The 144179-nt window shown below is 39.0% G+C and overlaps 4 protein-coding genes, 1 long non-coding RNA gene and 6 other non-coding genes across 13 annotated transcripts; 9 read left to right on the forward strand and 2 right to left on the reverse strand.

Moving 5' to 3' along the window:
• Positions 1-6672: 6672 nt before the first annotated feature.
• On the forward strand, positions 6673-6744 carry trnap-ugg (transfer RNA proline (anticodon UGG)). Its single transcript has one exon. It is a non-coding gene; the product is annotated as a tRNA-Pro (tRNA).
• A 924-nt stretch (positions 6745-7668) lies between these two features.
• trnap-cgg (transfer RNA proline (anticodon CGG)) lies at positions 7669-7740 on the forward strand. The gene has a single exon. It is a non-coding gene; the product is annotated as a tRNA-Pro (tRNA).
• Positions 7741-8135: 395 nt separating this feature from the next.
• trnap-agg (transfer RNA proline (anticodon AGG)) lies at positions 8136-8207 on the forward strand. Its single transcript has one exon. It is a non-coding gene; the product is annotated as a tRNA-Pro (tRNA).
• Positions 8208-9154: 947 nt separating this feature from the next.
• Positions 9155-9226, forward strand: trnap-ugg (transfer RNA proline (anticodon UGG)). Its single transcript has one exon. It is a non-coding gene; the product is annotated as a tRNA-Pro (tRNA).
• Positions 9227-9799: 573 nt separating this feature from the next.
• Positions 9800-9871, forward strand: trnap-ugg (transfer RNA proline (anticodon UGG)). Its single transcript has one exon. It is a non-coding gene; the product is annotated as a tRNA-Pro (tRNA).
• A 573-nt stretch (positions 9872-10444) lies between these two features.
• On the forward strand, positions 10445-10516 carry trnap-ugg (transfer RNA proline (anticodon UGG)). Its single transcript has one exon. It is a non-coding gene; the product is annotated as a tRNA-Pro (tRNA).
• A 7702-nt stretch (positions 10517-18218) lies between these two features.
• pcsk2 (proprotein convertase subtilisin/kexin type 2) lies at positions 18219-48664 on the forward strand. Its single transcript, XM_067610281.1, has 12 exons — positions 18219-18985; positions 20778-20882; positions 25396-25509; positions 25989-26097; positions 27090-27127; positions 33300-33376; positions 34500-34588; positions 35234-35409; positions 38206-38421; positions 41155-41255; positions 42686-42913; positions 47596-48664. The coding sequence occupies exons 1-12, from the start codon at positions 18803-18805 to the stop codon at positions 48083-48085; spliced, it is 1926 nt and encodes a 641-aa protein (XP_067466382.1). The 5' UTR covers positions 18219-18802; the 3' UTR covers positions 48086-48664.
• A 1688-nt stretch (positions 48665-50352) lies between these two features.
• Positions 50353-60303, reverse strand: LOC137197119 (filensin). The gene is made up of 8 exons (XM_067610280.1): positions 59793-60303; positions 58013-58073; positions 57161-57256; positions 55860-55952; positions 54706-54819; positions 52935-53155; positions 52125-52216; positions 50353-51888 (listed from the first exon to the last, which is right to left on the reverse strand). Exons 1-8 carry the CDS (start codon positions 60164-60166, stop codon positions 50906-50908), a joined length of 2034 nt encoding a protein of 677 aa, XP_067466381.1. The 5' UTR covers positions 60167-60303; the 3' UTR covers positions 50353-50905.
• Positions 60304-66066: 5763 nt separating this feature from the next.
• On the forward strand, positions 66067-70579 carry LOC137197626 (uncharacterized). 2 transcript variants are annotated; one of them, XR_010931489.1, is made up of 4 exons: positions 66067-66127; positions 66527-66550; positions 69220-69297; positions 70121-70579. It is a non-coding gene; the product is annotated as an uncharacterized lncRNA (long non-coding RNA). The 2 variants fall into 2 exon arrangements; XR_010931488.1 differs by having other exon boundaries at positions 66073-66550.
• Positions 70580-73131: 2552 nt separating this feature from the next.
• On the forward strand, positions 73132-82523 carry prokr1b (prokineticin receptor 1b). The gene is made up of 3 exons (XM_067610283.1): positions 73132-73354; positions 74348-74905; positions 80239-82523. Exons 2-3 carry the CDS (start codon positions 74439-74441, stop codon positions 80942-80944), a joined length of 1173 nt encoding a protein of 390 aa, XP_067466384.1. The 5' UTR covers positions 73132-73354; positions 74348-74438; the 3' UTR covers positions 80945-82523.
• Positions 82524-103306: 20783 nt separating this feature from the next.
• Positions 103307-113432, reverse strand: plek (pleckstrin). 2 transcript variants are annotated; one of them, XM_067610284.1, is made up of 9 exons: positions 113249-113432; positions 109543-109698; positions 109095-109276; positions 108861-108952; positions 108582-108766; positions 108200-108304; positions 106773-106856; positions 106574-106643; positions 103307-106427 (listed from the first exon to the last, which is right to left on the reverse strand). In XM_067610284.1, exons 1-9 carry the CDS (start codon positions 113288-113290, stop codon positions 106288-106290), a joined length of 1056 nt encoding a protein of 351 aa, XP_067466385.1. In that variant the 5' UTR covers positions 113291-113432; the 3' UTR covers positions 103307-106287. The 2 variants fall into 2 exon arrangements, with proteins under 2 accessions (XP_067466385.1, XP_067466386.1); XM_067610285.1 differs by having other exon boundaries at positions 109543-109732; positions 113249-113348.
• Positions 113433-144179: the final 30747 nt, after the last annotated feature.

The following is a 144179-nucleotide window of genomic DNA, read 5'->3' on the forward strand; positions in this document are numbered from 1 at the left end:
ACGAACCAGGTTTGTTAAGCCTAATGGTCCTTGTATTGATTGGCTGGGGGATCCTTGCAAATCGCAGGGGCAGAATGAACAATGAGATTCTCATTGAGGATCTCTAAATGCATTTCAGCTTGTAGTTTTATTGACCCTCCTGGAACGGCCAATGTGGGGTTTATTTACACACTTTGCTCGCAGCCTGTTTTTACAATGGATTGATGGATCCGTAAAGGAGGTGTTAGACGGAAGTATTGCATATCATCCACTGCTCAGTTGACTAGTTATAATGAACTGAACATTTTTTAATAATATCTAATGTAGAGTGGTTATGGTTAGTAAAGTTGTGAGGGGAAAACAATTAAAGTACATGCAAATGACTTACCTTTACTCAATTAAATAAATGAGGCTACAATGAATAAATTAATCAGCACAGGACAGAACTGTTAATTAGCTGTGCTGACTTCAGAGTCAGTAGGCAGAATGGCAGGCTTATCGCTGAGCTGTTGTCAAGCCAATGCAGTTCCTGAGCCATAAAGAGACTGTGGCCATCACTAATCCCAGGCTGGATCAAACGATGCAGGTTCTCACATCTGCGTTAAGAGTCTGATGAAAGGTGTCAAACTCTGTGTTTCCGTGAGAGTCACTGCTGCAGCTTACGTGTGCACTGTTCACACACAAAGGACGTAATCAGAAAGAGCCTTTTCAGTTGAGGGATGTGGAAAAACACGCCTATTCACACGTGAAATGAACACACGTAAAAAAGATTGATTTTTACACAGCATTTCTCTGCATCCATTGTAACCTTTGTTCTCAGTAACTGATGCTTAAATGTCACATGGTCGTGTTAATGACTTTGTGTCTAGATTGCTGGAAATGTTAACTCTTCACCTTTTTCCCCAGAAAATCTCCTCTTTCATTCATTCCTTCCTGGCTCTTACTAAAGGATAATGTTGGAACTTTAAGCATTACTAAAATGCTAAAGCACGATATGTCCCTAATTGCTTGTGGCATAGCCATGTTTACCCTGTGCCCTGTGTGACCTATGAAAAATATCATGTTTGCTTTCTTAATGGACTATGCTCTATGGCTGCAAGTATATAGGGCAGTACTGGAAAGAGGCTTGGAAACCTCTGAGATACCATTACCATTAGCACTAATGTCCTGTTAAAATGGAAAGAGCATCAGGGCCCACACACTGAGACTGCTGTGCATGCTATTTATGCTGTTTGCGCAATACAGCCCCATTGTCATCATATCCTGCCAAGGTCACTTGGTCTGTGCCCTTCCTGTAGTCACAGGCACATTAGAAATTAGCCTCTTAGCAAAACAGGCACATTTCTACAGCTGATGTTCATCATTTTAATCTTCATTCTCAATTTTCCTAATGTCTATTTAGCTTTATTTTTTAGCTTTGTGGACATGATACTATCCTGTAGGCTCAACATTTAGATGTTTGACAAAATAAGAATCAAGAGTTAGCCAATGCACCAGAGAGTTCTAACGCTGTAACCTAAAAGAAACTGATAGAAAGGATGACCTCCCTTGCTAATGCTACTTTTCCCAGCAAGTCTTTTTTTTTGTGCATGTATGTCCAGACTGAGGACATGGAGCTCAACATGGTTTGTGACAGTGACTGTAGTTACATGGTGATTATTCCCTGTTGTGCCTCAAAGGTCAGGCTGTCTCGTCAGACTCTCTAAAAAGACATGCAATGTTAAACACTGCATCGTCAAACGTCACAGCCCGACTGAAGCTGATAATTGCTCAGACATCAGATTGGAGGTGGCTGACTTCGCTGACGACTTAATGAGCGTATGAAAGGAAATGGGAAAGTTGGCAGTGCTGTGAATAGCCAAGGACTAGGTCCAGCTCAGGAGGCTTGATTAGAAAACATTAACTTTGAGGTAATGTTTTCCACAGTGTCCAATCAAATTCATCAGCAGCAAATGTGTTTGAGGTGTTTGATTCTGGCATGTTGGGGGGCACTCGGCATGATACACTTGTAATGGCAATTAAACCACTGCAGTCATGACATCAACATATCTGAATACATGCTGGGCATGAACGCTTGCCTCAGAGATGAGAATGATGAATCCCCACGTTTAAAACTTACTGTAAAGTAAGCACCTGCTAATATAATTTAGCTTATTACTGTTGTGCTTTTGACAAATCATCCGATTATGTCACAGAGCAGGAGCTGCTGGCAAAACGGTTCTGCTCAGAATACGACTCAAACAATGTTTCTACCTAAAACTCAAGGTCAAAACACATTTTCTAAATTTCCAATATGACAATGCTACAGTGACAACAATCAAATTATTGCAGCTTGTTGCTATCATTGTTAGGACATGATTTATTAACAGCAAAGCAAGGACCCTTACAGTATAAAGAAAGGCAGATAGAGTGAGGTTCAGATATCCCATGATGATGAAATTTTCTTAAAGGATTATAAACTGGTGAGGTAAGTCGAGACAACAATTCTCAAAAGAATTATGTTACAGAATGTCAAACTTGGAATGTCACTTTAGATGCATTTTTTCATATATTGTTTTTCTCGCAAAAATGCTATTTCCTTCAAAGTCAAAGTGAGTTAGTGACAATTAATCAAATCAGAGGTTTTTTCATCCTCTCTCTCTCTCAATTGGATGTGATTCATCTCTGTTGTTAATTTGCATGTCCTTTTATTCCCTCCTAGGTGATGCATTCATTAGGCAGCACAGAATACTCACCTCAAAATAAGTAACACACAGAGGGAAATAATTATTGTGATTATGCATAATCTATGCTCGCACAGTTGTTTTTCTTTTCCAATTAAACTAAATTTATATTCGGAATATGCTTTGAATAACAAAGCAGGTGGTACCATTGCTCACACTGCACCTCCATCGCTGTTTGCAAGGAAAGCTGTGTGAGAACTGCACTGCTTCAGGCTGCGATGGTGGATTGTTTTTCCAGAGATCATTAATAATATATGAGAAACCCCCCGCCCCCCCTCATATTGATGCTGAACCTTGGCATGAACCCAGCAAGTTTATGTTTCATTTGTACTGGGATTTATAGAGGGAGCTGGGCAGATAGCAGAGATCACTGTTTTTCATCCCTGGAAAGGAAGACAATTTCATAGTTTATCTTTCCAGTTGGTGAATAAAACTTATCACAGCTTGTAAAACAACACATTATGATGGGTTTTAGGTTTATTCATGGCTTTTCAGAAAATAAAAGATTTAAAGATATAATGATGCCCATAAATCTATTATTCAAATAAAAAACACTAGTAATACACTGATGCCTGATGCCTTACTACCCTAGATCAATAATCCTGATAATAATCATATTTACTGCTAATTATTATTATTATTGACGTAGCTCGTAGTTTGTTCGTTAATATAAATAACACATAGGGCTTACTGATAAATTTTGATCTTTGGCATCTCTACTGTTTTGGTTCACTCTCACTGCTCTCATAGTGTCCTTTGTGGCAGCAGCAGGCAGCTCTGATAAACCCACTGTAAGCTACCTGCCCAGCACCAAATGGTGGATAGATAAAGTTAGCAACTAGCTGGTGAACATACTTGAGTGCCACTAAGGAGCAAGATATTTACTGTAGGAGTTAGTGAAGACCAAAAACAGAACTAAAACGAGAGTGAATATACTTAAATTCATCGGCTGGCCAGAACAAAAAGGTTGACTGTACCATGCACTCCGAAATGTCCCATAGGACCATTTTCTAATATTCTGCCTCTGTTGGTAGCTTTCCAAAACCGTTACAAATTCCTGTTAAAACATAATTATGTTTCACGGTGTTACAACGCTGTGGTTAAGGTCTGGTTAGATTTAGGCACAAAAACCACTTGGGCGGGGTTAAGGAAAGATCATGGTTTGGGTTAAAATGATGTGAAACGTGGTGTGGGTTAAAGTTACTACTTCCTTAAAGTTAGGCAACTTTTGTCGCCATGGCAACAGTAAACACCATGACAATCGTAGTTACGTTTTTTAAAAAACTGTCCCGACTAGAAACGTGACAAACACAGTTGGAGGCGGGAAGCGAACAGCAGTTTCCTGCATCCATCCACCCAACCAAATATGGAAATTTTTCACCTAATTCACATCATTTGAATTGCATCACTTCTCTGGGTCATAATTACTACAACTGCTAGATGGCGTCTGGCATTCAAACGTAACTAAAGGTCATTTTTGGCAACTAAATTTACCACCTATACTGTTGTTTTTCTTGGGAGTGCAGTCTGGGGCAGTCTGGGCCAGAAACATGACAACAAATGAATACTAATTTTGCTCCATATGCTAAAACATTCACCGTATTAACCTAAAGGGTAATAATGTGTCAGCGTTGTGTTTTAATCCCATGGTGTTCACACTTTGTTTCTGCTGCACCCAAGTATGGTGTCCCTAAGGACAAAGCACATACAAGAGTAAAAGCACAAACACAAATCCAGAAATGCAACACATACCAAAACATATACATTTGTTGCATTTCTGGATTTGGATCATTTAATTTCATTTAATTTTTGTGCTTTCACTTGTGTGTGCTTTGTCCTAAAACTTGGCAGGAGACCAGGATGTTTTATGTGAGAGCACTTACTGAAGCTTGATCGAGGAGAACAGAGTTACAGTACAAATGAAACACTGTGCAACTTACTACTTCCAAATAAGGTTATTCTTCACACATCTATGCCTCTATTGCTTATTGAACTATAAACAAGACACAGTGCTGATTAAAGTTAACTGAAGTCATGTAGTCTGTACACAAGTTACTTGCTATCCGTTCTAAGAGGAGACCAATCTGACTGTCTGCACAAAGCAAAGCATATCTCCATCTGACCTTGGTTACCATAGGTTACCATGTCTTGCCTTGTCAAGACAGCTGCTTACTCCAGCCAACCGCAGCAGACAGAGAGATGAACCACTCTGAAATAGACAGGTCATGACCCACTGCTCCCAGGATAGAAAATGACCAGAAAATGACGTGGGGAACACAAATATTTCACAGTACCCAAGAGGCCAAAAAGATCAATGACATATGACTATAAGCCTATTAGTTTGGATATTTTTTTGTGAACAATGTTTATTAGTTTTCCTTTATAAGTACAAAAGAAAAGTACAAAAAATGTTGCTCCACCTCCCACCCCACTTCTCCAGACCCTTCCCAATAACACAAAGACAAAACATTACACTAGCAATAACATATTACTAACAAAAGACGAATAGGTGACATCAACCCACACACAGAAAAACAAAAAACCGCAGCAACAGAGCAGTACCAAAACAAATACACAAGCAAAAATAAAAAATACATAAAAATTATTATTTTCTATAAATTAGAACTTTCAATGCCATTCTTGTCTCAAAGGTGATACTCGTCTATTTTTAAGAAACCATAAGATAATTGCCCTCTGTTAGGGTATCTCTAATGCTTGCATTTCTAAGGAATGTAATGAGAGGATTCTAGATGTGCTCAAACACATTTTGTCTGTCGTTATTTTCACTAATGCCATACATGATGCCATTTTGTTGATCTATTCTTTAATGCTTGGTCTATTTGTTTTCTTCCATATAAGAGCAATGAGTCGTTTGGCTTGCAACCCATACATGCCTGTAAGTGTATATTTAATTTTGAGAGGTACCAGTTCAAAATGTAAATCTGAGCTAAAGACGACCCTAGAGGACAGGAATCTGACTGCTTCTTGTGGATTGTCTGTTTAATTTTGCGAGTGTGAAGCTTTGAGGAACAGCTGGGAGCCACAACATACTAAGAAGGAGGAGAGAATCAAACTGCTGCACCTACATGGTGAAGGTCCCACATGAAACATTTCGGTGGTATACTGTGTCCATAAATACTGGAGGAGACTTCAGTAGATGCCGCTATGACTTGACCGGGAAAGTGAAGACAAATGGATGTATGGATCCATCCATTGGACCATTTCTTAATAATAATTCCAAAAAAGAGTTGAGAGTGGAACTGCTGCACCTACATGTTGAAGGTAACAGTTGAGTCAGTTGGGAGGTATGCTGGGCACGTCCTCTTGGGAAGGAGACTTCGGTAGACACCAGGATCATACTTAAAAGTGCTGCATATCCACTCTGTCCTTGAAATGCCTCGCCATCCCCTACGAAGAGCAGGAAGAGGAGGCAGGGGAAGAGAGCATCTAGGCATTTTTGCTGAGCATGCAACTGCTGCAACCTGACCTGGGGGGTGAAGACAAATAGACGGATAGATGGATCCAATGGCGGTTGCTGGGAAAAAAGGTATACTGTGTAAATTTCACCCAGCTCCAATCGCATGGTTAAGGCTTTTCACGGCTCGTTGGTCTAGGGGTATGATTCTTGCTTAGGGTGCAGGAAGTCCCGGGTTCAAATCCCGGACAAGCCCTGAGGTTTGGGAATCTGACTGCTCCTTGTGGGTTGTCTGCTTAATTTTGCAAATTGTAACTTTTAGGAACAGTTGGGAGGCCACGACATACTAAGGAGGTGAAAGTCAAACTGCTGCACCTACATGTTGAAGTTCCCAGTTGAAACTTTTGGAAGGCAGTCAGCAGATGCCGCTGCGACTTGACCGGGAAAGTGAAGACAAATGGATGTATGGATGGATGGATCCAACAGTGGTTGGTGGGAAAAAAGTACACTGGGCCAAAGTCTCCCAGCTGCAATCGCATAGGTCAGGTTTGTCATGGCTTGTTGGTCTAGGGGTATGATTCTCGCTTTGGGTGCGAGAGGTCCCGGGTTCAAATCCCGGACGAGCCCAAAAGGGTTATCTGTAGTTTATCTGGCTAGTTTACCAGGTTTGGAGTGACAGTGCTGCATACTCTGCTGCTCAGCATATTCGCTTCACTCTGTTCTCGAAAGTGACCCCTAAGAAGCGCCTGAGGCTGATGCAGGGGAAGAGACCATGTAGGCTTTTTTGCTGAGCATGCAATCGCTGCAACCTGACCTGGTAAGTGAAGAGAGATGGATGGATGGATCCAACAGTGGTTGCTGAGAAATAGTACACAATGTAAATTTCACCCAGCTGCACTCACATGGTTCAAGTTTTCTTTGGCTGGTCTAGGGGTGTGATTCTCAAGTTAGATGCGAGAGTTCAAATCCCAGATGAGCCCACGTCCAATGCGAGTTGCTGTAGATTTTGAATCATTTGGTGCATTTGTTGTGTGTGCGCTGACAAATATCTGCACAGTGCCATGGGTTCATTGTCTTTGTAAAACCAGTGGTTTAACTGTTATGCTGATGAGATTTGATGCATTCAAAATCACCCAAATTTAGGTTTACAAACTTGGCAACCTCTGTAGGATGGGTCATTCACTGTTTAACCAGTTTTAATACTGGTCATTCATTGTCAAAGGGATGTGAACACTGTGAGTGTGTGAAGAGGTTTCTGAATCCTGTGGTCCAAGATCGAGTCTCCGCGGAACCTTTTGTGCAGTGTGTGCTATTGACCAACAAAGATCAATCACTGCACTTGGACAAAGTAAGAAGAAGGGGCTGAATGAAGCCTACATAAAGGCTGCCACATTTTTTCTGATTTCCAGACAATTATCACAAAGCTGAATTCAACAGTGAAGGCATGGAAAGAGTCAAAGAAAAGCTTGCATGTCGAAGATTCCTTTCAAGTCAGTCACAGGCCTGAACAGCAGTCAATGCAGGGGAAATCCCAGACGGAGTGTGCTTAGGGGCTCGTTGGTCTAGGGGTATGATTCTCGCTTCGGGTGTGAGAGGTCCCGGGTTCAAATCCCGGACGAGCCCAAAAGGGAGGAATGTGGGTTAACTGGCTAGTTTTCCAAGTTTGGAAATGTTGGGAAATGTTGGGAAGCTAGGACATCCTAAGAAGGAGTTGCTGCACCTACATGTTGAAGGTAACAGTTGAGTCAGTTGGGAGGTATGCTGGGCACGTCCCCTTGGGAGGAGACTTCAGTAGACGCCAGGAGCATACTGAAAGTGCTGCATATTCACTCTGTCCTTAAAATGCCTTGTCATCCCCTAAGAACAGGAGGAGGAGGACGCATTTTTGAGCATGAAACCACTGCAACCTGACCTGGGAAGCGGAGACAAATGGATGGATCCAATGGTGGCTGCTGGTAAAAAAAAAAGGTACACTGTGTATTTCACCCAGCTCCAATCGCATGGTTAAGGCTTTTCATGGCTCGTTGGTCTAGGGGTATGATTCTTGCTTAGGGTGCAAGAGGTCCCGGGTTCAAATCCCGGACGAGCCCTGAGGTTTGGGAATCCGACTGCTCCTTGTGGGTTGTCTGCTTAATTTTGCAAATTGTAACTTTTAGGAACAGTAGGGAGGCCACTAAATACTAAGAAGGAGGTGAAAGTCAAACTGCTGCACCTACATGTTGAAGTTCCCAGTTGAAACTTTTGGAAGGCAGTCAGCAGATGCCGCTGCGACTTGACCGGGAAAGTGAAGACAAATGGATGTACGGATGGATGGATCCAACAGTGGTTGGTGGGAAAAAGGTACACCGGGCCAAAGTCTCCCAGCTGCAATCGCATAGGTCATGTTTGTCATGGCTTGTTGGTCTAGGGGTATGATTCTAGCTTTAGGTGTGAGAGGTCCTGGGTTCAAATCCCGGACGAGCCCAAAAGGACATCCTAAGAAGGAGTTGAGAGTGGAACTGCTGCACCTACATGTTGAAGGTGTTAGTTGGCAGGTATGCTGGGCATGTCCTCATGACCTGAGAAGTGGAGACAAATAGATAGATGGATCCAACGGCAGCTGCTGGGGAAAAAAGGTACACTGTAAATTTCACCCAGCTCCAATCGCAGGTTTAAGGCTTTTAGGGTTCATAGGTCTAGGGGTATGATTCTTGGTTAGGGTGCGAGAGGTCCTGGGTTTAAATCCCGGATGAGCCCTGAGGTTTGGGAATCCGACTGCTCCTTGTGGTTTTCTGCTTAATTTCGCAAATTGTAACTTTTAGGAACAGTTGGGAGGCCACTACATACTAAGAAGGAGGTGAAAGTCAAACTGCTGCACCTACATGTTGAAGTTCCCAGTTGAAACTTTTGGAAGGCAGTCAGTAGATGCCGCTGCGACTTGACCGGGAAAGTGAAGACAAATGGATGTATGGATGGATGGATCCAACAGTGGTTGGTGGGAAAAAGGTACACCGGGCCAAAGTCTCCCAGCTGCAATCGCACAGGTCGTGTTTGTCATGGCTCGTTGGTCTAGGGGTATGATTCTCGCTTTGGGTGCGAGAGGTCCCGGGTTCAAATCCCGGACGAGCCCAAAAGGACATCCTAAGAAGTAGTTGAGAGTGGATCTGCTGCACCTACATGTTGAAGGTGTTAGTTGGGAGGTATGCTGGGCATGTCCTCATGACCTGGGAAGTGGAGACAAATAGATAGATGGATCCAACGGCGGCTGCTGGGAAAAAAGGTACACTATAAATTTCACCCAGCTCCAATTGCATGGTTAAGGCTTTTAGGGTTCATAGGTCTAGGGGTATGATTCTTGGTTAGGGTGCGAGAGGTCCTGGGTTTAAATCCCGGATGAGCCCTGAGGTTTGGGAATCCGACTGCTCCTTATGGGTTGTCTGCTTAATTTCGCAAATTGTAACTTTTAGGAACAGTTGGGAGGCCACTACATACTAAGAAGGAGGTGAAAGTCAAACTGCTGCACCTACATGTTGAAGTTCCCAGTTGAAACTTTTGGAAGGCAGTCAGTAGATGCTGCTGCGACTTGACCGGGAAAGTGAAGACAAATGGATGTATGGATGGATGGATCCAACAGTGGTTGGTGGGAAAAAGGTACACCGGGCCAAAGTCTCCCAGCTGCAATCGCACAGGTAGTGTTTGTCATGGCTCGTTGGTCTAGGGGTATGATTCTCGCTTTGGGTGCGAGAGGTCCCGGGTTCAAATCCCGGACGAGCCCAAAAGGACATCCTAAGAAGTAGTTGAGAGTGGATCTGCTGCACCTACATGTTGAAGGTGTTAGTTGGGAGGTATGCTGGGCATGTCCTCATGACCTGGGAAGTGGAGACAAATAGATAGATGGATCCAACGGCGGCTGCTGGGAAAAAAGGTACACTATAAATTTCACCCAGCTCCAATTGCATGGTTAAGGCTTTTAGGGTTCATAGGTCTAGGGGTATGATTCTTGGTTAGGGTGCGAGAGGTCCTGGGTTTAAATCCCGGATGAGCCCTGAGGTTTGGGAATCCGACTGCTCCTTATGGGTTGTCTGCTTAATTTCGCAAATTGTAACTTTTAGGAACAGTTGGGAGGCCACTACATACTAAGAAGGAGGTGAAAGTCAAACTGCTGCACCTACATGTTGAAGTTCCCAGTTGAAACTTTTGGAAGGCAGTCAGTAGATGCCGCTGCGACTTGACCGGGAAAGTGAAGACAAATGGATGTATGGATGTACGGATCCAACAGTGGTTGGTGGGAAAAAGGTACACTGGGCCAAAGTCTCCCAGCTGCAATCGCATAGCTTGTGTTTGTCATGGCTCGTTGGTCTAGGGGTATGATTCTCGCTTTGGGTGCGAGAGGTCCCGGGTTCAAATCTCGGACGAGCCCAAAGAGTCAAAGAAAAGCCTGTATGTCGAAGATTCCGTTCAAGTCAGTCACAGACTTGAACAGCAGTCAATGCAGGGGAAATCCCACATAGTGTGTTTTCAGTGGCTCGTGGGTCTAGAGGTATGATTCTCACTTTGGGTGCAAGAGGTCTTGGCTTCTAATCCTGATAAGCACTGGGGTTCAGAAATTTGACCCAGCTGCAATCACATGGATAATGCTTTCTGAGCTCATTTGTCTAGGGGTATGATTCTCACTTTACTTCTTTCTAAAAATCCATTATTTTCCTGTGTTCCCGGATACAATGATACATGTCTCTTTACATTCATTGCACTCAGTACATGTGTCTTGTATATAGTTGATAGATAAAGCTGTGCAATTGCAAGTATTTAAAGAACCATTTTCTTGGTAGGTCAAAATTTTGTTATCTCCCAAAATGACATGAACTTGCCCTCTTTGTATAGATAGCCAATTTTCATCAGTCCCCTCTCTGCCCACATATCGAACCCCCCACCCCCTCCTCCAGGTTTAAATCCAGATCGGGCTGAAATATGATAAAGGCTGGGAAATTTTCAAATATTTTTGGATGTCATACCACACTTTTATTATATTCAGTATAAAAGGGTTATTTGATGCTTTCGTCAAAGCTTTCACCTTGGATGAGTACATATGAAGATGCAATGGTAGGTTGCATCTGTATAGGTTATGCTACCCTTGGGGGTCTGTTATTCCAATATATATATATATATATATATATGTGTGTGTGTCAGGTATCTTAGCTGTTCCTAGGACTGCGCTCTTCTGGACAGAGACCTCAGATGTTGTACCCGGAATCTGCTGGAGCCACTCTCCCAGTTTGTGGGTCACAGCCCCCAGTGCTCCAATTACCACTGGCACCACTGTTGCCTTTACTCCCCACATCCTTTCTAGCTCCTCTTTCAGCCTTGGTATTTTTCGATCTTCTCGTGTTCCTTCTTCTTGATGTTGCTGTCGCTTGGGATTGCTTTGTCTATCACCACTGCCTTCTTCTGTTGTTTGTCGATCAACACAATGTCCGGTTGGTTAGCCATCACCAGCTTGTTAGTCTGGATCTGGAAGTCCCACAGGATCTTGGTTGGTCATTCTCAACCACCTTAGGAGGTGTCTTCCATTGTGACCTTAGGACATCCAACCCATACTCAGTGCAGATGTTCCTGTACACTATGCCAGCCACTTGGTTATGGCGTTCCATGTACGCTGTTTCTGCCTTCATCTTACACCCTGCTATTATGTGCTGAACTGTCTCAGGAGCATCTTTGCACAGCCTGCACCTGGGGTCCTGTCTGGTGTGGTAGATCCCTGCCTCTATTGATCTTGTACTGAGTGCCTGTTTTTGTGCTGCCATGATTAGTGCTTCTGTTCTGTCCTTCAGTCCAGCCTTTTCCAGCCACTGGTAGGATTTCTTGATATCAGCCACTTCTTCTATCTGTCGGTGGTACATGCTGTGTAGGGGCTTGTCCCTCCATGATGGGTCCTCCTCCTCCTCTGCGGTTTTAGAAGGTTTATTTTGCTAATTAAGGAAATGGGTAATGTTGTCCATCATTCTAGCAGCTTAAACACTCCAAAATGGGGTTGTAGTTGATCGAGACAATGTTTTCTATTTCAGTTGTTATCTTTATACCCAGGTATGTGAAATTGTCAGATGTTTTAAACTTGCATGCATACTGATTAGACTTTTCCCTCTCTTTTCCATTAAGTAGCATGATGGATGATTTACTGTTGTTTACCTAATATCCTGATATCTTCCCAAATGTTTCAATAATGTTTAGTAGTGACGGAATGGATGTATTTAAATACGTTTGGATATTTTTACTGTATCAGACTGCTGAAGAATTTCATATGTTAGCATTGGCTGAATCATTGATAATGTTTTTACATTTGGTGTGTTTTGTGGGTTTTTGCCTTAATCACATCAAAATGTTTATGTCAAGTTGGAACAATGAATTCTACTTGTTCACTTCATGAATAGACTAAAAGACTATGAAGTACAGCAGCCTACTTTAAGATTGATATTGCACTCAAGGTTGGCTCAAGTCTAAGCAGAGGCACAGTCAGGAATACCAATATTAGACAGTCCATATTAGGCAGCACCCTGCAGAGAGAAAAATCAAAACATCACAGCAGTGTAGTACTGGACCTCACACATGAAAGCTGTGTGTTGTGGTAACGTGAATTACCTGATTCCCACAGAACAGGATGTAAACAGCATTTACATGGCAGCATGACTTTTGAGGAGGAACAGACAGAAGTGAGAGGAAATGTTAAATGATATACTGATTTCCAGAAGGAAAAAGAAAGAGGGCAGAGCGATATTAAAGGGGGGGGGGGGGGGGGGGGGGGTTGGTAGGAGGAGAGTGATGAGTTCATTTTAATCTTCCTCTGTGCTGAGTTGTGTGGTCCATGACAAATCGTAGTCGGTGATTCCACCTGAGTTGGCCTTGCTGTCTGCCATGCCTCACAGCACATCAAGCCCAACATAACCTTGCATTGTCCCTATGCTTCCTGCTATCTGCTTCTCCAGCTGGGCTGATGGAAGTAATAGATCTGTACAACACAGTGTTACAGTCCAATCTGCTTGTAGGATAGCCGCAATTCAATCCTGCTTCCTTTGTGACTTACTCTGCCAACTTCTTTTACATATATGCTCAGAATATGAAAACCAGAGACCTTTCATCAGAGCCTGTGTGCACAGAGTAATAAATTTGTGTCCATTTTTTCACAGAAGTGGTATTGATTAAAACCTGATTTCCACAACTGCTTCATATGACTGAACCAAGAATCATGTAATGTCTACAACACCACAGTTAAAGCCAAATTGAATGATCTAAAGCAAGAGACGCTGTGGTAATGATATGTCATCACTTGTCAACCCTTTGCCATTATGAAGACCAGTGTTGTCTGTGGGTTTTGATATCCGTCTACCTTTGAAGGCCAGCGTCTTATCTCACAGAACCAGAGGCAGGCAGTAGCTTCCTATGATATAGAGAGGGTGGAGCAGAGAGCCACAGAGGAAGAGACGGAGTGAGAGAGTGAATGAAACCATCAGAAGTTTAGCTCCCGACACTATCCGCACTGCAATCAATTCAGATATAGTACCCACAATCCCTCACTCACTCAGAGACATCCTGTCCCACATCACCAGCTGGCACTGATGGAGCAATAGAGTATAGAGCTGCTTCTGAAATGACAGCTTAACTACAGAGAGGGATAAGAAAAGCCTTTTGTCTTTTTATCTCACCCTCTCTCTGTGCTGCTCTTAATTTCTGTGACACTAATAGGGGGAAACAGTAACATCTTAACAGGCTCTCGGTTCCATTTGCAGGTTTTTTCTTGAGGTTTCCCAAGTAAGTTTGCGCTAACTTCTTCTCTCTGTGAATGATTGTGTTGTTAATTCAGCATCTAAATGAGAGCACAAGAATAGAATCTTGTTTTAATCATGAACTATTCAGAAACTCTGCATATCAAATGCACAAAAAAGAGTGCTTTGTTTTAAACTTGTCAGACATTTGTGGATTGATTTGATTTAGCATTGAAAACACACTACAGAGGAGTGAAAGATCAGTGCTCTTGTGTCTGAGAGCAAGTGAACGATTCCAGTCTGGTTGAAAGGTTGGTGGTAGAGGCTGCCGAGGCTTTGTCATGGTTTTGAGATCTGTGTGTTTTGGTGTGTGCATAGTTGAATATCTGCTGAGTATCAGCTTGTAGCTGCCGGTCTAATATCTGCTGCTCTCACTGAAACTCATAGCAGAAACACTGACAGACAGCCTGCATTCACTCCAGCCTCAGGCGAGTATAAAAAATTAAATATCCATGTTTTTCAGCTCCTCCTCCAACCCTACTGCAGATACACATTGGTACATTTTAACAATTCAATTTCAGTCAGCCAACCCATGTAGAGTAGATTATTATTTAAATGTAGAATATGTATAGCATTAATGTTTGGCATCTAGGTTCTGACCTCATCGCTCCCCATAAAGAACATTGATCTCGCACAGTGGGGAACGGGGAATGATGTTACTAACTTTCCCCCTAGGGGAAGACAAACTCAGAGCCTTCAAGTGGATGCTGGGGTAGAGGTGGGGCTTTTGAAAAGCTATATGAATGGCAGCGGCTATAGCAGCCTTAGCAGCAAACAAGCATGCGAGTGGTGTTGCAGCAGGCATGCAGCAAAACTGAGAGCAGAGAACTGATGACTTAAGTACATTTGATCATTAAATAAAATAAAAATGGATGGATAAGAAGCTACAGCTTAGGGAATTTCTAAAAAGTATGATTCAAATGAATGTTTTTTTTAAGCATGACCTAAATTATGTTTCTTCAGAAACGTTACTAGCTGTAATTCTCTACAAAGGTCATGAGATATCATTGACAGTTTTTGACACAGGTGAGAATTATTTTTTCTGTTTCCAAGATCAAGAATTAACCTTCCAGCTTCAGTCTTTATTCATGTTTGAATAATGGATTCAGTGAATCAACTTTTTTCTGAAATAAACAGTGCAAAGCATGAAGGCAAGGCAAGTTTATTTATATAGCACATTTCAGCAACAAGGCAATTCAAGTGCTTTACATAAAACATTAAAAGCATTGATACAAAGTGCAAAAGAAACACACCATAAAAGGACATTTAAATACAATCAAAAACAGTCATTGAAGAGCTAAGAGAATGGAAAACAAAAATAAGCTAAATTGGATTAGGCAAGTATAAGATACAAGCATAAAAGTGCAGTGTAAGAAATGAATAATTATTTTATTTAACCAAAGACAGCCACAAACAGAAAAATCTTCAGCCTTGATTTAAAAGAACTGAGAGTTGCAGCAGACCTGCAGTTTTCTGGCAGTTTGTTCCAGATATGTGGTGCATAAAAACTGAACGCTGCCTCTCCACGTTTAGTTTTGACTCTGGGAACAGAAAGCAGACCTGTCCCAGATGACCTGAGAGGTCTGGATGGTCCATAACATAGCAGCAGATCAAAAATGTATTTTGGCCCTAAACTATTCAGTGCTTCATAAACCAACAGCAGTATTTTGAAGTCAATTCTGATAGACAAGAAGCCAGTGTAAAGATCTGAGAACAGGAGTGATATGATCCGCTTTTTTAGTCTTTGTGAGAACTCGAGCAGCAGCGTTCTGAATCAGCTGCAGCTGTCTGATCGATTTTTTAGGGAGACCTGTAGAGACACGGTTACAGTAGTCGAGTCTACTGAAGATAAATGCATGAAGATTACTGTAGTATCAATTCTGCTATCCCTCTTGCTCTTTACGTACATTAATGGCTGTGTTTGCCTCTTGTGCATCAGTCCAGAGTCAGCTGATTAAAAGCTTTAATCATTATGTGTCATTTGAACAACAGCCACAACAATTACACTTACACTACATATCACTGGAGAGATGTTGATCAAGTAATATGTTCACCTAATAAACACATCAGTAGTACTACTCTATATTTGGTTTGGCTAGTATTATGTCTTGTCCTAGATATATTTATGTGAAATGTAAACCAAGTCAAGAAGATCAGCGAAACATTAAAAAATCTTAAAGAAAAAATTACAAATTTAACCCTTCTGTATTATTGACATTAGTGTTGACACTTTGTTTGGGGTCCCACAGACCCTACTACTGTTTGTATATATATATCCATATCAATATGTTATCCTACATAGTTACATTACTTATGTTTTGTGTGAATTAGACTCAGAGAACTGTTAAAAATTAATTTATTAAATTAAAACTCAGCAACAGCAATACAAATATGTGGGATTTAAGAAGGGTTATTCTGCATGACAAACACTGTCAACACTAATTACAGATAAAGAACAGATGAAAATCCATTCATCTTTGTTTACAGCTTAGGAGCCCAAACACTTCTGAAAAAGTCACTTCAACATTATATTTAGAAGCTATTCTCATGATTTTTTTAAATATTTGTAATGTTAAGTCCTCAGGACTCTAAACAGAACATTAGGGTTAGAGACCCCAGCTTACTGTCTTATACTTGTGTAAGTATAATAATAAGAGTATAAGCAACTTGATTGTATGCTGCACACTTGAATGACATGATTTTCACCATGTCAAATTGAATGCGTTCCCTTCTGTAAAAATTACCTGCCCAGAGTAGAGGCACGATCATCTTTGAGTGGGAGATGAAGCAGCTTTAAAGGCACACAGACACCCACTCCTCTTACAACATAAACTATTAGTGATTTGTCAGAAAATGCCCTCACTGTCAATACAAGCAGAAGATGCTGTAGTTTCCCCTCACAGATCTTTCAGACACACTGATGATGAAGAGGATCTAATACCTATGAATAAGCAGTCAAAACAGGAGTGAGGATCAGTCCTGAGGGCCCAGCAGTGAAGACCGTTGAACTGATAGAGAAGGGAAGGATTCTGGTTTGCCCAAGCTAAATAAATAATCTCTGGGCTGCAGCATGGCAGGAGTGTGGGAGGAGGTCTGCAGGGAGCATGGAAACAGTGATTAGTAAAGCGGATCCACTTATAGAAAATCCACCTTCATTATTTCTCCCCGACTTCTGATCCACGTGTTCTGTTGCTCCCATACCGCCTTTCAAATAACATTATGTAATAATGAACATTGCACGTGACAACTGCAATTATGGTGACAGATTAGTATCTTTTAAGCAGGACGCATACTGATTTAACAGAGATGATCACTTCTTATTCCCTCCATGCACATTTTATCTCACTTTTTACAGAATAAGTGAAATAATTATCCACAAAGACTGCAGAGCACAAAAACTAATCATTTCTCGTCAGTGAATTCACAGTTTGAACTGGTTTTAGTATTATGGTCTACGATTTATCATTCATGAATAGTGAACACTTCTAATAATCAGATATGGGTATTAGTGAGATGACTGTCTTTCTAAATCTTGTCTTTGTTGTTCATGGTTTTAGCCCATAATGTTGAGATAGTCAGATACCTAAAACATATAAGCACTTTATAGTTAATAAGAGTTTATGAGCAATGACAGCAGATCTTACAGCTATGTTATTCAAGATCAGGAAAACTGAGAAAAACCATGCTGCACTCAGTCACCTCATGTGCAAGACCACATACAGAATTCTGTTAATTGGAGAGCCTGCTGATTCTGAAATGGGCTACTGAATGGAAAGAGCTCAAGCAGGGCGCATCTTTATTTAAGTCACGGCAATGACCTGACGCATCAGGTGACCACTATCAAGTCCTTATGGCTGCACTGAAAGGACCACAGTTCTAATAATTGCCAGCTGTGCAGCAGCAAGCACACCGAGTCCTTTTCTCTGAACATTGTCTGTATGAGGGAAATCAGTGGTATCACACTCACAGGAACCAATTTCTTCCTCTTGCTCTCTACTTTCTCACATATGCACCTCACTGTTACATCAGTCGACAGCAGTGGCAAATCCCATTCATGTGCCGTATAGAAGCAGGGAAGCAGGTCTTTTTAATTAGCAGTCATTTTGCAGGGTTCCTTCCTAACAACCAGCTGTGCACATCTAAATGACCAATTATAGTTTAAAGGGACTGTTCTTAGATTCCACTACACAAAGAGGATCAGGCTGGTCATACTAGAGGTATGTCAAACCTTTAAAACGAGAGCAATGGGCTGGGTGGTATATTGTAGAATAGTGCTATATAAATATAGACGACCTACAGGAATCCTATAGAAATATTAAAGAGATATTCCTACAAAAAGGTCACAATGATCTATTTATAGTCCTTGCTTTAGTGTTTTTCAATGTGATGAGGCTAGCATCAGATACTAATCAATAAAAATCCTATCAACTCTGAGGGTTATGGGGGGAACTCTCCAAGGTGCTGAAAAGTGTCCCCTGCTCATCCGTGGGGAGGAAACAACGGGGCACACCCGCCGGAGCCCATTGGTACAACGTCACGCGCAGAAACTACCCGAGCTTGGAAGGTAAATGAATTACAGATGAGAGGAGGAGGAGGAGGAGGCGAGATAGAAAGCTGAGGATGCAGGTTTGGTCCACAACACACAACCTCCCCATTCGAACCACAGCAGCAGCGGCTACAGCTCGGTGAAATACAACTTCCAGTGGTCTCATCAGCTGACGACGAGGAGATGCGTCCGCAAAAGCTTTGATTCGACCCCCCTTTCCTTCTCCTCGTCCTCTTCCTCCTCCTCCTCCTCTTCCTCCTCCTCCCATCTCTAGCGAGGAGCATCCCGCACTCTGATTTCACTCCGACGGGCAGGCAGACAGGCGGATTGACACAAGCCAGACACGATGCGCGGATCTCCCCGACATGGGACAGCCATGGGATTTATAGTGCTGCTGAACGCGCTGCTGCTTGCGACGCAGGCTGCAGAAAGTGTCTTAACGGACCATCTTCTGGTTCAGTTGCATGAGGACGCACAGGATGAGGCGCACCAACTTGCAACACAACATGGGTTCCAGAGTGCCCGAAAGGTAGGGATGCTCGGAAAAAAATTATTATGCATTTCTGGCACTATAAGCTAAGCTATTTTTGTCTGCAAGGAACCAAAGATTTTAAAATGATTTATTATAACAAATAAAATTGAGATTAACTACTAAAGAAAATACGCCTGTTTGGAAACGTTTCACACTACCAGATTAAGCAAGTCAAACATACTGTATTTAGCATCACAAGGAGTCCAGCAGAGAGGCTACTGAGAGGCTTCCCAAGGTTTTCTTTTGATTTGACCTCGTTGGACTTTTGCTTAATGTGATGACGTCATTCCCACTAAAATGAAGGCCCTGGTTAGTAGGTTGCCCGTTGGCCCATGGCCCTTGAGGAGTCAAATCTGTCCTGGTCAAAATGTATTATAGATCTGAAAACACATCCAATTTCAGTGTGCTGTAAAGGAAAATACACTCCTGTGAAAAAGCACAATCCATGACATCAGCAGGGGTTTCACTCTCAACATGAAGTTGTGATGTGATTTCATACTCGGGTATTTGATAGATTTCATCTTTGAATGTTTAGTTGATGAATTCCATCAAAGAGTGAAAGTAATATTTCTTATTGAAATTTATAAAAACATTGATGATTATGTAAAAACACACATCTTTATCTCTCACACACACAACATCTACACATAGTGTATTCACTTTACAGACTGAGACAAACATGGCCTTCCTATGGTGTTTTACTCACCTGGGACAAATACATCTTATTAAATAGCTTGACAAATGCACCACACATCACAACATGTCAAAAGACGTAACGAGCCATTTATGGCAGAGCAATGGAAATAATTTCCTGACAGTGTGTGTGCCTTGTCACATGTCAAAATAAATGTGTGGGTGAAATTGGCTGCAGCCTTAGCCAGTGAGGCGTAGCAGTGAGCAGAGAGGTGTCTGCGCTGCTCTGAATGAGGATTTTTTTTCTTTTTTTTTTTTTTTTACCTCTGATTGCTAGTTCCTTTTCTTGTAGGCACTAGATCACCCCTCCACCCCCTCCCCCCATCTACTGCCTCCTTGCCTCTCAGGTTATGTAATCGCCAGCTATATTTGTCTTAATGGGATATGCACCATTAAACATTGTCTGTGTTGTTTGAATTATCTTCTATTGTTGCTTAATTAACTAGACTGGGACACAGTGCAAAGAGGGACACACATACAAATGTGAGCATAAAGACAGATAAAAGAGAGAACGTAAGAGAAAGAGATCTGCAATCAGCCAATATTTGAAAAATCCTTAATTCCTAAAAGAGCATTCAATAGAAGAGCAGTATTTCTGTTTGCCTCGCATCAAATGCATAAGCGTCTGTCTATTTTCTGGCAACAACGGTAGAATTACATGAGTGAAAGATAGGAATAATCCTCATCCTTCCATAAGAAATTCATTTTTACATTAGATCTGACAGGCATATCTGAAAGCATTTATTTTGAGGATTGACCTGTACCCTGGCTGTTACTAAAGCATAAGGGGGTCTTTAATCAGTGCAGTGCCGGGGGAAAAAGCTCTGGATGATGCATCTCATTTTCCTGCCCTCATGATTTATTATAGTTGATTCCAACACTGTGCTCGCCTTAAAATAGACTTGGGAATGAAAGCCAGGGAATCAGTGCCCTTGCTCCCACCTGCAGGATGACCTGCTGTAGTTCTCCTACATTTTTAATCTATTGTATTTTGATTCACCGTTTACACCCTTTCAGGTCATTGTCTCTGTGTTATGTCCCTATCTCTGCTTCTGCTCCTGATCCATCTCCCAATTCTTCTTTTTTTTTTACCCAGCTTCCCTTTGGAGAGGGGCTCTTTCACTTCTATCCTCAGGACACTTCAAAGAGGCGGAGCAAACGCAGTGCCCGCAGCAGACAGCAGCTCCAAAAAGACCGCAGGGTAAGCATACACGCAAGAGACGCTTGCACACAGAGAAAAGCACACTGTGTTTCCTGTATGCATGTGCATCCCCCTTCACTTTGCATGACAGTGGCTATTCTGAGGCTAGTATACATGTAAATTAGAGTGTAAAACCAGTGCTTTAACATTACTGTAAGAAGGTTGGATGCACCTAGCTTGTAAAAATTTTAATATTTATTGCAGAATAAGAAGTGATTTGCATAAATCACAAAAGGTATAGAGTAAAAATAGCTCTCCTGGGACAGACCACATGAGATCAAAAGCCACCAGATAAATACAGAACTTACAGTAATGAGAAGACAACATCATGAGAAAAAACATATTATTCAATAGCAGCAAGGGAGAGGAAAAATCAAGAGCATGGTATAAGAATGATATAATAAAAAAGTACATAAAAAAGGAGGAGACTTTTTTGAAGAGGATGAAACAAAAAAATAAAAGAAACAAAAACAGGAATCACAAAATGACAAAATATTACAGAAACTGGTACATTCATGTTTTCATTTGATGCAAATGGAGCTACAATGGCAAGATTAGAAATTGATTGTGTTGTGGTCTCCACTAGTGGGAGTGTCCATTCTCCAAGGCTAGTGTCCAGGCTAGGTTTTGAGTTTAGAGTTTGAACTGTGTGAGCATTTCTTTCTGTATTATGAACATGTTCTGATGTACAAAGATCACAATCAGCAATTAATTTAGCATTCATTACAGCAACTGTCATGTCGAACAGTAACTGACATCAGTGGCACCAGCAGTTATCAACAGGAAATCATTCCACTAATCCTTACAGAGATGAAAAAAGACTGTTTTCATCCACCAACTGAACAATTAAAATCAAATATTTGGGGCTTCATTGAGGAAAAAAAATCTAAAAGCTGAATAATCCTATGTAGATTTTAATGAGTTGTGGTTGATATGCACTAGGAAGCTGTTTGTTGGCAGTGTCTGCTGAGATAGATATATGTTTAAATTATGGCATGGTCTAAAGTCCCTATTCAAGTAAACTGTAGACATCATGCTATCATAAACTGCAACACAGCCTGAGATCCTTGGTGCTTTCTGAATTTCCTTGTGTCTAGTCTGAAGGAAAAAAACAGCCTTTCTGCCATCAGGGTAACTCAAAACCCCGTGGAATGCCACTAATTCAATATCCAGCTCAAAATCACTTACTAAAACGTTCTTTTATGAGTTGCCTTTTGGTTATAGTTTATAGGTTTTTTTTCTAATTATACTTTTGAAGGTGTTTCCATATTATGTTCCACTTGTGTATTTTAAGATTCTTGTTTTCTTGTTGTGAAGCATTATCATTGGATACGTAATTAAAGTAGTAGTTATAACAGTAGGTGTAGCAGTGGTGCTGTATTTGCATTGTAAGTTATAGGAAATATCATACAGTTATGTTCTAATATGCTAATAATATGCTCCAAAAAGGGATATCAGTTCAAACTAAATTATATTTTAAGTCCAACTTTAAGTTATAAGAGGTATTAATATGAATTTCTTTATGAATACCTGAATATGTCCTTCTTCATAATATAAAACACAATGATGTGCTGTGTCTTGAAGCTCCTGTCTAAATAGCACAGTTTGGCTACATGCTGCGCTCTGTGTGTTTAGCTCTGTCCACTGTTGGGAGGCGGTGAAAGTGGAGGTCCTGCTGCAGACAATCAACTAACCTCTCTAATTGCAGTTGTGAGAGGTGCTAATGAAAATAAATGTGAGCCACTCCACCGAGCTAATACAGCTAATGGAAGTGAGACAGCGTGGACACGGTCAGGTCTACGTTCCAGATGCTGGGTTTTTAATCAGATGCTTGACATGCTCATATGCGACACTGCAGTTATTGATTTCTGCGCATCTCTGGAATGGATGAGGTCAGCTAGCCGGATTTAATGTTGCCTGTTTATCATTCTGAAGTGTCTTCCTCCCATCCTTCGAGGTAGTACGGTTACGGTGTGTCACATTTATACCTGCGCTTCTGTCAGAATGAAAGAAAAATATAGTAGTTTGTATGTGTAAAAACATAAACAGCATTTTAGACATTAAAAAATGCCTCTACTAGTGGTCTGTTAAATATTTTTTTTAATTCAATGAAGTCATTACACCTCTCATTTAATACACTTAAAACGTGTAATTTAATGGCAGCACTGAATGTACTTGACAGTGTATTAGATAGATTTCTTAGTGACCCAGCAGCCCATTTCTTTGTAGGACTCTATTAGTGGAGCATGTTGACCCACTTCTGACTCACCCACTATCTAGTCCTTGCGTCTCCTCTCTGCATCTTTCTCTATGCTTACTAGTTCTTGTCCTCTCTTGTCCTTTTACATCTTCAGTCCCACGTTGATTTCAAATGAGACATGTATTCATCCACACATCAGTGCCCTCACCCCATGAATTCATCCATCCATCTGTCCATCCACCCATCCATCCATGGTTCCTTCCTTGCATATTTCTTACATGAGAAAAAAAGGAGCTTGAAGCATACCGGGGGGTGGGAGTGAAATAAACAAAGGTGGCAAATAGAAAAACTGAATAAATCCTTGTGAATGAGCAGCATCCCTTGACCCTAAAAGACACAGCCTGGGAAAGCCAGAGGGGAAATGAGGACGAGGAACAAGGAGAAAGGCAGCCCAGCTCTTTGATTTGAAGTGAACTGAAGCGTTGTGAGCTGTGAGCAGGCAGTGGGCAAAGGCGGAGAGTGATGGCGGTGCATGGGCACTGTTTGATGTTGTGAGTGGGCAGTATGACATGCTGTCTCAAGGGAAATACCAGCTCTTCTGCCAAGTGATGGAATAAATTGATGATTGATGGAGAGAAGGGGGAGAAATGTGGGGATAATTGAGAAAGCGCTCATTTCCCTCTAAATGGGAATGAAAGTATATGGATGACGAACATAAGATGAGGCCAATTCAAAAAGAGAAAATAAAACATTGTTAAAATTATTTTCATCATGATTTAAAATCCTCCACGACAGAAGATAAGTATTCAAATACTGCACAGTGAAAATACTGTACCTTTGAGGGATTTACTGATGCGTTGATTTACACCATATGTGCTTCCTGACTGCTTCGAGTATGCTATAAAAGAAATATCTGGATGAATAGGCTTTGGCCATTTTAAAAGGCCATCTTAAGTGCTGCTCTGGTCTCTTATCTGTGGTGGTAAACACACTGGACAATGCCTGTTTCTCTCGGTCATACTAGAGTGAATTTGCTAAGGGTAAGCACAACAGGAACATTTAGCCACAGGAACCCATTTTCAAAATGGAGCTTTGAAAGTCTGCAAATTTTAAATAAACTCTTTTATTATTATTATTATTATTAGAGTCAGCAATTTGGGTATAAAAATAGAATTAAAGAAAGATTTGTAAATGAAGCATGTAAGGTATGGATTGACAGTTTTATGTAATCATTTTCTAGTCTTTCCACACAAACACACAAACTCACAAAAAGCGCCAGCAAGAGACAGAAAAGAACCTTCAAATGAAATCAGTGTCCTTGAGACAAGCAGCTCGTTGGTAATAAATTTCGGATTGAGTGCTTCATTTTAGGCTTAGTTTAGCTAACGCCAATGTATAACAGATTGAATAAATCATCCCTCCTTTACTTTTCCTATACCTCTCCAGTTTTTCCAACTGTGTGAAGGTGCTTGTTTTAGATTTAGTAAAACACCCCTCACCTTGCAGGAAATAGGGTACAATTTCAAATCAAAATGGCTTAGTTGATGCTGTCGATTGCGGCTGTCCCCCACAACAACTGACAGAAATGAGGGCAGTGAAATGCTGTGAGTGTATTGTTTGTTCTGTGACATGATTTCTAAATGGACGTTCTGACATATGAAGTATGATAGCGCAACAGAAATGTAAATACAACATTGTTGTATTGTAAAAAGACGTCCAATCATTTTGATGAGAGCCACCAGCTAATCAAACACCTACATTTCATCTAAGACATTAATTCCCATCATTCATGTGCTCTGTCCTATGTTATCTTCTAGTTGTTGATAATGGTATTATGGCAGCTTTCAGCAAGCATTTTTAATCCAAAACACAGCTGTTCATCCGCCTAACTGACTTTGATGATTCAAAGAAACACAAGCGTATTTGCGAGTGTAATTACAGTGGCTTTTTGTTGAAAATGTACTGAGAGTGGAGAAAAAAAAAAAAGAAAGCTCAATCTCTCATGTGGCAGGTGAGTTTGGAAGCCTTGGCTCCAGCTGCAACCCCCCTGATTAGGAAGAAGAGAATAGCCCCATTGATTTACATGATGTTCTGCCTTCATGGTACAGTACAGCAAAGCACAGCTGGCTTTGCTGATTTCCTGTGCACAGAGAAGCACATGCCTCGCCCATCATAAGAAATCCTATTTCTATTTGTACTTACATGTTCCAGCACAGGCAGTATTGCGTATGATCCTTTGATGATATGTTTTGTGATGTCATTGCTGACTATAAGTTGACAGTGACCTGGTATTTATGTTGCTTTCTTCCGCAGGTGAAGAATGTCTATGAGCAGGAGGGTTTTAGTCGTCAGAAGCGGGGCTACAGAAATATCAATGATATTGAAGTCAACATGAGTGACCCTCTATTCACCAAACAGTGGTATCTGGTGAGTAATCAGCCAAGCAGCCGTCTGCATTCTGCCTGACCTTTAGGACCAACGCACATTCTTCCATCTTAATTACTCAGAGGCCAGGTATATTCCCCACTATTTTCTGAATCAACGTTGTTATTCATTCTTTAATTAGTCTGGCCAATACTGTCCGTGCCATCTCGTCATTGCATTCATTCCGCCTAGTTTCCACCCCTCTCGTTTACCCTAACTGGCAAGCGTGACTTTTACACCATGACACGCTTGCCGTCATTCATCTGGAATGTCAGATGAATGCAGTAAAGATTTAGCAATGTGCCATATTACTGACATTTACTTCCCCTTCTTCTCACTTTCACTCTCCCACCCCCAAGCAGTCCTTATCCATAGCTTCCCTTTCCCACACACTCACATCCTCCATGTTGACTAGTTTTCTAATGTTGGCCCGCCTGGGTGCCATGAGTCATGGATGTTCTCCATATTGTCTGAGTGATTAGATAAACACAGGCCAGGCAGACGGGACCCCTGGGCTGGATCTTAATGTGGCTGAAGCTTGGCAACTGGGCTACACGGGCAAAGGAGTCACCATTGCAATCATGGATGATGGTGAGTATGAAGTACCTTAGTTATGTACCCTTGAGCGCTGTATGAAAACACTCAATTATACCAGCATATATTCATCATGCTGATTCAATTAATTACTTAACTCACCTCAGTTTAATTAACAATATGTGTGAATTGTCATTCTGCGATTAAGGTGACTCACTACACTTAACTGTGATGCATTATAAGACCAAACTCTGTACAGTCTACATGTCACTGTGCAATTAAAACTGTCCAAAATGTCAGAAGTTTTCATGACTTAAGTATTTTTGTGACTGTGCGTTTCTGAGATTATTCAATGGGAATTTGGAAAAAAATTGAGGATTTTTTAGGTGTAGCAGAATTTTGGAAACATAAAAATCATCAAATTATAGAATTAAAAAAAACTTATTTTTACTGCATGCTTGGTCAAGATTTATTATGAAGAATTATCAGTACTGCATCACAAGTAAAATGTCAAAAGCTGTGTTGACAGTTGTGAATGCAAGGGTTTTGCCTCCTGTCTTTTGCTAATATTTAAAAAACAGATACACTTGCTGCAGGTTGTGTTAATGCGCAAAACAGCAACCAGTGACAGCAGGAAAGTTGTTGGCAGTATAGTGTCAGAATAAGGCGTGTAAATAAAAAGGGTGTAGATAAAAATGCACACATCTAACTAGAAATATGTATATGTATAAAGTAATTTAGTAAAATAATCCTAATAATGCATAGGTACAATTTTTTGATTAATCAATTAATCTTTTAGTCTACAGAATGTCAAAAAATAGTGACACCTATTGCAATTTTTCAGAGCTAAAGATGATGTGGTTCAATTTTGTCAGATAACCAAATAAAAACAGCAAATCACTGATAATTGATCATTATGTTTTGTAATCATTATGTGACTAAACACTAAATGAAATAACAAAACTGTGGTGTAAAAGACAATTGAATGCTATATACTCTGCCTCTCATGATTCATTATATCTCACATTAATGTTAAAATCACATTTCAGGCATTGACTATCTCCATCCAGACCTGGCATCAAATTATGTGAGTACCTCAGTTTTTATTGAATTTCATAGTTTCCTTCTTTTCTTTGAAGTGCTGTTAGTAGCTGAAGTAGGGGTTCAGGTGGTGGATTTCACGGGCTTCGTGTGGTGTGTGCTGTTGGCAGTGACAGGTGCTTTCCAAGTTGCCTTCATGGCTGCCGAGTCTCCTTGTATTCCTGGAGGACGCAGAGACAGGCAGACGGCCAGCCAAGCTGTTTAATGTTAATGCACACTGCACTGTGGCAGGCACAATGGCAGGCCGATCTGTCACAAGCAGAGATAATGCCAGGGTAGTTGGCGCTGCATAATGTGATGCTCTATCTCCAGAATACTGATAAAACCTTAAAGGACAAGAGGGATTGCTAAATAGAACAAGGAAATGCAGAATGCTTAGTTTGATTTGACCATAAAGTATTCAGTGTCATCAGTGAGACTGCATCGTGCTGTTGTCCTTAATGTACAGATGCAAACCTGCTTTCAGAGAAACTGAGGTGTTTTCAAAGAGTGAGTCATGGTGCTTTATTGGCCTAAAAACATCCCCTTTGAGAATTACATCTATGCTTTTTTTCAGTACAATTTTATTCTAAAGACTAGAAACTGCCAGTTGTGTACTAATCCCACCAATTTATTGATTTTACGAAAGAGATAATAAAGATTATCTCTGTGCAGTGTGCTTTCTGTTTTCTCCGCCTCAGCTCTCGCACTATGTGATCTTTTTAAATGTGTTCTGCATAAATCCATTTCTTTCTCTGTCTGTGTGTCTGTAAACTTACCACCATGTTTGCCTTCCCTTTGCATGTTTCTTGCCTGTGAACAGAGATGAGCCTTGGCACAAAAATAACACTCAGCCTCAGCTGGGGCGATGCAGGAGCATGCTCCACTGGATTGATGGATCATGCTGTGCATGGATCTAAAGTGTGTGTTTGTTGTGTGAGTGAGAGCGCGTGTGAGGGAGACACTGTGTATGTAATCCTGTTTTGTTACCGTCGTCATGGCCGACCCACAAAGACCTCCACTATCAACTGCATAAAAACACAAAGATAGAATAAAATGTCATTTTGAGTTCACATCATCTTTCAGTTAGTGTTTGTGGATCTTTACGTGTGCATGTGTATCTACTTTGAACAACCAAATATTAGTTTATGTGAGATTGAGTGTGGTAGACAGACGAGGTGAAAGAGGAAAGATTTAGATTGTTTTTGTGCTCATCACACAGTGTGACAGAAATGATTTAGGATGTTGTTCACAATCTTTTTTTTTTTTAAATAGGAAGAATGGACATACAGTATTCATATTTACTGTAATCTTGTCAAAGTTGGCTTGGTACTTGTACTTTGAAGCATCTTGCCAAGGACTTTCAAGCAAGATCACATTATACAGAAATCCTGCTGCAACTCCTCTAGATTATAGATTAGGTTATCAGCACCAAATGGACTTTTGAAATCAGCCATGCCAGCATGATTAATGGCGCTAAGAGAGATACATGAGGATGTTTTGTCTGCATGTAGTCCCCCTCATTATCGACATACAGAAAAAACTCAGGAATTAAACCCATCCAATTACAGACTCCACTCTAGCCCTTTCATGCATGAATTATTAAATCATAGAGTAATAATTTTTTATTGTTTATTTTTACTCTTAAACAAATGAAAAATCATGCCAATAACTTTTTTTTTAATATATTATATTTAGACATGTGTCCACTGTAGTGGACACCATGCATCAACGGAGTAAACAGTGATTCATGGAAATCAATATAAGCAAAAAAACATATGTTTATATATATATTATTTTATTACTATTACTGGTATGAATACACATAGGAACATTAAATAACAACAACAATAGAGAGGATATTTGAAAAACAGGCCCAATAGGCAAAATATACCCTTTGGTGCATAACGTCCACTGGAGTGGACAGATGTATTTTCAGTCACAGAAAAACATGTACAAGAAAAATATTATTAAAAACTTAATAAAAGTATTTCTAACATCTTATTTAGTTGGAAAATATATTTTTTACCTGTTTTTTTTCTCCGACAATAAAAGTATTTAACAGATATTCCTGAGCTACTTGGTGCATTTATTCCACCCTCTGCCATTTTGGATTTATGATTCAATATCTCAAAATCACAGAGAGAGCCAAAAATGGAGCTGTGGACAACACTTTGGGGGTTCACCACCTGGTAGCTGAGACATACTACTGCATGAAAGGGCTAGATTTTAGTTAAGAAAAGTCATGGTGGAAGAAGTACTCAGATCCTTTACTTAAGTGAAAGTACCAGTACAACAAGGTAAAAATAGTGCTGAAGGAGCGCGCCATTAGCCAGATGGTTACTGTGCATGCAGCGTAACAGCAATGTCTCTGGTTTGATTCCAGCCAGGGACCCTTGATGCATGTCATACCCATCTCTCTCCCCTTGTTTCCTGTCTGTCACCTCACTATCAACTATACAATGAAGGCAAAGAATAATCTTTAAGAAAGTATCAAAAGTAAAAGTACTCATTCTGTAGAAAAACGGCCCCTGTGACTAATGTATTATATAGACATTATGAGATTGTTAATACTTACTTATCAATTCAAAATCAAATAACGACAGAACACAACAAAAATGGTGCTATCCGAGTCGAAACACCCTGCAGATACTGGCTCTCCAGCTAATGAGACGGCTAGCTGTCTCCATCGACCACAACACATTTCACAACAAAACACCACCGCAATGACAAGTCACCCACTTCCGAGCACACACAGCTAAAACATTATTTCCCCAACAAAGGAGCAGAAAACAAGCACCAGAGCGATAGCAGAACATAGCGTACCCCTCTTGTTTTTCTGTTGGTTGTCCAAAGGTGATTATAAGCGAACATTTCACAACAAAACTGCAGCGCATTGCTGCTCGGCCACAGCTCACTGAGCCTACCGGTGTTTAGTGAAAACAACTTATAAAAAATGTTGGCAGTTTGTCATTGATTAACGCATATTTTTGCAAGTTGGGCAGTGTGGATTGGCTCTCACCAACCTTTTTTTTTTTTTTAGCAATGCATTTCATGTTATAAGCTTATAGTATGTTTTTAAATCAAAATCTGAATTATAACGCCAGCTCTCAGTTAACTTTTAATCTGTTTTAGTTGAGTAAAAAGTACAATATTTCTGAAGTGGAATTAAGTAGTTAAAGTACTTCAAATTTGTACTAAAGTACAGTGCTTGAGTAAATGTATTTAGCAAAGGAAAACGTTTTTATTTTCTTCCATCATCTTATCAACTGATCTTGACACCCTCAACCTACTTTAGCCTAATTGTTACAATATGTAAGTCTAGAAAAACACCACATACAGGCCTCCCTTACTGCAACTTGAATCATTGCTCTCGCAAGTAGGCCTACCATTTGCTGGGAGGACGGTGAACAGGCGAGAGTTGCCGGGGAAAGGTGAGGTGGTTGTGAAGCTGGGCACAATCCATTATTCTGACCCTGGTTGCTCACAGGACACCAGAGGAAGAGCAGTGCCTGATTGATAGCAGAAGATATGAGCTTGAGAGGCAGAGCAAGTGATTCATGGATGTACTCCTTTGTCATTTATCAACGAGGCTCAGCACTTTTCACTCCATTTAATAAAAAAGAAAAAAATAAACACACCTGCTCCTGACGTGAGTACAAAACCTGTTTGGGAGCGAGATGTTCTCTATTCCAAAGTGTTCTGCTTTGAATAATAATAATATTTTCAAGCCAATTCTTATACTTTTCACATTTCAAACCAGCTTGACTACTTGTATTGCGCTACCTGTTGAAAATGTTGTATTGCCTTTTACACCTACACATTACACAGAGAGACACAAAGAAAAAGAGAGGAACGAAGGAAAGTGATAGATGTAGAGCAATAGGTTATATGACATTTGCCTGTTTATTATCACCTCTCTTTAAAGATGCAATATACAACATTCAGCCCCACTAGATGTCACACTATAGCACCAGCATCTCAGACAAAAACAAATGTGTACATTTACTCAACAAAGTTGGGGAAAAAAAGAAAGCGGCCCGTGAACCAACAGCTCACAAAACTCAGATCAAACTGTCAAACTAGGCAGTGCTGATCAAATATGGATCAAGATTCTGTTACTGAATTGCCCATTTTTCACCTCAATTGTTTTCCGAACATATTTTACTGTACTGTTTAGCTGTACTGTTTAGCTGTAATATGAGAAATTTTGCGACCCGACTGCCATGTTGAAGATGGACGTACTCACATGTACTAACATGCACACATGAAGAACAGAGAGGCTCGGATTACGACACACACAGGAGTGTGACTTCATTCTCTCCCCAAGATGTCATTACTTCATTATATCTTTACATAGCAAATAGTTGTTTGCTGACATTTAGTCGAATGTCGTAAACAATCACAAAAGTATGAACCTGTCTCCACGGCCACTTAATCATGCGACCCCAGTCACTCAAAGCGTTTTTACTTTCCTCTAGTGAGTTGCTCCACGTCTTGATAATTACAGTGTTCCTCCATTGGGTCAGCTTATTTAGTCACACACCTTTTGCTGTTTCGTTTCTCTCTTTGTCGCTGACTGAGTCATCTCCTCTAAATGCCAGCCAGCAAAGCTGTCAGGCCTGAGCACGGAAACAGCCCCCAAGATTGATCTGATGTGTTCGGTTCTATGGCTAATGAACACGACTGTTGCTTCTCCATACTCATGACCACACAATGCACCTGTTACTGGGTACACAGAGAAAAATGGATAGCACTCCAAGCTGACATGAGTGACAGGTAAAGGAGAGATTACAGCAGACAGCAGTGGCCTGAATGAGTTTTGGAAGTGTGTTACCGAAAGAGCAATAAGTGTGAGCCTTTTTTCCAAGGATGTCTGTTAAATCTAACTGTGTCTGTGTCTGTCTGTCTGTGTATGTGTGTGTGTCCTCCAGACATGGCTATTCTCATAATTATGTTGACTGCATTAATGTCTCTCTGGCAGATGTGTGTCTCCTATGTTGTCTTTTTTCTCCTGCTTTTCCACTGCTGTTCTTTCTGATCCTATTACTTTTGGCCATGTGGAATTAAATGCTGGCAGTGATTGGGTCATTATTTTCTCAGCTTGAAATCCCTGCTGTGACCACACATTATTCCAGTATCACAGCAGAGTAAAGATTTGTTGTTAAGTATCGCATCAAGGTGTTTTGAATTCTTTGTTCAACCAGTGAGCAGTTAAGCATAGACTAAATATTAGAAACACCACAGTAAAATTCAATAGTATTACAAACTACAGCCCCCAAAATGGCCATTAATTTGAATCTAGACCCCCAGCAGATCTGCTGACAAAGATTGTGTGATACAGTTGAAAGATTGTGAAAAGCTACCCTGTGCTGACAACCTTTCTAAAACAAAAACTAAAATCTAAAACTGTTTCATCAAAAACGGAACACTGTTACCTTAATTTGGTGAATTTTGAGTTCATTAAAGGAATAATTCGACCTTTGGGGAAACATCTGCTTCCCCTCTGAGAGTTAGATGAAGATTAATACTCTCATGTCTGTACGATTAAGTTTTTTTAAGTTACAGCCAGAAGACTGTTAGCTTAGCTTAGCATAAAGACTTTAAACAGGGGGAACAGCTGGCCTTGCTCTGTCCAAAGGCAACAAAATCTATCTACAAGCACCTCTAAAGCTCACTAATTAACACTTTATATCTTGTTTGTTTAATCCTTACAAAAACAAGTCAAGTTGTGCTTTTACAGAGGGTAATATGCCAGAGCATTTCTTTGCACAGAATCAGGCTAGTTGTTTCCAGTCCAAATGGTAAGCCACCAAACTTGCTGCTGACTGTAGTTTCATATTTATAGACATGAGGATGGTATCGATCTTCTCATCTAACTCTGAACACAAAAGCAAATAACAGAGTCTCCAAAATTCCAAACTATTCCTTTAAACTGCATTAGTTATAACTAGGTGCACCTACTGGTAAGGGAGTGTATGTTTATATTTAGATATGCAGTATTCATACTTGCAAGCTATGTTTTGGAAAAACTCAATATCACTCAGATCTGGTGTAGCCCAAGTGACCAAACTGGCTGTGATAAGGTCAGCACTTCATGCTCCTCACTGCCTTTTCTCCTTTTGTTTTTCTGTCTCGATGTTGTTGTTTTTGTAAATGCATCCATTTGGTCCTTTCAGAATGCTGATGCCAGCTATGACTTCAGCAGCAATGACCCTTACCCGTTTCCACGCTACACAGACGACTGGTTCAACAGGTAAAGCTCACCCAGCTGCCCCCCCTGTTTATATAAACACATACTCAGTGTGTTTTTGTGTGCACATGCGTGCGCTTTCCCTCGAGCAGTTCTCCTCTATTGATTTTCTCTCCACATAGTTCCATTAAGACATAATGGTGCAGTATAAACAGAGCTATTGTTCAACAGAACGCAATAGAAAACATAATGCCTATTTTTACCTGTTCACTTGGAGGAGATAAGGTAGATAAAAGAGATTTAGCACAAGTCTAGTCTCCTCACAGGGTCGCAGTATTCACAGTGGCGACCTTCTGTCTGATAACGCCTTATCTGCCTCCCATCTCCCAGTCACACTGGGTGATCCACTGCCACTGCAACACATGTTGAGGGCAGTAACAGAGAGAAATATATTCTTTCTCTGCCTCTCCTCCTCCACCGTGCTTCCATCTGCTCTGATGTATTTGTGTGTGTGTGTGTGTTTATGTGTGTGTGTGTGTGTGTGTGTGTGTGTGTATGTGTGTGTGTGCGTCTGTGTGCATCTGTGTGTGGGAGTGAGAAGGGAGTATTTGGGGTTGCCATTGTAGCAGTTGCTGACTGTCGGGCACAACTCGCTAGCTAATCAGCTGGTTGTTATAAATAGCTGCCTGTCTGTAGCAAAGCATGCTGGGAGAGCAGGGTTGACTCTTTGCAGTGTCCCTGTGGGGAGCAGAGGGATGGAGAGATAGACACATATCACGTGGTGCACACAAAACACTGATATGTGCAAACATATTCAGTCAGACTGAGAGGAATGATGGATGTCTGTGTGTTCAAACACACATGTACATGATTTCAATATCAAGTAAAATCTCCAAATGTCCAGTAAGCCATACATCCCCAAAATTAAATCATGTAGCCTCTCCATGAGCAAATGTCCTTCAGGTCATAGAATTACAGAGGCAAATTTTAATTGATTTATGGCTACAGAAAATGCTAAATCTTTTCTGTTAAAGATTTCTTCACTCTAGTCAGACATCAACAAAAACAGGAGTTGCATCAAATCTGGGGAATCTTATCTCAGACTTAACCCACAATATACTCGTTATAAATTTATGTAAAGTCATGTAAATCCTCTTAAGCATATTCTGCTTTTTACTGTCACCAGTCACGGCACACGATGTGCTGGAGAGGTGTCTGCTGCAGCCAACAACAACATTTGCGGTGTGGGAGTCGCCTACAACTCCAAGGTGGCAGGTGTGTGTCATTTTGAAGCTGCAGTTTGGAAAGTGAGAGGAATAACAATGAGCAGACAGCAAATGATGATTCTGATAATGGTATGATGAAAGGATCAGTGGTATGATAAGGGTGATTTACTGTGAGGGAATTGCTGTATGTATCACGTATAACATATAGGTAATCGTGGAAGAACATTGCTGCAGTGTTTGGTATTGAAGCACGTTTAAATGGTATACCTTTACTTATGGAATTATTGAAAATAACAGTAGAGGTCAGTTAGAGTCCACATAGCAACATGACAACAGCATTTATCCAGACAGCTCCATGTGTCCATTGCATATTGATTTTTCTTGAATTTGCTCAGGGAGTAACAAAGTAGAAATAAGAAAATGAGTATTGACTGCTTGATTTGTGTGCTGTGAGGAAGCTGACATCACCGTCTTGCCATTGTTAGGGACTTAGATGCTATAAAGGTGTTGTATTGTACTTTCTTGATACTGTAGATATTGCAAACCTAACCAGCTGATAAGGATTTTATAGATCTGTTGTTTATAGCTACCTAGTGTTCCAGCAGCAACAATACATAGAGTAATAAAAGATACAATAAGTCAATAGAAGCCAGAGTTTTAATGTCAGATTCACATGGAGATGCTGCTCCTTCAGGTATCAGGATGCTGGACCAGCCCTTTATGACTGACATCATTGAGGCCTCATCCATCAGCCACATGCCCCAGGTTATTGATATCTACAGCGCCAGCTGGGGACCTACTGATGACGGCAAGACGGTGGACGGACCCCGAGAGCTCACCCTTCAGGCTATGGCTGATGGCGTCAACAAGGTAAGGCGGCATCACACCTGCTGTGCTGAGGGTTTCATAATAATGTCAATAATAAGTGTGCCCTAAAGAAACTGGTGTAAATTTAAATTATATTTGACACACAGAAAGCTCAAATAAATTTACTGGACTGCCAGCACTCTCTACACAATGACTTTAATTTGCTCTCATCATTGACTTTTAATGTGAATGTTTCCTGTTGACAGCTGCAATTGGGACACGACTGTCCCCCAGTTTCTGCTGTCTCTATGTTTTGGTTAAAATGATTACAGTGACGTTGGCATTTACCTGTGTACTTGTGTATTTCTTTGTGTTTATTATTGTTTTTTCATTCCCCTCTTTTGACTGCTGTGTGTTAAGCAAATTTCTATTTGGGCATGAATCATTAAAGTTCTCCTTTCCTCCCCTCTACTTGACTAATACAAAGATGAAAAGGTGTACAAACCAAGGTTGCTATGTGCTCTGTGTTGTTTAGAGCTGCAACAATTAGTCGATTAATCAATCTACAGAAAATCATAATTATTTTGATGATCAATTAATTGTTTCAAGTCATTTTTTTAAGAAAAAAAAAATCCAAATTCTCTGATTCCAACTTCGCAAAAGGGAATACTTTCTTGTTTCTTTAGTCTTCTGTGATAGTAAACTGAATGTTTTTGGGTTGTGGACTGTTGGTTGGGACAAAAGCAGACAGTTTGAGGGTTTAACTTTAGGCTTTGGGAATCAGTAATAGACATTTTTCATCATTTTCTGACATTTCATAGACCAAACAACTAATCAATTAATAGAGAAATATAATCGACAGATTTATTGATAATGCATCCCTAAAGTGTGTGCTACTTTGTACTGCACAAGATTGTTGTCTTATTACTGAACCATAGCCCCAAAAAAGTTAGAGTGTAGTTTTTTGCTCAAGGACACTACAACAAGGTGAAAACTCTCCGAGGCCCACTGTTTGAAGGGCAGTTTTCTTAGACACACACACACACACACGCAGAGTTGCCATGCTAACAGTGCCACTGCCAATTACTTGCTTGATTAATCATCATATGCACCATGTGCAGGCAGGTGTGGGTTGCTCTAAAATGACCCTGTTGCAGGCAGGGTAGCTGAGTAGGAGCAAAACTGACTGTAATCTCTGATCATGTAAACACAACTAATCAAGCAGCTATTCTGCAATCTTCCTCTTTGATTCTAATGATCACTTATATAAGCTACTGTGTAGGCTGAGCATGATGTGCACTGTGCAAAAAAATTAAAAACTAAGGAGCACATTATGTTATATTAACAACTGAGTCAAGGAAAGTGTCTTTAAGTTTGCTTCTTAAGCATAACTGTGCAAATTGCCACAGATAATGGAAATAAATGACACAGGTTGCTGCGCAAAATTAAAGCACTTTGTTTGGATTGTGCAGGAGACAGAAGACAGAGGGCTTCAAGCTCATAGCTGAGCTTAACGGTACTCAAACCTCTCTTTGCAATTCAAATAGAGAGACATAAATAAGCATCATGAAGGGAAGGACATGCCACTCCTCCTCCACTTGATCCCTTTGTTCTGTGGGGAAACGGCCGGCCTTTTGTAGAAAACAGGTGCAGCATTTGGTGAAGAGGATGCTCTCTGTGTGGAGGCAGGATCAGTTGTTTCATGTTTCAAGGCTCTCTATCAGTAACAAAGATGACATTTTTACTGTGTGTTTGTACAAATAGGAGGTATTATGCTCCATTGCAAAACGTAGGTGCAGAAAGGACATAAATATTTGATGTTTTTGTCCCTTGACTACTATAAAGTAAATAAACAAGTTAGAGTTGCTCTGATACGTTCTGAATAGTGCAGCAAGCAAGAATTTTGATGAAACTGAGCGATAAGATTGTATGCTTGTGTCTCTGTAGTGGTTTCCTTTTAAAATGAGTTTAGCATTTCACTGAATACCTTTAAGGGTTATCTTAATCATAAGTTATCTTTCTAAATTTTTAATTCTTCTTTATAGAATTGCTGTTTCCATTGTTCCTCAGAGCCTGACTGTATTCAAGATTAAAAACCACCAGGCTTTTGCCATCAGAGATATGGAACAACCTGCATAGTATTGTTGTCATCAGCATTGTTGCACAATCTTTAAATGTGCACTTTATAATACAGCTTTACAATAACCTTTGACTTTTATTGTTTTTGCATTGCTGCTGTACCGTGAGGCTTGCATTTCTAATCTGTTCTTATACATTGGAATATACTAGTGGGAATGTATTTTATGGGAAAAGACAAACAGGAGCAATATGTTGATATTCATGGGGACATGAAAAAACGTTGTCATCAGTTGGCAGCACACGATACACAGAATTGTGCTTATCTCAGAGCTACCTGGAAAAAAAGATTTTCTTTAATACTTGTAGGCAGGAGACAGGACCAGTTTAGAACTAAACTGTGTGCTGTCTGTTACTTAAATGTGATGCTTTGTGCTGTTCTTCTTTTCGTCTCCACCAGTTTTCCCCAAATCTTTCTTTCTTCCTCAGAAAAAAAGCACCCACACTCCAAAATACAACAAACCCTGCATCTACTCCATACAATCACTTTGAATGTGGGCACAGTTGTAATGGATTTCAGGTCATCAGGCAGTTTGTCAGTTTTCAGTGGCTTTATCTGTCTTTGTTATATAATTGTGATAAAAATTACACTGACACCTGCTGTATACTTACAGACAGGTGAAATTCCCTAATTCCCAATTCTCATTTCACCCATGGCAGTCCCACTTGAACTGATGACACTTGATGTATTTTGATGTAACTTGGATAATGATGTTGTTTCAGGGGCGAGGAGGGAAAGGCAGCATCTACGTTTGGGCATCAGGAGATGGTGGTAGCTATGACGACTGCAACTGTGACGGTTATGCCTCAAGTATGTGGACAATTTCCATCAACTCAGCCATCAATGATGGACGCACCGCCTTGTATGATGAGAGCTGCTCCTCCACCCTTGCATCCACATTCAGCAACGGACGCAAGAGGAACCCAGAGGCTGGCGTTGTGAGTGTGTTTATTTTTAAGTAAATGGATGTTTCACATGATTGAAACATCTCAAATGTATGGAAGAAGATTAGGGCCACATGTGAAAAATGTATTTAAGTTCTGAGTTTAGACTCAGAACTCAAATACATTCTGAGTTTAAATGTATTTGAATGAATGTTTGTTGTAAAGTTTGACATTTTTCTGTTGTGGTCCCCGAAGTTGACTATTTCAGTGGATATGTGTACTTCAAGCATTTACAGATGACTCAATACTTGTTGATAATGTTTTATGTTTTTCAAGGATGTGTCCTTATTCACAGATGAACTGTAAATAGCTTCTTTTCAGTTTGCCTAGCAGACAGTGTATCCTGGGCCTTTCAGGAGATAAGAAGAAACCAGGGATAAAACTTGAGAAGCTGTTATGCTGTAATTGCCGGCTGGTTGTGAAAAACGGAGGTTCAGGAGGAGGAATAGCTCTTCTCTCCTGCGCTAGATTCTCAAAGAGGCCACCATACTGTGTTGATCACAGCATTTGGGGCATGGTGGATGTGTTATTAAGAGGAAAAAATAGAAGGGAGAAATATGTTTTTACAGACTTGTGGTCTGCCTTGATTAGTTCATATTGTCCAAAATGTATTACACTACTGTAATACTAGTGGCATGGCTTGAGGCAAGCTTGATGGCAATGTCGGTCGGTTTACCCCTTTGGTCCAGAGTGACACATCTCAACAACTATTGAATAAATTGCCATAAAATGTGAAACATTCTTGTCTCCTCAGGATAAATAAACTTTGGTGTCCCCTGACTTCACAAAGCAACATCATCACTTTGATTTTTGACCAAAGTCTTGCAAAACATAACATTCCCATCAGCGTCAGCCGTACTGTGTATAGTGCTAATTAGCAAGTGTTAGCATGCTAACATTCTAAGCTAATATGATGAACATGGTACCCGCTAAACATCAGCATGTTAGCATTGTCATTGTGAGCATGTTGCTATGCTAGCATTAGCATTTAGCTCAAAGTACTGAGTTGCTAGAAGGGCTGTAGACTGCAGGAGGGATATTTACTGAGGATTTGCACCCCCTTTTTGTGCTAAACAGTCAACTTGCATTTGTCCTTATTTACTAAAGGACTGCACCACAGTTTAGTGCCAGTTAGAATAGAAGAAAAGTGGAACTGCTGAAAAAATGTGTGTTTGGTCTCATGAAATATATATTTTAAAGTATTCCTGTTCAGAGGTGAAAAATATTGAAGGAGGAAATGGAAATTTAATCAAATACCCTTTAAGCACCTGATTTCACTGCAAACTGACCACTGCAGCAGAGGAACCAGCATCTTAGAAAAGTGTAAAATCTGCCACCTTGTTTTATCAGATACACACAGAGACTATAGCAGGGAGAAACAGAGAGAGAGTGAGAAAGGGAAACTTATTTATAGATGCATCATAAAGTTACTTTACCAAAGCTCACCACTCAGCACAACACAATAATATAGAGCCTTTCTTTTTCTCCCAGGGCTCCTGCTTGTTTTTACTAACTTTTAATGGCTCACAGCAGCTCCAGCCCAGTTCAATATGATTGTAGAAGTCAATAATTAAGTAGGCTGTTATCTATTTATTATTTTATCCATTTATAGAAATGATCTAGTCAAAGGAGTTTCACCAAAAGTCATTCAATCACTGATGTTTTTCTTGAGCTGACATCAGGTTATTTAATAATCATTGTTATATATAAAGCCGTCTTCTTGTGGATTCAAAACACACTTTGCAAAATGCGTCAAACCACCCAGGGCAAATCAGATGAACTGGTAAATACCCCACTAAATTGAAAAATTTTGCACCCCTGCCTAGTAAATACCCTGTTAGTCTTGTTTTTTATTATCATGACAAAGGAAACCATGAGGAGAGAGAAAGAGTTAATTTCCACCAACTGCTTTACTGTATGTGCTTTTTCTGCATGGTTGGGAAGAAAAGTAACAAAGCAAACACGTGAGACACCAAAGTGAATCTAGTGACTGACTTAAGCATACACAAATGGGCTATAGCTGTATAACTGGCTCACGAGTATTTGAACATTTACCTGAAGAATTGTGTCACAAGTGGGTGGTCCCTGAATAAATGAGTGGATGAATCACTAGAATCAAATAAACCCAGAGTGCACATATCATCTTTGAAAAGAGAGACAGCGAGGCTTGACAGATGATGCAGACTTCCTTTTCACAGAGGACAATTGCTTAACCTTGACAGTTAATGTTAGGGAAAATTGAATGCTCTTATATCTAAGCACACCTGCTGAGAATATTGACTGACATTCTATATCATGCTCGTGTGTAAAAAATAGTTTCCCAGTGTACAAAGGCAACAGTGTTTGTGTTTGTGATTATGCAAATCACCTCTGTTGACAGAGTCACCGATCTTCCCTAGGGTTTCTCTTCTAATTGCAGTCAATCTGTTATCATTTCTAATTAAGCACCAAATTAAAGAAATAAATGTTTAGTCAATAAATATAAGCATAACTTATGTGCTGTGTGTTAATACCACAGCTCACTATGCATCCTTTTTGCTATCTTTGCTCCAAAATTCATATTAAAGCAAAAGATTATATCGTCATTGGACAATGCTTCCCCAGATAATTAGATATACTGTATGTACTGTATATCTCCTCTTTCTGTTCTCACTCCACTCCATATAAGCTAATTGCTTGTTAAAGATGCATAATGGTTCTTTCTTTCCTGTGATTTGGTTATTTCAGGCCACAACAGACCTGTATGGAAACTGCACACTGCGTCACTCTGGAACATCAGCAGCAGCTCCAGAGGCAGCGGGCGTCTTTGCTCTGGCTCTTGAAGCTAAGTATGTACTCTACTGTCCACACACCTGTAATAATTGTGTTTATTGATTTAAATGGACTGTCTGTATGAAACATTATTATGTTACCTAATTCAACTCCTCTGTGCTGAGGAGAGTGCTGCTCAGAAGGTATAATTTTATAATACAACTATTATTATAATCTTGATAATCTTTTTTATTACTGCATTTGATTTGGCAACTTCAACTAATATGAAAGAGTGTGCTATTCATTTATAAGCTACTATTTCTTTCTAACCTTGAGCTTTGATGTTGCATTGATGTCTTTGGCTTCCTATGTCAGTCTCTGTCCTCAGAGTCTTTATTTTAATTTTCTGTCTCCATGTATGCAGCCCTTAAAAGCACAAGTCATTTCTCCACTTTTCACAAAATTGTTTATTTATCACAACCATAAGCCAAATGAAAAGTAAAACAGCACTTACTCTGTTGCCCGCAGAGTACAGACTCTATGTGCTTGTGCCAAGGACACAAATCATATTGGATCAGTGCTCTTTATATCTCAGTACAAGGTTAAAAAACACAGTTTATATACTGTTAAGATGGGCTCAGCACTTATGTTTTATTTATCTCTGCACTTCCCATATGCATGAAGCAGGGAGACTCTCTCTGAGCTGAATGATGAAACACACTGCAGTACTTGATCATCTCAACCTGCTGAAAATATAGCAAACTATGTGTTGAAACCAAAGCTTATATTATTGATGTTTATAACATACAGTACCAATCAAAAGTTCACTTGAGTTCACATTCCCATTCATTTGAAGTGTGTCCAAACTTTTGACAGGTATTGTATGCTGCTTAAGTAAAGCCACCCACACATTAGTAGAAGAATATGACAAATCTCAAACCTGATGAATTACTGCTTCTCATGTCCCAGAGGAGAGCCTTTCCTTTTCTCTCAGATGCTTCATTTCTCACATTAAAGGATGAGATTCTGCTGCCATTAACTAACACCAGCTAGTGGAGTTGAGTAAAGAGACACTGTTTGCTTTGCACACACAATAATGATGTTGCTATTGGGGGGAGCGGATGCTCACCCTGTCCGGCGACAAATAACCCACAGGGCTGTTAGAACAAGTGCACAGCCTTTTTACTGCCCAAACACACTTGAACCATGCAACGGCAGGAGTCAGTGAGTCAGCCAGAACAAAGCTGTCACTACACACAGTCAAGATAATGGAGGCAGACGCAGACAAAGGCAACCATCTGCTTCAAAGCACAGACACTACGAGGTTAAGATATTTGAAAGCATGTAATCAAAGCAAAACCATTAATCTTTTTTTTTTTTTTTTACTACTTGTTGCTAAACTTTAAATAACTTTTTTAACTAACTTACAGTTCTGTCTCTCCCACACCACTCTACTCTCCCTTTATCCCCCTGCCTCTGTCCTCTGGTGACTGTTTGTGCGCCCCAGCCCTAACCTGACATGGAGAGACATGCAGCACCTGTCAGTCCTGACCTCCAAGAGGAACCAGCTCCATGACGAGGTCCACCAGTGGAGGAGGAATGGCGTGGGCCTCGAGTTCAACCATCTGTTTGGCTATGGTGTGCTGGACGCTGGGGGCATGGTGAAAATGGCCAAAGAATGGAAGACAGTGCCTGAGCGTTTCCACTGTGTAGCTGGTTCCATCCAGGAGAACCAGTAAGTCACATTTTCACTAGCAACAACATCAGTAATGTTTATTATTTTACTCATACTGCATATAAAATACACACACTACATATTCTACAACCTCAAACTGCCCTTACCAAGATGTTGAAGGAAAAAAAATACACTGCTGATCTACAAGAGACACACTCATCCAATTACTGGGTAATCCCAATAAGGCCTAATTCAATAAAACATCTGCGAAGGGAGTATCCACTTCATAACCCTGTAATATTTAGATTAGCTGCTCAGTCTGTCTGATGGTCCTGTATATTCGTAATGACATTCTGTAGCTTGATATCCTGACAGTTGCTGTTTGTGGGTTAATACATTACTCTTTTGATATCTCAGTTGGATTTCTGTTTGATAAATTATGGTAAACATTCCACTACTAAACTTTAAACTTCAAGTAGTGTAAATGACTAAACAACAAGGTTATATCAAATTCTTATAAATAGCCACATGAACTAAAAGAGATGTTTGTTATAGGCTAAATTTGGACCAAAATAGGCAGAAACTACAAGAGTGCACTCAATAGTGTGCAGATCTCTGCCAGGTGTGTACAGTCAAGATGGCAGCGAAGATAACAATAACAGGGATTTATTCATCTCGTATCATGCTTAACTTTAGTGGATCATAACATATCGGGTATGGAATTAATCTGCAGATGCTCCGGTTCAAGATGAGACCAAACTTTTCTATGGATGTCAGTTTTTTTATTTATTTGAATTCACAACACAACTTGCTTTCCATGTACTGAAATTTGGCACCGATTGATCTAATGTGGCAACAAGGCATGATTGATTGTCCCTAGTGGAAACAAGATTCCAAACTGAAACATGTTGTTTATCACTTGCGTCCCCTATCGGCCGGTTAAGAGGAGTGAGGACTCAGCAGTCAATGGAGGTATGAAACAGAGCAGTCAATAGCATTATAAAATAGGTTTTTCAAAACTTGTGAATCACTGCAACCACGAGAGGTCCTTGAGCGTACATTCATAAATGTGCACAAAAAATATTAGGCTGATGGGTCCAGTAGTATGCGAGATTAGCTGTAGACAGATACACACACGGACACATGCGCACACTCGACCAAACGTATGATCCCCTTCAGGCTTACGCCTGGCGGAGATAAAAAGAGTCAAATTACTCATGGAACATGAGGCGCTTGCTGGAAAAAGATAATGTCCTGCATATTGGATGTGGATTCCTTTAAAATTATTGTTTCATATGAGTTTCTAAACATTAGATATTTCTCATGTGCTTTAATCTGTCAGAGTTCCAGATAGAGTGGCGTTTTGATAAAAATCCAGCCATCTGGCCTGTCCTTCGGACAGATCCTCCTTATCTTTCCCAGATGCAGCTGTGGTTACGGCATCCTTCTTCTCATCTTATCCTGTCTGTGTCCACCCACATTTACAGTATCTCCCCTTGCATCACCTTATCTTTCTCCTCCATCTCCTCCATCTACACAGTCTTGCCCTTCCTTCCTTCGCTTTCCAGCCTCCCTGCCTGACACTCTGTCCTTTACACTCTCACCTCTCCCTCCTCTCTTTCCCGCCCTCCTCTGCATGCCTCACTAGGGCTCTGCTTTCCATTCATCTATCAGATCCTGAGGCTTAGAGCTCCCATGTGTGACGCCTGGTAGTTTCCTGTCGCTAGCCCTCTCATTCACACTAATTAGAGCACCACAAATGGCCCAGCATGTCGTGCCCTGGAAGCACTGTCAATTAGACTGACTGACAGCCAGGAAAGAACTCCAGGTGGAGGTGTGCATGTGTGTAGACGTGTGTAACCTAACGCTCAGCATTCACATGCATTGTAAAAGTGTCAATGTGTAGGCTAAGATAAAAAGCAGATTGAATAAGGTGAGTCGTGTGTATTTTTTGCCACCGTCAACATATTCAGTTCATTATTTTAGTCTCTAATCAGTGCTGCACAATTGATGCAATCACAACAATATGGTGTGAAAGTGTGCCTGTGTGCCTCCCTTGAGTGCAGCGCCAGATAAAAAGAGGAGCGCCCCCCAAGAGTCATATGGCTTTTACTGCATCCCTCAGGACGTGTCATGCAAATGGTGGAGAGGACTTGGCCTCTTATGCAGAATTGGTTTTGACATTAAACATTCCCAGATCATTTAGGGTTCCATTACAATAAGTGGCATCAGCTCTTTGCTTAGGAATGGCCAAACCTAAAAGATTCTCTGTGCTCACCAATTCAGTTACTTTTAAAATCCTTAGTCCTTCTTCCTCATTGAGAAATACAGAATCTATATTGTTGTATCGTGTCTCCTACTTCACTAAAAGTCCATTCTCAGTGTATGTGCACTGGAGGGTTTCCATACTTGTCTAAGTTGCAACTTAGGTACTGAGATTTAAGGTGAGCACAGAGAAACTTTCCATTTTGTACAGTGAAGGTCAAACAAGTGAGTGACGGAACAATAAGCAAAACCCATTTTTGAGTGGATGGTGACTAATAAAATTTACGAGGGAGAAATACTAACAGTAACATCTCTGGTTTTCAAGCTAATTTTGAGCTGTGTGTTAAAAGCTGTGTCGCTGGCTGTGTTGTATTTTTCATCAGTTCACTGTTTCCACAGCAGCACGGCAGGATCTCTGCTGCTTCTATTGTGGTAGAGATATAATTACAACAAGCCCACCTCTGATGATAGTGTATCACGAGAGAAAAGCAATAAACACCAACATAGCCATGCTTGCAAACACACTGCTCAGCATTGATCTGATAGCAGCTCTGGCTGGCTGCGGCTTACTTAGCTGGAGGAGAACTTCTCATTATCAGAGGAGCTGGCACACAGTGCCCCACTCTGCGGTGGGGTTGTTTTTAATCTCCACTGGTCCTGCCCTTCAGAGGCACCCCTCTCTTTGCTCTATGCCCGACTGCTGTAATTACTCTTCACACATTATCTGATGGGAATGCTGCACCTGCCGCACACGAAATTATTTTGGCGATCAAAAGTGAAATCTACACATGTTCACTCTGAGATTTTGTCATACCCACAGTCATGTATTGTTATAAACTAAAAATAATACATTAATATTAATAATAATGATAATCTTTCATAAATGGAAACATGTATTTTCATTTTAACACATAAGAACTCACATATGCTGAGTCATGTTGTTATGGAAATATGATGTATTTGGTTTAGTCAAAATTTTCAACATGTATTGTAGGGTGTAACTGTGACACACCCCACTATGAACTGTTCTGTTTTAATGGGAATAGTAATTTGCTTCATCAGCCCATAGCAGCTCACCGCTCACTCACCTCTCTGTGCTCAGCATTGCGCTCTATTAATCATTTTTCAAACCGAGTGCAGTTCCACACACGTCTCTCTCACTCAGTTTCTGTGTCCTGTCCCTGTTGCCTAATACCTCCGTCCCTCCATTTCCCACTGCCTGTGGCCACAACCTCTAATAATGTTATGAAACCTCCTCATAGCCTCTGGCCACCACCCCTGCCCCTGCTGTGTTCTCACTCTTTCTTTGCATCACCCAAAGAGATGGAAACAGCAGTATGTCTTCCCAACCACAAGGCAACAACAAAACCAAGACCAGCCCGTATTTACACTCTGTTCTGAACAAACCCATTGTGACAGAAAAAAGGAAAAGAATTTCTTTATGTGCACTGAAGAGGAGCTCTGAGGATTCAGAGGTGGTCCAGCATGAAGTTACACAGTTTATTGACCATAGGCCTCATATTCAAACAATGTAGGCTATATTACAAACACTACCTTACAGTCAAATGTGGTTTATTTACTGTTTCTAATTTGTATTTGTTTAAGTTTTGTGAATATAATATCATAGTCTTGTCATCTTTACATAGAGGGTTGAATTATCTCAGACTTAAAACCACATGGACAGCCAGCCCAAACTTGGTAATCTTGTACCAACTCCAAATGAATGCTGATTTTGCGCCGTACCAACTGGTGTGTTCACAGCTTGTATCTGCTGCGCCCCAAGTGGCCAAAAAATCAGTCAGTAGTCAGTGTAGGTTTACAAGAAAGGTAATTCCTTTCTTTGTGAAATGTGGCCTTATTGGATATACCTAGTAATTGAATGAGTATGTTTCATTTATAAATGAATGAGAAATTATGAATTTGTAATAAAGTCAAAATAGTGTGCAATACTATTGGACAGCAAGCAATAAAAAATAATTTCAAACTGATGGATGGTGGATAGGACATTATGTGACAATGTGGTACCAATGCAAAAGGTGGCCGTATATTTCAGACCAAAGAGCAGGGCATTTTATTCCCCCCACTGGAGATACATTACATGGTATAGAAAGCAGACATGACAATCATCACTGCTGCTGTGAGGAAGCAGGTTCAAAAAGAAGCTTGATTCTCTGTCAGGGTTGGATGGTTCCATGGGAAAAATTGGTCAAGTATAGTGTTTACTGGGGCATTCAAAGAAGAGCAGGTCAGGGTGTAAGTGGACTGAAAGATAAAAATACTTGTTTTGCTTGGTGTCTCAGTTGTAGCTACAGGGATGCCCAAAGCTATTTAATAGTGGCAATATTTTCTCTATATTCTGTCTTACTTACCTTTACTCTTTTTTACCTTACTTTACTTTCTAATGCAGATATTTGACTTTTTTTCTTCTTCTCTATGCCACACACTCTCAACATGTTCATCTGTTTCTCCTTCTACAGTAAAATCCAGTCTGGCAACAAGCTGGTGCTGGCCATCACCACTGACGCCTGCCAGGGGAAGGACAACTTTGTCCGCTACCTGGAGCATGTTCAAGCAGTGGTCACTGTCAATGCCAGCCGCCGCGGTGACCTCAACATCAATATGACCTCACCCATGGGCACAAAGTCCATCCTTCTGAGCCGAAGGCCCCGTGACGACGACTCCAAGGTGGGCTTCGACAAGTGGCCCTTCATGACCACCCACACCTGGGGCGAGGACCCCCGTGGGACCTGGGTCCTGGAGGTGGGCTTTCAAGGCGAGGAGCCACAGCGCGGAGTCCTGAAGGAGTGGACTCTCATGCTGCATGGAACACAAAGTGCCCCTTATATAGACCAGATAGTGCGTGATTATCAGTCCAAACTTGCCATGTCGAAAAAGGAGGAGCTGGAGGAGGAGCTGGATGAAGCTGTAGAGAGAAGTTTGAAGAGCTTGCTGAGTAAAAACAACTAAAATACCATCTGCATGTTGCCAACTCTTTCACTTTCTCTTATCTGGCTCTATCCTTCTCTAAATCTCACTGTATCTCCTCAGTTCTTCTCACTCTCTCGTTATTCTCCCTTTTGTCTACCTCTCTGCCCCTCCTCACTCTGCTTTTTGTTATCAAGTGTTTCAATTAGCCCCCCAACCCTCAATGAATGTTTCTTGTTATCCAATCAGAATAAAAGTGTAACCTTCAGTAATCTGTTCTACATAGAGAAAGCAAACTATATCACCTGAATTTTTACACTCTACAGAATTGTACATAAACCAAATATAATCCACTCTTTCATGCTCTTGCTTTAACTGCCCTGCACCTCTCTTCTGCCAACTGTTGTACAGTTTGTGACTGTAAATGATTTTCTGTGTCATTCTACTTAAAGTTTAATATCTTGCAAACAGAGCAGTGATACTTCTTTCTGTTTATATTTTTGTGACATGCACTGTTTATATAAACAAGGAAAGGAATGTGTGGTTCATTTTGCAGCCTGTGGTCCTCAATTCATATTTCATAATCTTTGACGTAATAAATCTATTCAGCTGTTTATTAAAGCACTTGAGTGATTTGCAACACACTCCTGAACATACTGTGTAAAAGTAGCATGCCAAAACTTTGATAGGGAAACACAAAGAATCTGATGAAGACAAAAGAAGACAGAGAATGTGGAGTAAAATTTTCAAAAAGCTCATCCTGGTGACCCAGCAGTCTATCCAGATTGAATATTTCCCCATGTTTCTTTCACTCTGTACTGTGCTGTCCAATAAAGGGAAAATGCCTCCTAAAAAGTGGAGCCTGAGCTACTCATGCCAAGGCACTCTTTATGTTATAGACATGTTACAGTCTATTGTTTATGGTTGCTACATGTAGCAACCATAAATCACTGCCGTGTCAATATTCAGTGATGTATAGATGAGCAAATCATGCAGAGAAAACTGCATTTTGAGAGTGTCTGGAGAGCGCTGTGGAAAAGAGGGTGACGTGTATTATGGGAAATGTAGTATACATTTTTAACAATATCACACACATGGGTTAGGGTTACAGTTAGGGTTAACAATAGATCAAATGACTATGTGAATGTGAATGTTTCTCATAGTAACAAACCCTCAGATAATTATAACCCGACTCTGCACTTCCCTTCAGCTTTATGGAGCATTCTAGCATCTTTCAACTCAATTTTTTGGCCCACAGTTTTACTGTTTACTCTCACCACTCATCAACAAAATGTTTCCAGATGCAGCAGGCAGCAAAAAAAGCTCTAGAAACCTCATTGTGACCAACCATGAGAAAGAAAAAGTGTGAATATTGGACTTAAATTCATTAGGGGACCAGAAACACAATTCCAGATGAATGCTCCTGGATGTGTAAATGAGAACCTGTTTGCTAACAAGTTTGTTTCGCTGCTCCCAGTCAAAAAAAATCAGTTAATGCAGGTTGTAGGACAGGTAAGGAAAATGATATTGTTTCATAGTAAAAACAGGAAGAGCTAAGCAAAAGGTTCAGCATGATTCATTGGAAATGTAGTAATCATTTTAGAAACTTAGGTCACAGCAAAAACTGTGACATGGGAGACTACAAGGACTACTAATCATCTCAAACATTACAAACGTTATCACACACAAATTGAATGTGACACATTGTTTTTAGGCTAAAACTTTTTTTTTTATCAAATGCTTCTGGGTAATTTGATAGGGTTTGGGGGTGTTTTTTTGATATAATGGGCCATTATTCTTTCAATCATTTCATGTGTCCCACTCATACTCTCATGTTCGTGTCATTTCATTCACCAAATGAAATAATTCTCACAAATCTCTGACATCTGTTGCTCATTCCACCTTTCTTTCTCAAGATTATCTTTGTTTTTTCTCCACTCCTCTTCCTCTAATGCTGTATCCCTTCTGGAGATATACTGGATGAGTTATAGTTAAATGCAGCGGACAGAGTGAACTACTAAAGGTCACATCAAAAATAGATGAGTTTCCTGTAGATGCAGCACTCTAATAAGACTTCTGAAGAACACCAAAAACATGGGTGAATTTTTTAAAAAGCCAATGAGTAAATGCTATACTTGAGTGCATATTACATTTTTGTGTGAGATGTACTTCCTATCCTATCACACAAACACACACACACACACTAGAAACACATACATTGATGCATGACTGGTTTTATGACCTACACTATGTGTGTGAGATGCTTGGAACACAGTGTCAGACTCAAAGCAAACAGAACAAGGGATTCATTGGTGTTTGAATATTTTTTATCATTCAAGATATCAAAGCAAATTAATACACAGCAAAATTGTGCTGAGGGCAGGCATCGGCATCCAATTGAACAAATGAGCTCAAAGGGGGAAAATCGGAGTTCTAAGACAGAGTTCAGAAGGGTGGCACAGCTTCTCGGTTTTTTATTTATTTTCTTGGTTATTTTTATAGGTGGCATGGAGCTTTGTTTATCTTATGTCCCAAGTTTTCAGACAGTAAAGGACTATAGCATGAGCATGGGTGTTAAGTCGAACAACAACAGCAGTACTTGTGGAACCAGCAAAACGTATTCTGGACGCAAGACCAGAGACTGCAAGCAAATGGAAGAGCATTGAATATCATTGCAGGAATGTGTAGTTGGTCTTGAAGCATGGTTGGTCTCCCTTAGAGACAAAAACATCGGTCTTCTTAGTCTGAGGAACAGTGGTATTTAAGTAGTCTGATGCCAACATCAGTATTGTCTTCTTGAGGACCTGGACCATGTGGGACCGCAGTGGAGTTGACTGACTCTTCATGTCAGATGAAATGGTTTCAGTGTTTCTTCTTGCTGGACTTCTCAATCATGGTCTCCACCACCATGGAAGTCTCCTCATAACCTTTGACCTTGCGGCCGTTGGAGAACTTCTCCACAGACTCCACAACCTCCACCTTCTCGTAGCTCATGGCGCCTGGGGTGAAGCTGCTGGAGCTGGTGCTGGTGCTGGAGGTGGAGCTGGTGCTGGCACCACGAGGTGCAGCCTTTGGAGTGGGCCCACTCGGGCCATTGTCATCCTTGTTTTTCTTGGGTCCGGTGGGCTGATCAGCAGCTGGGGTGGGATCTTTGGGGCCAGAGGGTGAAGGGACTGGGCTTGGCTCTTTAGATTGAGGTTGAGGCTCTCCATTCTTAGGCTTGCCTTTGCCTCCATTGTCCTTTCCTTTTGTTCCCTTGTTATCCTCCTTTCCTCCTCCATTAGAGGGCACGGTGGGACTAAGAGGCCTGGGGTCTATAATGGGCTGAGGAGGTGGGGGAGTGGGCTTGCTGGGCCCGTTACTCTCGAAGGGAGACGTCATCCCATCTCTGATAGTGACGTAGATGTGGCCAGCTGACGGTGTAGAGGTGTAGAAGCAGGGATGTGGGTAGCTGCCGTCGCCAGTGACGAGGACATAACGACCCTTTGTGTAGAAGTCAGCGATTGGCTCAGGCTTCTTGTACTTCCTCATTCGGTCTCTGACGATGTTACAAAGAGTGTCAAAGGCTTTGCTGATCTGAGCTCCGTCTGGGACATCCTGTGGAGACACTCCAGCGAGCAAAGGTCTCTGCTCTGTTCTCTTCACCATGTCCTCCTGCGCTCCCTCAGAGGGGATCCCCTTTGCTTCTTCATCTGGAGCCTCTCCAGCAGCTCCTCCATTTCTGTCCTCTTGGCCACTGTCCATCACATCTTTCGGGGTCAGCTCTTTCTTCTTCAGGACCTTCTTGGCCAAGATCTTCTGGCGGGGCTTGACGCTGGTGATATCTTGGATAGCCTGGGTGATATCTGGACACACATGAGGTAAAAGGTCAGTGAGATGGAACTAATGAACCAAAAAAAGATCACAATAGTGTATGCACCCACACACTTTTTCTTCTTTTGGGACACTAAAGGCATTTCTTTGAATGGTAGCAAGCTTTCAGAGAGAGTTTAGTTTTCTCTAACAATGGCAGCTGATTGTATGTGTGCTCAACAGAGATTATCAATGTAAACCAGCTGTGATGTGCTGACAGTGCCCTTACCTTTACCCCTGCTTGATGCAGAGGGTGTGTGAGTGTAGCGGTAATTAGTGGTGAACAGGGTAATGGGAGTGCCAATTATCGCTGAATTCAACCTGCAGGGAAGAGAGCAGTAAAAATTCACATATGTAATAATATATATAATTCACAGCATGGCTATGCAACATCTGTTGCCACTCAGTGCCATCTGCTGGCAAATTCATTAACCCAACATCAACAGCATGTATCTCAATGTAATTTGAGTCAATACCTTTAAATGTTGCTGTTTTTAAACAAAAATAAAGACAAGTATTATATTCTTGGCAGTATGGAGGCCATGAAACAGACTGTAGATCATCATGTAGGGAGATATAATTTACAGAAGCTATAACTGAACAGTTAAATACATAAATAAAATGTAAAAAAAACAACAACAACAACAACAAAAAAAACTAATATAATCAGAAAATTAAAAACCTTTTTTGGTGACTACTGAAAAAGCCTGGGGTGTTGCGTTGTTTGAATCTGGACTTATGTCCTCAGTATTGCTGAAGTCCTGGCTACAACTATATCTTTGTCATGAGATAATTTTACAGGACAGTCAATCTTTATATCTGTGTATTCATGTGAATTTTATGATTGAACTTTCCTGGTCATAATTTGGTCATATAAAAGCAGTATTTTTAGCATTATTTTTTCATTCTATATGTATTTACTAGTTGTCTTAATGACCTTGATGCTTTCTCAGCAAGTATTCCAGCACCACTGAGCTCAGTTCCTGGCCCTGCATGTGTGTCTCTATGTGTTTTCAGCAACCAGGTGGAGGCAGTCTACCTGTTATCTTCGTTCTCGATGATCCTCTTGTACCTCTCCAGCTCATTCTCCAAGGATGTCTGATACATGGCCAGGTGGCGACATTCACTGGTGAACTTCTCGAGGGACCTCTCAGCCTCCTCAATCTCCTTCCGCAGAGATTCGATTTGCTCGTTGTACATCTGGATCTCATCATCATAACACTCTTGTGTGCTTTTGATGGTTTGCTCCAACATTGCAGTCTGAGAGACAAAGGCAGGGTTTAATTAAGAAATTCTGATTAAATGATTTTTAAAAATTACAAAGCCCCTTGAGGAGATTTGCCAGTGCAATGCATAGGTCATTAATAATAACACTAGCTTAGCGTATGTTGGTAATGCAAGTGAGAAGTCAAGAGAAATTATAAATAAGGATAAAAGCAGGAGTTCAATTTGTGCCTAGAATAGGGTCTAACTAATATATTTTGTAGGAACTGTACAAATTAAATTAGTGTTTTGAGACATATAAAGCAAAAATATTAATTTGTTGATATACTAAGAAAATGTGATTACCCACTAAATATGGTTAAAACATATCACATTGTAAGCCTCTATAGGATCCAGATAGATGAGAGATATATGATACATAACATAAGCAGAGTGAAGAGCATCATTTGTGCAGATAGTAGAGGTATGTCTTTAGTCAAAACCTGTGGGAACAAAGCGGTCACATCAAGAAATACTCACTCTTTGGAAATCAATGCAGTTATTTAATTTGATTGAGCTGCATTTTATTATTATTATTATTATTATTATTTATATTATAGAGAGTCAAACCCATGTTTCTCATTTCCTGTGAGGAGACGCTGTCTTCACTAAACATGTAACTGCCCTGCTGTCACAAGAAGGTTGTGGATGACATCTAGTGGTACTTCTGCACGATACAGCATATAATAGAAGCTGCAGGGTCAAGGCTAAGTTAGTGCCTTGGGTATCATTCATTAATCAACACAAAGTGAAATGAAAATACCCCCTGAAAAATCCATCAATTTTGTATATATACCTAAAAACATATTTCTCAATTGAAAATAAAATATTAAATTTCTTTCATTAATTTATTGTATTTTTCCATTTCTATTTAAGTTCTTTTTATATTTCTATCAATTAATCCAAAATAGTTATCTTCTGAGCATGTTTTGGATAATAACACCACAGCCAATGAATTTTCCTCAAAATTTTAGAACTGAAATGATTAGTTGATCAGTCAAATCAGTCCATCGACAGAATTGACCGGCACTATTTTGGCAATTGCTTATTCATTAAGGTCATTTTTTAAAACAAAAATGCCAAAAATTCACTGATCCAAGCTTCTCAAATGTGATTTTTTTTGTTTGTTTTTAGTTTTCTCTGATAGTAAATTGAATATCTCTGGGCTTTAGACTGTTAGTCGGACATCATCTTGGTGTTGCAATTGTCTGCACTCACAATTTCCTGACTTTTGATCAATTGATCTGGAAAGATTAAGGTTGATCAAATATAAATCGAACTGTTAATTGCAGCCCTACAAAATGTACAAATTATATTTTACTGTTTTGAGTTTTGAGTGTATTTCACAACAAAGAACAGGAGTTTGAACTGGTACTCCTGGTGTTTGTCTCTCTTCTAATAGAAATAAAATTGATCTCTTTGAAAGATCATTTTAAATGTGTCTTCCTGTGAATATTTGCTAAGAAATGTCCTTTTCTGGAAAAAAGGGAAACACTGCATGTAATCAAAATGAAACCTCCTGTTGTCATGGTGACAGTGTGACCCACCTCATTCTGTAGGCGTTGTTTCTGGGACTGCAGCTGACAGAGGGCGCTCTTATATTCCTCCAGCTGACTCTGCAGTCCTGGCACTTTCCTCTGGGCCAGCAGCTTCTCCTGCTCCTTCACACGTTGAGAAGAAATCAATTAGAACATGTGGGAAAGTGCAGTTCGTCTTTACAGCATGACTTTTACACTCACACACACACACACATGCACGCACGCACTCACACACACACACACACACAGCTTGCAGTCAAGTCTCTTTCTGAGGTCTCTCTGTATTAAAAGTCTCACTGATTGATTTTTGAATTGAAGGACACAATAACAATTGTGTCGCTCACAGCAGTAATGTTTTCTATTACTGCCTGTTCTGCCTACTCTTTGAAGTGAACCTACTGAGTGTTTGGAGAGCCATTAACAATATAATAAAGCATGGCACACTGGAGACAAGTTATGTGATTAACAAGTTGCTTCAAAATTTTATACTCATCAAACCATTCAGAGATCCATCATGCCCTGTATGGAAGCATTTGATATGTTTCTCCATTCATTAATTCAGGTTATTCCTTTAATTTGCCACCTGTCTATACCCTCTATACACACAATAGCTGTGCCTAAGAGACTAGCAAGATTACAAAGCTTCATAACATTAACATCTTCCTCACTTGCCCATTTCACTGGGTTTCAGCTCAACATGACAGGCAAGAACTGTGGCTCTTTGCCGCTGTCCACTGAGATTTAACTCAACCAATTAAATAAGTTCTGCATCCAGAGCATCTCTGCCTCTTGAGAAATGTTTGTACCCTATAAATAAAATTCCAATCTGCTACACAAATGACAGTCACTGTGGCACTGTTCCTAAGAAAATTAGCATGAATAGCTGTTCTTTCCAGCATTTGGTTCATTATGTGTCACGACATCCTCAAATGGCTGGCCTGTCTATGTGTCCTGAGGACCACTCGACTGTCTGTCTCTGCTTCTCACACATGCACACGTACACAAAAAAACAGACAAATGCAGGCACAGGCGACCAATTGGACTGAGAAGCCAGTAACCTCATCAACCCCAGACACGTAGCCAGGGCTGACACACATGCAAACACCATCTTCTCCCGCAGGGACTGCAGCACACACACACAGTGACAACATTAGTGACCTCACCTCGGAGATGCCCACTGACACATTGGGAACAAGGGGAAGTGTCTGGTTGATTTGCTGCAAAATGTTTACATAGGTCTGGATCTCTGCAAGGTTCTGTTAAGATAATAGAAAAGAAAATATACTGTAAAACATACATTTCAGGAAAAAGAACATCCTTAAGCTATTCCATTTTGCAAACTAAAACCATTTTATCTAGTACTCTTGCTTGTTTATTTTGCACTTTGTATTGAAGATTCACTGAGAGAATGTCAGCATCAAATAGAAGGCTTTCATTTAGCTGATATGTGTTTAGAAATGGTGCTAACATTTCTTTGCAGCAAAGAGAGTTCCTTTTGTGATTGAATCCAAGAGTGATCTCAGACTTAGTAATAAAGAGTGGATATATTTCCTGTCTCTGGGGGGATACTTCAAAGCTCAGAACCACAAGCCCAATATTCATGTGAGACGACTCCTCATTCTTTCCCACATAATAACAGCAGTGCCCTTTGATATGCTATCTCAATATTGCACAGTCACAGATTAATTCATCATCAAACACAGCATTGGGTGAAAATTAAAAAAAGAAAATGCTCAGACTAGAAAGAAACTCTATGGAAAGTAAGCCTGATGCATTATGTAACAGTGTAGTTTTCTTTTGTTTGGGCATTTTTGTGACCATTGTGTGGCACCTTCAAGTCGTTTTTAATGCACAGATGGCAATATTTCAGTTTTTGTCTTTCCTATGTGCTTTCCTGTCATAATTCTCTGCCTGTGAACAACTGTTCCATTTTTTTCTGCAGCCCTTTCCTCACTCACAACACAGATGGTAAATTGTTGCTAAAGCCCCAGGTACATCACAGCACATCCTTTGGCACCTTTGTCAAGGTTTTCTGCCTTCTCATCCGAGGAGCAGTGGCCTGAGGTCAGCAGTGTTCAAAAGCAACCGAAAGAAAAACACACACTGCTGTATAATATACCTGAAACTGATATTCTTTGATGTGGAATAGGCCTCTCAACTGGCTGTGATTTATCCAATAAATAAATGCTATACATACTGCCCTGAGATCAAAGATAGTGTAAAAAGAACAATATGGGCACAGTTTCAGGATATGATAGCCTTTTTAAAAACAGTATGTCAGAGATATAACTGCTTTGATCAATGAAAATTAATTCTGAGACCTCAATGAGGTCTTATTTTCTTACAGTAATACCCCAAATCTTTATTGTACAGTATAATTTAGAAGGTTGGTTATTGTAGGAGCTGCTTGAAACCATAGAGTTACACAGTAAGTTGGTTTAGTTTTTAGTTTAGTGACACTGACCTTCTTGTGTCTATCTCTGGTGGAATTAATGTCATCCTGCAGGAACTGTGACTGGATCTGGAATTCCAGGTTTCTTAGCAGAGCACTGTCAGCCTCCTGCAAGAGAGGAGAGAAGAGAAGAGAAGAGAAGAGAAGAGAAGAGAAGAGAAGAGAAGAGAAGAGAAGAGAAGAGAAGAGAAGAGAAGAGAAGAGAAGAGAAGAGAAGAGGAGAGGAGAGGAGAGGAGAGGAGAGGAGAGAAGAGAAGAGAAGAGAAGAGAAGAGAAGAGAAGAGAAGAGAAGAGAAGAGAAGAGAAGAGAAGAGAACAACAAAGGTCCCAAGGGAAATCACCAGAAAAAGTACAGTGTGAAGAAAGACTCATGAGCAGCATCCACTTGGCAGTGAAAAGTATAATTGTGTAGAAATTCATACAATGTGATATTGTCCAACTTGTATTGTATTGAATTTTAAAAAAAAAATCAACAAAAGCCAAAGACCCTGAAGAGACGCACTGTAGTCATACAATGATGAAGAAAACTCCAGTAATCTAAAATCAGTTAAGCTCTCTGTGTGGTATGTTCAACTTAAATCTATTGTGTAAGATATTTAATATTCACCATTCATTTAAATGAAATCACTTTTCAATCAATATGTTTAAAATACAATAAAACAATAGCCTATAGTAAAAAAAAAATACACTAAAAATGTCATTTGATTCAGTACCAAAATTTGTAAATAGTTTTATGCTGTTTCTTGTTTCATACAAACAAGTTTCTCCATCTTTATATGTTGGAGAATGCAGAATTATTAAAATGTTGTTATTTCTGTTTTTATGATTGTGTAAAAGATCTATTTGATTTCATCTGTACAGTACCTTATTTAACTGCTCCAGCGTGCAGCGCAGCTGCTCTTGGTAATCACATTCGTTTCTGTATCTGCAACAGAAAATATGACAGTTATATGTTTCATATTAAGCAGAAGGCATGGCATAATCATGTTAAATTATATACACAGAGCAGAGAGAATTACTTTAAATAACCTGTATGTTATTTGAGTCTGATATAGGTAAAAAATAATAGATTCATTTTTTTTCTTTTCTTTTTTCATGTATAGAAAAAAACATGGTGCTACACTCCAAGAAGAATACTAGTACTGGCCTGAATATAAAAACATATTTTTTTCAGTAAATTATGTTTGGTAAAAGTAGAGGTTGTATTATATTCAAGGACGTGACAATTACACATTAGTCACAACATCAGATATTTTTTTTAATGTAAAGAAAGACATTGTTTTGTAGCCTCATTGTTCCTAGTCCGTTTAGTCCATTTATAGTGTGTCTTTTAGAGTTAATCAGCCCTAAAAGTGTTCAGGAAGATGTCTCTAGAACATCTTTTACTACCATGGGGGAAAGAATCCCTGATGAGTCAAAATTAGTCAAAAATCATCTGCCAAAACATCTGTCAAGTAGCCAAGAATTGGTGGTATTACAGATGATGAGGAATTTAATGGTCTAATATTTGAGTCATTATGTTCTTCTCCATGCAATTACTCAATCTGCAATCAAGTAGGCTATATTACATGACTACTTGATCTGTGAAAAATGTGAAGATCAACATCCCCAGTTTAATTGCTTGTTTGTGTTGTGTGCTTATAGTCAGACTAACAACTCACCTCTTTCTTCACACAACTGTGTTTGTAATATGACAGAGCTGAAAATCGAAACTACACATGATGAAAATCAAGCCCTCCTTACCAGCTGACACAGCGAGAGCTGATCAATATTCTTCTCAAGTCATCAATAATGTAGTGAGGCTTCCCTGCCTGCACACAACTGATATTTGCAGATACTTAAATTAGTAATTATTAGTAAGCTTAAATAATTAAATCTTCTTTCTCACTTACCTCTACTGGTATTTAGCCATGAAAATAGTTTTATTGCCTAAGTTTTTCAGATATCTATCCGTGAGAATCCTGGCGCCATATCAATATGATGGAAGTAAAGGGAACTTTCTACAACTTTGTTACTCTGTATAATCCACAGAGCTCATTGTGATCAGTTTTCACTGGAACTATGTTTGACTGTGTCTGGAAAGAGATGTTGTAGTTCAGTATATTTTTTCAATGCTGCTTTACATTCCTCAATTACAAATTAAAATAGTAAATCCATTTACCTCCATTATGTTGGGGTGGAAACAATAATAGCACTAATGGTAGGTGAGACAATGAGGTTGTTTTTGTTTTGTTTTTGTTTTATGGTTTATTTTGAGATTTTGGTGAACTGACCCTTTAATTTACGATTATTTTAAGTGAATGTCTGTCTAACATATTGTCCGAACATATTACAGTTTTTAGAATACATTTTTCAGCAGTTTGGTTGATTATCTTCTGAATACAACTATAACGTAGTAAATTAATAACATTAATAAATATATTATTAGTACATATTTTTTACTTTGAAAATTGCATATATGAAGTATCAATTGCCTGATTTTGGATTTTTCAGAACCAACATCTTAATTTCCATAGATTTAAAGTTATTTATCACTTTTTCTTAATTCTGAGCACATTCACACTAATTTCCATTCACTCCATCTCTGAAGAAGAAATTTGACCTTTGACACACAGGTAAGACCAACCACTCTCCACTCTCTTACTTGCTGGTGAATTCATCCAGCATGCAGCAAGCATCCTTCAGCTCTCGCTCCAGCTTGGCATGGTCGGAGCACAGCTCACGGATGCGTTGCCTGTTGACATCAATCTGCTCTGTGAAGGCCTCCTCTAGGCCGCTGGCCTCTTCCATCCGTTGCAGAGTCTCCAGCTGCTTGCGGAACACGGCATTGCGTTGCTCCAGGACTCGTGCCCGGTTGATGTACCGGGCAAAGCGACTGTTGAGCTCCTGAAGGCTCTCCCAGCCCTGGATGGCTGAAATGCCTGCAGAGCTTTCATAGTCCTCGGGTTCCTCATCGAAGACATCTGAGCGCTCATACTTTTCCTTGCGCACCTCGCGCAGGTAGCTGGTCTTGAACATGGTGGTACGTTTCTGTCCCCCGGGCAGATGGTATCCCTGGAGTGCTAGGTCCCCTTCAGCACCTTTATTGTGTGAAAACTGGGGTGCTCACCCTTGGCTGTCTCATGCTAGACTAAACGCTGCAGAGCACTGGCTGACGGCGAAATAGCCCCCAAAACCTCCCCCTGGCTGTGGACGCACATGCTGCAAGCCTGGGGCCTTCCAGAGTTTATTGTTGCCTTTGTGGCAGAGATTAGAAAAGCCATGCTGATGATGACAAAGCAGAACCACAAAAACAAACAATTGGCCAGTCCGCGAAAGCACTGGGTTGTCACACACCATTATTTTGCTTCTTAGTCAGCTGGTTTCTAGATCCCTATTTGATATGGGAGGTTGGATGTTGGCCCATCACAGGACAGAGGGGAAATTTCGTGCAGTTCAATTTGTGTGGACTGTGGAGAACTATTACTGCCAAAAGTGGCTAGTGTTGACACACTGTGCTGAAAAAAACTTTTTTTTTTTTTGCTTACAAGTGGGCAAAAATTATGTTTCATAATCTCAAAAGCATTACATGGAAAAACCCACATTATGGAAATGTATTTACATTTGGTGAAAGGCGGTCAGACCCAGTTGGAAAACTATGATACTTGGCCACATAAAACAATGAATGTTTAATAATTGTCTTATCATAGTATTTCTTTCTAAAGCCAAAATGGAATGAAAAATAATGCTAAAATGGCAACAAACTGGGTATAATTGAACTGAGAAACTGAAACTAAGGGAATAGTCCTGATATAAATTTCTAGTTTTAATCTTTATTTCAACACATTCTGTTTGTTTTGATGGAAACAATCACAGAGCCCATAGTCAAATGCAAAGTATGTTGTTTGTGTTTTCTAGGGAAGATGTCTCTGAAGCTGAAATATCTCAGCACGTAATTTTTTTAATAACAAAAAAATCTTTATTTGTTTTCATCAAGGTGCTCCTAGCTGAAGCCTCCATATTTCTTTATTTTCCTTTTGAATTTTCATTCTTTCTCTTACATTTAGTGTAACATTTCACAAAAGTGAGAGGATGAGTGAGTGATAAAAGAATGAGAAATAGACAGAGAGGACTTTTGCTTTAGCTTGCTCTCCGCGGACTGTGGTTCAAGGTCAGTCCAAATGTCTCTCTATGTCAAATGGCTTTACATCAGCATTTCAGCATATTTTCAGCAAACCCCATGGCTCAAGGGCAGACTGTGATAGTTCAGCTGAAATATGGAAATTAATGGACATAATGGAGTTGAAATAATGTTATATACACTAGCTAGTTTCTCATTTATTCTTTCACATTCACAGTTATTTGATCAAATAAATATAACAATAGATAATGTGATGACATTCATCTGGTCCTACCAACAATTACCACATATGGGCAAAAAATAACAGAAAATTAGCAAATGTAATTGTTTGTCAAGTATAAAAAAATGTTAAAAGTGCAATCAAAAGACACCATCAAACATAGAAAGTAGGGACTTTGTAACAATTTTAGTCACAAATGTTAAGTTGAAAAGACAAAATCATCTTCTTACACATTTTCCCCTAAGTTATGGCTACTGTGAATATTACAGCACACTTCCAAATGTGTGGCATTTTCATATACATGTTATAAATAAATGAACATTCTTGATGAAACAGAAAAATCACATTTTAAATGACATTTACAAAGCTTTGCTATCGTTTAGCATTCAGCACTAGCTACTATATTTCCTACTGCACAAAGACCAGGAATGTCCCATCCAACTAATGCGCAGTCTCTCCAAAGATACCAAAATCCATCCCTGTTTGAGTCTCCAGGTGCATGCAAGGATTTGTCTATATCAGTCGCTAATACACTAGTCACATACTTTATAAATCCGTCTGTCCTCATGTATGTGTGATGGAACAACTCCCAAAGCCTTCAGAGTGCCAATGTGACATTTGTACAACATGTACTGATTTCAGTAAGAACACTGAGACATCATCCATCTATAGGAAGTACAAGTTGCAGAATGTTGTACCTTATATTGACGGTATCGCATCAGTACTATAGGACTGGTACATCAATGTGTTGTTTACTTTCAAAAGAATGTCACTGAGATGTCACTGTGATATCGGTTTGGAATCCTTTTCCACATCATGAGATGTGGCACTACAGCCAGGAGGACATGTGCAGTGACATTTAAGGGTACCTCTAACCTGCAGGCAGTCCAAGAAAGTTGATTTAGACGCGCTTCACATACAATGTGGGGTTTTTTTTGATAATTGAGAATGTACTGAGAGAAGAACTCCAATTATCAGATTTATACACTCCTGTGTCCTACAGAAGCAACAAAACACAACTGGACAACATGCTGCCTGCCACACAACTGCACACACATATATAGAGCCAGAATGAATGAGTGAATGAGAAACAAAGAGAGAGAAACATGAGGCAAACACTATTTAGAATAGATAGTTGTAGTGTGTTTGGACAAATACTGACTAACATAGTCAGCGTCCCCCAGCAGAACCAACATTTTGCCAAAACAGCTTCTGTTCAAATTTAAACCGCAGACATATTTTTGTATGGATCCTGTTTCACTGCTCGTTATTCCTCCATAACGCTGCCAATAAAACACCTTACTATCTGTTCACCCTCATGCAGAGACTGTAGATTATAGGTCTTGTGCATATTCTCCATGGTTGAGGAGAGAACGCCAGAAACACACTGCCCTCTTTTTCCATCTATATTCCTCTGTTATGAGAGGCTGTAAATCTGAGGCCTGGGTGAGATTAGAGAGCTGTCCAGAATTGGAAATGAAAGCTTTGTGTTTATCCTACTGGTCAGGCCTCCTGGGCTATAGTGACAGACACTAGCAAGGCTAAGCAAATAGTAATATTTAGAGGGTAATAAAAACTAATAGGAACATACAAAGACAGTTCTCTCATCTCTTGCGAGCTGGAAGGTGGATATGTTCAAGCTCAGGAAAAGAAGCAAGTTTTTTCTCCTCTCGTGTCCATTATAGATGACAGAGGCACATGTCTGCTGGTTCACTTGTGTCTTTTGTGATCTGTTATTATATTTAAACTGTGCTGACTATATCTGCCAGCCCACTCTACTCTGTGTGAGAGGACACAAAAAGCCATCTCGCTGCTATTGACAGATGATTGTCAGAGGCGATATAAAAAAAACAGCAGTGCTAGCTTTCCATCACAATAAGGAATTGATCCTAAAAAGTCATCAGAGCTGCTGTCTGTGTCTGTTTATCTGCTGTTCAGGATGGCTGACCACAAAGATACTGTGCTGACAGCTCTCCAAAGCTCTGTCTATACATTGACTCCACCACCACCACTAAAAAGAAAAAAAAAAAAAAATCACAGTCCAATATTAAGTCGTATATATCCTCCAGTGTAGCTGTGTTTTTCAAAGAAATACTACAGTTTCTCATAATCTCACTCAACCTACTCAAAGGTAATGAGCAAAGATACTCCTGGCCTGAATATCTCTGACACTGATTACTTTCCCCAAAGCCGCTGTGCAATCAATGCCAGAAATGGCCATAGCTTGTCTGAATGTCAAACAGTCAAACTGTTTTTTTGTTGTTGTTTTTTTGATTTTTTGGAGACTGGAGAGCAATAAACACTTACATGACATCTGGATTTGCAAACTGATTGTAATTCATGACTGGAACATTATGTTGGAATGATGGTGATGATGAGCTTTAAAATATTTACATTTTAATATCTGAATTATATGTTAACCCCAGACACATGACACTGTAAAATACCATCATTTGCAATATTCACCTCCTTATAGTAATGGAACTTTTCAAAGCCAGAATATTATTTTGATAAGAATATGTTGAGATTTTGTTAAAGAAATATATTTTGTTAAAAGAAAAATAATAGTTTGTTAACCTGTTTATTTAAACATTAAACAAAGAGATCTTTGCACAAGAATAAACATAGACAAACACAGAATTCACAGATTCATAAGCACACAGTTTGCATACACAATATATTAGTTGCACATTAAATAAAATAATCACAAGTGGCATTCAAAATGACTGATATTGTTTTCCTCAAAACTAATCAGTGCAATAAGGTCCAGCTGTGGCCTGTAGCACCTACACCACACCCCCTTTGGATCTTCTCCTCTTGTTTTACAATTGTTAAGCTAAGCTAGCCACTTCCATGAGTTAGCCAGTCACTGTCTTTTTCAGGCATACCTTTTAATATATTTGGATATTTATTGTAACTGTATTGTAACTTTAGCAAAGGTAGTATTTTTTTTTTCTCTCTGGTATAGGAGCATCTCCCCTGTAAAAAAAACCCTCCTCTGTAAAAAATGTATTTTTTCTAACTTTGATGTAATATATTAATGCTAGTACCAGTGGCAACACAATTTGATTTTGTTACTGTAAGTGCTACACTATTATGTAACCATAGACTGTAAAAAATAATGGATGTAGCCACCATGACGTCACCCATTGTTTTGAAGCCTCAAGTTTCCATTTTGACCGTCGCCATCTTGGATTTTTGGATTTTTGGAGCCAGAAGTGACCATATTTGGTCGAGAGGATGGAGCTGACCCTAACACTAGTGGCTAGTTCCTAGCTTGGTTAGTATGGTGCATTTTATGGTTAGCTGTAATGATACTACTGCTAATTTTTTGCTGGCAAAAGACAGGCTTAAACCATTAAAACAAAATGTACTTAGCAGAAAAAAACTGAGCATCCAACTCCTTGAAGGGTCTTTTAGTACAACCAAATGCTTAATAGGACTTTTTTAGGCAACCAAAATGTTACAATTAACTTTCATGAACTGAAAATGAAAATTGCTACGGCTCCAGCTACACCTATACTTTGAATCAAGAGTTACATACAGTTGTCATGAACGAGGAAATTAGCTATAGAGACCAAAATTGCTTTTTGTACCAGGCTCTTTATTTCTGCTGTAAAGTTAGGCATTTTAATATGGGGGTCTATGGGGATTGACTGGGTTTTGGAGCCAACCTCAACTGGCCATTCAAGGAACTGCAGCATTTGGCACTTCTGCGTTGGCCTCATTTTTCAGTCCCAGAGGTTGCCGCTTCTATGTGACAAGTTAAATTAACTGTTTGCTTGAAGCATGTTTCATTAAATATTTCATAGCTTGTGAATTTGTGGTTGTGCTGTATGTTTGGATTTTTCTGCTATCCAACATTACTGCAGAAAAGACTAGGTGGTTCTATATGTATATATTTATACTTATATACAATTAATTTACACATGTGATTGTATTGTATTTACAGAGGCAGGCTACTGTTCTACTGTTGATATCCAGTCTGCCAGTGATTGAAAGAAATGTAGAGGTGGACAAATGTTTGAACATTCACAGCAATTATAAACATTTATATTTTATTAATGTTCTTGTTACCTGAGCAGACCTGGCTGTGATTTCTCTATTCTTTTTCTCAGCATTAATGTGAAAAGTTAACCCCATGTGACACATCTAATTGTTTTGCCAATGTAATACAAGGCCAGTAGACTTGTCATCATCCCAGGTAGCCAGCTGAATCAGGCTGATTCCGGTTAAATGTCAGCGCACTTCGCACTTTATTCTAGCAGCTAAGGTAAGCCGGCTCTGGACCAGTAATGGTTGCCAGATTTGGCTAGGTTTTGGGTGTGTGGACTTAATATTAATTACTAACCATGACACATAATAAATCATGAATTGTTTAATATATCATTATGAAGCCTGTTCCACTGGAATAATAATATAAAATTATAGATTTTTACAGTAATAACTGTATTTCCTTTCTCTGTTTTTAAAAGATTGATCAATATTAATCAATTAATATTTTTTATATATTTTATATTAATTTTAAACAATTAACAAAACAGATTTAACTATTATATTTAACAATATAATACTGTGATTTGAACCTGCACGCACAGCATTGTGGGATTGACATGTCAGTGGAATGTTGGTTCGGATGGTGAGTAACAAAATCAGGTTTGATATCTAACTAATCGACAGGGTTTTCGATCTAATAATGTATATTATTTTACCTTGTAACTTAACTAACATTAGCTGTTTGTCACGTGTATTTTAAGCAGGAGTAAAGAGTTAGCACATGGGAGATACGGTAGCTAAGCTAACTGTCCTGCCCTGTAAGTTTGAGCACACTCACTTTTAAACAGGGTCATAACTAACGTTAACTTACCTTCGACGTTAACCTAATTTTATTAAGTCTTGTAGAAAGGAAACATTAGCTAGCTGGTTAGCCACGTTTTGAACGTCATCTGTTAGCTAGCTTTTGTCAGTGCTAACAGCTCTCCTGTCCTGCTGTTTCCTCACCGCGTTACTGCTGTGCTGGAAATTGTGGAAACTGAAGACCGCTGGTGAATGAAGTTGTAAGGTAAGCTGAAAATTTAATGTCGACATGTTACCATTTTTATCAGCCAAAGGAATAACTGTGATGATTTAGGATAGAGGCAGGAATTCAGCTCAGTAATGTTAATGCTGTGTGTGTGTGTGTGTGTGTGTGTGTGTGTGTGTGTGTGTGTGTGTGTGTGTTTCCAACGCTATGGTGCAACCGCCACGCTGCCTCAATAATAGACAAAGTGTGCAGGACAATCTCTCTGTGAAAGATATTTTTGTAAAAAAAAACCTGGTCTCTGTTGTGGAGAATCCTACGGTTAAATGTGCCTGGTGCCAATAGTTTGCTATGGAGTGCCATTTCATTCAAAACCCCACTCAAACTGCACACCACATATCCAGTCAGCCTGTACTGCCACCCAGTGGAAATTGCGCGCCACCCAGTCAACATATGCTGATTGGACAGAAATTCAATTGCGTCTCTTAAAACAGAAGTAGAGCGCGAAAGGCCAAAACAAACTTTGGAAAAGAGCTAAAATCTAAGGCGGAGAATGTTGGTATTATTAATATTAATGTGTGCCCTCCAGTCTGTTGGTCAGTTGTACCATCATGGCTAATCCCAGAACCTGAAGTTGATCTATACATACTGAATAATAACAAAAGAAAGAAATCAGGAGAAGTAGTCAAAGTCTCATCTGCAACAAGAATGGAATTCATATTTACAGATTTATACAGATGGATCAAAGGATCCAGAGAGTGGGAAAGTGGCATTTGGAGTAAGCATTCCCGAATGAAGAATAGAAAAAGCAGACATAGAATTTCTACTCAGATGTCAGTATTCACAGCAGAAATGCTGGCAATATTATGGGTACTTTGGTAGTAGGACAATAAACCAGATAACTGAAGTCATATGCAGTGATTCAGCAGCAGCTTTAACTACAATAAGAGAAATCAAATCCAAGTCCAGATCTGATATATTGACAGAGATCCTATCAAACATTAAATAGAATTCATAAGGTGGTGTGTGAGGTGGGTTTTATTTGGGTAGCAGCATACATGGGTGTGGAGGGAAACAAGGAAGCAGATTAGCTACTTGTCAAAGAATGCTGCTCACGATGATAGAATAGAAATTGCCCTACAATATTGGCTGTCATAAACAAGTCAGTCAAAGAAATGTGGCAGAATACATGCGAAAAAGAAAATATGGGGAAGTCTTACTTTACAATATAGAAAATAGCGGAAAAAGCAATTTTACGTGCAAAAGAAAAGATTGAGTTGTCATAACCAGGTTGAGGCTTGGACATTGTGGACTGATTGGGACACACCTGGATGGCAAATGTGAGTGTGGAGACTCAAGGACTTTACTCAGCCAGGATAACTGGACTGAAATGAAGAAGCTGATGGAATATTTGTTTAGTATTGGACAATATAACAAAATATAAATAACTGTCAAAAGGAACATCAATAAATATAAAAATCATCTAAAGAAGAAGAAGAAAACGGAAGTAGGTAGAAGTAGGAAATAGTAGGTAGCTATAACTTTGCAGAGAAGGAACGAGAGAGAAGTAACGGTGCAAAATAATGATAATTGTGAACCTTGGCTCAGTAGTGTGCAATGTCCAATTACTGTAACTTTTAATTTTACATTTTTCTTTTTAACTCTAAAGAAGTTGAACAAAACCAACTGGCCAACAGAAAATGAGGACTTAATGAATGAAAATGAAAGTTAAGACGTTGCATATAACAAACTGGCCAAGTAATTATATCAGTGAAGGCAAAACAAAGATATCTTGTTGGCCTTTTAAACAATCATTAAAAAAATTAAACATCTCAATTAATGTATGGAAAAAACTTGTCTCCTGTCCTCCTTGTCTTGTCAACAGCTCTGTTCTTCTGTAACACACAAATCACACACATACACACCTTAATAATTTTTAACCTAGTTCTGTTCCCCTAGCCTGGCACTAATATAAAAGGTACAGTTAAAATCCATCTTCACTGTCACCTGTGTGTATGGAGGAAAGGGAGGGGCGAAGGTGACGGTGTTGTGGACAGATCCTGTAACAGAACAAACTATCCTGAGTTTAAATAACATATTGAAAACATCTGCTGAGGCTTTTTTTAAGATTATTTTTAAGGCATTTTCACTTTATTAGACAGGTATAGCAAGGAGAGACAGGGAGGATGGCATATAGGCAGAGGGGATGACGTGCAGCAAAGGGTCTGGGTTGGGTTTTTTTGTGGGAAGGACTCAGCTTAACGTTACATGGTACGTGCATTATGTGTATATTTAAGTCATCTTACAATGGAGTGAACTCTACCGGAGTTGTCCGGTAGATCCCATGTGTTCAAGTTCTGACAATGCTGTAAATGTACTGTATATGATGGATATACTTTATATGCTGGTTCACTTTGAACTGGCTCAGTTTAGTATTTTTGCTTTGGGATCCTACTCTGTTTCAACTTGGCGTCATTTAGGCAAAGCTACAAGCTGCTGCAATTCTAAGATAAATGCTACTCTATGTGCAGAATGTCACAGTTCAGTTTTATTTTGCAGGCTTGTGCCATAGCACTGATGTTTAATGTACTGTGGCACCAGGCAACCCTTGCTTTATTGCCCAAGGTTATGTCGATATTCAATATATAGCCAACCTCACATTGCTGGTCTTTGTATAGTAAGACATGATGGGTACATCTTGTTTTTTTCAGGGGACATAATGAAGCTGAGGTCTTGAATGACATCTATTTAAGGTCAAGTGCTTGTGAGACCTCAGGACTTTACCAGAGGTATGGCAGCATTCTTTATAAGCTACTACAATTTCATTTTGCACTATGCTGAAGATGCCTCAAGCACTTGGAATTCATCAGAAGTTAATATTATCTTTAAGTTAATATTGTACATGAGTGCTGGCTAGTTCTCTTAACATTCTAGCTTACGTCTCCACTGCTTTTTCCTTGTGGCTAACTATGCCTAGTTTTATCAACAGTTTGCACTAGGGGTGGTTGGGTGACTGGAGTTCCTGGTGGCATCCAGTCCCGACATATACCAGAGCAATTATTACCACATAACTCTTGCTCCAGAAACTATTAAAAACACGTCAATGAGCCACACCGTTGCTCTGGGTGAAATGTTCCTTCGTCACTTAAGACTGTGGCTACATAGCTTGTTTAGAAACGACTCCAAAGACTAAAAATCATCACCCACAAAAATGTGGCTCATGGCGTTATTTTAATAGTTTTTGGACAACATCGGAGCTCTGCAGCACCGAGGAATAAGATATATCAAGCTTTGGATACACACACAATACTTGCAAGTAGGATGAGTTCATTGTTGATTTTGCTCTGACAGTAAAAATAACACAGAAAATCGCCAACCAAATCCTTTAAAATGCATTATAAAACCACATGAAACCAGATCAGATCACTGCATTAGTGACCCCTGCTGGCTGGTCCAGGAGCCAGTTAAAGATTATGTAAATGATGTAAATATCACTCTCAATTAACTGTTTTGGGTGTTCTGACAAACGTAATACTATTGCATGTGCTTTGGGGCAACAAGCAACAACTGCACATTAAACTAAAAGTTTTCCTCTTTGTCTTTTGTTTATAGGTCCTTCTTGGGCCCACAGACAGACAAGCTCAAAGTTAAAGAGGCTGCATGGATATATCAACCAATAAGTACATTCATTAGAAAACCTATTGACTTTGAGTGGATGTCATTGTAGACATGCTGTAACAGGGAAGTGCAGACTTGCATGTAGCCCAAGATTTCCTCTTTTGGTGTTTTGTCAAAATGAGAAGTTTGAAATTCATATAGGGTTGTTTTTGTGTGTTTGTTTCTCAATTTCACCATTCAGTTTTCTTGAATGAACCCTGAATGATAAACTGGCAGTTCCTAAACCCCTTGGATTGCCATACTCCATGAAATCACAGTATACTGTAGCTGTCTGGATAGACAGTACAAGCAACTTTTTGAAATTAGAGTTTGTCATTTGATTCAGTGCTCATTTTTTTAAAAATCTTTAATATAGGGTGATAGTGAGGCTCAGCTTCAGTTTCAGCCAGTCCTTCCAGACATGCACAAGGCACATCTTACACTACCCATCATCAGGTCTTAAAGGATAGGTTCACATTTTTCAAGTCTGTCATAAAACAATACTGACACGTCCTCATGTATCTTGAAAAAAATGATTGATTGTTGTAATTCTTCCCTCTGTCCACACTGAAAGAGAAGAGATTCTAAAGCAATTCCCATGTAAGTGATGGGGGACAAAATCTAGCCAAAGCTCATGTAAGGCTTCAGCATTTTCAGTTAAACCAATCAAGTGGGTTTATTCAGAATTAATATTTTTAGTGCAGTATTCCCTCCATCTGTTTCCATAGACTCTTTCCTTGCGGAGCTGTGGCAGAAGGATTGTCACACAAAGAGGGAATTTTGTACTAACTGCTACTGATGAATTATCATATTATCATCAGCTGAACTTTGGTAGTAATTCCTGCACAGAATGAGGACTTTGGATTTGTCCGTCATGTCTTGTATTGGAATAACATCCGGAGGGGATTTCTTCATGGCCAGTGTAGACAGGAGGAACGGTTACAGCAAACAATAACTCAAAGTATTGCAATATAAAAATGGTCATGGGAGAATTCTATTTGTCTGTCTGTCTGTCTGTCCATCTTTGTGTATATCTGTGTATCAAGGTTCACAGCGGCTTGCTTGAGAAAGGTGCCATAAGATTCGTTCATGGGCATGTCTTGCAGTTATGTTATTTGTTTACTTGTTTGTATGTTAAAATAAATCCTTATAACAGATATTCATGGTGTCATTTATAACTGAAAAAGTAACACATGTATGAGTGTTATGGGGGTAGGCATGGGGTAATGCAGGGGTGGGTAGGGAATGCCACGAAAAAAAATCACTTGTTTCTTCACTTTGATGTTTGAGCTGCACTGTGCAGATTGAAGAACAGTAAGTGCAGAGTTTGATGCTAGAAGGCTGTTTTCACATTCATCTTGCAAGTGTGATGTGGAAACTTGAACTTGTGGAAACACTAAGAATGGATTTTCAGTGAAATTGGAGACTTCTTTTAAATGAAAAATATTTGTATACTAATAGATTCTGGATTGCTCAATGAGGGACAAGGAGTAGATGTAATTTTAAGAAATATATGAGTATGTTAGACAAATTATTCAAAAAGGTATTTTTTATATATCCTAAATCATGTCTGGAGTGGATCTTTAATGTATCAAACATACATTGTGCACTTGACAATAATTTTGGTAGTTTGAAATTTAAAAATTGTTTTTCTGTTCAATAAAATTAATAATTTGTGTTCACTCTAAATATCAAAAGCAAGTCATTACAACTAGACTTTCAGTGTTATGCTGAACAAAAAATGTTTTAAATTCTGTGTTACATTATGTAAGTGTATTTAACAAAGAAGCTAATATTGCATTGGTAAAGGGAAAGGTCCTTGTTTTTATTAAATATGTGGTTTTGTATTGCTAATCAAACCGTTCTTAGTTCTGGCAATATACAAGGTCAGTCACAGGCAGGTGTTGGGGTAGCTCTGGCAGAATACTGGATCAGTCATTACTTTTTACAGGCTGTCAACTGGTTTACATACAGACCGGTTCTGGCAGTTTTATTGGGATGATTGCAGCCCAATGCTGGTAGTGTCAGTCAGGTTTTGGCACCTAGACTCAGACCAGTATAGGCTAGTTCTGCCATTTTTGTTGGGGCAATTGCAGCCCTATGCTGGCAATGCTGGTTCAGTTTCAGCAGTGTACTGGGGCCAATTCTGGGGTGTCATTAAAACCAGGTTTGGCAACAATCTTGCAACTGTACTTGGACCGAGTTATGTCTTCTGGCCTGCTGGATTTGGGCATGGACTATGGATTTGGGCCATTATGGGGCCAAACCATTTTAGCTGGTGAACATAGTGGAGCATTTAGCAGCTAAAGGTTCAGATATTTTGTTCAGGAGGAAGTGGAGAGAAAAACAAAAAGTAGAGTGAATATTGGACTTAGGACTCCACATGAATGCCAGCGTTGCTCCATGTTTGGCTGGATGTGTAAATAGGTTGTTTGCTAACAAGTCTGCCATTATCAGATTTGGTGATATGTCAGTGTTGTGTTAACAGCTTGTTTGCACTGCCCCTGTAAGTGGGCCAAAAATCAATTAGCCTAATCTTACTACTAAAACCAGTTTTCCTAAGCTCAGTTTGAACATGGGGCACAGCTAAAAGCAAATCCCTTCTGATGGTTAAGGAGGACCATCCAACCTTTTATGACCTTTCCATAATTATATCATTTTCAATCAAGAATCTATCACCTGAGATATAAAGTGTAAGGTGGTAGACGAGACGCTTTAAAGTGGAATGAGAGGCATGCATAATACTGTGTAGCTACTCATGTAGTGTGAGACTGTTGTGTTATTTTATAAATCTGTTTTATTCATCCAAATCTTGTAGTTGATGCCCCCCAGAACGTGCACACGCACCATCCTCGTTCACACCTCCTAGAAGACGTGCTATGTGGCGTCTTCGCCGCGCGTCATCACTTAAAGCAGAAGAGAAACAGACGCAACTTTTTTTTCCTTTCAAAGAAGCGCGAGAGAGAGAGATTGAGAGAGAGAGAGAGAGAGAGAGAGAGAGAGAGAGAGAGAGAGAGAGAGTTTCAGATACAGTAAATGTGCAGGGAGGCTGATGAAGCGACTTTTTGTCTCCAATGTGAGGATTGTCCAATAATACAGGACTTCGGCTCCGTTACACACCTGACACAGATGGCTGTTTAATGGTATTATTAGCTGCATGACTCGCGGAACCTTCTGCAACGTTTGTGGGTAAGTGCTTGAACTGTAACAGATTTGTTTTCATTTACTTCGTTCTGTCACTGGAAATTATATATGGTTTATTTCTTATAATAAAGGTAAAAGGTCTCACTCTCTCACACCTAAAGGTCTACCTTTATAGTTTCTTTTTTTCTACTCTGTTGATTTAAATTCACAGATTGTGATCCCCCTCCAGGCTGTGATGATCTATAGGAGCTTAATACTCCAATTGAGACCCCCTGCGGCTGAATAGAGCCAAGCCTGGATTTATAAACTACCTCGGAGCCCTAATTGAAAATACATTTGATTTATACTAATTTTTTATTTTATTGCATTGCATTAGAGATAGTATTTTGCTGATCTCCTTAAATCCTTAAGTAATACCTCTTTCATTTATTCATACCCAGCATTGCCTCACATAAGTGAGAAGGTCTCATAAATCCTGATTGTAAAACCAAGTTATTTGAAATCATGAGTCCAATTTTTGGGAATATCATCATCTCTCTCTCTTTCTCTGTCTTGCTTACATTTACAGTAGTTGAGTGTGTACTGTGTTTGGATAGCAGCCAGGTTATTTGCCTTGTGCTACTGTATCATTACAAATCTTCTAAATCTGGTAAAATGTGTTAACTTCTTTCTTGTAATTTGTTCTTTTTAATTATAGTTTTTTGTTTGTTTGTTTTTTTACCTCATACGCATTAATAAATGAGACCTAAGTGACTACATTTGCTGCAAATTAAATGCCTTGTCATCACGCTGAGCCTAATCTGTGACGTTGGCTTGCTGTAAAGTGACAAGGTCCTAATAAATTACATAAAGGTCTTTGTTAGATATAATGACCTCACCCACAAACATTTTTCATCAGAGAATATCATAGAAATGTCACACATGCCAGCATGATTACGCCTGAAGCACTGAGGTCATCTAATTTGTTTTGATCATGTCTTGTTGCTATGAATCCTGACCTGGGATGAGTAATGCTGAGATGGGAACTTTCTGTTCCAGGTGAAGATGAGCTTCTGTTTCCGAAGAAGACTCAGCCTGTTCAAATATTCATCCTCTTTCTAAAGCAAAATAAGTCTGTATATGCTAAGACATGGGGGACTCCAACATCAGCCACATGGTAGTGGCTTACACAGAGATGCAGGACACTCTCCCAGCAGGCAAGTTGGATCATTACATGGACAATTATGATACGGACTATGGCATCTCTCCGGATGAGATCCCAGACACCACGCAGGGCCAGGCCTTCTTTGTGGCCACCATTGTTATCGGCATGGTCCTTGTCTGTATCATGCTTGTCTGTGGGTTGGGAAACTTCATATTCATTGCCACTCTGACACGCTACAAAAAGCTCCGCAACCTCACCAACCTGCTGATTGCAAACCTAGCCATCTCAGACTTTATCGTAGCAGTGGTGTGCTGCCCATTCCTGGTGGACTACTACGTGGTGAAACAGCTGTCCTGGGATCATGGATTGGTGTTGTGCGCCTCTGTCAACTATCTTCGGACTGTGTCACTCTACGTGTCCACAAACGCATTGCTTGCTATTGCAGTTGACAGGTGGGTCTGTTATTTCTTTCATATTTCTGTCTGAGTGTGTCCTTGTGAGCATGCACATGTTCAATTTAGTAAAACACTGCTTCTTGCAAAAATCTCCCAGCATTGTCTACAGGGATTTGAGTTTTAATCTGAATCAATAAAGCCTCCATGGTTTTTATCTGTCATCATTTGCTCCTGTTGAGCGTCTCAGTGAGAAGAGATTGTGTCAAATTCAGAGGCCTCAGCTGTTCAGCTGTGAAAATCACAGTGGAAAAATTACTTCTGTTTCCCCAATCCAATTTTCTTCTCCAATTAAGTTTCTCTTCCGATATTCAGACACTGAGGCCATGTTTTTTTTAAATTAAAAACAGGCAGCAGATGCTCAGCACTCTTTACCACTACCACTAATAACCACTCTCTCACAGAAAATGACTAAGTGCTGAAAACCATTTTAAACATGTCATTTTTATGGGTTTCAGTCAAGCTATAATAAACATTACTACATTTAAATTTCAATCAGGAGAGACTTCAATTTTATAAGTGACAATAATTTTATTGAACATGGATAATAAGATGAGGAGTCTTTGGTGATTAGATTCCATCGTGATGTCATCATATTTATAAGGGGGAGTTGAAGACGAGAGTAGAATAGGATATCCCCCGATGGAGTTCAGACAGTGGTGGTGGTGATGAGTAAGGGAATGTTGAGATCTGGATGATGAGAAGAGGAGCTGGGCCTCTGGTGATCTCGGACCTGGGCGCTGACGTGATGAAATGGGGGTGAATGGGGTGGAGGAGGGTCATGATGATTCGCACTGAAATGACAGCTGACAGCGACAAAGGGAAGAACAGATTTAAAGTTCAGCTGCTAGAACATGGTAGGCTGATAGGAATCATGGCAGAATCTGATTTGTTAACTAAGAGATGCAAGAGCAAGAAAAAAGTGTGTGTGTGTGGGGGGGAGGGGGGTTCCCTACTACAAATTTAATCACAGTGGTTCTACTCCCTCCTGGTTCATAGTTACTTGTTATATTCACATTAAAGTAGATGTTACTGATGATACTTTCATTAATTATGCAGTCCTTTCCTTGGCATAAGCTGGCACCATATTGCAATCGAGATATGGGGGCCTCAGATCTGTCTTGATGTATAACTTATCAATATGAAACATTTTTGTTTGTGCACACTATCACCAGAATATGATTTTTAATTAGCCTGAAAAGCTCAACAGAAAACCACTCCTTTGCCATTCTGTTCAGGATGCAACAGGTAGACAACCTCTCATGATGAGTCCATCTGTATATCCTCCTGTATCTGTGCCAGTTACATTATCTGTTTATTCCCTGGTCCTCTTGTTTAGGCTGAAACATGCATGAAACACTGATTCAGCAGCGAAACATTCAGATTACATACAGAAACATACAGTATTCAATAAGACTGGGGTTAGGCTAACACTCAACATTAAATTTCTCATGACTAAATGATTAAATAGGTTGTCTTTCAATGGATTCCAAAACAACCCATATAAACATATCACTAACAACCTTCACTCTTCATCCCCACAGGGATGGGGGGAGGGTCAATGGATGGTGGGATGAGGGTTGAGGGATGAAAGGATAAGGGATGAGGGATGAGGGATGAGGGAAAGAGGAGGGAACCAAGGGAGTCAAGACTCTGAGTGGAGGAGCCATCTCTTCCTCTTCAGGCAATCAGCTTAGGTTCAGCCCCCAGTGGTTCCTGTATTCAAACAATGGAGAGAGGAGGTTAAAAAAGGGGTTTTCAGGGGAGGGATGTGAAAACTGAGATGAAGGGGAAAGGAACGGGAAAGGTGTGCCTAAATACTCTTTGTGCGGAAATAGGATGTGTACAAGGCGTGGTCTTTGTTCCCAAACTAAAAAACCACCACCAGTGCATTTTTTTAAGTTTAGGTAAGTAAAACTACTTGGTTAAGGTTAGGTATTCATGAGTAAGAAAAGCCAATATTAACTGTTGAGAAGAGACTGGATTCGAACCTCAATCTTTAGGTCAAATGCTTTAATGAACTTATCAGTAAGTGTTTATATTGAAAGTATCTGCTGAATGTGGTGTACTTTTGTCATACTAATAATGTACTTTAATTAACTTTGACTTTAATATACTTCAATCAAATGGGATACTGGGCTTACAGAATGTTTGTTGCGTAGGTAGGAAAAGACAAGATAACTGGGTGCCTCCTGCCCGATGCCATATAATCACAACATCCATGGTTCAATTCATCCTTTGTTGAACATAATACCCCTTCCTCTACCCATTTTCCTGTCTCTCTCTGCACTTTCAGCTAAAAAAAAGACAAGAAAACAAGCTGGGGAAAAAGCCTCAAATAACAGTTGTGTAAGCTAAGAGAAAAAATAAAATGGTACGAGAAGTGGGGGAAAAGACTAATAGCTAACATTTCAGTCCCCCAGACTTGCATCAGTGCTGACAGAGTCATGAGGGCTTTTAAACATACAGGTCACAGGTGCAATCAATAAGTAAGTTCAGCTAATTAAAGGGTGGAAGTAACAGCACAGATACACACAATGTTCAGTGAGCCTTTTTCACATTTTGACATGTCATAGTTGGAAAAGCAGGAGTAAATAATAAAATTATTTTAGCTGCTTCTGTTTAAGGGTCATGGTAGTATGCATGCTGGCTCACTGTCACACTGTAATGGCTTACCGGGACAATTGAATAGAATTGTTAATGTTATTTGTAACACCTATGATTTTCCTACTATGAGAAGTCAAAATGTCTGCTGTGAAAAAGGTCTATATTCACAATGACTAACACATAAACAACGCTTGTGTTAAAGCCAGCAACACTGTTGCAATGCTTTGGGAGATTCAAAGATCATTAGGGTTATTCACCTGTCTTGTACAGTCCAGTAGTACTCCTTTTTTCTAATTAATTGAACTAATTAGCGTGTTGCCTGCACCTGTACCTTTCATATTTAAAGACCCAAAAACCAAGGTTTTGTATGATTCAAATTTGAGGGACTCAAATGGTTGCAATTATGCTAAAGGTTTTTATCTCACTGTTGGCACATTTGAGTATTTTTACACAATGCAGTAAAGGTACATGACTGTTTGGGGTTCTTTTCAGACTGTTTTGTGTGTGAGTAAACAGTAACATTTTCTAAATTTGCTAAATCGAATTGATTTCTTGTGAACAAAGGACTCAAGGACACCACATCCCCTCCCCTTTCTTTTCGCTGTGCTATACGAAAAGCACACTATTTCCTGTATTACCAGTGCCAATATGCATTATATTCATAATAACTGCATATGAACATGATTCATAGGAGAGTTGGTTGAGTAATTACTTCAAGGTTTTTGTCATTTGTGGACAAGGTCTTTTCTCTGCTTCCATTTCATGTTAGTTTTTACTGCTCTGACTCAAGAAGTAATCTAAACTTTAAAATGTGTTTTAGATGCCACAGTTTTTGCTAAGATAACTTCTGGTTTGATTTACACCCTATATTAGAAATCCACCCTATGATTATTATAATTTCCAGATTAATAGAAATATTTGATTAATTTTCAGGGGTTGAAAACAGATTTCCCTTTGTGGATTTATTTTTGCTGTCTCTACAGTCTGGTTTGGTGACACTGCCTTACAGGCTTAATGTGAAGAGACACCTACATAAGTGCATGAGTGCACTCAACACCCACAGATTCACAAAGAAGCATGTTTCAGGCATAATATGCCTTGTGAGCAGTGTTATTTAATCTGTGCCTAAAAAAAACTTAGTATGAAGGCCTGATGATGAGTGTTTAATGTGACAAACTAATTATCATACATCCATATTGAGTCCATAATCTTCCTGACACTGTGTGAGCTTTCTAGCATTGACAAGTAGCAGCCTACTGACTGGAGCTTGTTATGGAGAATCCACAGGCATGCTGCCAAGGTAATGGGTGATCATTTACTTCTTTGTGGGTGGTGCTCTGTATTTGAGTGTGACACACAGGTTGCATACTCAAATGTTAAGTGATGCTGCAGCAGAAAAATTAATTGTGAAGTGAAAATGAACAACATTAGAAAATAAATATGATATGACCTTTTCAAAAAAATATTTTATCACTTGTTTTGGTTAGTTATGACTAAGACTTAAGTTTAAGAATTAAACTGAACTGACACATCTAAAGAGCATTTCTTGCTTCATCAACAAATTAATCACTGGACTAATTCACGATTTGTAACACTGTGTGTATCTACTAATTGTTAGTTGACATTTAGCTTAAAGGGAAACTTTGGTATTTTTCAACCTGGACCCTATTTTCCCATCTTTTTGTATATAAGTGACTAATGGGGACAACAATTTTTGAAAGTGGTCCAGTATTGAGCAAGGGCGCTTCAGCTGGCAGCTGCGAAATGGGCAATAGTGCCCTGTCAATGTATGTCCACTAAAAGTGTTTGTTTTTGCCACTCACACCCTCACATTGTAATCGTAAGTGTCTGACAATATTGTGGAAAGGACCATACAAAGAGATGAAACCTTTTTCTTTCTTCATTTTTCTTTCGTTTGATTCGGTCTGTTTGTTATTACGTCTAACCAAGTCTTGCTCAAGGAGAAATCTTGCTCTGAAATCTCGTGTGAGTTGTTATTGAAATTAGCTAAATATTCAATCATGACTTTGAAAATCTTTTAGATAACACTAAGCTACGCTTTATTTACTCCCAACACAACAAACTCCTCCCAGCACTCCAACTGTCATCGCTGAATATTTAGCTGATGTCGACAACAACTCTCTCTTATCAGTCCTCAAAAGGAAATTAAATGCGCATGTTTGCAGTTGCTCAGTCAGAAAAAAACAAAAACATTTTACCACACTGCCTGACATTATTATTCTGTTCATCATCTGTATATGCTTTTCTATCCCTGCATGAAAATATTCTAAATGTATTTGAAGTTGACCAAATGATATTAAAATAGACATTTTTTCCGCTTTTTGTGATTGAAGATATAGGATATAAATTATGGATGTTAACAAATCAATTCAGCATTAATAATTTTTTTTGTGTTATAGGTGACCTTCCCCTTCTTGCTTTACATTTGGATTACAGATTGTGCCTTACAGAAGTGGCAAAAAGCCCCTATACTTCTTGGCTCAATCATATTGCTCATGACTTTCTATCAATATGAAAAATTCAGTTCACTGAATAATGGAGCATTGTGTATTGAACTTTAATCATCCATGAGTGACTGAGAGCTATTTGCCAAATCTATTGACTTTGCACAGCACTCTGACTGCTAAATAGGCTGCTTTATGGTACTTTATTCTGAATTTATCTCCTGCCTCCTCAATGCAACAATAATGTCTGTGTTTCTCCAGGTACATGGCCATAGTCCATCCTCTGAGGCCTCGTATGAAGTATCAAACTGCCTACTGCCTGATAACAGGAGTCTGGATTGTTCCCATCCTAATCTCAATCCCCTCTGCCTACTTTGCCTCTGAGACCATGTACCCTCATGGTGGCACCACCCCAACCACTCACAAAGTCTTCTGTGCCCAGATCTGGCCTGTGGACCAACAGGCCTACTACCGGTCGTACTTCTTGTTTGTTTTTGCTGTTGAGTTTGTTGGCCCTGTGATTGTCATGGCACTGTGTTACGCCCAAATTTCCCGTGAGCTCTGGTTCAAGAATGTCCCAGGTTTCCAGACGGAGCAGATTAGGAAGAGGTTGCGTTGTCGGCGCAAGACAGTGATGGTCCTGATAGGGATCTTGACGGCGTACATCCTGTGCTGGGCACCATACTACGGCTTCACTATCCTGCGAGATTTCCATCCAACACTCATCTCCCGCCAGAAGAACTCATTGGTGGCTTTCTACATCATTGAATGCATTGCCATGAGCAATAGCATGATTAATACATTCTGCTTTGTCAGCGTCAAGAACAACACAGTTAAGTACCTGAAGAAGATTGTACTGCTGCGCTGGAGGTCCACATATGCCCCCAGTAAGACTGTGGATGAGATGGATATGAGGACCTCCTCCATGCCCGTGACTGAGGAGATTGAATGCATTCACCTGAGGTGAAGGGAAGAAACTCTGTAATCTAACAGTCATTGAGATTTGGACTGTTGATATGAAGAAACAACATACAGTAGATGGCAGTGATGACATTGACATAAAATATTTTTCTCTTTTTTAAATCTCATCCGGAAAGATTTCAAGCACCATAAAGCACAAGGAAAGGTCAAACCCTAACAGTACAGCGATTAAGAGGTCACCATAGCTCGAACTCTTGCCTCTTTCACACATTGTTCCCAGTAAATTACTGGGATAACTTTTCAGGCATAGTGATTTTCACTTGAGGAAAGTTTTACAAATGTAAAACCTCCATGGATCAAAAAGTCATAATAGAAAGAGTTATAGTTAACCTTGTTTGCAGCTCGAGTTTTCCTGTCAACAGTTTTACAGATATCTCTTTTTCAAATGGTGGTCTATGCGGAAGATGCAATTTGGGCTGCAGGGGGATTTTTCACCGCATTTACGCAAGAGGCCACTGGGAAAAACTGGCTGCAAGGCTGAGTGGCAGCACCGTATCCAGCTCTTATAATACATCAATGGGCGGAAGAGGTCTCTTATTATTTTCAGGAACACTGCAGCCGAGGAGCTGTTTTTGTCCAATGCCAATGTTCTTGTAACGTATTTAATATTCAACAAGTTTGCGAGACAAATCACCCATGAAAGCATTGGCAAGGCAACCGCAAACAAGTCGCAGAATCAAATATGTCATGTGTGGAGTCTTGTGATTGGTTCACTTGCTCCACATGAAAGTGTCTTTCGTCAAACAAACATAACCCTTTACATGCTCGTCTCTGCAATGTTACTGCTTTCATTCAAAACACAACCGTACCGGCATTTTCCCTGAAAAGATTTTAGGTCTTTTGGTGGGAAAATTGGCAGTACAGATTTTCCTGAATATCGATCCCTGCTCCCATTCACACATGACCCCATGCAGGAAATGTTCCTGAACATTTCAGGGATAGACTGCATGTGTGAAAGGGGCTTCGGTTAGTCAGCAGTTCACACAGTACTTCTATCTAAGATATTATGAGAATGTCATTGTTGTGCTGTTTATATTGTGTCTATAAACTGTGTATTGTGAAATGCTGTAACATTTGTATAAGGTATATTACTTGGATAACTTGTAAATAACAGCTGCTACTGCCCTTTTAATGCATCATGGTGTTGACTACCTACAGTATATAATGTTTATCTTTGTTTTGACTGTATGTTTTGTTACATTGATTTTTAGTTAGGTTAAATAACTCTTGATACAAAAGAAATCATTGACCATTGCTTTTGTATTTCAATGTCTGTGTGTGCATTTTTCTTTTTTCTTCTTAGTCAGACGTTTTCAGTATAAATGTCATTTTGTGGAATGTACAGTATTGAGGAGTTTCTCTGAAGAACTGGTGAGCCAACAAAGAAACATTCTAATGTCTTTTTGTGATTGCTTATCCTTGAGGGGGGGAAAAAAACAACGTACGTGCTTTCTTTGTTGATGAATGCATTTTATGCGCCTATGGTAATAAACAATTAAACAATGGAAAAAGCTTTTTTTCTATGCAAGCTGCCTATCAATGGACTCCTTCATTATTACTTGTAAATCTCCAAATGCGTACTTTACAGCATATAAAATTGTGACAATCAGAATAAACCATGCATGCACATAATAGCGAGTGGCTTCAACAGTCTCTTCAGTGGCATTTTTTCTAACTTCCGCATAGATTTATTTGTGCTCCTTGTTTTTTTCTGAATAACTGTTCAGAATCAGGAGTGGTGAGGATGAGATCCTTTGGTCACCTTGGCAAACACTTAAACTGGGACATAAGTGCCACAATGAACACTCAGCATGATTCCTTGCTGTTCCTGCACCTTTGACAAGAAGATGAAGAAAGGAGAAAATACTGATATACCTGGAATTTCTGGGTCCTTATAAATAATGTAGATGAGTATTTATATCTTTCCTGTGCATGAATGAGAAATGCACAAGTGTTGAGACATTTCAGCATGGCTACAAAATATGATAAAAAAAAAAAGATAAACAGTGAGCTTCAGGTTTTCTTGTTAGTCTCTGAATCAACATGCAAAGGGTTTCTTTTTAAATTTACTTTATACACTGACAGTCCACGGTTTTAAATTGAAATCCTGAAACCCATTGTAAAACAGGTGTTAACAACCTGGCTAGCTCATGAATTTTGCCTGCCTCATAAATGAGCAAATTCATGCCTGCTTCTTTTTATCATAAGATGTTCTGAAATAAATTCAAATAGTTGATATTTGAGCGTGTCAAAGTCAGGTTGATAAGCAGATTCAGCCTGTCTGGTATTCACCGAGTGGTAAAGTCAAGTTGATTAGCCAACTGGCATACTGGGACGAAATCCTATCACCAGACATAAACGTTAATATTGGACAATTCTACAAGTAAAAACACCCTGGATTATGTTCAGTGTTATTTTACATCCAGTGGCAACATTTTTTAATCTTTAGCTTTCTACAATATCTGTGCATGGTAACTACAGTACAGTACAACTTGCTACACACTCATCCATCATTCTGAATACCACATCCTTACTTTTCACCTCAATACATAAAGGGCACATTATGTCTTGTGTCGGCAAAGGTAGAGTATTCTACCTTTCTCCAGTATTCTGGAGAGAGATTGTTGATAATTGAACTAAACATCCAAACAAATACATCTCTCCCTAGGTGCTCCTTCAGAAGTTCCACCTCCCAATTTCATGGATATGCATTGCCAAGGCAATGACAAATCCAGAGCGATACGAGGCCTCAGAGTCACTTCTGTTCCTCTCATACTTTACCACGAGTAGAAAAAAAATTGTCTCATGTGAGCACAACAGTCCATCCACATTCTCCGCCTCTCTGCGGCCTCCCCATTTCTCACTTGACCTGCGTTCAACGTCTCCGTCCACAGGAACAGCCGTCTGTCAGCTGCAGCTCCTGGGGAGCTGAGAGGACAGCAGCCAGACAAACTGCCTTCACCAGGCTGACTGACAGCAGAAATTTACTGAACCATGCATGTCAGCTCTGCGGGAAGAAATTGAAAGTCTTTGTATTTATTGATTCATTGATCCAGTTAAAAAGTTGAAAACACATATACAGCAGGAAACAGCTGCCTTCTCAGATACGCTTCACCAAACGCAACAGAAACAGACTCAGAGTGTAAAAAACCATGAGGGGTCTCCATGAGACTGTCTCAGATTCAGTGTGGATTGATACATTGAATAAAATGTAAGTGTATCTGTTCCATGAGAAAACACTTTTACGTGAATTAGCCACTGCCTCTCTCTCCAGTTTGTCCTCACCCCCCCCCCCCCCCCCCCCCCCCACCACCACCACCACCACCACCAACATTCAATGGTTGCTTGAGACAGGACACTGTCATGTCCTCACACAGACAGTTGCTCTGATGACTTCCTTCTGTCCTGTGCATGAGCATGAACAGCCCCTGCTGCTGACTGGCCGGAGTAGAGTTGTGTGGCTTGGTCTGAGCCATTGTGTTTCCGTGCCCATGTACAGAGGCAGGGCTGTGAAGGGACTGTATTTTTTTCAGTGCACTGTAAGGATATTCGCTGAATTTGACAAAAAGTGTATTGGATTAGAATCACTGACTTTACCTTTAACATTGGTGCTGGACATAAATTGTGAAGTACAGAATTGTCCAGTATGAACACAATTCCTAAGATACCAGTCTGCGGGAAGAGAGGTGGATCATTGCAGGACCAAGAGGAAAAGGTAGGGCACTTTACCTTACAGCATTACCACCACTTGACCCTGGTCTAAAATATGTTCGTTTGCAACTGCACCTTGGAGAATCTGACTTGTCCTAAGCAAGCTTGTAACCTCACATTTTTACCCAAAGCTCTTTCATTGCATGGTATTGCGTGAAACTCAACCTTTCGTCTTGAAGGCGTTGATAGGTTTGTTAGCCTGAGTGTTCATCTCTCCAACACTGTTGAGTGATACTTTGAGTTTTGTGCACCCACTCTTGGTGCACAAGTTTGCCAGTCAAGGGTGCTAAAACTGTGGCTAGGTACTTAATGTTACTCAGAGTTACATCTCACTGAATTGATGTCATTGACAATGGTCCTGAATGGGGGCTCCCTCCCTGTCTATCTTGGGGAGTCAAAATAGATATGGGGCGTGTTCTTCAACTTAGAGTTCAATGGCTTTGCCCTTCTCCTGTTAATGTACTGTAAGCATTTACGCAGCACAATTATTTCTGTAACTGGTGAGATCCCACTTCAGTGCTTTATGTGCTGTGACACCCCTCCCACTGTCTCAGAGGCTGCCTTCTAGATATTGGCTGACAGTGGAGGGTTGTCAGTGTAATACGTTCACCTGGGCCTGCCAAGCTATAGAAGCTGGCCCATGTGGTCACTCTTTCTCTCCCCTCCTCCTGCTGACATCCAACCTGCATCATCCTCTTTTGGTTTTGCACTTTGTTCTGAACACCGTATTGTTTTTTGTTAGCTTTAGTTTTAATAAACATTTCTTTTCAGCAAACTCTTGCGTCAACTCCCTTCTTGTCACATTCCTGAGCCAGTTTGTGACAAATCTCATCTTGGGGTCTCAACCTGTTTTGGTAAGGTTAAATCAAGCTTTAGTGTGACAAAGGGGGGCTCATTTGATTGAAATGGACAGTGTGTGACCATTTTGGCTTATGACAATTGTGGCTTATGAATGATAAAATTCAAGTGCTTTTCAGGAGAGCAGATGTGCTTTTGAGAATTTAGCATTGTGAGTTTTTGGGAGTACCATGCAAGGTTTAGTTGAATTACTTTCGTGAAGTTAGTTTTGGTGGATGTTGAAAGGGAGCAGCATCTGGCCCCAATTTGTTTTTGAAATCACCTGTTTAGAAGTTGTGAGTACTGGTGCATGTCATTAGTGATTGCCACACACCAGTTGGTACGAGCAATACATCACCCAGCTGAAGTGGTTGATCTCAACAGGAGACAAACCTTTTTGTTGTTTTCTCTTTAGTGTGACAGAGAAAGTGGGTAAAGACTATGTCTCTGGAGCATTTCCCTGGTTCTCTGACGGTCGCCAGTTTTCTGATGGCCTGCTGGTTGACTAGAGTTGGGACTAGATAGCCAGTTGCTGTGATTAGATAGGGCTGGGGATCTTGGGCTCTGCTGTAGTTATTTTGATTTCATTGTACATGTTCCCAGTATATATGAGTGCTTGTTGGGTTTGTAACTTCCTAGTATAGCTTGATAAATCAGTACCTCCTGTATTGATGTGTTGTGTTAACTTGCTTTGAGTCTGGCATGCTCACCTGTAAAGCTAGGCAGGTGATACCATTCTTGTTTGGTAGGTGAGGACCTAGAATATCTGGCAGTGATGAAGCTTTTGGCGTAAATGTTGTACTCTGTCCACAGGTTAGCAGTTTGTTCAAGCAGCTTTGGCAAAAAGTGCTATAGCTCATGATTTGGTTTTGTTTTGTATGAACTTTGGTTGCAACTTGGTATCCTCTTTGTGTGTGCGTCTTGGGATAATTTGGTTGGCTAGTGAGCCTTTGTTTTAGAGGAACCTTTAGGTATGCTACTTTGGTTCAGTGCTTACTTGGTAATTCCAGTTTTGTGTTTGGTTGCTGGAATTTTGTGAGGGCAAAGCACTAGAGGTTTGTTTGCTTTGTCTAGCTGCAGGCCACTTTGTTGGACACTTGTGATAAGCTTTGGTGCTCATTCTGATGTTTTATTTTAGGGCTGGGTATCAGTACTCTATACCTTTAAGGTATTGAATGAAATAACCCAGTACCAAGTAGTATTGAAACTTCTCCAGACAAATGATACCTGCATTTGTACCCGTTTCTGGAAAAAAATGACTATTTGTATGGTTTTGCCGGCAGTCAATCCCTGCAAGTGTTCTTCAATTTAATGCAACATTTGATTGGCCCACTACCACAGCAGCTACAACCCATACAGTCTGTGGTGATAATACTTCATTGTACAGTTTTATACAGATATTTAATAAATAATTCAATAATTTGAACACTTTCAAAATGTATTTGTGTAAAAATCATTTGGATGGGGAGGAGTGGTGGCATCTTACGCAACTGAATGCTTCCATCCGCATGATGGGTATCGAATGAAGCGGAAAAAAATGGTATCAAATGAAGTACTCTATTGATATCCATATCACTTTAAGGGTAATGGTATTGGTACTGGTATTACAATGTTTTTAAATGATGCCCAGCCCAATTTTGTGTACTTTGGTCAGGGGTTGAAACTCATTCCACCCTTACTATATTCTTTGCTATTCTGTTTTTCTCACTTTCCTGTTCTCTGCAAAGACAAATCATTGTGAGGTGAGTATTGCCTTATACCATTTGGATATTCATCTCAAAGTCGCAGGGAAAGCCATGCAGCTATGAACTGGTCTTGTAATGAACTGGTCATTTTCATATTTACTTGCCAATAACTAGCCTCTCTGTTTTGATGGGTTTGTGTACTCCCCCTTAAAAGTGCTCATTAGGATCTAAGGTTGCTGGGTGGGGATCACCTTGATCTTAAAAAGGGGGATGTGACACCCCTCCCACTGTCTTGGACGCTGTCTTCTGGATATTGGCTGAGAGTGGAGGGTCATCAATGTAATATGGTTCGGCTGGGCCTGCCAAGCTATAAAAGCGGGCCCATGTGGCCAGTTTTTCTCCCCTTCCTCCTGCCGACATCCACCTTGCTTCTTCTTCTTTTGGTTTTGTACTTTGTTCCAAAACATTGGTATTGTTTTGTGTTAGCTTTAGTTTTAATAAATTATATATTTTTTAAGTATACTCTTGTGTGGACTCCCTCCTTTTCACATTCCTGAGCCAGTTTGTGACAGTGCACTGACATTTCCAAGAAGCTTGGGATGACAGTCTGCTGTGATGAGTACAACTGATATCCAAGTTCTTGCTGAACAATTTCTGAGGTCTTCTCTCTTGTGCGGTGAAGTTGGAAGGAGGTGCTTTCATGCTGGAAATAGCTGCAGCTGAAACTCTTCTGATGTCAAGATTCAGTAGTAGACCATACGTCTAAAGGACAGGGATTAGTTCTCTGACGACTACAATGCACACATGTTGGACAGAGACAAAAGAGGATTTGAAAGTGTCTGGAGCCTATCTCAGCATGTTGGGTAAAGGGCATGATACATGCTGGAAAGACAGCAGATTTATCAGGAAGTGAAGGAAGCCATTTGGGTCAAACAAGAGCAACCTTCCTTTAAAAAAGAGGGGAGGGGGTGACACTACTTATCACCCCATAGGGAATTTCACAGCAATTCACACCTTCTTTGATGTGACACAGATGGTTCTCACTGAACGACGATGTGACCTTAATGACTCAACTGTCATTTGTGCCATTAAGGTATAAAAGACACAGAGGTCAAATTACCTGGCACTTACCTTCAAGGCAAGGAAAGACACATTTATTTGTGTACATATCATACACTCAAAAAATATTTGAAAGATTTTTGAACATTTTTGATCTTAAGACTTTTGATCATTTTTGCCATTTCTTTCATGAACTATTGTGCTTACCTAAATGAAAAATACAAATGGTTTTCTTTTACAATGTGTAATGCAGATCTGGATCCAGGTTAGACACATTATACTATATTTAACTAAAAAAAACATATTTGCCTAAACATACATTTTATTTATGATGGGATAATGTTAAGTTTTTATAACCTTTTTTGTTATTAGCCTGTTTAAAATCCCAATCTAATCATTAACTTAATAAGAATGTCATGAGACTGACATGAGGCTCATACCATTAGGTTTTATTGATATTGTTCAGACAGTCTGGGTCAAAATTCTGACAGTTTCAAAACCTTAGGACCAAAACTGACCAATATATTACTAGACCAATCCCGTACAGTGTAAAATGCCTTTAACATGTAAGATTGTCACACCTACTTAAGTGACATAAAAACAAGCCTCCTGCTGCCATAAATTCTTACCAGTGGAGTAAATCCACAGCTGTCAGTTTTGAAAAAGATTCTTTTAATCAGAAATGTCAATATTGTTGCTGTTTTTAGCTTTTTTCCACTTGAATGTAAAGTAGCTACTCCACCTTAGCTACACATGCCCTCACAAATGTAATAAAGTAGTGTAGTGGTACAGTATTTCCATCTGTAAAGTAATGAAGTAAAAGTATAACAATTATTTTTTTGTTAACACAGCCTTAAAGCAGGAAGTAGAAAGTTTATTTAATTACTTGCCAACTTTTGCTGATGTGGTGGTGAAATTAGAGGACTCATGTATATTCCCATTAGGGAAAGCATGCTGACCAGCTGACTGTTTATAACATTTATATAACATTTATATGAACACACATCAGTGGATTAAAAAGTCCATTCAAATTCTAATTCACATTATGTTGTTTAAAAGGCTGCAAACCATTAAACTCTAAAATAGGAACAATAGTAATGAGATATTATCCCTGAAACACATTTACTTTAAATTGCATATGCTGACCTTATTTTTATCCACCTCATTCCACATTGTATGTCACTCTACAATGAGCTTTAGTCATGCCTCTGCTGATTTAGCCATTAGATTCATGTTCAGCATGTTGGCAGCTTGTGAGGATTGTCGCGTCTTATGCTAATTTTCTTAAAGGCTGTTGTGTGATGCTTGGAAATGTTTATTTAGCCATTATCAGGGTCCTTGCTTATTGTCCCCATTAGTCTCTATGCTCTGGCCCCTGTGGGTGAAGTGTCAGTTAGCACAGGCGTGTTTTTTTCCTGTACCTCACTTTCCTTGAGAACATGCTATTAGGTCGCACAAATAAACAACATTTTCAAAGACATATATTTTGCTGCCAACAGGCACCTCAGCCTCTCATTGTTTGGCTCCAATGGGCTCTTTCTCTTTGAGACCTAGGTGTTAACACATCACCATTTCTCCTCAAGATCGTATTCCCCACTTGAAGCCACATATTTTCCTATACTCCATAGACATTTACAATGATGTTATTTTCATATACTCCATTATTTCTTTTTTTGTGTGTGTGTGAAGTATAAAAAGTTGTAATCATTATATTTTTATAATATTTCCCTTACCCGAAACTGCAAAATTATGAAATAGGCTGCAGTATACAGCGAGTCCTGTTGGCATTTACAAAGACAGACAAAGAATAAGGAACATAGGGATGTTTGAATTTAAAAATGGCCACAGGTTTTGTACAATCCCTATAATTATTCAGTCATTCATATTCAACTCAACAAGATCCTAGTGGGATTGGTTATGGTTATTTTAATTCTATTATAATTCAAGTTATGCATATAAAAGCCTCATCTCCATGGTACCTGAGGGTTGTGATTTGACTGATTTGTTTCTTACCCAAAGGGAGCCATGGTCAGTGCTTGCAGGGGTCATATATGTTAGGCATCATGGCGCCATGGAGGTCACATCTCAGAAAGGGTTGAGAGTGAATTCTGGATATTACAGGAATAATGTTGAAATAAGTCAACACTTGACTGTTCTTTTCTTAGCCAAACCTGAGTGCATTTGATTTTTCCTGCTATAAATACTTCAACATTGAGTTTTAGCTCCACAATAAATCCAGAGCAGCATTCATTTAATCTTAATTTATATTGGTGTCTCAGGAACAAATCTTGTAACCTTTTATTTTTTTCTGTGTTCGTCAGAGATTATGTTGCTGGGAAAAAATAATCTATTTGCAGTTAGATGCACTCCTGCCACGATGGGACACACCTAACTGTCAAGATATCTCGTAGCATTCAGGCATTGCTCAACTTTTATTAAGGGGCTAAATCTGCCATGAAAGCACACCCCATACCATCACTGCAAACATAGACTTTTTATACACTGCATGAAGTATGCATGAACTCAGGATTATCTCTGTTCCATATTCCTTTCATCACTATAAACAGCAGGAATGAATTCCTCAGGAAATGGTTTTCTAGTGTCCAGTGCATTTATTCCTTAGCTTATTGTAACTGTGTCTTATATTTTTTTGAAAGAAGTGCCAATATCATAACATGAAAAATATACACATATTAACTCACAAACAACATACAATACAATTCTTACAGAAAGAATTTGCCATTAAAGCTGCAATCAGTATTTTGAAGCATCCCCCTTTGACATCTTTCAGTCAGTTATTCATTTTAACTCCCTGCCACTGGATTAAACTTAAATAACTATATATACAGCTAATTATTATTTAAGACATGTTGAAGAAGGCAAATGTCACCTTTCATTTTAGTGAAAATGTACTTGAAAAGGTCTGAAGCAGTGAAGACATTATGGAAATTAATGAAAAATGTTGTGACGATGGTATTTAACTTTATGTTTAAAAGAGGTGTAATTAAACCTCCCACCAGTCAGTATACAGTCTGACCCTTTTCAGACATGCATGTGTGTGTGTGTATGTGTGTGTGTGTGTGTGTGTGTGTGAGAGCGAGAGAGAGGGGGGTTAGAGAGAGAGATATTCATTTGTTGGAGCAATGATGTGTCTGTCTCTTGACCTGTCTGCCCACCTGACCCCTCAGTTTGACCTGCCATTAGGAGCAGATCCAGCAGGGTGACTCTATCCGAGAAGCTGGCGCTAAACGAGAAGTTCTTTCTAACTTTTCCTCTCCCTCTTCCCAAATGTGCTTGGCTTGAACTTCATTAGACTTCATGTTAACCCATTCCTAATATAGAAACCATGCTGTTTGGTGTAGACAAGTTCTCCTTAAATGGTTGACCAGCTTGACTCATCAGAAGCGGATCCAGCAGGATGACTCTAGAAAGCCACACTGGACACACTTAACAGACACACTTAAGACATTAAATATTTATTCCTTTTAATCCTTACTAAAGGTGCCGGGGTTGTACTGAAAATGATTGTTTATTCATTCCTAACAAAGATATCCTTATTTTCCTTAAATGGGAATACAATTTTTTACAAAAATTGCACTTAAGCATGTCAATGAGATTCAACATATTCAGAGCCCAGTGATACCATTACTATATGTGATAGGACCAGGCATATTATACTGTTTTAAAGAAATAACCTGCTTAAAAATCTATATTTTGAGTATCAAATACACACTGCCTGTAGGCTTGAAAGGTGGCTCTAAAAGCTTGTAGCTTGCTCATTCACTGGGGTCATCAGCTTTGATTCATACCAATGATGAGCCACACTCATGGCAAACAAACCCTGTTATAGTGTCCACATGGCCTTAAACCACTCCAGCAGCATTATCCACATTTCAGCCCTTGATCTGTTCAGTATGTTCAGTATGTTCCGAGCACAGATTCTCCACAGTGTTGCTTAGAGGATGAGGCTGGAAATTTTCTATATTTTCCTCATTGTCAACAAATCTCAAGTGCCAAGCCAAACAAGCAATGAACTGATCCTACTTACAAGTATTTTGTGTGTATCTAAAGCCTGATATATCATATTCCTCAGTGCCATACAACTCCAATGTTGTCCAAAAACTATTAAAAACATGTCAGTGAGCTGCGCCATTGCACTGGGAGACATGTTCATTCACCATGAAGAGTTTTGGGCACATTAGTTTATTTATAAACAGCTCCTAAGAAAAATAACAGTGATTACGTTTTTAGTCTCAGGAGAGTAGTTCCTTGTAAGGCAGACATCAATGCACGGGAATGCAGTTCCGTTTACAGAGTTTCACTAGCTTATTGTGTTACATATCACAACCTCTTGACTCTATGAGAAATTCATAGAGGCCAAATCCAAGCCAAATCCTTTAATACACTACTTGATTGTCACGCCATTATCCTCTCATAACTCCTAAAGTCCAACTGACATGAATAAATCTCAGTGAAAGAAACGGACAGCAGCACTGTGTATCATGGAGGTAGGGCATATTTGTGGTGACAAAGACTACAGTGGAATTTGGGCCTCCCAAACTGGCAGAAAAAGGGAAAAATTGCAAAGAGATAAAACAATGAAATATAAAAAATGTGAAGATTAAAAATAATTTTAAGCGTATATGCATTACTGTACATCATCATATTTCTTTTTGTCCTGGAGTATGGCAACCTCATGGTAACAACAAGAAGTCACTGCCCCCGGCGAAGAAACAGTTACAACATTTAACTCCCCATAAATCTACAGCCTGTGGGGTGCGTCGGTAGCCTCCTGGTTAAGACGCATACCACATAACTGCAATGTCCATGGACCATTGTTGCATGTCAGACCCCTCTTTCCACCCCTGTTTCTTGTTTCTCTGCACTTACAGCTATCAAATAAAAGCAAAATAAATCTTGAAATGTTGATTACGTGCAACACACCAAAAACTAAAATTAGTTCCTTTTTAATGTATGTGCAATATTGCAAAGTTCTGTGAAACACGTCACATTGACAATAATCAACCCTTGTCTATACTTTTTTGATTAAATCAAGGTAAATAAACCTCTACATACACATCCTGCATTATTGCCTTAAAAAGAGTTGACAGAAAACACTCAGTGAATGTAGATTTTTCTCCACTTGCCACACTCTTCCATTTCATGAAGAAACAGAGACACCATCTCAGATCAACAGGTGGGTAGGTTTTGCCAGTAGCTAGTATGGTCAGTGTACAAATGACTTTTATACATCAAACCTCAGCTATTAGGCCACCTCTCTTAGATAGCAGTTTAATGTTTGTTCGCTTCCCCACACTCACATGGCCCACAGCTTTGCAGGCAAGGGACATTAGGTGACAGCAAATCGTTGGCCAGTCATGAATAATGATTCTGATTTCAAGCTCACTTTGTGCTCACTGGAGAACAATTTGATCAATACTGTTCCTTTAACAGCCTAAATGAAGAACTGTCCATTTGTTCCCATTGTCAATTGTTACAGTGTTGCAGTTGTTTCAGCAACATGTGAACTGAGAGGATGCTGTGTTTTTTAAAAAAACACTCTTACTATTATGCCTTCATAAAATTAGTTGCAACCTCAATATCTGTATCAAATATCTTATCTTCTCTTTAAATATTATATTTACATACATGCTTTATAACGAAATTAATGAGGCTCAGTATTTGCAGATATAGTCTTGTCTGTTTTCTAATTGGCTCCATTTTTCCTCTCAATGATCAATTATATACGAGTCACAAAGCCGAGCTATAAGGGCACAGCATGGTTGTGGAAACTTTTCAGTTAATGGCCATTTGCTGAATGTTGATTAGGTGGTGTAAAGCAGTGGCTATTTTTAATTTCTCTTGGTTATCAGAATGTACTGTCTATGTACAAGGACATGTTTATGTAATAATTAGCATATGATACCTAATGGCATGGCTCTATCTAAATACCAGTGTGCATGTTGTGTGGTTTTTTGCTTGCACTGTGACAGTGTAATCTGCTTTCTTCGCATGGAAGACTTCAGCATGATAATGTTGCAGGACATAATTGAGTATGGTATATGTGTGTGATTCGAATCTCAGCACATCCTCATAATTAAACAACCAAATAGGTCGACTGTATCATGCACTCCATGACGACCCATAGGAACGTTTGCTAATATGCTCTCTCTATCGGCAGCTTTCTAAAACCGTTACAAATCACTGTGAAAAAATAATTGTTTTATGGTGTGACACTGTGGTTAAGGTCTGGTTAGGTTTAAGCACAAAAAACACTTGGTTAGAGTTAGGGAAAGATCATGGTTTGGGTTAAAAGGATCACTTGAAATGTGATGTGCGTTTAAGTTACTACTACTAGCCTACTTCTTTAAAGTTAGGCAACCTATGTTGTCATGGCAACAGTAAACACCATGACAATTGTAGTTACAGTTTTTAAAAAACTGTCCTGACTCGTGATTGGAAACAGGAAGTGAACAGCAGTCTCCTGCTGGCAAGTCCACTTTTTGCCATCTATCTATTTAGCCATTCACCCAACCCACCACCTCCGAATGTGGAAATTTGTCACCTAATATAGACGTCATCTGCATCACTTCTCCGGGTCATAATTACTACAGCCTCTAGATGGCATCTGTCACTCAAACATAACTACAGGTCATTTTTGGCTAGTGAATTTACAATCTATACTGTTGTTTTTCTTGAGAGGACAGGCTGTCTAATCTTTAAGGCAGCACACACATCCTATGCAGCAATACATCCCTTTTGACTCCATCCCTACCAGGAATAAAATCAAACAGGAAACCATCAATCCCACTGTGTCATCAGTTGTTAGTGCAGCCTAACCCTCCCATGATGAGGCCGGAGCGTTGGTGACAACTCAGTGGTGGTACATGGCAAATATTACCAAGGAAGTCAGTCAGCTTGATATGGGGATCTTATCGCCATATGATGGCGATCATATGGAGATTAAATCTCCATACGACATAGTTACTAGTTTTCACAAACCAGAACGAACGAGTGTCTTTACTGTGATAATGCATCTCATTCGCGCGTATATCCCATTCATCAGGAACAATAGCATTTACAAGCTTTTGTTGACTACAAAACAATACAAGGTACAATTTGTTTTCTCTCTCCAAATACTGTACAATAACACATACAAACTTCTCACAGCCATAAGCACTGGTTATTAGTACATAACAGAGGAATTATGTGCATACCCCTATGAGGGGACATCTCCAACAATATAACTACAATCAGCAAGAAACAACAATGCTGTTCGCTCTAAAAGATGCACGCTCAGTCACACACTATCTATACAGGCTAAAACATGATGATGCCTCTGAGTTTCTTCTCATCATCTAAAAAATAAACACATAGCTGAAGGTTTTCAGACACACCCAATTGCATATAAATATCACAATTAATTGAATAATAACACAGTGCTACTGCGGCATGTTGCTGTAATGCTTAGACTGCTAATAGCCCAATATGTGGCACTAGTACACAGACTATGGACTGCATATGATGAAAGTGAATGCCTTCCACTCTCAATGAGTGAGTGCAGGCAGTCATTTTTTATGATGACAAGTTGTCATCATAAAAGAATATTCCTGATGACTTTGATTTGATTTGTGAGAAGTCAGGTTCAACCTGGCCTTCCTTGTTTTTTGTTGGGGTTTTTTTAACGATGAATTGACCATTCAGTGTTGAGCTGAGTCAAGCCTGGTCTCAATCTGATTGGCTAAAACATTTATTTTTTTTCTATAAGGGAAGTCAGGCAAAGCTGGCCTCCTTTGAGCGATGCATTTCACTGACCACTAGGCAGAGCATATCAACTACACGTTGTAATGCATGCAGCGGAGGGGAGCTGTTTCACTTGCTACATCAGCTAATGAAGAAAAATATGATGTTTTGATAACAAGGGATTGACAAAAATCAGTAAAAGACATACGTGGAATAATAAATTTTGTTTTCTTTATTAGAATATATTTATGGGGAGGCCAGGCTTCCTTTGGCCTCCAAGAGAAACCACCTCTGTAACAGCCTGTCAAAGTCAGGATTTTTGCAACTCTGGAACAGCAGAGAGCAAGAGGAGGAGGACAAGTAAACAAATCTTAACATGTGTACAAGTTCTCCTCACCTATCAGCCCCCTGCCAATAAGCTCCATCAATAGCAATCTCACCAGCTCAAATACCAGCAGGCCTAAGACCTATGTTAATAACATAATTTGATTACTGTCTGCATAGGTCAGAGGGCTCATTGTCAGACATGACGGCACTGTACTGTACCAATATGCATGATGGAATATTTCGGGCATAGAGAGAGAAGACAGAGTTGTTGGTATTAATATTACACCAGAAAACAAGAGTACTTTTGCCGTTTGTGTTAAGTCTAATTTATTGAATTGGCATGTGCATGAACTTCAATCTACCAAATTTGTCATTGATATTCTAAATGCCCTATATATAGACCTTAAAACTTTACTTTGACCTACACTGTTCGCTACATAGATAAAATTGTAACATATGAGTCATTTATTAAACAAAAAAAAACTGTTCACGACATATGAACTATTATATAACAATTAGTAGTAGTACTGTTTTGAATTGTGTTAGTATTCAATCTCTGTGCCTGGGCAAACCTTGTTTCTTTAAGCTGTATTGCACTAGTCATTCATTGTGACCTGGACAGGTGCAGTACAAATCCAATGAGCCTCTAAAGCACCATGGAGAAGCCCTCAGAGTAATAGAAAATTAAATGTTCTGGTTTGCTGGCTTTGGAAATTGCTTCTCCTTCTCCTCATGGGGATACAAGAGACAAAAGGAAAATACATACAATGTTAACACTATGGCCTTTGTTGATTTGAAGAGAACCCAGAATCTTGTGATGTGTTGTCATAGCAATATGTTTAAAATAATCCACATCATTGGATGATGTGATGCTTGACCAATGGATAAGAGCTTCTTTTGTCTAGTTTCTTATAAAGACCATACCCTGTGTGTTCCATCTGAGAGATGCTAAAAGCTTGGATGCCCTCTATAATCTACATATTGTAAAATATACTTATTCTTACAACAACCTGCAAGTGTTGATGTATTTTGTGTAAGTTTCAGAAGAATTTAAGGCAGTTTTCCATCACAATAGATTTATCACAATAAATATATTCATATAAGGTTCATATTTAGGGTTTAGTCACTCTTAATCTGGTTCAATGGTTCAAATACCAACACTTCCTTGTCACAAAAATATTTGAAATGTGAGGCAGTGAGCTAGCTGATTTGTGAAATCATGACAAAGTATTCCTTGACCTATGGCTGTCTCTTTGACTTGTACTTTATTGTACTGTAACTACTGTATGGATTATAAACTTATCATGAAATGTACTTCTTTAGATGCCTGAAAAATATCATTATAACATCTACATTAATCTGAAACCATTGTAAAGTGATTAAAGACAAATGCTGTTGATTTCATTCTGTCAGAATCTCCTGTGTGGAGAGTAAATACTCCAGACTGAAATATTGCCCAGTATGACCTTTGAAATGACAAGCTGTGTGAATTATTTCAAGGATCTGCAGACCTCTTGTCCACCTTCTTGTTTCTTGTACAATGAAACACGACAGCTTAAGTGCATTACTTTGGGAGACTGCACTACTCAGAAAAATGGCTTTGGTTTTTTGTTCAAACCCTTAAAACAATCTGTATCCATTTCCCTGACAAATGACTTCTTGTGGTCAAGCAATAATGACCATCCTCTCCAGCTGAGGACGGTGGAAGAATTGTGATATTCAAGGTAATCTTTCCCTAATCTTAACCAAGTATTTTTGTTGTCTAAACTTAACCATAAGGGGTAAAATGATGGAAAGGGCTTTTCAGACCACAAGTTGTTTCATGAACTGGTAACAGGTGTTTTTGTTTCAAAAAAGCTATTATTACTTACAGTGCTGCCAGAGAGATCTGTGGGAGGACTGCAGATGTTTTGAGAATGAAACGATTTTGGTCAAAATGGGTTAGGACTGAAGTTACCATATAAATGTGCTTCGGGAACAGATTTCTTTTCAATAAAATAAATGTAAGTGTAGAATTGAGGAGGTCAATTTTCAGTCAAACTTGAATACACCGTCAACAGGCAGCACAGTGTTCCTTTTAACTGTCTAGTGGTTTGAAAAAAAAACACATTTGTCTTAGTTGCATTTTAGTAATCTGATTATTGTTATTATTATTATAGTTTTAGTCCAAGTATGGCCATGCTTTTGTGGTCTTTCATTACAAGTGGTGCTTTAGATCTAAATGTCAGGAAAGCCTAAACTTGATGATGCATATAAAACACTGTTGATGTTTGTGTTGAACATACCTTTTACTTTTTGACATTGTTGTTAAAACAATTTCCAAAGTCTCTTAGTTACCATATTTGGTATGTCCTAATTGTCACAATGCAGGTATTCTATACTGCTTCAATTTTGAAAAAAAAAATTCATAACATCTGTCCATTCATCTTTGCCGCTTTGCTATCATGGTAGCAACAGGCAAGTTGACCCAAACAACATAGGACTTTGATCCTAACCCCTTCACACTTGGCTGTAAACAACCCCTAGATATTAATTGAACTGTCTGATGAATCCACCAGAAGTAGACTGGGAGTAAAAGCAGTGTAAATGCAACCGTGAGATCACCAAATCAGACACTCACAGAATTGGCAACAAGGTACAACCTCAGTGAAGTCCAGTGCCCAATGGACATAGCTCTGATTCTGGTTATGAAAGGATGGATGCATATGGCCCTGGCACCTCATAATCTCACAGTGCCATCCACAAGACTTCCTGGCTTATGCATATAGTAATTGTTATGATGCTTTGATGAAGCTGTCATGCTCCTGTATTACAGTTAATGGGTTTGACTTTTAAATAATCAATTCTTGTCTGAGTAATTATTCTGTCATTTCTGTCGCAGCCAGTTATTGCTAACCAAAAGTAGATTATGCTTTTAGAAAATTATTGCTTGAATCCCACTAGATTGGCATGCCTTGTGACTTAAACTGTCTAAGAATTTATTGATTTGGATGGGATATCAATATCAATTTATATGTTGTTATAACCAACATACAATAAATGCATGTGTGTGTAAGTAAACTTGAAATTGTGAAAAGGTGGAAATAAAGAATCAGAGTTCATAGAATAACAAATTAAAATAAAAATAATTTGATACATTTCAGTGGAGAGAAGACAGGCACAGACTCAACAATTGCCAGTCTCATTTTTTATTACCTTTTTATGACATATTGAGTTTGTAATATAGACCAAGCCTGGCTACACCCAGACCTTTAGGAAGGCAAATTGGCCTGTCATCCATCTGACCTTGTTTCTTTTTAAGAACTGCTCCAGATTCTCAAGAGAGAACCAGATCATCTCCTTCTCCTTTTTCCTCTGTTATCACATCTGAACTTGAAAAGGTCCCACATAATGCTGAACCCAAAGAATTAACACCCTTCTCTGCAGCCCTATGCAGATTTAGGCTACTTTAAATAATTGCCTTGGCTTTCCAGCATAGACCATAAACCTTATATAAAGTAAGCTGTGTTGCTGATTCTCCAATGGAGGGAAGAACACCATTCTTCAAAAATATACACCCCCGTTTGCGGTTTTGATGATAGTGGTAGAGAGCGCTGTCTAACACATTAGTACAAAATGTCCCACAGATGTTCAACCAGTCAAAATCCTTTTGACTGGGAAGGTCATAGCATATAATGAATGCCATTTTTATACTCATCAAACCATTCAGTGATACATCCTCAGCATGGCCTCCATCCCTGCTGAGGAGTTAGACCTGTATATCCAACAAAAGACCTTTTGTTCTAACTGAACAAAAGAGCTCGGCATCTATTCTCGATTCTTTGTTCAATCAAGGACAAGGTTGCGTTTCATTATAACATTGTGTTCATATAGCATAGTGTAGTGTGCAGTAATAGGAAGACTTAGCCTGTGAAATCTTTAAGAAATTATGTTATACATCACATTTCTTTCTCTTATAAGACCATTTTTGTCACTTAATGAATCATGAAGTTCCCTGAATATATCTCTCCTTAATGAACAAAAACATGTCATCTCCGGCACATAATGTGTTAGCTGGAGAGTCAGACATGAGAGCCTTTGAAGTTGGAATATGAAAAGCACACAATTCTTTTAAATGCTGTTTATAGGTGATAGGTTCAATCTTTGCAGACTGAGTCTGTTGAACACTTGATGGAAGATAAGGTTTTAGTCTGAGGAGCTTTGAAGTGCTCCACCTGAGCAGAGGGTGAACTACAATCTAACAGCAGGGTACAGATCCAATCTAAAACTCATACTAACTCATAAAAAACACTTCATGTGGAGTCGTCTAGTCGAAGGTGAGGTAATCTTTGTCCTGTGCTGGTTGAAAAGGGCTCTTAAAATATCAGTTTGGCCAAACTCTTGAGGATGAGTCAAGAGTTATGTCACTGACGCTATCTTTGTGTGAATGCAGATCAACTTGAAAATGCTGTTCACATTTGCAAACAGGGTTCTATCTCATGAGGGTTTTTGGACCATTTTCCGTTTCACACATAGACGCGTTGTGTTTAATGGGCAGTTGGAAATCAACATGATTTTGCAGTAACACTAACTACTGGTAAGATTTGTGGCTTAATAGACAGATTGTTTTGAAACAGCTTGGTCTTGGCTTCTTGGTCTCAGCAGGGTAAAACTCCAGTCTGTCGCCTTTGACTCAGCAATCACTTATTTGGTGTTTCCATAGTAGCGTGCCAATCACACAGCAGAGCAACAAAGACATCTTTCTGCTCCTTTGGTCAAAAAACTGCATGAATATAATACAGTGATTTTATTGACAGTTATACAGTAAATGCTGCCATTGAGAAAGGCTAAGGATAAATCAGTGCTTCTCTGAAACAAAGCGCTATTTAGACCTTAGTGGTCTGACAATGCCGGCATAATGTTGGAGTGCCAAAAGAGAGAAAAAGATGTGTTACCCACTCAAAATAACCTATAATCCCCATCTGAAATTGTTATTTTAGACCAGCAGAGGGCAGTAGTGGAAGGAGACAGCAGAATGGTAGCAAGCTAGAGCAGAAAAGAAGTGAACCATGCAGAGTAGAAAGTATAAAAGCAAGATGAAAAGTTAGTTTAAAGGTTCTTCTGATTGCAATCTACCCCAAAATGGCTTACTTTGGATTTTTGAGTTGATTAGTTCCAGATCTGGTAATATTTTCATTAAATAGAGAGGTTGCGGATTGTTGTTTTTTTTATGCACTTGATGATTTGTGAGAAAGAGACTGTTCATTGGATAAAACGCTGATGGACATACAACAAACTGGCAGAGGACGGACGACAGAAGAGCAGAGGACGCACAGCAGGTGTGCAGAGGGGTGTCCTACCAGTCAAGAGGACTGATTCACTCCACATCTCTTCATCACTTCGTAGAGATAAGCACTGAGTTCTCACCACACTCCATTTGAAGGAAAAAACACCCTACCTGGGTAGATGACTTTAAAGGACAGCAAAAGGGGAAAAAAGGAAATGAACCTATCTCAAATTATTTGAACTAAGGGAGATTTTGTGGTGTATTTTGAGATCTAGTTAATCAGTTGCACTAAAAGAGGAACAGAGCACTGTACCATGTTCAATGTCACTGTTAAATGAATGCTGGCTATACAGTATGTTCTGAGTAAGCTAAGCAGGTGTTCTGTTATTTTCATTCCTCTGCTCCCCCTTGAAAAGTACCTAGGTTAAGCACTTGCGTATATATCCCTCCATAGTGTATGAAGTAAGTGCCTACAGATGCATTTTCAAATGTGTCCACCTTAGTTTGAACAGAATTTGAGAAAGCAGTGTCTTGTGTGTGTCAATGTTTCCCAAAGCCCAAGATGCAACCTAAAATGTCTTGTTTTGTCCCGACCAGCAGTCCACAACCCAAAGATATTCGGTTTTCTATCATAGAGGACTAACGAAACAAGAAAATATTCAAACCTGAGAAGCTGGAACCAGAGAATTTTGGCATTTTGTCTTAAAAAAGGACTCAAAATGAAATCAATTATCAAAATAGTTGGTGATTAATTTCCTGTCGATCAACAAATTGATTTATCAACTAATTGTTGCAGCTCTACTTTGTCTCTTAGCAGAGAGGGTCATTCTTAAAATCCTTTAAATCTGCTTGTAAAACCTATACACACATGCACTTTTATTTATAGGGTACATCTCAGTCTTTATTTTACTATATCACAGATTCAGCTGTATTGTATCTTCATATAGTTTTAATCAACTTAATGCAAAGGTTCCTAATCAATGCCCATATCAAGTTGGCCATTACAATTAAGCACACTGCATTCTTCTTTGAATAAAATACCTTTTGTCAAAGTGTTACAGAAATCAGTAGTCATTTATGCATGAAGTATATCAGCTGTTGAACGTTTATCGCACTGTCTCCTTCATCCATGCTGATAGCATTTGTTGATTGTACAATGAAGGATGCTTGTTGCCTCCTCCAGGATCATTTTTTTAGAATATAGTTGAAATGGGTGCCGTGTCTTGGTGCTGTGTTCTATAATTACCACTTAGAGTATAATAGTATGTAATACATACTGATTGATGTTATCATGTGATTGCTTTAATCATAGTTACAACTTAACAAGCGTTCTGGCTGAATGGTTGCTTTCTTGAATGGTCGCCGTTTGCTTCCTTCAAATTTCATCATAGACGCATGAATGATATTTGTTCTTGTTTTTCATTTAGGAAGGCATACATACATCATGTTCTGCAGCTATAGCTTTGCGATGGACCACAGGGTGTAGACCCTTCTCACAGCATGTATATATATAATGCATTAAGCTGTTTGATTAGTCTAACCTATTTTTCATCATGCTCTTCCAAGTATGGTAAATTGCATATTAAACATTGGAAGCAAGATACCACTTTGCTACAGTATGACTCAAAGCAACAGTCTTAGGTTGATATATAGTGCCCTCCTGTGTCAAAATGGTAAAACACACACATAGAGCACATGTTGAAACACATGCAGACATGCACAATGATGGATGTTTTTTATTCAGTACCAATAACTTCTAAAACAATTATTTGATCATGAAAATAGAAATGTCAAACTCATTAATGTTGGTCTTCTTGTCAATAATGATAAAAACTAAAAACAGAATGAGTACATTTCTGTTGCTTACACAGTCACAAAATAATGAGTCAGTGTCAAAGACAGATCATAGTAATGAAAGAAAGGCAGCAATTGAAGGCATAGCACCTAATCTTCTCATGATGCACTAATTATAACATTTATACAGATGCAGATCAGACAGTGAGTGAATGTTGGTTATGCATATTCACACATATACAGTAGGGGTGTGCCCAAATACAAATACGTTATTCAGCAAAGCACGAATAGTGGGTTTTTTACAAATATTTGTTTCATACCAATATTTTAAAAATTATTTGTTTTCAGGAAGAAAAAAAAACATGTCAAATAACAGCATGCAGGTCGGTTACATCGCTATCTTAGTCTCCTCGGCTCTGCTGTTACATCTATCAGCAAGTCTCAATGAGGGGAGTCACATCAACCTGCTGCATGATGCACATTTCCTAATTTAGACATCACTCCCAGAGTTTGGGGTGTTCCCCAGAGATAAAGCTGAGCTACTGACGCATGCAAAGTGCTTACAAGGGATTCTCCATAACCTGTTGTTCCCCTTCTCCTTTCCACAAAGTTAGGTGGTAAAAATAGGCAATAAATAATAAAATAAAGCGCAATAAAAACAAAAACAGGATTTTTAAGCCTCTTTCCACATTTACTCGAATACAAATACAAATAATTTTGCTGCCTAAACAAATACAGATACAAATACTGGGGCCCTCCTCCCATCCCTTATGTACAGACATCAATCATAGTAATAATCCATTAAATTGTATTATTGTTATCTAATTTATATCACTAATTTAGATTTACATTTTTTTTCTTTGAAGCACAAATTACCTGTCTCTGCCTTCTGGCTCACACTGTACATGTGATGTCTAGACTGTACTGAAGAGATGAAAAATAAAACAGCTGTGTGAGCAAGCGAGTGTGTGATTGGTGCCTAGATCACTACAGAAAGGACAATGCTGTCCAAGTAATTCAACACACCTTGTTGGAGGAAAAGAATTTATTGGTAAAAGGTGACAACAAGGCAAAAGTCAATATCTGCAAAAGAAAAGTGTTTGTGAAATTAAAAGGTGGTTCTAGTTTATTACAACATGGGTTTTGTTTTCAAAGTTTTGGCCACCATTCATATCATTTATGATAACCTTGTACTCAGCAAAGTAATTGGTGAGATTAGGGAACACAGCATCATCACTACAATGAAGCTGGGCAGGTTGAGAAACACGAATGGTCAGATAATCAGAGCAAGCCAATAGTAAACAAGCCTTTTGAGTGCCCTGGTAGCTGGATGGACATGATGCATACCACATAACTGCAACATCCCAGCTTCATGCATGTCATACCCCTCTCTATCCCCCCTTGATTCCTGTCTGCCTCTATACTGTCCTATCCAATAAAGGCAAAAATCTCAAATAAAAAAAGTAAAAGGAAACCAGTTAGTTAACGTAACCACAGGATTTGGAGGTTTAGCACAGGAAGTAAACTCTTGCACGTTAAAATTTCTCATTGCACAGGAAAACTGTGTGCACACAACTACTGCAAACATGATAGATCAAAGCTGAAAATATCTCTCAACAGAAATTACAATGATTAAGGCAGGAAGATATCAAATATTATATGTTCTTCTCAAAATAAGCACAAGAGAGAAAAAAAGACCTGATTTGATCGGATGACTTGTGACTTGTTTGTCAAACAAAAAGTCACCCAGGTTTCTGGCTGCAGAGTTGATATTTGTAGAGAGGCAGTCAAGACTCCTCTGCAGAATGGGGATGGACTAATTTACTGTGCAATATTTTGAGCTGGAGAAAGGTCTTGGGCTTCCAACATTTGATTTCTGATAAATAAGATATTAGGTGATGTAGGTTGCCTTCTTCACTGTTTTTTTAATGGGTCATATACGGTATGAGTGTCAATGGTGGTGAATGTTATGTTTGCAGATAATGTGCCATCGTGGGAGCATCTACTGCATATAGAGAATACCATAAAAGGAGGCCAAGGATGGAGCCTCAAGGAACACCACATGCAGGTCAGAGGGGTTACCAAAGAGGAAGCATCTCAAATGACAACTGAAACCAGTCTAAGGCAGTATCACTGAACCCAACCAATTTTTAAGGCAACCCAACAAAATTGCTTAATCAGCTTTCTGAAATGCAGAGTTAAGCTAAACAACACCAGCATCAGCTGTAAGTAAAAGATAATTGGTTTCTTTAATTAGGACAGTGTCATTGCTGTAAAATGACTTATTTTTCATGTTGCCAGATCTCAGCAAAACACATGGTGAGTACAATATTATCAGTATAAAAGGATTGATGGGCAAAACTACAAAAATAACAGCCAAGTTGTGACAAACTAAAAATATCCTTTAATTGTTATCACTTTAAACTGTGACATGACGTTTTAATGCAGTCATGGTGTAGCTCGAGTCATTTTTGTCACTGATAAAAAGTGTCTCAGATGCAGCAGGCCTGTGAGCCATAAACTGACACTGAGCTGTGGAGGCAGAGTGTGATTCAGACGACCACACTCAGGAACTGAGTGTCGTTATATGACAGTTCAAAGTAAATGAAACATTTGAAAGAAGAGTGAACAAGGAGCAAATCAGAAAAACCGCAGTGGGAAAAATATCAAACATGAAACCAAGAACACAGTTTCTCTTTCTTAGTAACCACTCTAATGTGTCACTGCATTATACATTCTACCATGTTTAGAGTTTGTGAGTTTTGCAAGTTAAAAGATACAAGTTAATCAGTTATTCTTAGCTGATACACTGTTAAATGTAATTATAGTTTGATCAAACGTGGGACTTTACAATCAATAAGTTTGACAGTGGCTGGCAAATATTCTACTACTGCTCAGCTGCTTCTGTTATTTTCCACTTTTCGACACTGCCTGTATTGCTTTGATCCACTCCTTTCTTTCTTCAGTTGTAGCTGCTTGGAGGAAGTAGTGAGTCTCATCTGAAGTGATGATCTCAAAGAGGTTGCCGTCAACGTCGTATTTTTTGGCTGAAACCAGGAAAAGATGAGGAAAGAGAGTTGAAAGAGATGAGCTGATGAGAAGCTGCTGACAGTTAACACCAATTATATTTCACACACTGTCACAGTGGTGAAGCAACAAGGCATGTGTATCCTGTAGCAACGGTCTCACCCACCATCAGGCACATACTCCACAGCTGTAACCACAGACCCACGGAGATGGATTGAACCAAGAGGTTCTTCACCCTGACACAAAGGAAGAAAGGAGCACAAGGGAGGAGTAAGACAACTGATGTGAGTAGAAGAAACTCTGTTGACATTATTCTTTTGTCTCAATTGGTTGTCTAAATTTATTTCAGCCTTTACAATATTTACCTTTGTAGGATCATAATAATGCATATAAGCAGGGTCGTCTCTCAGTATGAACTTTCGCACTTTCCAGTTTTTCCTCCTATGTCCCTGAAATTAAACAACATGGCATCTTTCAATGAATGCATTTGCAATGAATGAGAAATTTTCAAAAGTGTGTTAGCAAAAGAGCATAGAAGCTGGCTTCTCATTGGGAGATTATTGTTGGAGACATTTTTGTATTGTGTATATTAGTATGTGTGTATACGCAGTAGTATCAAGCAGTAACCACTGGGGCTGAAAAATCAAGCAAACACAGAAGTGCCAAAAATGGCAGTTCCTCAAATGGCTACTTGGGGCTGGCACCAAAAGTGAGTCAATCCCTGTAGAAAATGCCCAACTTTACAGCAGAAATGTGAAACAAGTTTACAGTCTGATCCAAAAAAACAGCTTTGGTCTCTATAGCTCATTTCCCTGTTCATGACAACTGTACAAGGGGTGATTTTTTATATAACTCACCTGTTTAAATTTTATTAAGGCTGAAAGTTATGCATAATTAAGGGAATGGCTGCTTTGAGTGACAGGTGGATGCTGTCACAGGCAAGTCGCTACCATGGCAACAATGTTGGTTAGGTAACATAACCATGGTGTAACCCCAGACTTGCAGAGCATAGGTGGTGTAGCGTTAGGGTCAGCTCCATCCTCTCATCCAAATATGGTCACTTCTGGCTCCAAAAACCCAAGATGGCGATGGTCAAAAAAGGCAAACTCAAGGTTTCAAAATGAGAGTCCACAAACTAACAGCTGACATTACAGTGGCTACGTCCATTAGTTTTTACAGTCTATGAATAGTATGCGTTCACCTGTGGTAATTCCCTTTTAGTAGGTGATATGTGGAGTATGGGGAAGGTACACATAGGTGAGGCAGTAATCACAGAGCAGGTGTGTTGTTTTTTGGCACACAGTTTTTTTGACCATACAGGTGCAGCGTACCATTGAGTCATATTTGTTGTTTGCACGGAAATTATTAATTGACATTAAATGTGTGTGGATTGCTGTCTACGCTATGGATAGACCTGATTATGTACAATAAATACACTTACATATGGCTAAAATATGGACATTTGGGATTTTAGCCCCTCTGTGGCTTGTAGGTATTTCTTGTTTTTGTCAAGTCAAGTCACTATAATTATCATTATTTGTTTTTTAAAAGTGAAATGTTTGCAAAGGTGTCTCCATCTCCCATTTAGTGCATTAAGTCTTTTTAAAGAAAGGCTAAAACCACCTCAAGCGAGCATAAAAACCTTTTTGTGAAACTGTAAAGTGACTTGTGAAGTCTTTTTGATTTTTGCTATTTCCATCAACCTTTTCTAATGTGATACTTCAAAATGCGCAGAAAAGTATGTTGATGGAAACACGACTTTTGCAACGCTTTTGCTTGCTTTTTAAGTCACCTGTTTAAGTAAACAACCCTGTTTTATGATGTTTCCTCTGAATTCTTCCTTCACAAGCACATCTTCATCACTGGAGTATCCTTCACAGAAGAACCCGCTGTCTGCCTGTCACAAAGCAAAGCAATGCAATATGTTACATATATATATATATATGTATGTTTGTATATATATATATATATATATACAATATGGACATGTGTAATTTTTCATGATCATTCCCAGCCTTATTAATAATGTCTGATACATATTTGCCAACATTTGTCTTGCTGAAAGTGAATAAAGTGAATATGATATCAAAAACCTACTGAGAAAGACATAGTTTGCACTTGGAATAAAGATAAAATCTTTTTTTTTTCTTTTTTCTGATACTCAGCTTACTTACAAAGTAGTAAAGAGCATCTGTTTGATCTAAGAAGGCAGATTGGTCTCCACCCTCAGCTCCCTCTTTTGACATGTCACCTGCAGGCTGGAGAAAACCCTCAGTCAGGAGCCCTGTTGCTAACATGAGGGCCTCAGGTCTATTTCTTGCTTTGTCCTTTGAGATCAGCCATTCTACCACTGTTGCACCTGTGCAAAAATAGAGAAGGAGTTAAAAATGTAAAAGGGATGTTAAAAAAAATCCTCCACACCTGTAACATACAAAAGGCTATGACGGCAATACCAGTGAAGCAGTGGTTGAAGACTCTATTCTCTTGCTCCAGTTTTAACTCTTTGACTCCATCATCCTGGTCTTTCATCAGAGTGTACAGCTCACTGAGAAAACACAGTGTAAATGCTGTCAACATGTCTGGTACATACTATCATTAGCACAAGCAATGCTTAGAATAAAATTTGTCTGTTTACTGTTTTTTTCAAATTATTGTTTCCACAACCAGGAGGACTTTTCAGAACATACTTCAGGTTGATTGTGTCAGGCAGGCGAATGGAGCGTCTTGTGGACTTCCTAGCAAACTTTCTTCCCCCCTGTAGGCAGGTAATGGCCCTCTTGATGTCCTTGACCCAAAACTCTCTCTCCTCCACATGTGAGGCTTGGAAGAAATGATCCTGTTTCTTTTCTGTGGTGATCTTGAAAACCAACTGAATGGTGCAATACTAATCAGTCAAATTGTTATATGTTCTTTTTTCACTTGATATTTTGCTCTTAAATATGAGAAAATCAACAAAATACAGAAGCTAATTTGGAAAAAAAAACCAACTTAATTAGCTTTCTCAAATTAACCAAATCTTCAAATTCAGCATCCTAATTCTGAAGTCTATTATAAATCCTATACTATTGCTTTCACAGCTCTTATCCTTGAATACTAGTTCTACTTTTTTAACATGTATATTTGACATTTTCTTACCGTCCTCTTGCCAAAATCCTGGCAAGGACTAACGAGTGTGGCTCCCTTTAGAGGGATCATTCCTTTCGGAGAACGGTCTGTTTTCTTTTTATAGAATTCCACCCCATCTTCTGACAGCACCACCCACACAGCTTTCCAGGAGTTTAGCACTGTACCCTGAGGATCAGTAAGACAGGTGACAGCAGGCAGCCTTGAGCAAAGGTGCAAAAGTACTGGTCAAGAATGTAGTTGAAACGAAGCAGTAAATATTTACATTACTTTATAATTTCATCACTAAAGGTACTCTTGTCTGTTAGTTTGATATCCTCCTCATCCTCTCTCAAGTCCCAAACTGACCACTGCGAGAGCACCAGGAATACAGTAGCACCGTACATCATACTTTCAACATTGACCTTCAAATCCGAGGGAGAATACAAGGCTTTGAAGGTCAGCGTCACTCAAAAGTACAAAAGTTTACTTTTACATTATGTAACATGAAAGCTAAATTTCCCTCTATAAATGTTAAATTTGCATCATGTTTCATTTCACACACTGCGTTTGGCAACATGAGGTGAAAGAAAAACATACAGGCTTAAATGAATGAAATTAAATGAATCTATGATATGCTAGGCACCATGCACCAGCTTGAAAATGCAGAAATGAATCTAAAGCATGGTGCTGCAGTTCTGAGTTCTGGTAATACATATGGGGAAGAGGAATCACTGACTGGGGCAGTCCACTCTTGGGCATGTATTTTTAAATGCTTCATTTCACTTAGTTTTGTTATGAGTAAATGTATATGCACCGTTGAACTTGCAGTGTCCTCTGCTCCCCTCAACCCCTCAGGGAACAGAGGCAGGTTGTCTTACCAACTGCTTTGAGAAAGTGAAAAATATTATAACACTTGAAGTTACGTAACTTAGGCTAGAAACAAGCCCAAAGTTTTCCCAAAATGTTTCTACTGTGAGACATATGCCTTGAAGCATCACAGCAAAGCTGTGTGAATAACGATGACTGCACTTTTTGCATTCAACCATGCAGGGGATAAATAAAATAGCAGAAACATGTAACAATGTGGTGGTGAAATATCAGCCTTTGACTTCTGAACAGCTGTATTCTCCAATCTTATTATTCATGTCTTTAACCATGTGTAGCAGGATACTGGACCAGGGATAAGGTGCATGGAAATGTGGTTTCATTCTTCAAACAGCTCCATAAAGTCTCAGTAATGTTTAGATCTGTTGTAACATTGTGTGTAGTTTCAATACAAAAACTGAGTGTGTGTATGCACAAAGTCAGAAACATGTAATCCAATCTTTGCCTCTTTATGGAATCCGACACATATCAACATTTATCTTCTTGTCAACAAATGCCATGAAAAGACCAAAACCAACAATGCATTAACCAATCTCTCAATTCTGACTTTCAATATCCTGTCTCAGGCACTCAGCCCATTCGCCCCCTGTGGAGACAAAAAAACTTTAAAAACAGATCACAAATATATATTTTCACTTTTAAAAAGACTTAGTAATTTCATGAAACAGCTGGGAACTGTAGTTTTTAGCGAACAATAAACAGGAGTAAATAGTGTACTTGTTGGAGACTTTTTTCAGTTGTGAATTAATACTTTTTTGGAGCTCTAGTGAGTATTACAGTAGCAAGCCAGTGTGCAGGATTGACTCAAAAGAAACTACAGTGTCCATATTTATCGGCATTACAACACCATTGATGTGTTTTTTAAATAACAATGTAGGTATGTGGCCCCGAGGAATAAAGGTCTTTGTACACCAAGTCCGTTGTGTCAATCACGTTTACACACCGACTCTGAAAGTTTCGTCCGTCATTAAAATCTTCGGAGCAGTTTCGATTTTCTGCGGGGTTTTTTTGCATCCGTCAAAGCCTTCACAGAGTTGTTTGACCACCCAGAGCCACCGTACACGCAAACAACACAGCCTCGAAACACTGATACTATCAGCTTTAGCAGAGAAGTTATACACAGACTGATCACAGAACAACTACTGATCATGATCTTGTCTGCATGTTGCAGCGTTTTGAGGCTGTGCCCTGAATATCTGCGGATCCAGTCGAAAGGCTGATCACCTGTGATCAGCTGTGTGTGTGTGTGTATGTGTGTGTGTGTGTGTATGTGTGTGTGTGTGTATGTGTGTGCTGCCAGATCGTGGAAATTGGTGGTCTTCTTTTTACTGTGTGGTTCTTTCTTTTTCTTGCAAGAATTTAGAGGACCACAAAATTACCCTCACTGCTTGCCTCGTATTGCGAATTTTCGCAACGAATATAGTAATAAAACACATCGGACTCAGTGTGCAAGGTTTCTGTGCGTAACGATTTTTGTCGGATGACGGATTAAAAAAACGCATACGAAAAAAACGGATTTGGTGTGCAAAGACCTTAAGATATCAGCCCTTGGCTACACTAGAAATACTTGTTAATAGGATCAGTTTATTGTTGGTTTTGGTCTTTTTGGGTTTGTTGACAACAAGAAAAATACAGAATATCACCAGATTTATCCATTAATATTGAATCATCTATTTTTTTTTAATCTGCTGACATGAAATAAATAATCAAGAAGGCATTTGGTGCTTGTCCGTCCTTTGCAAGAGCCTTCACTGCTGGACGTTGATTTTGTTTGGGGGTTGTTGTTTTTTTGACCCTCTTTTTTGCCTAGAGTGTAGTGTTTGATTTCACTTCTATTGAATGGGCAAAGATGCACCATTATCTGACTGCTCTGTAATAATGAAGAAAAGTCTCCCAAGCATCTTTAGGCATGACGGTCAGGCACAGCTTTGGCCATTTATAGCATCCATAGTGTCATGATGTGTTAATCATCATCATCAAAACTAAGAACAGTAATCAATAAAAATTTAATAAAAAGAACATGGGGAATAGAGTGATGACTGATGGAAGACACAAAATGTAAACTAAACTGAAAGAATAATGGAACTGAGCACACAAAGCAACTACTTTAAGTTTATAATTTTACCTTTATAGTTTTTATATTAGATGTCACTTGTCTACTTTTTCATTTACACATATCCATGTCACAGTTGGCTCGCTCTCGCTCTCGACAAACGTATGTGTGTGGGTGCTGAATGTGTGAACTGGTCACATTCTCGCTGCACTTTCTTTTTTTCTTTTTTTTAAACAACAGTTTATGTTGTGGGACAATAACTTATATGTTGTTTTTGTGCATGTATATTCTTTATATGTCTAATCCCTGGTGTTCGTGAGAGCAAAGTTGGAATGTGTTTGTGGAGGTCATAGTATATTTATGACATATTGCGACGAGCAAACAAGTTCAGGACAGAAGCAGGAACTTGAGTTTTTTGTTGCAACTGTAGAACAGAAGTGTGTAGTTGTGTTTGATCACATAGAGTAATGTCATGTGCACATATGTTCCTCTTGGTGCTTGTTTAACCTGGACCAATATTCCTCTTTGTCTGTACTGTTTGCCCAGTTCAATGTATTGTCAGGATTTTTATTTTTAGATCTTCCTTTTTCATTTTTTCACAAGTTTGTTAACTGTTACGTCTGGACTAAAACCGTCACTGACAGTGATAGTGTTAGTCACCACTGTAGTAATCGTCATCTATCTCTTGTAATTCAGACTGTGTCTGATAATGTCACTAATGTTAGACTTGTCAAGCACATGTTCAAGCTCTACCAATAAAATGCAAGGAAGTGGATTGTGTTTTCTTGTTATTCTTACCTTTTTCACCAGGTATCCCTCTCTGATCTCCTGAGGCTCCATTATCCTACTCTCTGCTGCTGCTGTTGGCTGCAACTTTTGTCACTTTTTAACTGTCGAAAATATTTCTCACAGAATCCACCTACTCTCTCTCTCTCTCTCTCTCTCTCTCTCTCTCTCTCTCTCTCTCTCTCTCTCTCTCTCTCTCTCTCACTCCCTCTCTCTCTCTCTCCTCTCGTTCTTTCAAAACCACGAACACACAGAGACATACAAGCGGAAGTTGTGCTGCTGGGTGTGTGACAATGATGACTGGTCAACCAGCTTCCTCTTCTCGGCAGTATTATTAGTTACAGTTACTGCTCTGCTGACGTGTAAACTTTAGTGTCAGGGTTGACAGTTCAGATAAAAATACTTTAACAAGTCTTACTCCATTGCAGTTTCAGTGAACTCACCCGTTTAATTTGGTCTACCACTGGAAAAGAAACACAGTAAAGCACAGTTTGATCTAACTTCCTGATAATTTTACAGTAAATGTGTCTCAACTTTTGCAGCTTTCACATCTAATGAAATTCTTTTCTTTCCTCCTGTGCCTATGATTGATTTCCTTTACTGCACTTTTATTTTCTTTATTACATTTGTGGATATTTCTTGTTATTTAATCTTATTATACTTTATCTTTCCATTGTCATTTTATACCTTACATATGGCACTTTCAGTCTCTTGTGTTTGAAAAGTTCAAATAAACTTAGCTTATACTAAGCTTATACTCACTCCATGTCATCTCTGTGTGTTTTGTTTCTCTCTGTCCTCCTGTGACCCTCATATGTGATTACATAGATCTTTATTTCCCATGGTTGCAGTTTTTTTTATCATTTCTGATGGTTTGGCACTTTTTGCTGTTGTGTAACCGGACTTTCCTTGGGTAAATAAACTATTATTCCGCTATTATTAGTATTGCAGTCTTGCATTTACAAAAAACTCTTGACTCAGTGTATGCATATCCACTTTATATTTAGCTACAGTATGAATAACTATGAGTCCATGCTTTAGCTGTGGGTGGGTACATAACAGAGGCTGACCTGGATGTATTTCTGGAAAAATAAAGATTCCTCTTTTTCGAATGTGGTGAGTAACAAAAGAGGGGAAACTAATTCATTAAAACATATAAATATTTATTTAAAAAGTTGCATTAGAAAACAGCAGAGGGATCACACACTTAAGAATAAACATGATACAATATTATATACATATTACATTACCTATTTATTAATCATAAAGATCCATGGTCCTGACTCCTGTAAACAAATAGACATGCTGGACTATATTCTTAACTTGAGAAACAATAGAATGCCCCTATCCTTATCAGAGCATGTGTCACAGCATGTACTTTTACTAACTGTAGTCACTTCATGACATGAAAGGAAGTCTGTGCTGTCAGCTCTTATCAGCTGTATGACCCAGCAGTTTCTGTCACTGGAATAATTTACAATCCTCATATGACTGGAAGGAAACACTTGGTGTAAGGTTGGTGGGGGGTTTTGCAGTTATTTGGGGAGGTTTTTTAAATAACTAACATTATGACTGAATCAATAGATTATTATTTTCCCAATTTACTTTGTTTCTCATAATACAACATACAAAAGCATACATTCATGGAGTATCTTGAACCCCTTTATGATATATGACATCATTTAGCTGAGAATGAGGTTATATAATATCTGTACACAGTGTTTGAAGGGAGAGAAAATCTGTATGTTTAACAAACAGGAGGAACCACCTGCAGTTTGTATTGCAGCCAAGCAGGTAGTTCTGTAGTTCATTAACTGAAAAGTTAATGAACGCCAATGCGGAGGTGCCTCAAACCTTCATTCTCTCTAATGCTAATGGCCAGCAGGGGGCAACTCCACTGGCTCCAAAAAGATAGAATTGTATAGAAGTCTATGGGAAAATGACCCCACTTCTCACTTGATTTATTGCCTAAGTAAACACTTTCCTAATGAGTTTATGGTCCCAATCGCTAGTTTCAAGTCTTCTTCAATACAGCATGATGTTCATTTTGTAAATTATGTTCACATTTAATTAAATCTGATGATAAAGCAGGGTATGCTTTAGGGCTTGGCTACATTGTAATTGACAAGTTGCTACCACAGCAACAGCGTTGGTTAGGTTACGTAAACATGGCGTAACCCTAGACTCAGAGTATAGACGTAGCCGTAGCTATTTCAGTGTGTTTTCAGTTCATGAAAATTAATTGTAACATTTTGGTCACCTATAAAAGTCTTGTTGAGCATTTGGTTGTGATAAAACACTGTTTAAAGAGTCAGATATTCAGTTTCTCTGGTAAGTACATTTTGTTTTAATGGTTTTAGGCCTGTTTTTCACTAGTGAAAATTAGCATTAGGATTATCACAGTTAACCATAGACTGCAAATGCACCATGTTAACCAAGCTAGCAGCTAGCATTAGGGACAGATCCACCCTCTCATCAAAATATGGTCACTTCTCATCACTTCTGGCTCCAAAAATCCCAGATGGTCAAAATGCCAAACTCAAAGCCACAAACCAATGGCTGATGTCACCGTGGCTATGTCCATTATTTTTACAGTCTATGATTGCAGTCAATGAGAGCCGGACAGTGTGCTCACTATCAATTAAAGTTTAGATCTCAAAAACTACTATTCCTATACGTCTCCCTCCTACCCTAATTACTCCTATGGGAAATATATTTACATTTAGAGAGAAAGAAGGCTTGAGGCAACATTTTGATGTAAGATATGTGCTTTGAGAGTTAAAATTGTGGGAGTGAGACATGTTTACTTTTTTTTTTCTGGTCTAAAAGTATTTGTGCTCTCTCCTGTGCCTGATGATGTCACACACTGATGAGATCTGAAAACCCTCACTTTGGACTTAAATTGCTTCAGAAGTAGAAAAGGTATCATAAGTAATCAAATTACACCCACAGTAATCAGATCACACTCAGAGTTTGCAACTTCTATCCATCTGTCCAGTCGTCTCTCAGCCTTCAAACTGATGCATTCACTGATTTACAGAGAAAATCCTCTTTTGATTCTGTTTTTATTCAGCTGCGGCCACACTAATCCTTTAAGAACTCTCACCAGACTACATACAAATATTTCACCTTTTTAAGAGTTGACTGTAAAAATAGTGCTGCAGGACTAGTGTCATGATATGAAGGGATTTCACTCACCAGCATAGCCAATGAAATAACTGAGGTGTGGAATAGTCTGGAGGAGGTTAGGATAGTTTTGGAGAATGTTTTTGATAGTTTGGAGGAGGTTTAGGAAGCATGTTGATGGGGTTTTTTTTGTTTTGTTTTTTTAAATCATACAAAAGTAGGATAATGTTTATTTTTGTTCTCAGGATCATTCTGATGGAACTGAAGCATAAAGTCTGAAGGCACCTCTAATTATTATAAAAACATTTAACTGAAGACGCTGAGATGGGCTAGACTGACCTGCTGGACAAGGTAAGTTTACTGATCAGCAGCCACTGAGTTACCTCCTGCTATGCAATCTGATTACTGTGGGTAAAATCGGATGGTGGAATCTGATTACAGATGGTTTATTACTGTGTGTGACCTGATTTGTGCAAAATTGCGCAATTTTCATGGATCACAGGCCAATGGCAAAAGGAAATAAGGAAGAAAGGAAAAACCAAAAAACGAAAAACAAAACAGAAAAAAAAGCAAAAATCATAAATGTAAAAACAAAGCAGAAAAGGACAAAAAAACTAAAGGAAAAAACACACACAAATGTACAGTCCCTCAGGCTGCCTTTCACACTAACCTGGCATCCTTTCACAGGGCCCAGTGGAGCGTGCTGGTGCGACTCTGCTCTCAGGCTTTACTGACTCAACATGGATGTCATGGTGGTGATCGGGAGGAGGCGGATTGCACAATGGTAGGTCTAGAAGACAGAGTGCAGAAAGATCATTGGTCAGGTGTGGTGATGTCAGAATTGAAAATGAAGGGATTTTGACAGTGTGGAAGTGTGAATTAAGGGATTTTCATAGCGTGGGAAAGTGGAAGTGATGGTGAAATAGAACGAAAATAACAAAGTTCACCCATGATATTTAAAGGCAGGGTGTGATGATAGAGATCTTCCTTACTGAACTTACGGCGAAGCTTTATTTCAATAAGGAGAGATCAATTAAAAGTGAGTAACAATATTGTGATAAGCAACACAGAGACTAGACTCAGTCGATGTGAGGCATCTTCCTAAGCATAAGCCCTTATGAAGATAGGAGAAAGGACAGGATCACCCAAAATAAATGAATGCATTCCTACCACGCCGAGGATGATTCGATTCTGAGAGGAGATAAGGAGAATATCATCAAACAACTTACCAGATAATTACACAGTAAATATAATTAGTGAAAGGAGTGATTCACCTACATGAACAAGTGTTAGGAGTTAAGATATGGAAAAAGGGGAGAAACAGAAATTCTGTGAAGGAGACTAAAGGCCGTGGGAGGCCAAATGTGGATGAGGAATTAATTAATATTATGAAATCGTAAATGAGCAACCACCAGCAGCTATATGGTATATAAGTATATATATAGTATAAGGAAGAGAGAATCTGTAATTTTAAGAAACAGAATGGACCACCTGCAGTTTGTATTGCAGTTAATGAGAGACAGTCAGCGTGTTCCCTATCAATTAAGGTTTAATCTCAAAAACTATAAATCCTATGGGAAATACATTTACATTTTGAGAGAGAGGAGGCTTGTGGCAACATTTTGAGGTATGATATCTCATCATGATATGTCTTTGTGGAGTTAAAAATGTGGAAATGAGACATGTTTAGGTTATTTTTATCTAGTCTAAAAAAATCGTCGCTCTGCACTGTGCCTGATGATATCACACACTCATCTGAAAACTTCTGTAAAACCCTCACTTCAGACTTAAATTGCTCCAGAAGAACAAATGGTTTCACAACACAGAACACAATTTCGAATATTGAAAGTTTGCTGAATGTTTTAAAGTTTGAATGGAGTCTGTAGACCAAAGTATGTCAGAGCCGTTGGAGTTTCAAAGTTACAAAGGTTCCAACTCAGTTGGATCATCCTCGTATTGACTGTCATTGTAAATTTTAATATTTTAAAAATGTATATATAATCACTAGAATATGCTAGGAATAATAAAAGTAATAGCCAAAATCATTGAAACATTTTCAACATGTTAGAATGGAAACCTGTTTCTAGCTGTAACTGTGTGGGATTAGTTAAGCTCCAAAGAAACGAGGTTGGAATTAGAAAAAAACTAGAAAATTGTATTTCCTGTTGAAAATGCCTGTGAATGCTGACAGCCAAAATAAATCACAAAGCATTGCTAAAAATGTAGGCATCTGAAATTAATTTTCTTGAAAAAGCTGAAAGTTCAAATGCATTGCACCGCACTGCTAAAAAATCTGGAGGCTGAAAAATGTAAAACTGGCAGAACTGGATGGTGAACTGCTTTACCTAAAGAAGCTGAGAGTTAAAATACATGGCTAGAAAAGCTAGAAGTTAAACTTTGAAATAAATTTCCAGAATAGGCTGAAAGAATACATGCTTTGTATTAATGTCACACAGATTAACTGAATTGCCAAAAACTCTGGAACAGAAAAGGCATTTCCCTAAAGAACTGAGAGTTGCAAAGCATTGCTGAAAATGCAGAAATGTGAAATGAATTTCTAAAATTGGAAGCTACACTGCATTATCTAAGGAAGTTCAGAGGTGACGTGCATTACTAAAAAAAATTGAAAGCTAAACTAATAGCATCAAAGTTATGCTATATCATAATATTTAAAATAAAAAAAAAAAAAAAAGTATAAAGGGTAGAAAAAAAGAAGCATAAATGTCCTTAAAGAGCAAGTTTACCATCTGGAGGCTTTTATTTTGAAAAACAAGCCTGAAGTACTGATGAAGAGGAGTCTAGTGATGAAGAGGAATGTAGTGATGAAGAGGAGTGTGCTGATGAAGAGGAGTGTACTGATGAAGAGGAGTCTAGTGATGAAGAAGAATGTAGTGATGAAGAGGAGTGTGCTGATGAAGAGGAGTGTACTGATGAAGAGGAGTCTAGTGATTAAGAGGAATGTAGTGATGAAGAGGAGTGTGCTGATGAAGAGGAGTGTACTGATAAAGAGGAATGTAGTGATGAATCAGTAAATAAAATGCTTTTTTTTCTGAATGTTCAAATTTTCAGATCTTGAACATTCCATCCATTTACTTACATTGTAAAAAAAAACTTGAAAAAATCTTAATATTTTAAAAAGTATAAAAGGTAGAAAGAAGAAAAGTCACAGCATAAATGTCCTTACAGAGCTGAACATTTTGATATTCAAATGGTTTCTGTAGCTGAAAGTATGCAGGAGTAATAGTCAAGGAAAAAGTGTATGGTAGAATAATAAAGCTTAGAAGAGCGAATGCTGAATCAGCATTCACACAATAAAGACTGTGAAGAATAAAGACCTTTGACAAATATCACACAGTAACACAGTTAATTTTTGTGATGCTGTTAATGTTCCTCTAGAGGGCCTCATAAACACATTTAAAACACAATAAGATGAATGACATCTGAGAGGCGTGCTGCATGGCCATCACTTGAACTGAAAAGAGGATGGGAAACAAAACCAACCATTATAGCTGAGAGTGATTAGTCAAAAACATAAAAAATGATGAAAAAAAATAGATGAATACCTTATGAGAATTAACTTAAAAACATAACTCATGCCTATCCCTGTTGTTGAAACTGTTTTGGAGGGGGTTTAAGATCAATCCTTGATTGGATATACATAATAGAGGCATCAGGAGAACAAAAATATTCTCATATATTGGATTATTTCAATAATCCTCCCAATGATAAACCAGCTGCCTCGTTTTAATCAAACGCTTTTTATGATATGACCATGCTGTCAAAAGTCACCTTCTGATGATGATCTCATTCCTATAAACACGGATCACAGAGACGTTCTCAATGACCGTGGCATTTATCAAAAAACTACAGAGGCCATACTGTTTTTCCGTCTGCCTTGAATCACTCTTTCCTCTTGCCCACGCTATGAATAAACATGAAGGGGGGCTGGTGGTTATGAGTTTATTGATGAATCTTGAGGGAGTGAGTTTCATTAACTGTCAACGTAAGAGTCATCTCTCAGCGGTGGTGATTGAAAAGGGGCTCGAGTTATGGAATGTTAATTTCACTGGGAAAACAATGTTGGAGGCAAAAGGACACTATAGAACATTTCTAATCTCTTGTTCTAATCAAGACTCGTCGTCAAAGGACGGCTCCAGAAGAAAACAACACACTCAAACCATGTCTGCTTTGCATGAGACACATGAAGATGCAATAACAAAAGCTCAAAGAATCACAGTCGAAACATTCTTTTGGTTTATTCTACTAAACTCGTGTGTCTCTGTCTCTCCTCTTCATCCCTGTGTCTTATTATATACACATAAATCAGTATTATGGTGATGTACTGTGCACCCTGGGAATAGAGAGAAGAAACAGATTTGTTAGCACTCTGGAAGAGCAGACAAGTAAGGTACTGTAAGCATGATGAAACCTACGAAAGAGGACAACTCCACACATACACACACACACACACACACACACACACACAAAAACACCCGCTCCCTCCCAATCTCAAAAACCTTTTTCACATCTGAAGCAACCTATGAACATCTATCATCAAACACCTACCAGAAACACTTATATACACAATGTACCATGACCATTACTATAAGGTCCTGTGTGTTTCTATATAGAAAAAGCTCTTTCCAGTGTCCTGGTGAGTCATTTGGGTTTGGAAAATGAAATGAGAATGAAAAATAACCTATTGTTGCATGTCACCCCCACATTTCTCCCACTCGCTCCTGTGAGAGTGTAAAACTTTGAAGTAAAAGGGTGAAACTTGACTTCAGAGTGTGGTTGAAAACCACAAAGTCAGAGATCATTTTTGCATTAAACAAAAATAGTCACATACTGACATTATTGCTAACCATTAAAGCTCCTGGGTTTTTAATTTAAATATCAAATTAACAGCACTTGAGTGATTTGTTTTTGTTCCCTCAATTCTTAATTGTGGCATTAATAATAAGTGCATTTACTAAAGTTCATCACCCTTATTTAAAGCTGAAAGAATATTTTTTATTAGCAATGCACCACGTCACTATTTATGATTATGGAGTATTTTAGCATCTTTCATCTCCTTGTTTTGGTTTTTCAGCCTGCTGTTTTAGTTCACACTCTGCTAGATAAACCAGATATTTCCCTCAGTAGTTTGTGGAGACCAAAAACAAAGCTAAAAGAAGGCTGAGCATTGAACATAAATTAGTCAAGTGGACAGAAATGAAAGCTAATATTGCTCCCTATCTGCTGCATGTGTAAATAAGCAACTGTTTGGCAACTGTTAAGCAACACGTTTGCAATCAAATGGTGATGACATGTCAGTATTGTGTTTGCAGCTTGTTTCTGCTGCCTCCAAGTGGCATAATCAATGAATGCAGGTTAAACTATATTATTGAGGTACTCCTTTACTTGAGTTTTTGCTTTTCAGGCTATTTTTTACTTTGAGTCCACTATAGTTCAGAGGCCAATTATATACTGTTTACTCAACTATATTTATTTGCCATTTGTATATAATAACAGAACACTGAAAGGAAATATTCTGAATAATGAGTATTTTTACTTTTATACAATAAGTATATTTTGCAGATACCACTTCTATACTTTTACTTAAGTAAAATTTTGAATGCAGGACTTTTACATTTTTCTTGTGGTGCAATATTTTCATACTGTGTTATTTTAACATTTACATACCCTAAGTAGAAGAGCTGAATGCTTCTTCTACCACTGCTAATACAGTAACAGCAGTACAGTATAGGATTTGTTCTGTGTTGCTCCACTTTGAAGATCAGTTCCATTTCTCTCCCTTTTTCCTCATATTGAACACAGCAATAAATACTGCATGTTGTTCCTTCTGCTGCCCAACCCTTTGCCATAGCTCTTGTTTTGCAGCCAAGGGATTGAGATGTCTTCATCCCAGTCCTCTGTACCTCACAAGCACCATCAATAATTCTGCTAGTGCACTGAGCTGAGAATGGGAGGGGAAGTTGGGTGGGGATGGGCGAGGGGGGACAGTTGATGGTTTTACCATGGCACATCCAATCTCTCTACCTCTTTCCATTCCTATTGTGCTCCCACACTTCCTAACATGACCTTCTGCAATGCTGTTTATCATTTTGTGCTGTATGGATAACAGGCACATACTGGCACACAGCCTTCAGTCCTGACACAAAGCAGGTACTCTTCAGCAACCAAAGTAGGTGCTTAAGAGGGCTTTTATTTGCTTATTTTAGCTTGTGAAGAGCCATAAGCAGTGGCCATTATTCATCAGTAAAAAGGTTGGAAAGTTAACATAAGCAGAAGATAGCAGACGTATTTGAAAAATGTGTGATGGAATTTAATCAGTGCTTGAAAAACATAAAGTATATTGCAAGCCTGCCAGCCTGTCAAGATTGATGCAATTCAAAGTACTTCACATCACAAAAACCTATTTTCTCACAATAATATTGTATCATGAGTTACTGTAAATGAGTGCCCATCGTTAGACTGCACAGCACGATTTCTGAGGATGGATTACATTTTGTCAGGAGATCATGAACAAAAACCATGACATGGAAAGAACATGACTCACACATTTTATTCACACATAGAGCTGAAAAGATTCTCAAATCAACAAGAGTCTACACCATACAGTAGCCTACATACTTTCATGGATCACACAGAAATGTAAATCAATTTGAGAATGTTGCTAATTAATTGCCCTGGCCTTCCTTCAGGGTGTTGTAACATTTGTCTGTTTCCACACATCCCACAGCGCCAGTCTGTTATATGAAACTCAGATCTTATGATACTAGATGAATCAGATATGTTCTTCTGCAGAATAATTTTACTATCATACTGGGAAATGTAATAAGACCTCACTCTGATATATACTATATACATATATATCACATCAAATGGTAATATTTTTATAAAAAGCTGATTATTTGCACATTGGAAGTCTGTCATTTTGACACATGAAGATTTTATCTATGATAATATGGCACACATTTCTATGAGCTGTCTGCGGGCATCTAATGCAATTCAGTGACTTGGGATATCTGGAGAAAACAAGTAAGCTGTAGTACAACCCTGAGCCTTGTCAGCGACATTTCTTTTACTTTCTTAAATTAATTTTCATTCAAGATATGCAAATGTATGGAATGGAAATGGAAAACACTCAAATGCTATAGCCAGAGCTTATTACACTTACCCTTCAAATAGTACACAACAGTTTTGGCATCAAAAGTAATGCCTGGCAAAGAGTTACAATATTCCTACCATACTGTACTAATGACAACTTGCTATTGTAATCGTACATATTCATGCAAAAGTTTTCATTGTTTCTTGCTAAAGCAGGCATGTTCATACTGGACTTTCCACAGTCTCTCTTCAAACATGTCCATGTCTCTCTGATCTACTAAGTTACATCAATTCCTCCTTACAGTGAATTTTTCTCTGATTACCTTTGGATTCAATCATCAGTTAGGGTGTAAAATAAAATGAGAGATAAAGGGCAAAGACATCAAGTTCACAGCCTGAATTGACAACAAAGTGAAATGAATGAGCTGCTAGAGAGGGTGGCCCACTGTGGTGGGACTAATAAACCTGCAGGCTAGCTCAGGAGGAGGAGGGGGATGCCTCCGCCTGCCAATTAAATGGAGAGGAAATTAATGGATAAACAGTTTCATTGGGGATCAGAAAAGAGTGATGGTGCTGTGAGCCCTGCAGGAAACTGCACCACATCGTCGCCATAACCGCCACCACCCTCGTCTTGTTAACAGCCCCAAGAAACAAGCAAACTTATTTATTCTCATGGTTTTTTTCCTAATCTCTCTTTGCCATTGCCAGCAACTCCCTTCAAGGGTTTAGTTCTAAGGCAAAACTATGCTAATGTGATCTTTTTAACAATATTTCCTCTTATGCAGATAAGCCTTCTTATCCGTCACCTCAAACCTGCATTGCTGCTGGCTATTTCTGCCTATTATTTTGGATTGGAAATGCAGCCATGTCTTTCTGGACAACTTAACACACACACCAGGTTAGGGCTTCAAAAAATGTTGTACTTTATGGATTTTCTAGGCTGTTCTCCCAAGAAAAATGAAAATAGTTCATAATGTCTGTCACCAGAAATTACCTATAGTTACATTTGAATGACAGATGCCATCTAGTGGCCGTAGTAATTATGACCCGGAGAAGTGGCACACTTCAGATGACGTCTATATAAGGTGACAAATTTACATATTCAGAGTTGGCAGGAGTTGGGTAGCTGGTTAGATCCTAATTTGCAAAAAGTGGACTTATTGGACTTTGCTGCAGGAGGCCGATTCCCATTTCCAACTGTGAGTCGGGACAGTTCTTTAATTAGCATGATTGTTGTGGTGTTTACTGTTGCCATGACGACAAAGGTTACGTAACTTTAAGGAACTAGTAACTTTAACCCACATTGTGTTTCAAGTAATTTTAACCCAAACTGTTATCTTTCCCTAACCCTAACCAAGTGGTTTTTGTGCCTAAACCTAACCAGACCATAACCACAGTGTTGTCCAATCATAAAACATAATTATGTTTAACATTGATTTGAAAAATGATGTCCTGCCAATTACTACTGATAGAGGCACCTGATTAGAAAATGCTCCTATGGGTCGTTGTGGAGTGCCTGGTCAAATGACCTATGTGGTCGTTTAATTTGGAGGACTTGTTTGGATTTTCATATGATTATATTGTACCTGTCGTGAAACAGCCACACAGTTGCAGCACTGATGGAGGAGCTGAAATATTTTGAGTGCCTTCATATGCCTTGTCTAAGCCTTTTAAAGGAGGTAGCATATAAATCAAATCTTTTAAAGGTTATTGATTTGAGTAACACCCCCCAGCCACTGAGGTGATTTCTTCTCATCATCGGACCAAAGCACTGATGAGGCATATCCATATGTCTATCTGTTCAATCTCACTGCCCTGAAGATTATTTTCTTATTTCTCCGGCTTTTACATAAATTCTATTTGATCTGGAGAGTTTCAGCAACACCTGTGGATGATATCGGCCCTTTAGCTGCTTAAAATGGATGTGGACATTTGTGCTTGTGGCCCGAGGGTAGGCCTTTGTGCCCACATCATTAGTGCATAAATGTTAAATTGTTTTTTTTCTTAAAGCTGAGATGAATGATTGCTCTAGCTATGCATTTGCATCAGGCCTTGATCTCACATTGTTTGAGACATCAGAGGCACAGCTTCTATAATACAAATGCCCAGAAACATAGATAGTGGTGACTATTAACTTTATGTTAATAAAATCTGGAATCCACATCAAATGACTTAAACATTTCTTATAACCTCCTCTCTACTGTTGTTGATGAACTTTTAATTAAAAGTGGGTATATGTGGCCATGTGAGAGCTCTGGCATGGAAATAATATGTTTTGATGGGAAGGGCTGACTCTCTCCTGCTCAGGGGGACAGAGGGTGGTAGGGGGTGAGAAGATGCCAAACAACAGACTGAGGCGGGATATAAATCAAATCTCTCTGGAGAAAATGGAGCTCACGGCACATACACACACACACACGTTTTCTGGGGTCTGCCGGAGCTTCAGAACCCCAGCCACCAGGTTAATGACTTCAGAACTCGGTGGGAACAGAAGCATGCAAAAGTGATTACAACAGTAGAATAGTAATGGCGATGGAAAGCATAAGAGGTTTGATTTGAATGAAATTTGTAGGGATAATAAGGTGTAATCAGTCAGGTTTGTCCTAGGTAGGGTCAGATAATAGTGTGCATTATCTCCACCGAAAGACGAAAATGGAATGGTAAATGGACTGCATTTATACACAGGTAGCACTCCTCTAGCCTACCGACCTCTCAAAATGCTTTACAACATATGCCAGCATTCACCGATTCATGCACAGATGGCAGAGGCAGCCATGCAAGGTGCCAACCTGCTCATCGGCAATATATTGCTTCACATTGTTTCTAATGCTCACCCACCCATTCACACACCGATTGGGAGCAATTTGGGGTTCAGTATCTTCCCCAAGGATACTTTGACATGCAGACTGGAGGAGCCAGGGATCGAACCGCCGACTTTCTGAATAGTGGACGACTTACTCTACCTCCTGCAGCTGAAAATTGTAATTGCACATGATGACAATGTCTCCACAGATTAAATCTTTGTCCAAATTCGAGGATTGCTGTGACGTCCTCCTCTCTCTGCCTACTGCAGTTGTGTGTGTGTGTGTGTGTGTGTGTGTGTGTGTGTGTGTGTGTGTGTGTGTGTGTGTGTGTGTGTGATTTGGTTCAGGAGCCAATAGGCAAGGCCTAGGGAAGGGCATCAGGAAATGATCCACACCTGAGTAGCTTGGGCCTCAATTTATTCAAGTGGCCTAATCCTCTAACCTCACTATCTTCTGCTCCTTCCAGGCCTCCACCAGCTAGCTTAGGTTAAGGTTTTGTGTTGCACACATAACACTCATCCATTTCCTGACCAAAATTGTATTTTATTTAAGACTGCAATCAAAATAAAATTGATTTTGAACCTTAATGTAAGTGTGATGTCTCATTTTGTCTCTTACTCTGGGCCAGTTTGTGACAAATTACCAGCTTGTCTGGGATTGATGCTGCCACAAACACCCTAAACCTGCACCTCCTCCCCAAACAAGAGTCTTGCTTCACAGAGACGAACCTTAATGGTGCATTGGGGTGACCCCTAGCCAACTCTTACAGTCAAATATTTGAAGTTTATCACCAGGAGGTTGCCTTCAGATGGCAGACAAAGCATACATATCACTAAGAAACTGCAATAAATTCCACAATACTTGAGTTTACAGTAGGAGTCTTGACATTTTACATCAGCACACGTTAAACCGCTGGCAAATAGTGTACCTGAGTGCAATATAATGATAAATATATTCAATTTAAATTCTCTTGCCAAGAAGGAGACGCAGTGAAGTGTTTATGACCAACTGAGTGCAAATACATGGTAAATACAATGTGCTTATAGGTACTTCCCATCTTTACCAGTAGACAAGGATCACCTGAATGCCATCAGACAGTTGACTGGCACATAAAAAATTGTGGGGTTCTGAACGCTTCAAAGGATACACATTTGTCCCGGGCAAATAAAGGCTGCAGATCTTGTCAGCAATTGTAGAAGCAATTTAAATGTGTAAGGTCTTGTTGGCCTGTTATGAAGAATTCAGTCAACAAATGCAGACTTTAAAGGACCAAGCTCTTTAAGTGAGACACAGTATAAATGTTTTGATATCCACCCATTTATCCATTTTCTGCTGACTAGTGAGGTCTGTTCTCTACCTACAGTAGCCACATCCTACAACTTATCCTGGGGGATTTTCCAGACCTAATGGGATATGTTATCTGCCCCACGGTCTCCCCCTGAGAAAACTTGCTAGGAATCCTCCTTTCCTATCAAGTGAAACAGTGGCACTGTTTAGCTGTCATCCAGTTCTGAAACACAGTCTGGTTCCACGGTCCACTACAGGCAAAAGTAAAAGTTATAAATCTTCTTCAGTCTGTCTTGGAGAATGGTGAAACTGGTCCATTAATAAGCACTTTCTGGATGGTTACTGCAGCAACATGTGAAAGATGCAAACTCTTTAGGGAGCCCACACAGACTGAACTCTGTGGTTGACATCCTGCCTCCAGCAGAAATTCAAGTGGTGCATATTGTGGTTCTATATAAAACAAGTATTGATTGACTCTGGCTTCTGAGACCATAAGTTATAAAGACGGATCTTTTCACTCAGGCCCACAGACGTTTTGTCTTCCTTTCAGACTGCATTTTAAACAGAGTCAGTGTAAGCCAAATTGAAGTGGTCATCAACCCACACTGAACTTAGTACTGAAAAGCAAAAACATTGACTCAAGAGATGGACTTTCACCTAATGTCAATAAACTGTTTACTGAATTACACGTTCTTTAGTTGCTTGAATAAAAAAATCAAACAATTGACAAGTGAGAGGACATGACTATTATCTAACAGCAACAGTTACAGGAACAGTTCAGCATTTTGGGAAATACACTTATTCTTGCCAAGTAGTGACTGTGCCCACCCAAGAAATAGTCCAGCACATAAAACCATGATGTGTTGTTTTTTGTAAGCCTTAAACAAATTCATTATAACATGTTAATTAGGGAGCCACTGTATAGAGGTGCTAGTAGGTGGATTTTGTTACCTTTAGACAGAGCCAGGATAGCTGTTTCCCCCTGTTTCCAGTCTTTGTGCTATGCTAAGCTACCGTGCTGGAGCTTTATATTCACTGTACAAATATAAGAGTGGTATCAACTTTCCCATCTACCTTTTGGCAAGAAAGTGAATAAGCATATTTCCCAAAATGTCAAACTTTTCGTTTAAATTACTACTACTTTTTTGTTCAAAAGTAACTCACACAGCCCACCTTTCAGATCTTATTGCAGATCTAAACTTACAGTGTGTACAAAACTCAGCAAACACCAGCAGTTATCTTAATCTTAAAGCAACCATTATTATTATTTGATCCCAGTACTTGGAGCAGATTACATTTACTCTATAGTCTTCTGTGCCAAAGGTTTGGCCAGCACACAGAGTCAATGTCCTCAGAGCTTTTAATATGCCACAATATTAGGAATGCATATCCCTTGGCTTCTCCAGCAGCTCCAAAGCCTCCCCCTGGCTGGTGAAACACAGGCCTCTGTACTTTTGGCTTCATAGAGATTTCACAGACAATAATGACGGAGGATGCACTCCAAATGAGTAATGGATCAGTCCTGCCATTATCAGTCAAATTATTGTTTAAAGAAAGATGTTGCTCATTAGTTTGTACATTATTCTTGTTATATATAGAATCTATATTGAACCATGTACCATACTGTGGGCAGCTGTAACCCTTAAAATTAATATTACAGGTATTACCCTTACCCTTTTTTTTAAAAAACAAATTCAAATTATGTAACAGATGGCATTCACACTGCAACATGTGTTGGCTGAAAATCTAACAATAATACGAGTCTTGGATGGTAATCTAATTTGCATTTCATTCATTATTGATAATTGATTAATTATGGATTACATGTATTTGACACATTATATGTCACATGCTGCATAATTTAGCATTGTTACTAGATGAATAACATGAGCGCTGGGATTAAAAATGAGTTCACCTTTCATATCAAGACATTGTACTGGTTGTTAGCAGAATGAGCTCCTTGCCACTCAGACTCTTGAATCCTGAAAATATAATAGCTCTGTTACACTGGACATTGTTTTGTAGGTACTCCTGTTTAACCAGCACAAATTAGTACTGTGCTGCAGACTTACTCTAGTGCATATCCCAAAACCTAAACATAACATGCCAATGCCTTTATTGCTAATAAAATTACAATAACAGTATGAACTTAATAAACAATAATAATAGATAACACTTTATTTCAACCCCCCATTTAGCATTTATAAGCTGCATGTGAACAATTAATATACGATTTATTACTCATTATAATACAATATAATGTAGTTGTTAGCAGATACAAGGATATTTTTAAGTATTAAATTATGTATTTGGCAGCAATTACAATTTCTCTTATGACGCATTTCTTGATGCAGTATAATGAAGTTGTAATCCTAAATAGTAATATGTTTTCAGTAGTTTTAAACACACCTATAAAGAGTTTTAAAACCAGATGTACATGTGTACACACATTTAATAAATACTTAATATCACACTGTATAATTATTCATTATTCATTTATTCAGAAAGAAAATGAATCCCACATCAGGGCATTACAAACAATTGTAAACCCTATCTAATAAAGGGTTTATACATGTGCCTAATCACTTAACAAATGTTTATTACACAATATAAATTAGTAGCAAGCAATTATGAGGATATCTTTAATTGAAAGGGTTATATTTATGATAAATGAAGACGTAACTGAAGGCATCATTAACTGTTTATACACTAGTTATAAATGCTTCATAGGAGGAGTCATAGCTGTTGACAAGGACATTAATTACACTTAAAATGTCCTTGTATGTGTTTAACACTTCATTACAGTGTGTTACTATATAAAGCATTTATTTTTACTTCTTATAAATGCTAAACGGGAATCGTGTGGCCTAATAAACCCATTACAAATACTTAATTCAATATTTAAAGTGTATTATCTCATCCTGTGCAGCTTCAGCCGGTGAATATTGTATGTCTTAATCAACCACAAATCAAATATGTTTTCCACTGTATATCCTATTTACACAACACTGGAATATCTCTAACCAGAAATATTAGTGGCACCTTGACCCTCTATCCCCTCAAGTGGATGAAACCTCCTGCTCTCATGATGCATAAAGCGTTGTTAAAGTAATGGCTTGGTTAATGCTGATTGGGATGCAACCTCTAATGTGAGATTGTACACAGCATAACATATAGCAAAAAAGCCCTAGTTCTATACCAATATATCTGAATCTAATGCCAAAAAGTCTAATTCATCTGAAACCCTTGTGCCATCTGGGAAAAGTGTAATTTTAGCTCTAGCTTCAGAGTGATTACTCAGTACACTTTCCAAGTAAAATGTACCATGTTTTAATTTAATTTTTATTGACTGTTTCCAGGATAGCCAGGGAATTCTGAGAATGCCTCATTATATGAGCAGTTTAACTGAGTTCATAAACCTCAGTGTGTTTCTTTCAGACTGACTGTCATTTGCTCTTTAATTAAGAAGATATTTCTTGCCTCCATAGTCAGATCAATTCTCTTTTGTTGTTTTCCTCTAATTCACTGACTATTACATCCATAAAGCTTTTATTACATCTATTCTCATTTGTTCTGTATTAACTCGTCTTGTACAATTCTGGAGTTAGTGCTGGTAATTTGACTTAAATAATGACTTCTTCCATGATTTCACTGTCATCCCACCACTCTCTGGTCCTGACAGTTGCCTTGTAAATAATGCGGAAGGGGAAGCCAAATCAGTTGGCACATTTCTGAGTGACTACCACCTGCCACTGACACACAGTGACTGGCAACCACCTGTCATTGGCTAGGCTTTTGTTTGATTTAATCCTCATTCCAAAATCCATCCGAACATGTCTGCTGCTTCATGCATATCAAGCAGAAGGCTGCCTGGGAGGTTAAACGGTTCATTATCTGATTATAGAAGACAATTTGTGAGATCACCAGAAATAACGATATAAAACAGTTAAGATTTTAGTGGCAGAGAATCTGATTTGGCAAAGTGTACTGAATCTTCTCATCATAACACAGTGAGCACTCACTTTGAGCACATTAATTAAATGTGTCACATTTTGGTCTGTGCTGCAATATCTGTGTCATATTCAAAGTGTCCAATATGTTAATTAATTATGAAAAATTACAAGCAGTTTTTGACAACATGCCCCTGAATTTTTTGAAAAGCTGATTAAGGGATTGCTGATTGCTTAACTGAGACAATGGTTTGTCTTCTTTCCCTGTATTAAAATGAATATAAAAAGTAGGTCAAAAACATTAAATATGAGAAATATTAAAATGGCATTTGCATAAATAGCAATTTTTGTAGGATCCACATTTCAGTTTCACTTTGGCAAAACATTTTGTTTGTATTCAGTCCAAAAAAATGAACATTCATCCTTTGGCATCAGTTGATAGACTACACACATGAAAAATTATGTTGAGCCAATGCTTTTTGATTCAAAATTCAGAATTGATTTAAAAATAAAATAGCTGATGTATACACTATATTGAGAACTATTTTAAGGACTTAAAAGGCACATGTTACAAAAGATGTATGTGGAAAAAACTGTGAATATGTTTCAAATTGCTAGAAAAATAAAGAGTGAGAGAGTGACAGTAATATCCTTTATGTAAATCAGAACAGTGTTAGCTCTGGATTCATAGTCAGATGGATGTTCAGCACTGGTGGAGTGTTATGAATCACTCAAACATCTGACATCTTTATCTGCATAACAAGGAGGGACAGTGACTTCTTACAGACAAAAACCTCAACATTCCTTTGACATAATCCACATGTTTTATTCATTGAGAGCTTACTGTGAGATTTGTGGTTTGGCCAAGTACTGTGTGTTGAGCCATTTAGCACTAATTCCCCCTGAAATATCTGATATTGTTTGTGCTTTAACAACAATACTATATCCTTTAAATCTGCTGGCTAATGGATCTGTCAGACAAGCAGAAATGGATTTTAATTAGATTAAGCATCTCTCCGCAGTTGTTGGCCAAGCTGCTGATTGGACCAGACGGATTGAGTTATTATGATTAAGCTCAGTGTTTATGGACGAATGACTCTGACCTACCTGAAAATCGATAAAGGACACCTCAAGGACCATTTTCATGGGAAGTAGTCTGCATTGCATAATAAGGTTTCTCCAGCTTCTACCCAGTGATTAATTACGTTCAATACTGGTGTTGAGCTTAGTCATTTAGTTTGTGTAGAGAAGGATAAGCGGCTTTAATACCTGTCTCAGATTCAAATATGGCTTTTAATCTCAAATAAAAGTCCCACCTGAAAATTATACATCCAAAGCTTTTGGACATTATAGCATAACATTAAGCACATATTTGTTTGGACATTATTAGTCATTCTGTCACACCGTATATTCCGTCCATTGCTGAAGGGTTCCTCAGCTTCCCTCTTGTTCTAAATATGGCAAGAATCTCTTGGCCCCCAAGGGTTCACAGATGGCAGACACCCCATACAGTACATTGGTTCAGACAAAAGTTCATTATTCACCTTTAGTGCTGCTCTGCTTCCTGTGTTTTGACAATAAGTCCTTATCAGAGGCTGTGATTTATGGCAACTGAAAATCATGTTTGTAGTAGGTTGTTTATCATAAACTGCAAAATATATGCACACAATAGTTAGTCAAAGCCATGAGGTTGACTTCCACTCATCTTTGTTTATTGTAGCTACTTATGTGCGAGCAGAGTAATTTGACACAGTTATTACATAATCAGTTTTTGTAATAATTGACCTGCTTGTGGCCTGTTTAGGGTTGTTTGTGACCATGGAAAGCATTAGATTTTCTGTGGATGCTGCAGTTTCAAAATAACACTTACTAACAAGTCCCAACCTTTTCCTTTCTGTATGACAATACAACAGACAGACTGCAATCCACACCTGATGGTTCCTTGGTTTATGCGTCTTAAAATTGATTGTTTGTTTAATGTAGTTATTTCATGAACCTTTTATGATTTCTCCAAAGTTCAAAAGTTGCATGTGTTGTGTTCTGTGACTCCCTGCATTTGAGTTTTGCATTTGAGACAAATAAAGCATTGGAATTTCAGTTGGTAATTGTATTTTCAGAGGTTATTAGTGGAGGTTTTATGTGATTCAAATTTGGTGTGCAGCATGCTGTGCAGGGAATTGATTGGTTTATTTGAATTTGTGCGGTTTATCTTAAATTGAGAGACATTTTGCAACTAATTTAACAGTTAATTTACTTATCGAACTAGTGAAATTGATTTAATTTATTGTTGTTTTCCTGCAAATAAATATTCAGAAGATGACTTAGCCATAGCCTGTGACTTGTGTTTCTACTTGGTCCACAATGCATTAAGGGAATAGAAGAGCCCTGCATTAAAAAGAAAAGTAAGTAAACCCTGTAAACTTAATCTGTGAATCCATACATTACCCACACATACCCTGATGTTCCTGACATCCTGAAGATACTTTGGGATAAAAAGGTTGTTTATATGTGCATGGCAACAACGCCAAGCCTCCTAACAGTATTGATTGCATACATATTTATGACAAGATAGGTGTGATTATTCTGATGAAATGTGGAGAAACCATTTGACCTGAGCCCCATCTCTACACTTGAATTATATGGGTGCACATGACACAAATAGCAACAGGGTCAGTGCTCATGGCCTCATAATTCCACAAAATCATAAAAATCATTTTAACATAAATCAAGACTTTTTTTCATATAAATTAGTTATTCTTGAATTATCGGTGTTTTTCCTCCTGTCTTATTTACACAAAATTGATTAAAATTGGATTTCATTTTGGGTTCAGGTCTAATCTTCTCTTTCCCAGTAAGAAATGACAGAGTTGAGAAGAGAAACTGTCAAAAATGCTGATGCATTTGCATACAGCAGGTTGGAAGTTTGCAATGTGCAGATCAGAGTTTACACGGGATCAGTGTGGAATAAGACCAGGAAAGACTTTACATGTAGGCACTTTATACTAAACAATCCCATGTGCAGATTCAGCACTCAACTCTGATTCACTTAACACTGAGGATGTTTTCACTCTGCTTAGCCAGATTTGCAGTAATGACAGAAACAAATCACAACTCTTCTTTCCAATCCCGCCTGGTAGATGGATATTATGCAGATTTGAAAACTTGAAATGCTGCACACTAAAAACATACAGTAGTTCCTTCTTAGTCAAACATGAACTTGGCCGTTATGTCATAATGTTCTTAGGGGGGTATAAATTGTAATATGTTATATGTTATATCTTATGTTATAAAGCTCAGAGGACATAAACCCAAACAGACTTAAGAATTTGTATAAAGCATATAAAAATCCATTGTAATTAACTTTTTTTGAAAGCTGAGACCTGAAACAAAAGTAATTCATCAACTTCTTAAACATTTCATGATTTCAGGTTTATAAGCAACTCTCATAAATGTAGGAAAAGTCATGAAGTATCAAGGTGATAAAAGTATGGGTTTTTTTAGCTCTTGAAGAGGGTCCAGGTTGTCTAGAACATTAAGATTAAATGCATAATTCAGAGGTTAATATTATTGTTTAATGCATATTTAAAACGAGATTCGTCAACAGGTGATCTGTTCAAAAAGGCAAAAAAGGATAGGTAATAGTCATAACAGCCAGTAATGCACAAGAGATGATCTGGTTTGGGGGAAAAGTGGTATAAACGGTACATGTTGGGAGGCTGATTGTTTAATTGGAAACAGGTGAGAGTCAGGTGATGGCTAAAGGCGGGAAACACTGAGGACAACTGTGGAGTAGGGAGGGACAGCAGGCTCTAGAGTGACAGGGTGAATGGGTGACAGGTGAACTGACAACAGGAAAAATGATACAAGCAATATTAAGAGCTGTCTGTTGCCATGACACACAGTCTGAGATGATTTGTGGTATTTTTCATTTGGTCAATAAATTCACAACATCATCAGCTGTATAATGAGGGCGCTCAGTGGGGCTCCAGAAAGATTTGGATTAGTCCCATTTCACTGATAATTTAATTCATTTCATGCTCGGAATAGAATCTCAACATTAGAATTAAATCAGATGTCAAATTCTGCAGCAAATGATATAAGTCAACAAAAGTATTCTCTGAGAGTGTGTCTATAAATCAAAATCTTGTCAAATTATGGCACTTCATCTAAATCTGTTTACAGAGAGGGAGGACACACAGTCATTTGAGATTACGTGTGTGGATAAAACACCCCAACACAACTTTGGGTGGCGCCAGAGCGCAAGAAAAGAGGAAGTAGAGGGGGGGAAACCAACTCAACCCATGGGTTAATCTACCCGTAGAATCGCTTTATGGCTTCGGCCGTTTCCACATCCCCGCTAGGTGATGTGTGAATCTTTTTAGCGGGTGGTTAGACTTGCCACCTGTCAGGAATGGTAAACGGGCTTCTTTGCTGAAGACCGTGCTGACCTCTCCTACTTTCCCGCTGGAAAACGTATATTTGTTTCAGGGTCGCCTGCAGGACTGAAATAAACACGGACAACTTTACCGGCTGCGCAGGAGAAAGTGAGCCACACGCATAAACTGGCAGTGGTGAGATTATGACCGGGAGTCTCTGAGCGCCCGGGAGGCTCCGACCCCTCTCGCTTTGAAGATTATAGGGTTGACGACGTCTGAAGGACACTAAGAACAGGATTAGGTATTGTGCAGTCTAACCTACTTCTCATCACTCCTACATCTTGTCCTCTGAATATTTGCGCAATGACCTTTGGTGCACTTGGAATACAGCGGGTGCGCCCGTAAGGTAAGAAAATAATTGTTGTCGCTGCTGAGTTTTCTTAAGGATGGTGGGACTCATTACATTATGTGAAGTTGTTTTAAAATGAATGTACCCACTCTGAACACATCGCAGTTGGCATTTAAAAAATAACATCCTTTATTTGAGCCTGTTACGCGCAGGTGTCATCTTAATTCTTTTGAATAATATCGACACACGACACATATTTGATAGGCATAGTGCTGGTGGAGGGTTATCTTTTAACTATCATGTCGCACGTTGTACGGCTTCATCCAGGCACCATGCGTCAGCCTACTCAAGCGTTATGAAGATCCAGCGCTCCATACGCATGAAGGCTAAATGCAATTTGCAGAATGTGCACCAAGTCAGAGACGGACGATCAATACTTAAGGGATTGGTGTTGTAGTCGTTTTGGTAACACGATTAAATCAAGTGTAAAATGCCTCGACCTACTCTGATCAGGGTAACAAAAATGATTATCTTCCCTCGGAGTGCCACTATTTAAGAATCACATGTGATTTGGATCGTCTATGACAGTGCCATCATTTTTAGCTCTAACCCCACGCCAGAAGCTAAAGGAGACATTTTTAATATCATAAAATATATGACATGGAGTTGCATCTGATAGGACAGACTGTTATTGTTGGGATCAACAAAATTAATAAAACCTTGTAGAACATACTGTAAAGACCTTTCATACAGAAGATTGTCTCTGAGTCAGCTTTAAAGAATTCACAATTAAACCCCCTCCCCCGCCCCCCCAAAAAAGCAGTAAATCCTTGGAAAATACATAAAAAAGCTTTGAGTTGATGGAGTAAGAGTGCACATGCATTCACTCCTGACCTAACAACTGAGTGCACTAGAAAGTTCACTTTATTGCACACCATAGTCATCCCCTGTCTCATATGCCTTTGTTTGCAGACTATCTACACAATATGAAACTACTGAATGCCGAGTTTATAAGCACAAAAGCCATTGTAATTTGTTTAGTGTAGAATTGAGTGGCATGAATAAAGGAATATTCTCTGTAACAATCTGGTTTTGCATTCTGAGGGACACTGCTTAGTTCACTGCAGTTTGCAGAGGACTATAGCACACGCAGTGCTCAGAACCATTTGTATTTGAGTATTTGTGTGATGGCAGGTTGTAGGAGATTGACAGGTATTCATCTATTAGTGAGACTGAATACTGAATATTGATACAGTATCCCAGCATAATGCTGCTTAACCATGGCTTCTCATATGTTCCTGTTCTCGAATGATGTGCATAAATTCTCTTCTCTTCTCGCTGATGTTCTTTTACTATATGAGAACTACACTTACCAGCAGCTACAGGTTCAGGTAGTGCCCTAAAAATGTGCAGAGAATACTTAAAAAGCACTGCTGCATGATGTCTTCATCAGTCTAGGGTTGGGCCAGTTCTTCCCAGAGGCTCACATTTGGGAAATGAGAGATGAAGAGTAGCGTGGCTTAGGCCAGCCAGACTCCATTGATATTCTGCCCGTGTCCTGCTCCATAGGCAGCCCATTGTCATGGCTCACTCAGTGGGATAGCATCTGATGATTGAGGGGTATGGAAGAGGGTTGAAAGCCAGCTTGGAAAGAAACTAAAGGTTCATTTATTGATGGTTAAAGATTTATCCTAAACAGTAAAGGCTGATAGTTTGCATGTGTGCAAATACTGTGTGAGAGTTGCATGGAGATGGAAAAATATGCAAAGGTATAACATATGATATTTTAATGATGGTTTGGTTTGTATTTCATGAGATACACTTTACAAAGCGCCCAAACATTTGTTCAGTTTGTTTTTGTTTGATAATCAGATCAGATCATCAGTCTTACTTGATCAAATCCAGATGTACTGAAAGTAGAATTGCAATTGCAGACATATTTAACAAAAGAACACCTGAGTTGTTCGGGGCCCCATGTGGCTCCTACATTTTGTCTAATTGTACCTTGGATGGCAGATAAAGCGACACAGGTGCATCCCAAGTTTCAAAGGGTGTAGCTTCTGTAATGTCAGGTGCAACAGTGCCACACTGTGTGGCCACTGAGCCTCTAGAAGATTCATGGCCAGCCAAGCAGAAAGATTTATTTGTCGTGAGTGCATGAAATTGCAATGCTCTGCAGTATTCTGTCTAGGGCCTGTGAGAGAGACAGATTCTCCATTGCTTTGGGAAATAAACAAGTAACAGAGAGGAGTCATGCACAAAAAAGTAGCAAGCACTAATGGCTGCCTGTGCTCTGTGTCAGGTAGAACTGATCTTTTTTAGAAAAAGAAAAGGAAAGAGCAGAAAAGAGCAACCACCGGGGAGTAACAACGAAATTCATCTGCGGAGTCGAAAAATACGGGTAACTTTTGAAGAGTGCAATGGAAGTTGACACACTGAAGTGCAAAAGTTGACATGTGGCTGCAGTAGGAGGATTGCACTCTAAGCTCGGCATTGATTATTTTTTCCCACTTTTTAGGTATGTACCTTACAAAGTGCCTCCTGCTGTAAAAGCCACTTTTAATTTACATCTTACAATTTAAAATTTAATTAAAACCTGAGTTAAATGCTTGTTGCTTATTTGCACACCAGCAGTAACAGAGCAACACCGTCATTCATTTGGAGTCATGTTTCTGCCCACCTGATGTCCAATATTCACTGTTGTTCTGTTTTTGATCTCTACCAACTCCTGAAGGAAATATCTGGCTCTTTAGCTGCTAAATGCTCCACTATGTTCGCCAGTTAGTTGCTAACTGGCTGTTTGCTATTTGGTGCTGAGCAGGTAATGTACAGTAGGTTTTTAGAGCTTTTTCTCTGAAAACAGCTGCCTGCTGTGGCCAAAAAACGACTGTATGAGAGCAGTGAGAGTGAACCAAAACAGTAAAGTTGCAGCCGAGCCAAGCTCTGTAAAGCCGAGGGGAGTTGCAGAAATGGGTGATAATTCTCTGCAGGTTTATCACTGCAGTCGCCTCCAGCATTATACACAGCCATTTGATACATTGTTAAAAATATTGATTATGGCTGCTTTAAAGACTTATGTAGAGTAAATCAGATTGTGCTTTTACATATCAAATCATGTATTACTTTTATTGGAAAGATTACATTTGGATGGACAAATTTATTCATTATTGAAGACTATTAAGTCTTATTGTGATATATTCGTATACATGTTTGGCTATGTTTCGAGACTCAGTGGCCATGAATTCTGGAGTTTTGTCTGCACCATTGTAACAATATAGACTAGTTAACTGATTATAGTCATTCTATGATAAAAAAAAATATATCAAAATGACTAAAAATGTCAAAACAGACAGCAAGATTCAGATTTTCGAAGACATTTTATTTTTCATTTTGGATGGATACATGGCAGCAGTGACCTACAGATCAAGAATCAAACATTTAATCAGTTTATTCTCGAGGTGTTGTAAATCTATAGAGGCTTGTATAAGGTGCTGCATTAGGTCATAGTAAAGCTTGGCTAACTGTAGTGGCCAGCAGCTGTAGTAGAAATCTGTGTCCAGGTCTCCACTGAAGCATGAAGGGAGAAGATGATTGCATATAAGTTATCTCAGTGTGGCAACACCAGTAGTCTCAACATTAATGGAAAGAGAACTTGATATGAATATGAAAAGCTGTGCACATGCACACATTAGATTTATTCTCCTCTTGCCTTCTCTTGTGCATTCACTCTCCTTTATCTCCTTTTTCTTGTCACTCTCAAACATAATGTCTAGTTATGTCCTCTCTTGTTCTTCTCCCTTTCTCACACATAAGAAGTGTTTGTACTTGGTAACAGATTAATGAAGTAATACTATTACATCTGGGATCCCATTCTTTGAGACAGACAGACCTTAAGTAGTCGGTAACAGAATGCTGCAGGGCACTTTGTTCCTCACCTCCTGTGGTTCACCCTCTTCTGAATGTGGGCAGCAGTGTCTAGTAGAAGTACAGAGGGTTAAAATGTTAGACAAGTATAGTTGGGAATGTTGGACTTTTTACTGGAATCAGAGATCTTTCTGAAGAGACATGAGTGTTGAAATGGATTTAATATGAAGAGCTGTGTTGATTTGTTCCCAGGTGTGCAAGCGTGTAAGCTATGCAGGGGCAGATTTCACTATTAGGCAAGGTAGGCAACTGCCTGCCCCCAAAAAATCTGTTAAGATATAAAAGATATAAAATTATGTTAGTATTCTTAATCATATATACTTTGCAGTAACTTACAAAAGGGCTTAGAAGCACTTCTGTTGTCAATTTCAATGTGCCAACAGTCCTGCACACTACAGATTAATGTACTGTTCAGTCAGTGGCCACCACTGTGGTCTGTGACCACATACTTGTTGCTAAGGATGCTGAAACTCCAGTGTTGAGCATTATTTAAGAAAAAACAAGGAAGTTATGCAAAGTAACTGTAAAACTCCTCAAAAGTAAACTTCTTTTCTGTTGCTCCACCTGAAACAACTAGCGAGTCGTCAAGTTTTTCCTTCCATAGAAGATGATCAGATCCTTAAAGTAGCAATCCTGCTACATGTATATAGAAACACTCCATTACAAGTCATGCATTCAGAGTTTTACTTGTGTTATATTATGTTACATGTTACTTGTATTATGATTACAGACATATTTACATGTAAGAGTAATTTTAATGTGAATTTTAACATAACTATCATATGTACATTACTGTGGGTTAGTTTAATCTATGATGATGCATCATATTTTATCAGTTTTGTATAAAATCTTAATTTACAAATGTGGTGGCCCAATAATATAAATTAACATACAAAGTAACATAAAATGAAAATAGTCAGTAAGGTACAAGTACTTCTCTTGAGAAAATGATTTTAGTTACTTTCCACTGTCTGATTCAGTAAGCAGTTCATGTCAGGTAAGCAGAGGAAAACCAAGGTAAGTGATTGTGTCCATGGCAATCACCAACCTTATGCTTTATTACAGTTACTTGTACTTTACATGAATATTAATAACATGAATATTATCATGTTATGCAACTGTATACTAGGAGGGATTCAGTCCCTTTTATTTCAGAGGAAAATATTGCTCTACTACATTTATCTGACAGCTTGTTCCTACTTTGCAAATTCAGATTTTACACATAATATATGATCAATAAATCTTTTTGCTGTGTGGTATGAATAGTTTTAAAGTAAAGATTTTGAGTACTTTATCTACCACTGCTAATACCAACATTCTCAGTTAGAGAAAGGGTGAAAATAAGGTGACAACCCATGCATGAGGCCCCCAAATCACTGAATCTGCCCCTGACTGAAGCTATGTGTAACATTTCTCCCATGTGAAACTCTCATCAGAAGTGTGTTTGTAGTAATAAAAGAGTCTGCATAACAGTGTTTTCTTTATTTGATTTTTTACTTTAATAGTGGTGGCAAACTACAATGCCAGCATGCCCATTACACCAGCTGCAAAAGCTAAAATTGAGCAGTTGTCATGCTGTTGATATTTGGGCCTTTGCCCTTTGAATCAATAATTAGTTAGAGGCTGAAGGCTGTTTGTTGTTTACTTGCCTTTCAAATGAAGTCTTTCTAATGAGCAGGATCCAACCGATACATTAGTAAGTTAATGTTAAGCGTCATCTCCCTGTAGTAGCTGCACTTGGAAGGAATTTATCATTTTTAATTTTTGCCCAAGGAACCACCGACAGCTCCAGTTTGGGGGGAAAAACTGATATGCAGATTATTTGCATCTATAATTTGTGAGGAAAGTTGCAAGTGTCCGTATGTTTACTGATTGAAATTCTATTAGCATAAATTAATATTTGCCCCAGCTCCAAATAAATACTGCTGTACAAAAAGCAAATAGAGAGGAATTATATGAATTACCATACTATGATAACAGCTTGACTAAACACTGACTGCACCATTTGTAGGTGTGAACAGATAACATTGTGGCCATGTTCTAATTTCACACTTCAGTAAGAGTATTTATCTGTGGCTGCGGTGCCAGGCAATGATATATGTACTTTAACTTTACTATGTGAAATGACTGAATGGACCTTCTGTGACCTTGTTTCTTATGTGCAGTTTAATTATTGAAATATTTGGATATTGTGAATGATATTACACAAACAACTTATTAATGATGACTTAAATATAGAGCACATTTTTTCCATAAAGGTTTAATCCTTATTTAATTACAGTACATCACACATATTTTTTTGTTATTGATTTTTTTTTAATCACTTAATTAATGAGTCTATAAAATGTCAAAAATAATGACAAAGACCCATCAGAAGTTGTCAGAACCCAAAGAGATGTCTTAAATTGATGATTTGTTTTAAATCTCAACTGTGTATTGAGTTTCAAAACATCTGCAGTTAGCTGTGAAAAAAGGTATTTGGAAGCACTGTTTGGTGCTATAAAAATGAGAGTGTGTCTTAAATACTTCATGGATTTTGCTGTAACAGAAAAATTTAAAGTTTTTTTTAAAAAAAAAAATCTTGCTAGAATGATCCAAAACTGCATTACATCATGTTTGTTATGTAACTGTAAAAGGTACAGCTTTTACCTTATAACATTGATATGTTTAATGTGTTAGCAAACAGTTACTTATTTACACATTCAACAGACACAGCGCAACATTAGCATTCATTTTAAATTGTGTTTCTTGCCAACTGGCAAAGAAAGTACATTTGCTTTCCTTTTAGCTGTGTTTTGGTCTTTCCCAGCTACTGAGGGAAATATCTGGCTCCTTAGCTGCTAAATGTTCCACTGTGTTCACCAACTAGTTGTTAACTTTGTCTGCTGCTAGGTGCTTAGCTTTTTTGCTGAAAACACCTGTCTGCTGCAGCTGAATACAAATTCGATGGGAGAGGTGAAAGTAAATCAAAACGGTAAAAACCTGGGTGTAAAACTAAAACAAAGAGTAACAGTAAAAAAATCTCTGTAGAGCTGAGGGAAACTGCAGAGTCAGGTGATCTGTGGGTTTGTCACTACAGCCGATCCCTTTCACATTACATGTGGTCATTTGACCCATTGTTAACAGAAAACTATTCATTAGAGCAGCTTTAAGTTAAAGCCACTTTGGCATTCTCCCCCAGTTGCAATATGACAAAAAAAGACACTGGCAGACGGCACTGCACACTGCTAGACCTGGTTTAGTTGTCTTCTGTGCTGCAATGTTTGACTGGTCATTCAGTTTGAAACTTTGGATACTTGTAAACTCAAGGATGTTCTCAATAGATTCACAGTCTGGCAAGCCCAGCACGAGCAACAACATGCACTGCTGTTGGAGCTCTGCACTTAAACAGCCTTGCCAGAAGCACCATCAGTATAATGATGCTTGAGTTGAAATCTTACATTCAGAATTTCCAAACAATTCCTAACATCTAGGTTACACTGTTGGCAATATCACAGAAATTAAAAACATCAAGACCCAAGGCAACCTGCTAAGGCCCGTGAAGGATTTTATTCTCGGAGGGATGAATATTGAAGCGCATGAGATCCACGCCCCCACCTCCCCATTAAAACATCTCCAAATTCTCAAGCTGTCTCGTTCTCTCTCTCTCATGAACACACACTCAATCACAGTGATACACACATACACAGCTCTCTGTGAATATTTCAAGCTTAAAAATAGTACGATGCACACAATGCTATGGAGCTCTTAAGCAATCATAGGTTGTGGGAGCAGGATATATGATGCTAGGGTGACATTTCACTCATTATGCTTTAAGTCATAGACAACCTAAAGCTGTTGGATATTTTTCTCTCCATACCACATGTAAAGTTTGCTTAAAATAATCACACACTTGTAACCATAAAGCTCTAGCTGTCAGTAACTGAGGAGTCAGCCCTGTAACCCTGAATGTCTGTCCGTTACTGACTGACTCACTGGCTGACTAAGTGATGATCTTGCACCATTGGTGCCTCC

This window comes from Thunnus thynnus, chromosome 14 (genome assembly GCF_963924715.1).
Source record: "Thunnus thynnus chromosome 14, fThuThy2.1, whole genome shotgun sequence".
NCBI classification, from domain to species: Eukaryota; Metazoa; Chordata; class Actinopteri; order Scombriformes; family Scombridae; genus Thunnus; species Thunnus thynnus.

Excerpts from the sequence above, each read along its gene's own strand:
- pcsk2 (XM_067610281.1), top strand. The coding sequence starts at position 18,803 with ATGCGCGGATCTCCCCGACATGGGACAGCCATGGGATTTATAGTGCTG. Across the intron at positions 20,883-25,395 it reads AGCTCCAAAAAGACCGCAGG|GTGAAGAATGTCTATGAGCA; the intron begins GTAAGCATACAC and ends TTTCTTCCGCAG. Across the intron at positions 25,510-25,988 it reads TCACCAAACAGTGGTATCTG|ATAAACACAGGCCAGGCAGA; the intron begins GTGAGTAATCAG and ends CTGAGTGATTAG.
- prokr1b (XM_067610283.1), top strand. The coding sequence starts at position 74,439 with ATGGGGGACTCCAACATCAGCCACATGGTAGTGGCTTACACAGAGATG. Across the intron at positions 74,906-80,238 it reads CTTGCTATTGCAGTTGACAG|GTACATGGCCATAGTCCATC; the intron begins GTGGGTCTGTTA and ends GTGTTTCTCCAG.
- LOC137197119 (XM_067610280.1), bottom strand. The coding sequence starts at position 60,166 with ATGTTCAAGACCAGCTACCTGCGCGAGGTGCGCAAGGAAAAGTATGAG. Across the intron at positions 58,074-59,792 it reads CTGGATGAATTCACCAGCAA|ATACAGAAACGAATGTGATT; the intron begins GTAAGAGAGTGG and ends TTTCTGTTGCAG. Across the intron at positions 53,156-54,705 it reads AACAACGCCTACAGAATGAG|ACTGCAATGTTGGAGCAAAC; the intron begins GTGGGTCACACT and ends TTTGTCTCTCAG.
- plek (XM_067610284.1), bottom strand. The coding sequence starts at position 113,290 with ATGGAGCCTCAGGAGATCAGAGAGGGATACCTGGTGAAAAAG. Across the intron at positions 108,767-108,860 it reads CTTCAACCACTGCTTCACTG|GTGCAACAGTGGTAGAATGG; the intron begins GTATTGCCGTCA and ends ATTTTTGCACAG. Across the intron at positions 108,305-108,581 it reads CAGATGCTCTTTACTACTTT|GCAGACAGCGGGTTCTTCTG; the intron begins GTAAGTAAGCTG and ends GCTTTGTGACAG.